Source organism: Mytilus galloprovincialis, chromosome 6 (genome assembly GCF_965363235.1).
Source record: "Mytilus galloprovincialis chromosome 6, xbMytGall1.hap1.1, whole genome shotgun sequence".
Lineage (NCBI taxonomy): Eukaryota > Metazoa > Mollusca > Bivalvia > Mytilida > Mytilidae > Mytilus > Mytilus galloprovincialis.
The window spans coordinates 55,297,531-55,423,406 of NC_134843.1; the positions used below are offsets into that span (position 1 = coordinate 55,297,531).

Sequence of the window (125,876 nt, forward strand, 5' to 3'; positions counted from 1 at the left end):
TATGGTTGACAAACGGACATAACATACGAATGAAGAAAAATATTGTTCTACTTGTTTCATAAATATTCATATATTGTAACAAAATTCTGCTAGTAGCAGTCAGCTTAGTTGTTTCATCATTTTCGCAAACAATTTCACTTATGTTTTATTTGCTTATCATATGGCCAAGGTGATTTTTTTTAAATATGAAAGTTTTTGTACAATAAAATAGAGTTTTAAATAATTGAAGAATAATATAGCCTTCTTAGTGGGTTTATATATTGTTATGCGTTTACTTTTCAACATTGGCTAGAGGTATAGGGGAGGGTTGAGATCTCACAAACATGTTTAACCCCGCCGCATTTTGGCGCCTATCCCAAGTCAGGAGCCTCTGGTCTTTGCTAGTCTTGTATTATTTTAATTTTAGTTTCTTGTGTACAATTTGGAAATTAGTATGGCGTTCATAATCACTGAACCAGTATATATTTGTTTAGAGGCCAGCTGACAGACGCCTCCGGGTGCGGGAATTTCTCGTTACATTGAAGACCTGTTGGTGACCTTCTGCTGTTGTTTTTTTTCTATGGTCGGGTTGTTGTCTCTTTAGCACATTTCCCATTTCCATTCTCAATTTAAATTATATGTACATTTAGATTGTTTTTAGCATGTTTTATAGGCTATTTATCTGTTTGACAGTCCGTACTTTCCTATCCGTACCGCCCATAGGTCAATTATTGTAGTGTTTATCAATAAAGATTTTGCGCTCGATCTTTTCAATTCAGTTTTATGGAAATACGAACAGAAATGCATATGATTTTTTTTTGGACCACTTGATAGATATAAACCTATGATTTCTGAAAAGGTATCACTGTAATTGATTGAAATTTTCCTTTGACTCAAACTTTTTAGATTTTTGTGACATGTTCATCCCCCTTTTTTGCAATGTTTTGTATAAAATAAATGCAGATTGTTGCCATGGGTTCACCCAAAAGGGATTATATTTCATCATTATGACCATTAGAAATCAAATCTCTCTCTCTATAAATATATACATACAAAACACAAATATCAAGCCTTATTTGTTGGAAAGGAGGGGAAATAGGGTGTTAAAAATTATAAGTGTCAATTTAAGTTTTTTTTACCTAACTGTATATTGCTACTATTACTTGTGCGTTGGAATAAACACGGTTTTTGGGAGAACAGTATCATAGACTGTAACGTACAAAGATATCTTACAAAAACGGCCAATGATTGTGAACTTTACACAGTACATGTACTAAACAGCTGAATTTGGTATGTAGCTGTTTATCTCATTTTATGTTTGATCGATTTTCTGATAACACTTACCTATAAAAAAAAATGAAATATTCAATCGAAATCATTACTCCAAATGTTTAACAATCCTGATACATTTTAACAACAAAATGTGTTGTTGTTTCTTTACTAGTTACCTAAACAACAATGAGCTGACATCAATCGGAGAGTACACATTTGTTAATCTTCCATCACTTTATTATCTGTAAGTATCTTATATTCACTATAATTTATGTAACAGAATTCCAAAATTTTAAAGAAAGGCAAATAATTTATCCGATACTTGACAAGAGCAGCAGCAATTTTTAAATGTTTAAATCTTGTAAATGTGTTGGAATGAAAAAAATCAAGACAACAACAAAGACACAAAAATCTGAGAAACATCAAACGAACTGTAATTGGAGCAACCGGGAGCCTTAATAGGGAATAGCACAGTGCATGCGAGTTTATAATCTGTCAAAAAGTCAGATTCGGGAATATAACACATTATACATTGTAATGGATGATATAAAAAGAAGTTTTCATTCTAAATTTACAAGAATGTTATGTCTGGGCCAGTCTTGTTTTTTTGTTGTTGTAAAAATACAATATCTGTGTAGTATGATCATGGACTAGCATAACCTATTAATGTGGTCTTATTTATTTTCGTCTGTATCAATTTTTTTTATAAAATGAGGAAAAACTGAAATTTCCTTGTATTCAACACTATAAATTTAAACACAGATGCAAAGTGTTAGTCAAAATTAAATGGAATGATCTACGTATAAAGATACAAATATTTTGTCCTAGAAAAAGATAAAATGAAAATTCTCTGTAATTGACGTCATCAAGCTGTTTTTATCAGCTCACTGAAAGACCGCTAGAGCTTTACCTATCACTTAGCGTCCGTCATCCGTCGTCTTTCGTCGAAGTCGGTTTATTTTTTATTTTTACAAAAATCTTCTCCTCTGAAACCAGTGACGCACACTGAATTAGACTTTTCCTGATTTATCGTTATTGTATTTTGATTACAATTCGTGGCCGATGACTGTGTCTACATACATGGAAGGCCGACATTAATGAAATAAAATATAAGGGTAAAGTGCAAGTTTGCCTACTATTTTGAAACTCCTGGAGCCACAATGATAAGAGTGATGAACTTTAGTCCATTTAAGTTAAAACTGTCAGACGATTTCCTTTAAGAATTGTTGCCCTTGAATAACGATTTTTTTGCATTTTAAAATTGTTCCCTATTATCATGAAAAGTATATAGACGGACACTTTAAATAGCAAATATGATCAGCTAAACAAAATAAACGAATAAGTCATTAAGACCAAAACTGTCAGACGACTGCCTTTTCGAGTTATTGCCCCTAATTGACAATGTTATCCAAATGTTTGCGTTTTTGTCTAAAAATCTTGAACTGTTATTAAGGAAACTTTGAATAGCACAAATCATCGGTATGGCAACATTACAAATAAAACTAGCTATCGGACTTATTGTTTCTTATCTTTAATGACTTTGATGCTGTTATCTCAAAAACTTTAATTGATAGATGAAAAATTTAGGCAAAAAAAAACAATTAGCAGGATAAGATCTACAAATAAGTCAAGATGACTGCAACTGTAAGTTAAATCTAGACAATGCTAAAGGTGTTCCCATTTAATGACGATTTTTACTGAAATGTCCATAGTTTAAGAGGCAGATGAGCAACACAGGCTCATTAAAACCTTAAGTTTATTTGTGGCGTTAAAAGAAAACAAAATATCAGACAATTAGCATTTGTATATGAAAGTAAGTTTTCGCCTCTCCCTGCACTACAAACTGCTCAGAGTCTGAATTGACCAGTTTTTGTCCTCGACCAGTAAAATCAAGCACACATTTTACTCGACTAGTCTCGACATTGTCTCGACTGTACTTAACTGTACTTAAGTGTACTCGACTAGGTCTCGACTTTACTTAATTAGTCTGATTCAGTACTTGATGATCTTTGTGTAGTCTGAAATGGTCTTGACCAAGGCTCGACCTGTCTCGACCTGTCTTGACTAGTCTCGACCTGTCTCAACTAGTCTCGACTCAGTCTCAACCAGTCTCGACCTGTCTAAACTAGTCTTGACCTTCAAATTTAGTTTTGACCGGTGTAAATCAGCCCATCTAACTAAATTAAATATTGATCTTACAAAATTCAAACTTATTAGGTAGTTTGATTTATTGCTGTGAAATGAAAGAATTTAATTTTACAATAGGTAAAAATAAAAATTATTATATAAATTCAGATAGGCATCTTTAATTTTTTTAATAACTTTTTCAAATCAAGTTGGATTTTCATCAAACTATGCAGCTATTTCAGATATATATTAGGCTTACTGAATCCCAGGTCATTTAGTTTTTTGTTGTATTGCTGTAAAATTTAAGAATAAAAGTAATCTTGGTCAAAAAAGCTAGGATTTGCAATTCAGACAAAATAGAGATAGTACACTTTAATTTTTTTAATAACTTTTTCAAATCAACTTGGATTTTCATCAAACTATGTAGATATCTTAGATATATATTAAGCTTACTAAATCCCAGGTCATTTTATTTTTTGTTGTATTGCTGTCAAATTCAAAATTTAAATCAATCTAGGTCAAAAAAGCTAGAATTTACAGTTCGCACAAAATAGAGATAGTACACTCTAATTTTTTTAATAACTTTTTCAAATCAACTTGGATTTTCACCAAACTATGTAGCTAATTTAGATATATATTAAGCTTACTGAATCCCAGATCATTTTATTTTTTGTTGTATTGCTGTCAAATTCAAGATTTAAATTAATCTAGGTAAAAAAAAGATAGAATTTACAGTTCGGACAAAATAGAGATAGTACACTTTAATTTTTTTAATAACTTTTTCAAATCAACTTGGATTTTCATCAAACTATGTAGCTAATTTAGATATATATTAAGCTTACTGAATACCAGGTCATTTTATTTTTTGTTGTATTACTGTCAAATTCGAAAATTAAATTAATCTAGGTAAAAATAGCTAGAAATTGCAGTTAGGACAAAAATAGAGACAGTACACTTTAATTTTTTTTAATAACTTTTTCAAATCAACTTGGATTTTCATCAAACTATGTAGGTATCTTAGATATATATCAAGCTTACTGAATCTTATGTCATTTAGTTTTTTGTTGTATTGTTGTTAAATTTTAAAATTAAATTAATCTAGGTCAAAAAAGCTAGAATTTACAGTTCGAACAAAATAGAGATAGTACACTTTAATTTTTTTAATTACTTTTTCAAATCAACTTGGATTTTCATCAAACTATGCAGCTATCTTACATATATATTAAGCTTACTGAATCCCATGTCAATTAGTTATTTGTTGTATTGCTGTCAAATTAAAAAATTAAATTAATCTATGTAAAAAAAGCTAGAATTTGCAGTTTCGAACAAAATGGAGATAGTACACTTTAATTTTTTTAATAACTTTTTCAAATCAACTTGGATTTTTTTCAACTATAAAGCTACCTTGGTGATGTATTAATAATCATACCAGCCAAGTTTCCAAATGTCCATGGGGGTTTTGCATGTAAGATGGCTGCCACCCGTACGAAAAACATGACACGTACTCCAGCTGGACAGTAGCCGTACTGAGAACCGTACTTATAATAATCATTTGGACTTTTCTTTGAATGTCTTATAATAGATAACCCGGCTGGACTTTCAGCGAAATTAGCCGTAAACCGGCTCGAAATATTTAAATTAGCAGGAGTCCGGTTCAGAAAGTCCAGCTGGACTTTCATAAAAGTACGTCTAAAAAAATCCAGCCGGCATTTCTGGCAAAAATATGGCCTCTATAAAGTTCAGCTGGACTTTACAAAGTCCGGCTGAACTTTAAGGGAACATATATTTATTCTTTCGAGCTTCCCCCAGGCATGCTTGGGGGATGCTTGGAGCCTTTTAGAAAAGCTTATTTCATTAAAACACCATTAAAACCCCATAAATGTCAATCAGATTGAGAATCCACGCTGAGTTCAATCAGTAAAAAGCTCATATGAGCCTGTAAAAGATGCTTGTTTATAAATGTGATGTTTAAAAATATATTGGCAATACGTCTTTATTCTGTGTAGTTATTAATATTTTGCAGACATTTCAATGTCTTGGTAAAATGCCTTTTTCAACTTTCTGGATTAATTTACACTGCAAGCTATCAAACTGTGCAATACATTTGGTGGGGGGGGATATAAAAGAAAACTTTCGATATGTATATGAAATTAAGAAAATTAAATCTATATATTAACTTTATTTAAACCGAATAACAGTTAACATAATTATTCTGTTTTCAATTCTACAACATTTAATATCCCATGGAATGATGTGCATTTATATTGAGCTTTAATATATATAGGGCAAATAAACTGGTCTTATGAGCTTTTTAGAGAGCATTTGTAAATCTTTATTAGAATATATCGCCATGCATGTTCTATGATATAGCATTTAGCACTTTTTCTTGAATGTATTAAAGTGTACTATGAGTGAACTCTTACCACCGGAATTGTGGTTAATTGTATTTCGGTATTTGGAAGTAGAAGATTTAGTGCGACTTCGTCAAGTTTGTATTTTTTTTAAAAGTGTAACATTAAATCAACATACACTGGGATCTTTTCATTTGAGTAACATTCACATTACGGACATTGATTTGATTAATATTACAGAATCTGTTTACAGATTTTTGGACTTTGATATATTTCATTGTACATCTATAAATGGATCCTTTGCTAATGAAACAGGATTTTGTGAAAAATTCAAGAAACTAGTAAGTCTTAATATAGGCCATACTTCAGTTACTGACACTATTCTAATAAAACTTCTGGATTCTGCAATAAATTTACAATCATTGTACATAAATGATTGCTTGAATATCACTAATAGGTCTTGTTTACAAATATCATCCTTGAAATATTTGCGCAAACTGGTTATTGGATCCATAAACAACTTGATAACAAATGTAGGAATTTTGCAAATAGCAAATGGGTGTAGATTTTTAAGTATGTTAGACATATCAAATGGAATTATTATTTCTGGTGAGGACTTCATAGTAATTCTTTCATACCTGTTGAATCTTGAATACTTTGATGCATCATACTCTGTTATTTCTGATGATGTCCTTATTAATTCTTACAAGACACTGGCAAAATTGACAAACATTAGAATTATTATTTTGTGTTACACACTTGTTACTTCCAATGGAAAAAACTATATAGAAAATAAAATACAGAATGTCAAAGTTCTTATAGATCCGAATACACTTGGGTAAATAATGGATAGTGTATCAAGTGACGATGAAATTGACTGGATGTTCGATAAATCTAACCAAACGCCAGTCAAGCAGTTGGAGGAAGCTACTTCTACAGAAAAATCAACCCCATCTGCTTGGATTTTATCTAGGTCTGGTAATACACCAGACACACCATATAATCTTAAATCAAACACTGTATCATCGCTCAAACATCAGCGAACTGAACCTGGAAAACGTGGGAGAAAATCGCTAACTTCAATGTTTCCAAATATCGTACCAACTGCAAAAGATTTCATTGAAGAACATGGTTACCAGGCAGATTCGCGTAGACGTTGTGATACAGCCCGATCTTCCGGTGTTACATTAGATCAGATAAAAAATAAACTTGTGGATAAGATTCCAGGTTTAAAGGAAAGAGGAATCCACAAAACCACAGTTCATCATATGTTAGCTCCCCCAGATAAAAGATTAAAATCATCATCGACAGTTTATAAACAAGAGATAGATGCTAAGCTGTGTAGTAAACAAAACAATATTAGAAAGGAAGATGCGAATTCTCACTTTTATTCAACCCGTGTGAAATACTCGATGGAATTTGCTTCAAAGTACTCAAATGACTGTGTTTTATTATCTTGTGACAATAAAAATAAAATTCATATAGGAACACTTGCAGTAAGTAGATATCATCAGCTACGTCGGTTTTATCCTTCTGGTGACAGGCCAGATTTTCCTGACCATGATTTTCCTTATAAGAGCATTATGATTTAGTATACAATATAAAATAATAAATATTAAAAAAAAAAGTATGAAAATTAAGAGATACAAAAATGAGATATATTTAGTTTTAATACTTGATTTATAAGATCAAATTATTTCATGGGCATTATGGGGAATGCCTTTAAACAAAAGAAAGAATACATATCGACTTTTTTCTTAAAAACAAATAAACATGCATTTATACAAATTCCAATATATATATGTATGCGTGTCTGTCAACTTTCAAATTAAAAATTGTGAATCTTTGCTGCATAATTAATTTCTCTTTAGGATATTTTTTCCTGAATCTCTCTGTTCTAGTATTAAATGTTCTATTTAATACAAACATAGGTTTATAGATGATAAAAATGTCCACATAGCAACATTTAAATCAATTTTATCCAAAACTATAACCTGGCCTGTTCCTAATTGTGTCCAACATTAATGATACCATTATCATAATGGTGATTTTGATTTGTTCTATAATTTAATACTTTTTTATTTAAACGAAGTTATCATTATGTCCTGTCCCAGTATAACATTGAAAATTAAAAGAGTGTGAATCTTTACATATTTTTTCAAGAGTTTAATTTCTAAGTATTTGCAGGGGAGGTATGAGCTAATGTTTTGTAGAGATATTATTTAAAGGGAACATATATTTATATATATATATATGAATTTCATTTTGTACTAACCCTTTTATTTGAATTAATGAATAATTATTTATGACATCTTGGTGCTCCAAATATATATGAAATCTTATATTAAAATGTTTTAGACCTTGTCGCAAATTAAAATTCAGTTCAAGAGAAGTCTGAGTCTGCTGTCAGAAGATGTAACCAAAGAAAATAAACAAAATGACAATAATACATAAATAACAACAGACTACTAGCAGTTAACTGACATGCCAGCTCCAGACTTCTATTAAACTGACTGAAAGATTATGATTTCATCATATGAACATCAGGCACAATCCTTCCCGTTAGAATATCACCACTTAAAAATTATGGCTTGAAGATGTTATCAGATTATTAATGACTTGAAATTAAAGTTGACCATTTGGAATAAAGATCTGTCTATGTAGCTACTAAAAAATCAAACGAATCTGAGGTTAACATTATTTCAGAGCTTAAATCCCCAAAAGATTCATTTAGCTCAAATTTTATGCTGATTAATAGACTCATTTTTGGTAAATACCTAAACAAATGTTATATTGACCTATAAATCTTTTCCAGTGATTACACAGCTGTGCTAAGTTACATTCCCTGCTAATTTTGTTATATAAAGATAAAATAACAACTCTCCACTCAGGATGTACAAATGTAAAGCAATTAAAGGTAACCATATAGCCTTCATCCCAAAGCAAAAGCCAACTCCACAAAGTGAGCTATAAAGGGCCATAAAATAATCATGATAACCAATTTAAGATAATTAAAACAAAAAAAAAACAAACTGATAAATAACTAGAAACATATATTATGTGGCAGATTGCAAGTCAAATCCTAACCTGGGACAGTGATGTAACAGTACAGCATGATATAAGAACCCGCTTAACTCATCAGATCAATGAATATCTAACACATACATGTAGACCAGCAAGATAACATGAAATTGTATCACAAGGTTCCATACCACAAAAGGAAGGTTGAGATAAATTCCCCCCCCCCCACCCCCTTCCTGTTTGATAAATTGTAAACGGTTGAGATCCCCACCCCTAAACCATATATATTATTGTAGGGGAAAATAAAACAAATCAAATGAAATATAGGGGGGGTCACCCCCACCCCTTCCTGTTTGATAACTTGTAAACGGTTGAGATCCCCACCCCTAAACCATATATATTCTTGTAGGGGACAATAAAACAAATCAAATGAAATATAGGGGGAGTCCCAGGGGTCACCCCCACCCCTTCCTGTTTGATAACTTGTAAACGGTTGAGATCCCCACCCCTAAACCATATATATTATCGTATGGGTCAATAAAACAAATCAAATGAAATATATGGGGAGTCCCCGGGGGTCACCCTTACCCCCTCCTGTTTGAGAACTTTTAAACGGTAGAGATCCCCACCCCTAAACCATATATATATATTCTTGTATAGGACAATACAATTATTTCTTTGCTTTTTCTTTTGTACATAAAATGTTGAGTAGACTTTTTGTTTGTTTAGCTTTCATTATTTTATGCATGTCTTTTCTGAAGATTTATGGAATATCCTTTGATATTGTTCAAAATAAAGGCATGTTCAGAATATGTGGATATTTTTAGAGAAATATAAAGTAGCATAATTGTTCAGTAGTTTTGAAGTTTATATCAACAAAATTCTTTATTTTTTGTTTACATTTTTGCTCAGGTGTTTATCATTGTGCAACAACTTGTGTTTAGGAATATTTTTGCAGACATTTCAAAAGAGTTCTTTTTTTCATATTTCCTAAATTAATTCAAATCAAATAGTTATTGAATTACTTCATTGTTTTATGAAGTAACAAATTATACTCAAAAAGGGAACTTTTCCAGTGTGACAGTACCAGCCATCAACTGGTTGAAAAAGTAAAATCCACATTTAATAGATAGAAAGATATATGTAGTGTGCTATTTTCATTTGCATGTTTCACTTTACTCATTTGGAGTACTTTGAATATATATATATATATTCTGAATTCATTCTTGAGATTTTTTAAAATTAAAATATTCATAGTTTTGCAAGTACATTTGAAGGAGATAGATTTTAGTGGTAGATGTACATTGTTACAGGTGTTGGGTATTATTAGAAGAATTAGTCAAGGTTATTAGATATATGTAATTGATTTTGTTGTTTATTTAAGAATTGAATGCTTCTTTTTGTAAATTTATTGGGGTGTAAAAGCGTTGACCGAAGTACCTTTTGTATGAAGCGCGGAAGCGCTTCATTCTAAAAATGTACTTCGATCAAGGCTTTTACACCCCTATAAAATTACTAAAAGAAGCATTCAATTCTTATAATTACATTTTTTGCTAGAATCATGAGAAAAAACGATTTTATTTAATATTTCTAATATTTGCCTGTGCACTTTTTTGTGTACGCACGTGCTATCATGAATGTTACATCATTGTGCTATGAAGAATGACGCTAGATTGCTGTTAGCCAATCAAATTAGCGGATTATATTGAAATATACATGTAATGTAATTATTCAATAATATATGTTATAAACTAAATATGTTCATTTTTATGAAATGCATTTTTAAATAGGAAAGTGAAATTGTCATTTTTTTTTGAATTCACAAAAGAGTAGTTTTTGATGTTTGAATGTGAAAATCTCTGCTATATGTCTGCATTATTATGCCATTATACATTGTATTTGATGGAACTGCTCTTGAAATGATTCAAGGGTATAAATATCAAATAAATACTAACATAAATTTATAAAATTTTGTGAAAATTTCTTACTGACAACAAACATTGAAGCAAATAGTGATTTCAGAAAATGTTAATTTTCAATAATGCTGCTATTTTTTTGTGATGTTGCAATTTTCACAATGATAAAAATGTGTAAAAGTTAATTGTGAAGAATATAGGTAAGCTGTACAACATGTATTATTATAGAACTGCATGTGATATGAAAAAGCTGAAGTTAAAAAATGAACATGTATATGCTATGATTGTATCTTGGAAATAAACAATGAATATGAACATGAATATCAGTTTTTTATTAACCATTGAAAAAAAATAAAAATAAAAAGCAGTTTGTATAAAAAAGAAGATTTGGTGTAATTGCCAATGAGACAACTCTTCACTAGAGACCAAATGACACAGAAATTAACAACTATAGGTCACCGAACGGCCTTCAACAATGAGCCAAGCCCATACCGCATATATAGTCAGCTATAAAAAGCCTGAAATGACAAATGTAAAACAATTCAAATGAGAAAACTAACGGCTTAATTAATGTACAAAAATATGAACGAAAAACAAATAATATGTAACACAGCATCAAACGACAACCACTGAATTACAGGCTCCTGACTTGGGACAGGCACATGTATCACTAGCGGATTTAGGGGGGTTTAGGGGGGGGGTTCGGGAAAACCCCCCCGCTTGGAAATCGTAAAAATGTTTTGACCAAAAATTTGTGAACTTACTGTACAATCTTTGTTCAATATCGATTTCCTTCAAACTTTGTATAAATTAAGCTAATTAACAAAGTGGCATGTTATCATAAGACTCTTGTTATATACACAATATCATAATCACATTGACCCCGGGGTATACCTGTTTAATGAGTCCTGGCTACAAATTTAAAGGATTAATGTATGTCATAATTTTTTTTGGTAAAAAAGGGGGTGTTTTTTTTCAAATTTCGTGCCGTATCTCTATTGCTTAAAACTTAACACGTTTATGTTGCGACTGGTTTCCATATACATCTTATATTTTAAAACTTCCTATTGAGCTGGAATAAGGAATGAGTCTGGATATATTAAGCATGACATCTTGTACAACCCCGTGTTATGCCAAAAACATTTATTACGGTTTTTCACAAGACTACGGGCGTATCATGCGCTCTTGGCGCAGCTGTTTATTTTGTTTTTTTATGGGTGACGTCTACTCTCTATCAAATTCACATACTGCAGTTTACATTTGTATTTGCTTCTTCTTCATTATCTACTTATAAGAAATGTTTAAAACATTTCGTTATCAAACAATTTTTTTTCTAGCATTTTCCCTAATTTAATTCCATTCTAATATGATTATTTATTTATATGTATGATTGTCGAGAAGGCCATATGTTAAGTTAAATTGTTAGAACTATAACAATCTTTTAATTAGTATTAAATAGAGTAGAGATCGTTTGCACACTATTTTTAATTGCAAGTAACTTTTACAAATTTATCCTGTTGTGATCTTTGATCAAATCATCGTCTGCTAATTTTTGACATGAATTAATACATGTCTAGGTAAACAGTTTACTTAAATTGTATCTCTATCATTTACTGCGGTCAAGCAAAGTTCAATCCTGTATGCATCGCAGCTAGTTGATGAATTACTTTTATTGCTTATGTGGTTTAGATGTGTTAAATGTAAAATCAGCTGCTACTTCATAACTAATCAAAACATTATTAAATGGTATATATATACATGAAATGATTAAAGAATATAAAAACTATTATAAAAAAAATCTACTTGCATGTAACAATAAAAGCGCATTTTAAACTTATTGAATTAGTTATCAAATCTTTGTTTTTGTAATAAATATAACTTGATTGTGCACTAGCATTACATTTTGGAGTGTACGAATCATAAAATATTCTTTGTAAAAATGAACATTTGCAATTTCAAAACAATTCATATGCAGCTTATGTTTACTTAATACTATAAATAACAAGCTTTTTTATGAGCTTATAAAAGCTCTTATAAAAGCTCTTAATAGTAAACTCACAGTTGATTTGCTTTTTGATTGACATTTATTGGATTTTGATTGCTTCTTAATGGAAGAAGCTTCTCTAAAAGGCTCCAGGCATCCCCCGAGCATGCTTGGGGGAAGCTCACTAGAATAAATATATGTTCCCTAAGAAGTCCAGCTGAACTCATAAAAGTGAAGCTGGACTTCAAAAAGTTCTGTTTGACCTTTAAAGATGATCTCAGCAGGGGCTGATCCACAACAAATTAGGGGGGGGGTTCCACCCCCGCAGAACCCTCCCTCTTGATTACTTCTGCTTAGTTTTTCTTTAGATGGTCACCGGATTCTTCTGATTTGAAAGCATCCCTTGTCATGATCTGAAAATTTAAAAAAAAACAGGAGGCATTATGCATATACGCACTGCTTATTTCTTTTTCTTTTTTCTACTGTCTTGCTGGCAAAATCAAGAAACGGGGAATTGTGAAGCTAAATGCTTACTCCTAAAAGTGTGTGGTTATAATTATCATGATTATATATTAAGACTAAATAAATTTAAAGTGCATAAAATAAAGTAAAGCTTTGAAAATCACTCAAACTGAAATATTTTGCATAATTAAGTATTTAAAGTAGTTTTTTTAATTCTTTTTACTCTTCAAAAATAAAAATTAAGCTAATATATATATATATATTTATAATGTTGTAATCATTTCATTAATATGTTGAAGAAAAAAGCATATCAGATTGTACTTACCAGAATATGCAATCCAAAATTCATGCAAACAGCAATCTTCCTAAATTGAAATTGATGCCAGTCAGAAGGATCCATCTTCTCTAATATTATGTGAAGAGAACAAACATTTGCTTTACATCCAATGTAAATTTCTCATTTTGTTTAAGAAAGAAGACACATCTTCCTGTTTATTCCAAATTCAAATTTTGTTGTATTGCAATACATGAGGTTGTTTGAGGAGCTGTGAAAAAATTTCTTCTTATGACTTCTTGCATATGTCTTAATTTTGAATATGTGATATATTAAAAAAAAAGAAAATCAGTTATTAATTTGTTCAATTAAGAAATGTTTAATAAAAGTGATAGTTATTGCAGATATATGTATTTAGAAATGTGTTATCCTTCAAATGGCCCCATGATCAACCTCTGTGTAGATGCTACTTCCTGTGACCTGTCCAGACTGAGGTTAATTGAAAACAGATGGCACTCTCTACAAGACTATAATACTGCTATTAAATCACTGTTATGGCTCAAGTTTCTAATTGATATTAATTTAAAGAATAATGATAATTATTTATTTTATGCATTCATCTAATTAAATATAAATATACAAGAAAATGTATAAATTTAACCTATTAATAGATGTAATTTTGCTAGGGGTTTTATTTCATGAAAAAGTAAAAATGTTAAATAATTGTTGAAAACATATTAACTGGGATATAATTCAAAATTATATCACCTATATTAAATTTCAATTTTCCATTTAAAGTCTATTTTAAATATTTTATAATGGAATTGAAAATTTTTATAGGGGAAAAGATCACATCTGATAGTTTGAATTACAAAAAGTACAGTTGGACTTTTAAGAAAATACCGGCTGGCAAATAACCGAAGTATAAGAAAAAGTACGTGTACGGCTCAAGTCAGACTGAACTTTTCAAAGTCAGACTGGAATACGTCTCAAGTCCAGCTGAAGTCCAGTTGAACTCCTGTTGAAATTTTCGTACGGGCATACTCCTAAAAAAACCTCAAGGGGGGGGCTTTAAATACAGTGTTATGTTGTTTTTTGGCTTCTTTATACTTTTATAAGCCTTAATTCATTGTAAGATTAATTGTTTTGTTAAAATTGTGGACATAGTTCCTCTTCAAAAATTTCAATTTGGGAGCCTCCATGGGGGAAATCCCCCGCAAATAGTGACAGTTGGCAGGTATGTATTTATCTTACTAAATCCCAGGTATATATTATATAAATATATCAAAAAGTGATGAAACATTAAAGAAATTATTAAAATAGTTTTTTCTAATTTGTGGTGATTTATAAAGCAATACCTTCTGCTTGGGGCAAACTTATTAAAAAGATCACATCTACCAGAGAGTTTTAAATTCTAAATAACATTTATTCAAAGTTGCAACATCCTGTTAAATCTAAATCGCAAGGCTTTCTTAATTCACTAGATATTAAGTAATACACGAGTTTAAGAAAAGAAGGGCTTTCTTTTTACCTGTAAAACTCACATGCACTGATGTTATTAAACCATGTATAGTGCCATGTCATTAAATTTGACAAAATAATATTTTAAGATTTGATTTAAATAAATTTTTACTGTAACTTTGAAACACATTTCTTTTTTTAAAAGATTATCAAGGATTGTAATGAAAGTTCATGATATTAAATTTTTGCTTTAACAAAAAAAAGGTGTTTATTTGGTTTAAGCTGAAATGAAAAAATTATGAAGTCTTAAAAAAGACACTTTTTTTTTGTTAAAACAACAATATAATATCATTTAATATATGAAGAAAGATATATTTCTAATACCGTAGCTTTTTGACCTAGATCAATTAAATTCTTAAATTTGACAGAAGTACACAAAACTAAATAACAACCTATGATTCAGTAAGATCAATATATTCTAAAGATAGTTGATGAAAATCCAAGTTGATTTGAAAAAGTTATTAAAAAGATTAAAGTGTGCTATCTCTATTTCATCAGAACTGCAAATTCTAGCTTTTTTTACCTAGATTAATTTAATTCTTGAATTTGACAGCAACGCAACAAAAAATAAAATGATCTGGGATTCAGTAAGCTTAATATATATCTAAGATACCTACATAGTTTGATGAAAATCCAAGTTGATTTGAAAAAGTTATTAAAAAAATTAAAGTGTACTATCTCTATTTTGTCCAAATTGCAAATCCTAGCTTTTTTTATACCAAGATAACTTTAATTCTTAAATTTTACAGCAATACAACAAATAACAAATTGACATGGGATTCAGTAAGCTTAATATATATGTACATTTTTGTAAGATAGCTGCATAGTTTGATGAACATCCAAGTTGATTTGAAAAAGTTATTAAAAAAATTAAAGTGTACTATGTCCATTTTGTTCGAACTGCAAATTCTACCTTTTTTGACCTAGAGTAATTTAATTTTTAAATTTTACAGCAATACAACAAAAAACTAAATGACATGGGATTCAGTAAGCTTAATATATATGTAAGATAGCCGCATAGTTTGAAGAACATCCAAGTTGATTTGAAAAAGTTATTAAAAAAATTAAAGTGTACTATGTACATTTTGTTCGAACTGCAAATTCTAGCTTTTTTGACCTAGAGTAATTTAATTTTTAAATTTTACAGCAATACAACAAAAATCTAAATGACATGGGATTCAGTAAGCTTAATATATATCTAAGATACCTACATACTTTAATGAAAATACAAGTTGATTTGAAAAAGTTATTAAAAAATTTAAAGTGTACTATTTTGTCCGAATTGCAAATCCTAGCTTTTTTATACCAAGATAACTTTAATTCTTAAATTTTACAGCGATACAACAAATAAGGAATTGACATGGGATTCAGTAAGCTTAATATATATGTAAGATAGCTGCATAGTTTGATGAACATCCAAGTTGATTTGAAAAAGTTATTTAAAAAATTAAAGTGTACTATCTCTATTTTGTGCAAATTGCAAATCCTAGATTTTTTATACCAAGATTACTTTTAATCTTAAATTTTACAGGAATACAACAAAAAACTAAATGACATTGGATTCAGTAAGCTTAATATATATCTGAAATAGCTTCATAGTTTGATGAAAATCCAACTTGATTTGAAATACTTATAAAAAAAATTAAAGATGCCTATCTGAATTTATATAATAATTTTTATTTTTACCTTTTGTAAAATTAAATTCTTTCATTTCACAGCAATAAATCAAACTACCTATAAATAAGCTTGAATTTTGTAAGATCAATATTTAATTTAGTAAGATGGGCTGATTTACACCAGTCAAAACTAAATTTGAAGGTCAAGACTAGTTGAGACAGGTCGAGACTGGTTGAGACTGAGTCGAGACTAGTCGAGACAGGTCGAGCCATGGTCAAGACCATTTCAGACTACACAAGTAGTGTACATCAAGTACTGAATCAGACTAATTAAGTAAAGTCGAGACCTAGTCGAGTACACTTAAGTACAGTTAAGTACAGTCGAGACAAAGTCGAGACTAGTCGAGTAAAATGTGTGCTCGATTTTACTGGTCCAGCACAAAAACTGGTCAATTCAGACTCTGAGCAGTTTGTAGTGCTGTCAACATTTGCATCTCAAATGCAGAAGACAAATGAGTTTCCCAGATATAATGCAAGAAAGCTTTATTATCCTTTAACTGTACGTTCCTCTATTCAGCTGAGGATTGTTCACTTGAAAATTCAAAGTTGACGGACTTTGCTTTATTGCCATATTTAAAATGAATAATACCCATCATAAAATAGAATTTGTCTCATACAAAGACACACATCTACAGTAATGATTATGCTGTCCAATCGTGCAGTTTCCTAATCTATGGCGTAACATTCCATCAGAGCCTGTATATGAGGTAAATATTATGTATATACTACTTTAAAGAAAGTGATTTTCAACCATTAACGTGATAACAAATGTCAATTAATCGGCTTGTCCTTTCACCCAAGACGTTATGTCATTGTTATCAAATATAACGTCCAACATTTTTCTTCTACTGTTGAAAACTGTCTTTGATAGTCCCATTATCATAAATATGTTGAAAACTTTATTAACATATTTTCCAGACATTTAAGTGGAAACAACATTAGTCTAATTGAGGAAAATGCTCTAGGAAACTTATCTCAGCTATCAACGTTGTAAGTTTGTTAAAACAAAACATTCAAAAACACACACACAAACACTAACACTTATTGAGACTATGATGCTTAGAAATATGTTCAGCTAGTGCAAATGAGGAGAATTTTTCATAATAATGAGGCAGTTTATTCGTTCGCGTGATAACATAAGATTTAAGGACTATTATTAAATAATGTTTTGAATGTAAGCAGTAACAAGTCATCTTACGGCGTTCGACAATATGCAAAACTTGTACCATACCGTAAAATAAGCTATATGATGTCCAAATTACAAAATTACAAAATTCTAAACAATTCAACCATAACAAACATTTTTGTAAACAATTTTCGTGCATAATCAGTTATTCAAAGGTATCGCTCCTTTACAATGTAGTACTCTTGATCACAACACAAATATTTTAAGAGGTCTTAAAATAGGTTACAAAAAAGTAAAATCACAAAAATACTGAACTCCGAGGAAAACTCAAAACGGAAAGTCCCTAATTAAATGGAAAAATCAAATGATAAAAGACAACAAACGAATGGACAAAAACTGCCATATTCCTGACTTGGTACAGGCATTTTCTTATGTAGAAAGTGGTTGATTGAATCGGTTTCATAGCGCCAAACCTCTCACTTGGAGGACAGTCGCGTCAAATTCCATTATATTGAAATTGATGCGTGTGAACAAAATGTTACGAATAGGGGTAAAACAACAACAGGAACCCCACCAAAATCTTGGAGTGATTTTAGGTGGTCCGGAAGGATAAGCATATCCCGCTCAACATGTGGTAACGGTCATGTTGCTCATGTTAGTACAAAACCGGTAAATAGCCTATTTCGGTTGGTCACATTTGTGAAAAGGAACGGGAATCCCGGATTGTAGTTACGACATAAGGTACGGTACATATCCGATATCATCTGTACAATCTGTATCTTGCAGCTTTTCTAGGTAATTGTTTGCAATGTTTTATGAGATTCACATAGCGTAATATTAGCGTTTTTCTAGTTTCCTTGTGTTTTCGACATCAATCCAATTCAGTTTTATTTCTACATTTATTCAATTCTGGAAATAAATGTTACAATTAATGTAAAAAAACACCAAAATACCCACTTACTCATTAGGGTATTTCTTGTCTGCCACTATTACCCCTGAACTTTAACATCAGTTAATTATTAATCAATAAGTTACTATTTATGTTTGCAGGAACCTTGGTTCAAATCCAATTAACTGTGATTGCAGTGTAATTCCATTTTGGTCCTGGATAATTGAAAGACCATCTATTGAAACAAGTGCTCAATGTAGCGACGGAAAATTAATTATTTCTCTGAGATCCTCTGAGCTTGACAAATGTAATCGTAAGTAATATAAACAAAATAACACTTAGGATAAGTGATTATGTCAAGAAATAAACTAGTTAATTACTTTTAAATAAGAAATATCTATTCATAAAATATGTGTGTATTCTCTTGTAGAAAACATCATTGAAAGGTTCAAAGATCTTTACACCATTTACACACATGAACAATCAAAGATAAACACAAATATCATTTAGACAAGTATCGACACTATGAAAATAATGGAATAAATTATTTGTGGAGGGTCAAAAAAAATTCGTTGGAAATACTTGATAAATAGCATGCTTATATTGGTGATTTCTAATCTGTTCAAAGTTTTGATTTACCTATTGATCACTTTACCTCATGATATTGTTAAAAAAAATTCACACATCTAATTAGATGGGCATTTAAAAAGTCAGAATGCAAATATATGTGTTCAAACTCTTTAAAGTCAGTTTTAAGTAAAAATCAAACAAAGAACTTCGTCTATTGGACCTGCTTTGATACTATAATTCCCCTGAGTTTTTACTAGATAACATTTGTGTTCGATATGAAGACTCCGTATATCATCAAGTTATCGTGCACCACTTATTGCGGACCCGTTTCTATTTTGTGATCAGTTAAAATTTATTACCAAAATCAGCAGAGACCCATTGAAACAACATCTGATACAAATTCTGATAACACCTTAAGATATTTGAATGAGATACGGCGCTCAATGATGACGACTTCAGTATGTAACAAAAGAGATTTTCCCGGCTGAACTGACTTAAAATAAAGCTAATATTAAGAATGAAGACTGCCCTGTCATGAATATTGACATATCTATCTTTAACGGGTAGAATAAAACAAAAGTTATTGTTAATTATCCATTTTAGATGGTGACATTTCCTTGTCACCATCTTATGGTGATTATATATCTCAACTTGTTCGGTTCACTCGTTCATGTAACAACATATTTGATTTTAACGAAAGATATCTGTGTATTACTGAAACATTATTTCACTAAGGGCTTTGGTATCAAAAACTAGTCAAAACATTTACTAAATTTCTTCACCGGTATAAACACATCATTTGTAAAAATAAATAAACATGCAGACATCTTAATTACGTATTATAGTATTCTTTTATATGTCTTTTTTAGATATTCATTTGAAGTGACTCTGTGGTTACGTAAAACCACATACTTTGAACGGCAAAATTATTTCATTTATTGATATTACTTTTACTTAAGGATCTTGACATACTATGAATGACTAAACTATTTTATTCAATAAGACTACTTTTTCTGTTTAGTCTGTTTTTTATGATATACATTTGACGTGAAACTGTACTTATGTATCCCGTCATACTTTGAACCACACCATTATTTTATTTATTATTATTACTTTTACTGTTAAATCTGGTTTTTGTTATATCTACTTTACGTGAGTCTGCATTTATGTACGCCGTCATACGACAAAATTATTTTTATGTCTACCTGTGCGAATTTCAAACGCGCAATTTTACACCAGTAATGAAAACCTTCTATCATTTATGGGTAGACTTTACATAGATAAATTCAGCCGTATTTGACGTGAAACTGTACTTATGTGTCCCGTCATACTTTGAACCACACCATTATTTTATTTATTATTTTTACTGTAAGTCTGTTTTTTGTTATATCTACTTTACGTGAGTCTGCATTTATGTATGCCGTCATACGACAAAATTATTTTTATGTCTACCTGTGCGAATTTCAAACGCGCAATTTTACACCAGTAATGAAAACCTTCTTTCATTTATGGGTAGACTTTACATAGATAAATTCAGCCGTATAAGAAAAGCAAAATGAGAATGTGAAATTTGATGTATGCCTTTTTGTGCTACTTTGTTACATTTGTTGTTTATGTAGTGATATTAAGATGATAACACAATATTGACTGTTGTACCCCTATTTTTGACATGTTTACTCTTTGAGTATGTTTGTTTTGTTCATGCATCGTTGACAATGTAATGGAATTTGATGCGACTGTCATACAAGTGAGAGGTTTAGCTAGCTATAAAACCAGGTTCAATCCACCATTTTCTACATTAGAAAATGCCTGTACCAAGTCAGGAATATGACAGTTGTTATCCATTCGTTTGATGTGTTTGGACTTTTGATTTTGCCTTTTGATTTTTGATTTTCCTTTTTGAATTTTCCTCGGAGTTCAGTATTTTTGTGTTTTTACTTCTTATACGTTCGGGTACTTCACATTCAATATTTTATGGTAAGATTTTTTACAAAGCACAAAAACTCATAGTTTGCATCGGAAATACACATTTATTCTAAAACCAGCTGTTGGCATGATACGGGTTATGTTCTTCCCATAAATTCTATGACGGTATGATACTAAACACCTAACGGGCGGGATTGAACTCAATTTTTATATGATGAAGAGTTAATATTTCTATCAGTTTAAGTGTTGTAAAATAAACCGTTAACAACGAACATGACGAACATGCTGTAGCTAAAAATAGTTCCAGAATGCAAAAATGTCTTACTGCATTAACATATCTATTAATTTTGTAGTATTAAACGCATTTTTCATTATACTTCTTTTTGATTATGTTGATATAATTTCATTTAAGCTGATAATTGCAAATGCTTTAACGGTGGAAAATGTGTAACGAGCGGGGATGGGAAAGTTGTTTGTGACTGTATTGGAGAATGGACTGGCGAATTTTGTCTAGGTGAACACATTTTTTTAAATATTTATATATAGCTACTCTGAAGTTACCAATATTTTAATTAGAACATTCCTGATCACGATAAATTAAGAAAATTGTTTTAAACTTTGTTCAGCAATCAGTAATTTTCATCAGTAATGATAACAATAACAATTGTACACTTCATCGAACATTAAAATATTTATGGCAGTTAAAATCGAACAGAATGAATTATTTTAGCAAATTATGTTGATATGAACCATGTTTTTTTTTAAATGTAAATTACAATTAACATTATCAACTCTATTGGTTTTAGTTACACATACTTGAAGAACTATTCTTGTGAGCACACAAGTTTGAAAATGCAGAATATGAACAACAGACATTTTCATTTTTCATTCTACGTTGCTTATCTTTGTATTTAACTTGACATTTAAAGATAGAACAATAAATCAGTGAACCTCATAATGACCGGTTTTCAATTTCTGTCATTGGACTTCATGGGGATAATACTTTGATTTTATACATGTCACATCGCGTGTTAAGTAGCAAATCTCATTGGCACAGACAAATTGGCATTATGTTGTTATATATACTTCTATAGAAAGTCAGTGTATGACATATGACTGTGGATTTGGAAACTGCTTTGTAGAACCAATGAATGGAACAGCTCAGTGTGTTTGTGACAACAAAAAACCAACATATTGTCCTGGTAAGCAGTATAATTTAGGTGACACATTGACCAAAAAATTATGAAATGAAAAGCCTTGAAAATAATCGTTACATTTATCAGTAAAAGAGGCAAATATTAAGATATAGCGAAATATTTATGAATATGTTTAACTTAATGAGCGATCTTTCATTGTTCTGATTTATGCAGAACATTAAACTGAAAATTAAAATTTAAAAAAAAACCGCATATGTGATAAAAAGAGTACCAATAGTTCCAAGTGATATTTACATTTGAATGTGTTATTATAACATGCAAATCCCACTTAAATTATAGTTTTAATATGTCTCATTTTAAGATGAATAAATGTTATAATGTCATATGTACAAGATAGTAGGGTGTTATTCTCAATTTTTATTTGTAACGATGTATGTGCTTTTGATTATTGACCTAATCCTAAATATCTTATGATACAATATATAAAATACTATTTTTATATACGTGTCACCTACTAACATTAACAGCTTTTTTGTTTCATTATCAAATTGCATGTTTGTAGGAATATTACGTTAATGTTCTTGTCGTTATTAAACAATTATTAGAAAATATAGTCAAAATCTATCAACATACATTTTTTGAAAGGTGCAATGATTGTGTAAATATTATTTACTTAATGGAAAATATAGAATATTAGAAGCAGTTATGAGTTAATATCTGTTTTTCCTGCTGATTTGTTTTCGTTTGAATTTTCGTTTATAAATTCATTTATTAGGTCTTTCCACCTTTCGTGTGGAAAGACCTATTGATTTTGTTCTGATTATTTTTTTTTCTTCCGCCTAATTTTATTCTTGCGGTGTAAAAATGTTTCAAAAGATGTCGCTTAGTTTTTTTGTATATGAGATCATACAGTCTATACGCTTTTGAAACTCACCCTGTTTAACCGAACACTTTTCTTTGTAAGAGTTATCTCCCCAAACACTGTTTTTCTTGTTATCAGATCTCCTCCGCAACCGTAAAAGAAAGCGACAAATTTATTTTTCCAAATTGCTCGTTATATCCTCAGGATGTTACGTTTTATTTTGACCGAAGCTTTACGAAGACCTCATATGAGAGTAATTTCCCCTTTTGTATTGAAATAAGTGAAATAAATTTGTAACTGGAAAACCATAAGTGATAGAGGCCTAGGGTCTTTTGATTTGAGGCCCTTGCTCAAAAAGTATGAAAATGAGGTCAAGGTCAAGGGTCAAGGTCATGTTCAAATTTTTGATTTTGGCTTGTTATCTCTTATTTTCAGAAATCATACAAGATATCGACAAAAAATTTTCACACAATTGTGTGTTACGACATGTCGTAACACATAAATTTTACTCGAAAGGGTACGTAGACATTTGACGCGAGTTTTCCCCCTTTTTATATCTAATATCATACGTATGGTAATATAACTCATTAACAATATAAAGTAGAGGACTAGAGTCTTTTGATTTGAGGTCCTTGGTTTATGACCTTGAAATTGAGCTCAAGGTCATATGCTAATTAAACGTTCTAGATTTTGACCTTTGCTTTTACCTCATATGTACATATGATAAAGCCATGGGACTTTTTGCATTAAGTTGTAAGCAATGTGACCTTAAAAAACACAACCGGAAGTGACCTTTTGCAAACCGGAAGCAGCTATTTTGTACTAAATCAATGTAAAAGTATATAGAACCATATATTTTTGGAATCAGTGTCAAGTAAACTATCAAACAAGACCGGAAGTAAACTTTTTAAACCGGAAGTAAAAGATTATCTCCCTTTTCTATATATTTTTTTTTTTATAGAAACCATATATTTTTTGAATAAGCGTTCAATAAGCTGTCATTTGGAGCTAAAATTGACATTTAAAACCAAATTTTAATATTTTTATATAAAAAAAGGTCTTAACTGGTGGAAAGACAATCAATGGTTCTCTGAACAATTGGTTTTTAATTTGTTATTTGATTTCTTTGTTAGATTCATGATATTATATAGATAGATTGTTCTGGTTGATATATTATCATTGTTGTATATAATTAAACTGTTCGTGAAAGAACATATTAAAGTGTTTTCAAAACATATTCGTGTTTTCTATTTTGTTTCAATCAATTTTATTTATCATTAAAAGGAAAAAAATCGTCAATGAAAAACATTCCAGGATTTCAATACATTTGTATTTTTTCTTTATGATTCTATCTTCATACCATGTATCCTTTATTGAAATAATTCGCCATTTAGATTAGTTTTGTTTTAGGATAATTAACGTTATTCTTATAATGACACATTTTCTAAATTAATCTTATTTCTTTATACTCTTTGCAATCACTTATCTACTATTTTGAGAAAATGGTCCAGAAATCATGTGTTCAACTGAAGATTACGACATGGAACAAGATGATTAGAAAACAAATTTAAAGGTATTTATGTCAAAATGAGTACTTTTATGATCTCATGTGTGTGTTTATTGCTTACAAGCATTCAATAGTGTTGTCTGTTAATACCTTTTCATTCATTTGTATTCGTACGACACCCATTTTGATGATAAAGTAATGGTACCTATCGAATACTTGCCCAATATTGGCCATTTTGTCAGCATATTCCGCGTACGCATCTAGAGCATGTTCCCTTATAAGATAATATCTAGAGTGATTATACACGATGCATACATCATCAAAACGCATCCAAAAACCAATGTTAAAAAAATAGTTTAGGTCAAATGTCCCCATCCAAAATAAAACAAAAGAAAGACGACTCTTCTTTTAACTTGGTACTTTTGTGCAATACGCCATCGTTTGAATATAATAGTTATATACTAGTATATAGACTATTCATTGTGGAATGATAGTCAGCAGGTATGTTTTATTTCAGTTGTTTGTATTAAATAAATTTAGCTGAAGTATATCACTGTAAAATATTTATCAAAGCGAAAACAAATCATATATAGAAGGCAAACAACAGAAAAACGGAAACACTAAACAGCAACAAAAAACAAACGCCAACATATATCTATAGTTTACATAAAAACGTACTGTTTCATAACAACTGCAATATTGATGACTTTCTACGGAACATTTTTAAGAATACAAAAGTGGTTGAATCTGGCTAGACAAATATTCGGCGTATATGGCAATGTTAAAATTACCTTTGAAATGACTATATACGTGACGGGAACAAAGTACAAATAAACACAAGAACACCCAGTCCCAGAACACAACTTTAATACCTCGGATATGTTGTTACTCCATCAATTCTGTCCAGGTCAACAAGAACATGTCAGAAAATAATACATATTTAGGAAAATTCCTACGCATAGGCAAAACTGTAAACATATAAAAACACATTTCTGTAATATTTGTATCAAATAAAATCTGAATTATTTGTTATCATTGTAAAAACTCTGTGACTAAAAGATTTAAATGAAAAAAAAATCATGAAGTTTTAAAATGAGGCTGTATTTGGTAGGATTTGTTTGTCTTTCAGATCTGAAGAACCTGTTCTTGTACTTCCAATGTTCCCGGAATAAGTAAGTTTTTATAAGGAATTAAAGATGTATTGCTTTTATTACATTTCTACAGCACAATAACACAATCTCGTTGTATAACTACCAAACAACGCTAAAAGGATATTGCAAAAACAGCAAAAGTTGATAATTTACAAAGGCAAATACAAAAAAACACTATAACACGTTATAAAGATGATAAACAACGTCAGTTCCTTGAATCTATACTTCACTGCCATAATAAACTTTAAAATGAAATTAGTAAGGATTTTATAAATTAAAAATAAACTTATGAACGAAAGATTGCCTTATTAAAGAAAGCATCAATGTATCTATATACAAATAAAATTGGGAAAGGAAATGGGGAATGTGTCAAAGCGACAACAACCTGACCATAGAGCAGACAACAGCCGAAGGCCACCAATGGGTCTTCAATGTAGCGAGAATTCCGGCACCCTCAGGTGTCCTTCAGCTTGTCCCTAAAAACTATGTATACTAGTACAGTGATAATGGACGACATACTAAATTCCGAATTATACACAAGAAACTAAAATCAAAAAGCATACAAGACTAACAAAGGCCAGAGGCTCCTGACTTTGGACAGGCGCAAAATTGTGGCGGGGTTAAATATGTTTACGAGATCTCAATCCTCCCCTATACCTCAAGCCAATGTAGAAAAGTAAACGTATTATCATAAAATATATGAGAAGAACATAACCCGTGTCATGCCAACAACTGTAAACAAAAAAAATAAATGTGTTTAGTTCCGATGTAAAGACCCTATAAGTGAATCAATATGAAAGGCAAAATATGCAATCTTTAATGACCTGACAACAGTATCATAACTATATCCCTTCTTAATAAGTCTGTTTAAAAGTTGTGTAAGCCTTTAAGGTGAATACTTACATTTTTGTGTTTTGTAAAGAATATTACCATTAAAAATTGGATTTGGAATACCTGAATGTATAAGGTGTCTGCATGTTGAGTTATATTTACGAATTATTTCCTTATACCGGTGATAAAATTTAGTAAAATTAATGTTTTGACCAGTTTGTGATAATTTTTCAGTAATACATAAATTTCTCTCGCTAAAATCTAATACGTTGTTACATACACGGGCGAATGGTACAAGTTGAGATATATAAACACCATAAGATGGTGAAAAGGGAACGTCACCATCTAAAAATGTATTATTAACAATAGGAAATGAAAAATCATCTCTTTTATCATAAACTTTTGTATTAAGCTTCCCGTTAATGATATAGATATCAAGATCGAGGAAAGGGCAGTGGTCATTAATTTTTTTTTTTTTATTTTTTAGATTCCAACCTATGTAGAATCAGCAGCATGTAGAATCGCCTCCATCGAAACCAAATTTTACATGCCGTTGTTCATAGTTGAAGCAAACTGTTGGTACAATTCAACTGCTATCGGCGCAGTAAAATGTCATGTCATTCCTCATGTATTTGAACAGTATTGTTTGACATTGATAAGAATGCACGTCTTGCATTTACCAATTCACCACATATACACTGATCTATGAAAGTCATTCATATATATTTACTGCAGTAGGTTTTCTTGTGTATTTGTCAAAGTTCTCCACGAGCAGCCAAATAAACAAAATATGCTCCTTCAACCTGTTATGCCTTTATATTATTGACTATTATTGCTTTATGATTTGTTATCTTACATAAAGTTTAAGTATATCAATATTTACTTTTGTTTTTGTTATCAATCAATTTTTCAATTTTATTATCTAAACGTTTTATTACATAATAGGGGTTACGGTTGTATTCGATATTTTTTTAAGTTCTTAACATTTTATGTTGCAATTGTAGACATTTGACAGAAAAAATGACATTATTAGGATTTAACTTTATTTACAATCTAGCAGTACACTTACTGTCCAATTTTAAATGCTGCACAATATTATTTTTAAGCATGATATAAAACAAACTGGTTAATAAAATACATTTTCAGACATTGTGTATATTATTTTGTTGAAAACCTGTGGCATTGTAGAGTAGACTAAACCATTTACTGTATTTTATGGGACAAACAAATTAAAATGTCATTCGACACATCCAACATGTATTTCACATCCACACACACCATAATTTCATTCATCAAATTTCAATCTCCTGGTATCGTTCATTCATAGGCACAAACTTCAGCACAGTTGATTTAGGAGCATACTTCAAATCCGTTTCAATCAGGATCGTGTTCTGAAAATAAAAAAAGAGGAACGAAACATACAGAGTGCCTGGTATTATATGATTGGAGCTTCTATAGTAATGTTTCACTGATCAGTCTGGAATACCCTACACACAGATATCATTTTTCTTCTTTTTAATTGTTTAATTAGTTTTATTTTTTGAACTATTGTGAAAACAATTTGTAACTAAGGAAAAATCATAACATTTACTTTCGTTTATTTTTATTTTTACATAAAACAAATAATTTTCAAAGATATGTACAGAATGCTATTAATCGCGACACTATTTGAACATGTGGATACAGTTACATGGTCAAAAACTGAACCTGAAATCAACGTGTGATGTAAATATTGGTTATGGCGTTGATTGTCGTTTTTATGTGAAACAGTGTACACTTATTTAAATATGTCGACACATTATGGAAATCATCTTCAAATTCATTGAACAAAACCAACACATATACAAGTTATCAAAAAAAAATACATTGAAATACAATGAAGGCATGTTATACTCACCGGCAATAGTTTAATACCAGACTGTTGGAATTGTAAATCATTTGTCGATGGCATAGGAAAACCTTTGGTTCCAAGACCTAGAATACCAGATATGAGTCAATTTTAAATTCACGAAGCGTTACAAATATATATTATATCTGTTTCCATTGATATATATGATTAATATTTTCTATAATAGCTCGTTTGATATTTAGATTTGAGCAGATGGTTTACTTTACGGAAGGTTATTTTCAAAAACCCTAATTAGAATTTTACAGCTCTACTGGTATTTGTTTAGTTTCTCTCCAGTAAAATAGTAAACTTTATCGCTTAGATAAGTAATAAAATAACGAGGAAAAAATGAGACTGTTAAGCATCAGATATGCCAGCCAGCACAGTCGTCATAATTATTTTATGGACGTGAAATATTATCTAAAACGGTCATTCTTGGCAATAGAGGTTTTAAAACCTCCAATTTAGATGGGTCTTTATAGACAGATTTGGCTTTTTTAAATTATTCTAGCGTTAATGTTCCTCTGCTACTTTCTTTATTGAAATTACGAAAGTTTTAATCGAACGCCTTAGTTGACTCTTGTGAACACGAAAAACGCGTCTGGCGTGTCAAATTATAAAAGAAGTATATTCGTTGAGATTTTTTAAATGTTTGACCAAGACGGCTGTTGAGCCGAGTAAAACGAGAACTGTCAATCTTTTCACATAACATGACTTCATTCCTAAGTTTTAATTCGGTCTGTGTAGCAAGACGTCTGAAATACGTAATGCACTATATGTCACTGTATGTTAATCAAACAACTACAAATCAAATTCATTCAATAAATGCTTACTTGCTTCTGCGCATTATGAATCAGTTCCGTCTACCACAAAATTATTTTTCGTAATATGAGTTCTCAAAAGATGATTTGAAATATACATACCGTTGATCATTGGTTCTATGGTGGTTATGATGGCACTGTCCACAAGAAATTGTAATGCTCTATCCTATGAACAAAAGACATAATGATAAATATAGAATACCGATATCTCTATTGTAACAGAAAATACATGTACAAAATGATAAGAGTAGATATGGTTTTTATGTTCGTCCTAATTGTGTGATGTTATTATTGCACTAAATAATTGTATGCAATATTTAAACTGCGGCTCATACAAACTATTATCGATAAACTAGCTGTCAACAAAATAAATACCTAATTCAGAATAAGAAATCCATTTTCTATTTTAATATTAGAATGCCTTAAAGAAACTTATCAAAAAATCTGTGTTTCCTTTTTTCTTAATAACACTAGATACTTACATTTATAGTACCAATGGCAGAGTTTGTAACTTTTGTTTGAATTCTGAAAAAGATAATATGTTTATTTTGATTGTAACTTATAAATATCACAATTATTTTACCTGTTTCCGTTCGGGAAACAAGTACAGGATCAATAAAAGCAGAAATCACCATTACAAAATATATCAACGGAAAAAATATCAATACGAAAACCAATTTCACAGAAAACTTTACATAGGCAATTACAATGTAGGGTAGCACTAAACCCCCGTTTGGTGAAATTTATATGATCTGGTAGTTTACGGAGAACATACTCTAGAGACAATTGGTACTGTATAAAAGTAGTAAATAAAAAATTACCGAATCAATGTTATCCATGCAGGGCTCGATGTACAAGAACGTACTTTGACGGAAAGTTGTCTCATTGGTACTCATACAACATATTGTGATATCTACGACTCTCGAGAAAAACAATATGTTGCAGAAACGACCATTTAAATGATGTTTTTCTCGCATTTTGTTGGTTTCTTGTGTCAAATAATATTAGCGTTAAAAGTACTTTGATTAAATCGAGATAGAGAAATTTCATCGACGTTATATCAGCCCGTAGGTGGCCTGTTGCAAGGCAAAATTACGGTCCCTATCCAATATACCCTCATTTTACAGTGGCAGTCCAAATTTCCCCGACCATCATCCCCAATGGCCTCTATTATGACAAGACCTACATATTGTATTTATTGTGAAATTATTCTCGTCCTGAATATGCATGAAATATTTGTCACTGGACGTTAAGCAACCAACAATCTATCAATCAATCGACGTTATATCCGTATCCAATTTCATTTTGTTGCAAGACTAAGAACTTCTCACTTTGGAACAATATGTACACGCCTGAATTGTCTATGTTTTAGAAAAAGGGAAATAGATGTTTCATATTATGCGATATCAAATCGAAATTCGTTGATACATTAATTACTAAAGAGAAAGAAATAAAGGCAACAGTAGTATACCGCTGTTCGAAATTCATCAATAAATTGAGAGAGAAAAGCAAATCCGGGTTACAATTTAAAACTAAGGGAAACACATTAAATATTAAAGGAGAACAACGTCACAACGGAAACACAACACTAACATGTGACACACACATAAGCGAACTATAATATAAAAAAAAAACAGATTGTTCTTATATCTTGTGTTTCACTGATTACAGTTGATTACAAAAAAACAATCATGTCAGACCACATCACGTCACGTGCATACTGATATCGGTAAATTAAAGATTTCAATGAAATATGTATTCATATATTTAAATTACACAAATTGAGCTCGGAAATAGTATTAGTATTTAATGTCTTGGAAGACTGAGCATATTCTGCTAAACATGCTTTACAGTAATGGTCAGAATACTTACTTCGTATCGTAGAGTTTTCCATGTATCATCTCATTTGCCATTGAAAGATTCACTTTTATTGATGCTTTCTGATAAAAAGAATGTGTAATGTTGAATAAATCAGTACGGACCACATACACTATACAATTTCACGTCAGGCTTTTCATCTTCAGTACAAATATGTTGATACATGTATATGTAGCAATCCTAGAATTGTTCATCTCGCTTATATTGTCAGGATATTTATAATTGTAGTATTGTAAATCATATAATTTCTATAATCTAACTGAAATTTATTATTACAGGCGACGTTGAACACAAAGTTAGTATTTATTTATAATGCAATATTTGACTTTTCTCGTATGACTGAAAAAAGTAAAATCACAAAAATACTGAACTCAGAGGAAAATGAAATCGGAAAGTCCCTAATCACATGGCAAAATCAAATGCCAAAACAAATTGATTGAGAAACTTTGTTTTCGTGGGCCATTTAGACCCTTTTTCGAGAATCATATATAACCCATGTTCCCTCTTAGTTATTTAAATGTGCTAAACGTTACTCGATATAACAACTATCCCCCAGTAGATATACATGAATTATTAGCACCAGCACTCCAAAGATTTGATGGTTAACTATTGTCTGATTGGCACAACAATCAGAAGTACTGAACATTTCATATGCATAGTTATATGTTGATACCCCCAAAATATGTTAAATGAACCATGATACATATTTGTCAAATATATCATCAGACATACTGATTTTTTTTTTTTGACGAAATGCACGTATGACGTACACAATTATAAGCCTAATATCTTTGATAAACATTTTTTAAAAGGAAAACTATTAATAATGCAAAATTATACAGTTCAATATAATTGTTCTTTTTATAATCTAGTGTAATAAATACTCACAGCATATATTGTAAACAAATAATGTAGACTTTTGTCTGATTTCCTAGCAAACAAGGTGATGTTCCCTTCTGCTCTCACACCAAGGGCTCCGACTGTTATATTTGTCACTGGTGGTTTAGTACTAAGCATGTGTAGTTCTACTGTACTATTTGGAAAAGCTTTTCCGATCTTCATGTAATAAAAGATATAATACTAAAAAATTGTATTGTTGGGCAAAATAAATTGCATCTATAACATAACTATAGTATGACTATATATATATGTTTAGACGAGTTGTATATACACAATGTACACAGCCATGTATCACCATCATTGCTGGTGATTCGATGGATAAATCTGTTGTAGAGTTGTCACTGACTCAGACGTTCTTATATATATATATATATATATATATAAATATATATATATATTGTTAATCATCATCAAGATAAAACTTCATTAGGAACTTTGATATAAATGTAAATACACTGTTCGTGTTAAGACCAAAATTATTTTGAAAATGGGTGCATCATCAACTAAAAATTTCAATTTTCGTATTGACTTAGCCTGCTTTAATTCTCCACAGTAATGGTACAACTTTAAATTACGCGTATCAAGCGAATGACTGGAAACAATGTTATAATATTCCATGTCCGATCAAATCTTTGTATATTCTTAACATACTCGTGATACTGTTATTGTATCCTGGTATCAATCTTATAACAATGCTTGGTCAAAAATCGTATAGAAGTTTGATAGCAACCCATTTAAAAGTTTGTTCCACATGTCTGTAATTGCTTTAATAATAACTGAAAAATTGCATTTAGATAAATATTGTGTTTCTTAAGTATTGGTAAATCAAATTAAATATTATGCATTCGGTACAATACAATTACAAAGATATATAAATTAAATTTTGAAATACGCTTTCAGTTTCATTTTTCTATCTGCAACATTTGTTCTTTAATTTACCTGTGGAATAAATTTCCCAATACACAGACCGGAACAGGTTGTGTTCAATATATCTTTCTTGTCTTTGATCTTGGAATGTACAAAGAGAAAACAAGATTGTTATTTTTCTCAAAACCATTAAATTATAAAAACGAAAATGAGATGTAAGCAAACATTAAAAGTACACTGTTTCGATATCATTATAAACGTTTGTATGCGTTTTAGAATGTAAGTTGAAATGAATCATGTTGTGTAAGCTTGATTCGTTGTTGATTTACAGAATTTAAAAAACAAACATATTTTAAATAAATATAGAGAATCCTGGTCATTTTGTGTTTGGAATTTCAATTTTTCTGTAAATAAGTTTGATTAAGGTGGTAAGTTTGTGGTAGTCTATATTAGTCTGTTTCAATCTAAGTTTCGAAACCGATGTATACAAATGCTTGTTTATAAGTATTGAAGACTGCACATTGACTGCTTTTATATTTTCTCAAAATAAAAACTGCTAGCCAACATAGAATTTGATCCAACAATATTCATATTGCATGTCAAATTATTTTTCGATATGTGTACACGTTTAATTGTTGGCTAGTTAACAAAATAATTTTAGTTATTTTTGAGGAATTAGCATTGAAGTTTCATCTTGTGTCAGTGTTATATGAAAATAACTGCTCATTTTTTTTTTCTCCTTGCAGACAAATCAGTTTGTAGGAAACATATATTTACATTTTTTGTAGTCAAGTTGAACACAAGCATGTTATGTTTATGCGCTTGATAAAACATAGTGTTGAATACATAATCTGACAATGTGATGTACACCATTTTCTTGCTGTCTGTGATTGGTGCCATAGATTGAGGTGCAAATGGTGCTTCAGTTTTATCACTGGTCCAGAGTATTTCTCCCTGTATGATTAAACATAATACAATTTTCATAAAAAAAAATTCTAGTAACACAGTGTAATTTCTTAGACCAGTTATCACATAAGAATGTTTGTGTTTGTTAAACAAACTAGAAATGTCCGCCTATTTTTTTCAAAATTCAACGACAGTTAGTTTAACACTGAAGCTTGACAGGAAATTGCAAGTATAACGACCGTAGCATATTCAAAATGTTGAAACATCAAAAGTATTCAGAAGACGTCATTTTAGAGCTACTTTCGATTGTTCTTCTTCACTGTTTTTTTTTATTAATGCATCGAAATTAAATGCTGTTTAAGAAATACAACTGTGATCCCCATATTTAAGAAGTTATAATATTTTCAAAACTCTAAGGGAATATTAACTCTTGAAGGTTTGCTTTTTTACAACAACAAAAGATAACATTGAAAATTTTACCTTAAGACTCGCTTCCATATACTGCGGAGTTGCCTTTGGAGCTGACATGAGTCTGTAGTCAAGTGTCAGGACTTTACCTAGTTTTACCTGAACTATATATATAGTTTAAAGTAGAAAATATTTTAACATCATCTGTTTGACTCAATCAACAAAATAAAACAGTATCAGTGATGTGTTGAATGAAGAGAAATATGGGTAATAGAGTCAGCATCCCTACGACACAGATAACCAATAGACATGAATTCTTCAAAATAAGAGAGGTAGTTTTATAAAATATCAAGCTGATTTCAGATCAAATAAGTTCTACAAGTCATATCATAATGATAAAATTTGACTGACTTATAATTATTCCAGAGTTTAAGAGTTTCAAATCACATATGAAAAAAAATAAATGCTGGATAAAAAAATATACCTTTCATAGTTGAAAGACTTTTCTGTGCATTGTTATCAATGAGATTTTGAACTATTCCACACATCTGTAACGAAATACTAGTTTATTTCCGCATTCAGTTTTTAAGAACTGAGGAAAACGATAAAAACAAATCAACACGCTGCTTACTTTTGCTTTTGCAATATTGAACTCAAACATAATAAGGATGCAAAGATTTCTAAAGTTTAAATAAGTTTCAATTAAGTAAGGAATCACAGGGCTCTAATTCACATAATTTTATCATCATCGTAATACAATTGTTATACTTTAAACCAAGTTAGTTTTGCGGATACTTTATTTCGTGTTTGACACGTTCTTGTTCCCTTCGCGGCTATTTAATTTCGCGATTTACTTATTTGTTTGATGTAGTTCCATAAGGAAAAATCCAAGTTTTACTTATTCGCGTCGATTTATATTCGTGTTATTTTTCTTCTAGCAAAAGACGTGATAATAAATCGCTCGTGAAAATCGGTTTGTTTAAAGTATTCTAAAACTGCCAAATTTAAGTTAATATTAATCATGTCAAAGAGCAATCGATGTTCCTTCATTGGTGTAAAATAATATACAATAATACGAATAAATAGATGACAAGAAAAAGTGCGTTTTTTAGCAATCTAAATGTTAATAATTGTATTAAAAAGAATGCGCTTTATGTTTACCTTTTTCTGAAACTGTTTACTAATAGCCTTAGAAACTTTTCCTGCAAACGTATTGTAGATCCAAGCTCTTCCTCCATGGAATTTGAACTTAACATGTCCACTGTTACATGCGCATTGTGCGGATTTAATTGTTGGTCTCCCATTGCCATCAACACCTACAGCAGTACTTTTTTGTAATTAACGGTTTCTGATGTGAAGTGATAACGAGAATGTATAGTGATAGATATATAGATGGATTTGTTATAAACGAGAACAAATAAACATATCACATGCATACCAAATATTATATAGTGATGCGATACAAATATGATTTCTGCTTTGTACTTCATTCTAGACACATTTGCATGATCATTCTTTGCTCCCTACTCCTAAATGCCGAGTGTTTTACGGAGAAGCTGTACATGCCAATGTTCAAGGCTGGTTTGACACGGCTTGCGATTTGAACCACAGCAACCTAGCTATGATAACACCAAGGAGATTGGATATGTACTGATAATATATCAGATATGAGTATGGTGTTGCTGTTATTGTTGGTTTGATATTTTACTCCTTGCAATACGTTCCCTCTATTTTATATGTGTACTGTTTTTAATATATCGTATACGTCCATTCGGTATTAGAATTGTGTACACCAGACGTGTGTTTCGTCTGTAAAAGACTCGTCAGTGACGCTCGAAACAGGTAAAAAGACCGAATAAAGTACGAGGTTAAGACATAGTGTTGAATGAACTTTACAGCAAATATTTGTTTTATTCCCTATATACAATCTTATAAACAGGTGTATTTAAGTGCTATTGAGATGTCTATTTGCGATTGCAATCTAAAACAGTTATTGTATATCTGAAAATTGCTTCTTTTACCCGTATTTATTCCAACGCTGAACGACATCCCTGAAAACTGAACTGTAAATCTTCCATGGTCAGATATCTTGATACTGCGAAGACAACACAAAACAACAGCACAAAAAAAAAAGAAAAAAAAAGGAATGATTCATAAACAAACACTTCAGTACGTTTCAGTAACCAATACAACATGTTAAATGAATCAAAAGTTTGACAATGTGTTCCGTCAATTTTGTTATATATTTTTTTTTGGCTAGCAAAATTATGAAATCTTTTAAAACCGCCTTGCGTTTTTGAAAGAAGGAAAAACACTAAACACTTCTATTTTAGTAATTTTTACCTTTTATGTTTGTTTGTTTTGTTCACACATCGATCGTCGTCACTATAAAACATGTAAAAGATTTGATACGACCGTCACACATGTGAGTGGTTTAGCTAGCTAACAAAACCACGTATAATTTACAATTTCTTACATTAGAAAATGCCTGTACCAAGTCAGGAATATGACAGTTGATTTGTTCGGCCTTTGATTTTGTTCTTTGATTAGGGACTTTCCTTTTAGAATTTTCCTTAGAGTTTGCCATTTTTGTGATTCTAGTTTTTAACAACTGGAATATTTTTTAATAATATTTATGGACGTTGTAGGTGAGTTGAGTTTGAATGTTTCAGATAAAGCATATATATTGGCCACAAATGAGCGATAGATAAAGATTCTTCCACTGCATCGAGTGTAATACGATATTTATCCACTCGAGACATTTAAATTTTCAAATTAAAAACGCGAGGCCTGCCGAGCGCTTTAGATACTTAAAATGTAACTGTCGAGAGTGGATAAATATCGTAATACATGAGATTTGGTGGTGGAATCTGTTTCTTTCATGATTTTTAAACAATATGCAGACAAATTCAATACTTTTTTTTAAATGATCTTCAAAAAGATGTGTTCTTTCTATGTGACGTCATCAGGCATGGTCGCATTTTTTTTCGTGCCGTCACAATAGGAAATTCAGAGGAAAGCAAGAAAATTCGACATCATAATCAAATTTTGACCAATGAAGAGCTGATATCAAACGATCCACACGTTGATTAAAAAAATTAATCAACATGTCAGGAAAGGGATAAATCGTGTAATAATTAGAGAATTCTTTCTACAGCATTGGTTACCCAACGAACTCTTAAATGTAATGTAATAGTGATCGTTTAAATAAACTTTAGTTTCAAAACCAATTTATTAACAACTTACAAATGCCATCTGTATTTATAGTGAAAATTCCCATCAATTTCCAATACGATGTTTGCTGTAGTCCATTTGAGGTCACTTCCAGACGACAGCTTTATACTGCTAGTTCCAAGCTGGAAGTTTTTGATTACCAGACTAAATGAAATAAAGAGTCAGAATCAGATAATATATTTAAAGTATTTTTATCATTCTATAATGTAAAAGATTAACAGTACAAAGAAATTAAGAACTATTAGCTAAAGATAATTACACTACATCGTGATCAAAAGGACAAAAGTGCAAACAGAATACACCAAAAAGTAACGATTTTGCACAACTACTCACCGTTAACTGGGGTGCAACGGAGGGTTTAGCAGTTCTTGTATAACTAGTGACATTTACCGTGATACCCGATGTGTCACTCTAAATTGAACATATGCTAACGCTCAGAGGACCCACTACTAATCTTTGTTTAGTCAGTGCATTGAACTACATGTATCAAACGTGAATAAAACTGACAAAGCTATCTATGCATGAGTTATTTCTGTAAATATCAAATACATAATCACGATAAATTTCTAAAGCATTCTTGTATACATATGTTAGAATTATAGTTGATATCTCTTAAACGCATTTGCAACTTCGACGTCATTTGTTTTATTTAAAGTATTCTCCCAGTACACTAGACAATATATGACCCTTGCAAATCCTGACTGAACATACATACCCATAGATGTTATATTCTACATGATGTCCTGATCCACTTTGATCTGGAATTTTAGCACTTCGTACTGTCTTGGAAATTAAATCCACTGCTACGGTATTAGCTTTAATTTAATAACATACAATCAAAATAAACTTAATGCATAAACAATTCCAAATTATCATATTACCATATATAGGCAAATAAACAATATCATCAACAGTGAGAAAATTCGATCGAACATGTTCAAGAAATTGGTTTGAACTTCAAGATACGAATACCAAAACTTAAATACACAGTATATACATATATATCGATTCTACCACTGCAACAAGTGTGATACGATATTAAGCCGCTTGAGACAGTTAGATTTTAAAATTTTGAACGGAAGGCTTGCCGAGCTTTCAAAATTTTTGAAATTTAACTGTCGAGAATGAATACATACCGTATTGTACGAGATTTGGTTGTAGAATCTTTTTCTCTAATGATTTTAGATAATTTGCAGAAACTCATAATCCTTCTTTTTGAATGGTCTTGTGACGTCATCAGACATTGTCACCTTATTTCATGACGTCACAATAGGAATTTCAGAGGAAAGCAAGAAAATTCAATGTCATAATCGAATTTTTATCAGTGGCAAACTGAGATTAAAGGAACCACACATTGATTAAATAAAAATAATCAACCAGTCAGGAAAGGTATAAATCGAGTAAGAGTTAGAGAAATCGTATTAGAGAATCATAACAATGCAGTAGCTTAAAGAAAACCCAGAGTATTCATTCACTTTTGATATGGAATCACGCCATTCACCACAGATTGTTAACAGTATGTTTATCATCGATTTGATAACATTTGCCTGGTACACACGCGTTTAGGTTATTAATTCCGATGGTATAAATATAAAGATATGTCAATGTTTATATACTAGTAGATAGCACTACTGTCTAATTATTCATATATAAATCCTATGGTCACATTTTTCTACCCTCTGCTTCACATTTTAGGAAAACATTCACTTGTGGAAATAAACACGATTTGTTGCTTTTGTTTAATGTTCTGGTTGGTAATATAACTTGTATTGTGTCAACTAGTTTCGATTTTTTCTGTTTAAGGCTAAGTGTGTAATGACATTAAATGAACTACATTCACGTTCTGCAGGAACCTTCTATGTCTATGAACATAAACCCAAGTAGTTTTCTATTTTCATCATGTTACATGTATAAACTTGAATTATGAAGTTCTCTCTTCCTTCAAAATCAATTCCACCTTAAGCCTAACATATATTTTGAACTACAATATACAGAATTTATTGTAAACTAAAATTGTAAGTCAAGACATTCGGTATATGTTTTGAATATTAAAATCCATTCGCAATTTTCATAAATCTATAGAACCGATTTAGTAAAACAGATTTGAATTCAAACCTCATTACTTGTTAAAACATACATACCATAATCTATCCCGTTCTGTGTAATATGAAGTCTCAATCCGGGGTTCGTTGCATGAATGCAAATTGCTAATAAGATGCAGGGCAAAATTATTGCCAGCAACATTCTGTATCGATTTACCGTTGAAAGTTTAATGAAAGTTTTTATACAACCTACTTTTAATCATGAGACAAATATTGACAAACTTCCGCAATATACGATGCATCAAGTACTTCCTGAACTTGACAATTATTAAGTGATGTTGATATATTGTTGTAATTTTAATTGTCACGTGATTTCTGAAAGTGTTATATTAAATTTAAAAGCACATTCGACTTTAAACAGTGCAGTTTATAATTGATACATGTATCTAAACTCATTTGTATAAGGATGCTTGTTTAAACATAAAGCAATGTCTGTACCAAGTCAGGAATATAACAGGTTGTTTGTCCATTTGTTTAAGCTTTCGATTTTGCAATTAAGTAAGGCTTTTTCTTGTAAATATATTTTGTTTACAAACAACAAATCTATTTCCCGACAAAACACAACAGTCATATGATGAGTTGCAAATATGCAAATGTCGCATTGGGGATTAACTTCAGGACTAAATAATTTTAACTGATTTCATGAATACCCGTATATATTTATGATGATGGCATGTCTTTTTTATGTTAGCTATCTGTGCTAGTTTTATTAGCAACCCAAAACACAACCAAGTCTTCTAAGGGTTAATTATATTTTCTGCACACATAAACAGTTGACAAAATTAGTGATTATTTTGCAGAAACGAGAATAAATGCTTTAGTTAATTTTTCTAACAAACAAAGTACGTATCCGTTTAAAAGATTGATGCTCGTTTATGATGTATCCTGAGTATAAGATTAACAAAAAATAGTGATTTTATGCCTGAGATCTTAAAACCTTTTTACACATGAATTACAGTGACGAAATAGAGAAGATAGGTGTGGAAACCGAGACAGGGTAAATAATTAAAGTGTGATAACATGCAGACACAAACTAGGTTATTTCAATTAACCATAGCTAAGAACCTTTGAAATATCAATAACATTACAATCATGAATTCACAATTTTACAGAACGGAAAAGTTAAGTGTACAAAATGTACATATGCACAACATTGGCTAAATAAAACTTAAATTTTTACTTTAACTCTGCTTTGTACAATGACTTTCTAATTCGGTTTTCTTTTTTGTACGCGACTCACTTTCTTTTAGTGGTGAATATACATGACACATTAATTACATAACTGCAGACGGTTAAGTGAGAAAGAAGAAACGATTGTTTTTACAGATGCTAACTGAAAGGGGAAAATTCTTTTAACATAAATTAGTTTCACATTGTGTCAAATGACATGACATATCGTTTATAAGTGGTGTTTAATAATGCCACGTTTAATTTACCAAATTCAAGATGTTTAAGGGGTGTTAAACTAAATGAACCAAATCATTTGTGATAGACGGACATACGGTTGAGTAATCAGATAATTATGACCCTTCCTTCGATAAGTGTACATGGCCCTAAAGATATATTTTTTACATATTTAATTTGTAAGTGAGAAATTCTGAGAACATTCAAGTACCTCACTTCATTTACGTTGTAGGTGTGATAGCTGAGACAAACTTTGTGATACATTATTAAGGTTGTACTTACAATTTCTCTATATTTGTGGGATGTTTTTTCTGGCAAGGAAAAATAAAAAGCCTTGAATGTTTGACGAGTTAACAAGTAGGTCGATAACATGCCGGGAGGGGGGGGTATCCATGGTGGTATACCCAGCCATAAACTTTTCATGTCTATGATGACATGCCATATATATATAATACACTTGAAAAGTATTGCAACACTTTGAAAACAATGTAAAATGGCATGATTGTAGAATGAGTACGGTTAAACCAAAATTATACACATTCTACAATCATGTCATTTTACACTGGTTTCAATGGAGGTGTTACAAAACTTTTTTGCAAGTGTATTATATATATTAACTGTTCACAAAACTTTGGATTGTTTGATATACTAAGATTTTTGACTGAGGAATACATCACCTGAGATGTATTTGATAACCTTTCAGAGTTTTAAGTCTTCATTGCACGTTTTTTGGGGGGGGCATTTTTTCTGTTTTTAATCGAACTTCAACGATAACAGAGAGACAAAAGATACCAAAAGGACATTCTAAATCATGTCGAAAATAAACCGACAATGATATGGCAAAAATGAGAAAGATCAAATGAAAAACTACGGTACGCAAAACACAACATAGAAAACTAAAGACTGTGCAACACAAACACCACCAAAAACTTGAGTGAATCTTTTGTACCGTGTCAGGCGTACAAAATATAAGCATGGTATCGTTGACGATTTATGTCTTCTGGATTTACCTTCAAAAGGTACGCCAAAAAATTATGAGAAAACAACGTAATACTGGAGAAGCATGTGTCCAAAAGCCCTAACGAGGTTAAAGGAATTTAGCCTTAAGGGAGTATAAGCCTTTTTTCTTGATAATTTCAGAATTTACAATTGAAAATGTAATGAAAAATTATATAAATCATGTTTCAACCGAATCACTGCCTACCGAGCTGGTGATATATAATGTTATATTTGTTATTCTCATAGGATTTTGTCTAATGCTTAGTCCGTTTCTGTGTGTGTTACATTTTAATGTTGTGTCGTTGTTCTCCTCTTATATTTAATGCGTTTCTCTCAGTTTTAGTTTGTTACCCCGGTATGTTTTTTGTCCATGGATTTATGAGTTTTGAACAGCGGTATACTACTGTTGCCTTTATATAAAGGCAACAGTAGTATAACGCTGTTCGAAACTCATAAATCGATAGAAAAAAACAAATCCGGGTTACAAACTAAAACTGAGGGAAACGCATTAAATATAAGAGGAGAACAACGACACAACAATAAAATGTAGCACACACAGAAACGAACTAAGCATAATATATCATCCATGATTAGCAGTCCACCATCAGCAAAATCGATCCATTGCTAGTATATTTTATTTACGGTTTACAAATGTGGTGCTTCCAAAGTGTTCCTATGAATATATTTAATCACAAATTTTCAAATTATCCATCTAACGGTTTCAATGTAATAGCATGTTCATATGATCATGAGATATAGATTCGATGTTTCTGCTACATGTAATTATACGTTAAATCAACGAAAAAAATGTATGATGTTGCTTTATTCAACATGTCACTATTATGGCGTACGAGACGTAACACGTGAGGAACAAGCGACCAATCACCGTGTAAATCTCATGACAGTAGTTTCTGAATCTCTCATGCACAAATCCGTAATCTAAATGCATGATCTTTTTTATAATTCGAATTAGAATGCTGAAAAAAAACTTAAAGATGTTGTAACAGAATTGAATTTTGAAATCAATAAATGGCTTAACTTGCGAACAAAAGAAAATATTGTTCATTATAAAATATTCTTTAATTCTATAATAGTATTTATAAGTTACCATATTCAGTAAGATTGTAAGGAATACACTGTGGCATGCATTTGCTTCCAAACATTTGACAATAAAATATGATTTGTGTAAAATGTGGACTATATCAACACAAGCATCATATTATTCATCAAATGACATAAACATAATTTAAACATTGTTTATTGACTTGAATTGAGCTCTCGGGATAAATTTCAAAACAGTCGATTTGATTTTTGTAGGTTCAGGTATGTACTTCAGATTGGTTTCAATCAGCATTGTGTTCTAAAAAATAAAAACAAATTCTTTAAAGTATCATAAATATATTAGTGGAAACCTTAGTAAATCAGGAATGAACTTTAATCTTTCACAACGGTTTTGATTCGAGCACTATTGATGAAACACGCGTTGTCTGACCAAACTATAAGCACGGTAATTGAATCTGTTTACTGCAAATATGAACTACATTTTGTGATTCATCCACCAATCTATAATGCTTTGTTAATTAATTAATAATATGTGAACGTAGAACAAAACGAAAGTTAAAATTTAGTTTATGTTACGTTTAGTATTTTTGCTACCAATTACACTTCAGATTTGTAATTGTCTTCTTTTTTTAAACTCGCGTATTGAAGACCCGTTGAAGAGAGTGTTTACTGTTTAGCATATGGAACAAGAGGTACATTCAATATCTTAGAGAAACCATCGCACCTAATTGCTCATTGCTCAATGTTTTAAGATTTGTTTATCTAGTTGATCATGTGCTATCTCGTACATTTGTGAATTTCAATTTAATTGTGGAAATCTCTTCTGGGAATGGCAATACGGAAAGATGTTTTTTTATTAGGAATTTTTAAAAAGATCTTTATCTATATACTAAAGGCCAAGTCGTGTACGTTTGTATTTTATATCTAAGCCTGAGTTTCGGATGCTGACAAAATTAATTGTTTACCTGTAAAAGTTTAAAATCAAACTGGTTTAATTTTAAATTATCTGTCGACGGCATTGGGAAGCCTTTGGTTCCAAGATCTGAAGAAAAATAATAGTTAATCTATCTACTTCAAATAAGACATTAATATTAAACATAAAACAACATAAATTTATTAGATAGTAACCCTTCAACGCATGTTTTACTCAGTTAACATATATATTATAATAAAAAGCAGCAATGATGACATTTTGACAGTAAAATACATCTACACGTTCGAGTAAAAACAAAGAAAACATAGACATCTCTTTGATTTGGAAAACAATTATATACTTAGAATTGTCGTTTTAAATAAGCAACAGATGATTTAATACAAGTTTGTATTATTCATGAAAAACAGTCGGAACATTTCTTCTTTTGCAAATATACACCTATCTAGAAGTCCGTTTATTTTAAAAAAAAAAGATATATCTTTTTTTTGTTTTGTTGATGAGTTTGTTTTTGCCTTATGTTTTAAGATTTTTAAAAATTATGGAAAGTTGAGGTGTGGTATTTGGAATTACTACATTTACTTATATTATTAGTTGTTTTATAATAATATTTCTGATGAAATATCAATATCTTCTACTCACCATTTAACATGGGTGTTATTGTTGTTTTAATAGCACTGTCTACTAGGAACTGTAAAGCTTTTTCCTGTAACAAATGATAAGTGTTGATTCAAACTGTTTTGAATAAAACTAATATTAACTATATTCATAACCGTTTAAGTTTGTTTCAGAAATGGAAGAAACATACGTCAAGTAAATCAACTTCCAATATAATGGAATTTTAAGAGACTGTCATGCAAGTGAGAAGTTTAGTTATCTATATAACCAGGTTCGATCCACAATTTTCTACATCAGAATAGTGCCTGTATCAAATCAGGAGTGTGACAGTTGTTATCCATTCGTTTGATGAGTTTAAGCTTTTGATTTTGTCATTTGATTACGGACTTTTCGTTTTGAATTTTACTCGTAGTTCGGTATTTTTGTTTTTTTCTTTTCATTTTTTTATATGATAAAATCCCCTTTTTAATTTTAATCCTTAGGGAAAGAAATAAAAGAAATATTGATTTTCAACAGAATAATCAGATGCAATTAAGGTAAAACGGGGTTCAAGAAAATGCATTGTAACTCATTGATCCAGTTTGTTTTTATGGTCAGTTGCGCTGTTGGCGTTTTTAATTCCATCAATACTTTTCCAGCAGATCATATGATATAGATATAAGATATGTATGATCACACAGGGTCAAAGGGTGTGTTACTGATGAGAAATGGAAAGTTGACAACGGAAGCTACGAATGCGTATTCCTTCTTTAAAAATAAAACAGTTGGGGTGAATTTGACATTTGATTTTGATTTTGACAATATTTGTCCCTTTTTTAATTACTATAGAGTTCGGTATTTATATTATTTTTGTTCTTGAACGGATGCCGTACATTTGTAGTATCAAAACAGTTTTTTATATCATTAACATCATGCTTTAGTGAAGCATGGGATAGACTTCGCCAATTCTTAGTCGATTTATCCCTTTTATAAGTTTGTATTTATATCCTAAAACACTCATTAGAAAAACAGATAAAACCAGCGAATCTTGTTAAACAAGAACGTGTCCCCAGTACACGGATGCCCCACTCGCACTATCATTTTCTATGTTCAGTGGACCGTAAAATTGGACTTCAGCTTCATCAAAAACCACCTTGACCAAACACTTTAACCTGAAGCGGAACGAACGAACGAACGAACAGACGGAAAAACGGACCCATTGACCAGAAAACATAGGTGGGGCAAAAAAAATGGTCCTTGCTTTAAGAATTTAATATGTCAAGTTGCTAAACATTGTATCACACTCCGTTCAGAATCTATATGAATTTTACATGCACCCAGCTTTCAAAATCTCTCTTGTGTAGATATGCAGAGTAACAATCTGTTTAATACTAAATCCATGTAACAAATAAATCTGACGGTATAATACTTACATTTACAGGTCCAATAGAAGACTTTGAAACATTTAACTTTATTCTGTAACACAACGAAAAGATATAAAATAAATAAAAATAACTATCAGGTTTAAATCTTTACACCCATGTACAGAATTTAAAGATGCACCAAATGTTTTTATAAAGCTATCAAAGGAGAATTTTCAATCACTCTTTCATGTTATCATTTTATATGAATATCTATATTTTTGTTTAAGTTATAAATACTATGAAAACAACACGAAATTCAATTTAACAGAAGCCTTCCATATTTGCTTTTTTGGATGAGAAAATGATTAATATAGGATATATACTAATTGACGTGTAACAAATTGCTGTAATGCTTCGTTTTTGGTATTTTAGCAGAATCTACTAATACTTCTAGGTAATCTAAAATCGCCACAGTTTTTTTACCTTACCATATTGATGAAATGGAACTTATTTTTCAGATATTTATTTAATCAAGTAACCAGCCCTAATGATTTATTGGATATAGAAATGCGGTCATCCCTTTGACTATTCTTATCAGTATCAGGCAAGACATGGGCTTTGAGTAAAGAAGGCAATCATGCAAGTTTCGCTGACCGACCAGAAAGTAGATGTTAAATCCTATGCCACTGTACATGTAGGCAACGTTGAAAGCTATCCGCATGTAAAACAAGCATTGCACTATCGTTAATTTGTTTTCTCTCACTCGATTTATGACTTTTGAACACCGGTAGGCGGTATACTAATGTTTTGCCTTTATTGCATAAATTTTGAATACGTAGATGGTATAATGCTGAAAGAATATTACTAGCTAAAATCTAAAAATGTATTTATGGATAACTTATTCATTATCTGAATATATATGAAATATTTGGAAATTGGCGTTAAGCAGCAAACAATTGATTAGTCAATGATGAAGACATTTTGCATTTAATTTCCGATTTTATGCAAATGAGAAAACATAATTTTCTCATTGCAAACGTTCTATGTATGTGACTATATCATTCAGTACCTGCATAACACTGTAGTTTATATGGTTTAATTCATACGGTATTAGAATAAGAATTTTTAAATCAATAATTTTAAATATAAAAAGGAAGATGTGGTATGCTTGCCAATGAGACAACTGTCCACAAGAGACCAAGATGACACAGACATTAACAACTATATGTCACCGTATGGCCTTCAACAATGAGCAAAGCCCATACCGCATAGTCAGCTATAAAAGGCCCCAATATGACATGTTATTGGCAATTTTTTTATGTTAAATTAGTATTACCTCTTCGTTATCTTTTATCTCATGACAATTCAATACGGTTGGTTGCTTTTCTTAATAACGCCTAAATCCTAATTTATTTGATGATAATAGTATGACTGTAACGTGACACAAAACTGAAGCGTGACATGATAATGAATACGATATATTATTATGTTCTCATTGTGTATACAACAATGCCACAACATCCCAACAACAAACAACAAAACAGAGAATAATGTAATTTGTACAATAAAGTTATACCATATTTAATAAGCTACTACATACTTCATATCCTCCACAGATCCATGAATGACTGTTTCATTTATCGTTAGTTTTACAGCTATCGACCCAGTCTGAATAACAACAAGATGATAAATAATTATCATAATAATATATAGAAAACGATTGTCAATGAATTCTATAGCATATGCTGTGAACCTTGTGCATTAAAATCACACAATGAGAAAAAATAGCACACTTGCAAAACGTCGGTGTTGATATGAATATCAATTGTAGGGTCATATTTATAAATTTCCTTTTTACAAAACTTTGACTTTTTCGAAAAACTCAAGATTTTCTTATCCCATGACTTAGCCGTTTTTGGCACAATATTTTGGAATTTTGGGTCCTCAATGCTCTTCAACTTTGTACTTTTTTGGCTTTATAACTATTTTGATCTGCTCATCACTGATGAGTCTTATGTATAATAAACGGGAGTCTGACGTATCAAATTATAATCCTGGTACCTTCGATAACTATTGTAAACTTATATTTTACACTTTTATAAAAGTGCAAGCGTATTAAGTCAATGTGTACGAGAGGAAACAATTAAAAGGGTTAACAGTCATCACAGTGGTATAGATATTATGTATAGTTGTTGATAATTCGATTAGAAAATGTGATATTTAAATAATCTTAAGAATAGTACTGAATTTAACAAGCAAGGTCGTAACATCAAATATGAATGAGGTAGTTTGGATTAACTTAGAATTGTAAAATGTATATAGATATTATATGTACCCCGACAATTTGGAATAAATGATGCAGAGTTTTATCTGGTTTTCTAGCATACAGATCGATGTCTCCTTGTGCTGCAACCCCTAAATTACCATCAGTTATACTTGTTACCGGTGGTTTTGAACTTTTCATGTGGAGCTCTACCTTACTGTTAGGAAATGATTTCCCGATCTGCAGTGAACAAGCATGTGACACATTTTACAATTAACAAAAGGAAATTCATAAAACAAACGACAACCGTCCATTATATTTTTTTTAGCCCTAACTTGAAAAAATACAATTATGTTTTGGATTTCAGAAAAAGAAGATATTATATTTACAAAATGAATCATGTCGACAGAACATTTTATTTGTCGCAATTTTAGCAATTCCTCTTTTAAAATTTATGAGCTTGCAACACTGCTGACGTGTTACTGCAATCGTTCTATCAAATGACTTTACAATATTGTATTTGATATTTGTTCATGGAATAAAGCAGATATATATTATTTGACGAAATAACTTTAATTAACTTGTAAATAACTGATTATTTTGGAAGAACCTGAATTTCGACTGTTTGCGCGATAGTTAAGTCGATGAGGTATGAAGAGTTTTTGCTTCATTTGATTTTAAATTATCCTTATAAATTGTTGTTCCTAGAGAATGAAGCAAACGGCATAATTATTTCTCCTCAATATAGAAGAAAAAGTTGAAAAAAACAAATATTTGGAATTTATCATACTTTTATTACATTTTACCTACAGCTGAACCTTCTTTTCTTTTTTAAAAGTTTATGTGAATAGTCCAGAGAACTCTTTCCCGACAAAAAAAAGTTAAATTATTTATTTTGCTAATGACACTGTTACGGAATAGTCACATAACATTTTACATGGTACATTTTTTATAAAAACATTATTGTCTGAAGAAATGTTAAATTATATTGCTTTGCAGCTTACCTGTGGAATAAGTTTACCAATACAAATGTCCGTACAGGTTGTGTTTAGTGCGTCATCCTTAGATTTAATCTGAAAAGAGAATTTGCTATGACAAAATTGTACGGAAGCGTATTAGCGTCACACATTTTTTTTTTATTTTTCTTCCTATGTTTGCGTTATAACGCAAATCTTTGCGTTATAACGCAAACCTTTGCGTTATAACGCAAACCTTTGCGATATAACGCAAACCTTTGCGTTATATAACGCAAACATTTGCGTTGTAACGCAAACCTTTTTGCGTTTAACGCCAAGCTTTGCGATATAACGCAAACCTTTGCGTTATAACGCAAACCGTTATTAATGGAGGAGGCTGTATATATTAAAATTTATCACCTTTGTAGTCATTGCAAAGTAAAATGCTTGAATAATTAGATCATATCAATGACTAATAATGAGCAGAATAATATAAGAAGATGTAGTATGAATGCCAATTAGAAAACTCTCCATCTAAGTCACTATTCGTAAAAGTAAACCATCATAGGCCGAATTACAGTCTTCAACACGGAGCATTGGCTCACACTGAACAACAAACTATAAAGGTCCCCAAAAACGATATCCATATTACTACTAGTATATATATATATCAATCAAAATTGAGTAAATTGAGGTTATACCTAAGAAAGAAATCAACCATGCTAATATAGCTATAACCGAATATAAATGTCCTTCCAAAGTAAGCTCTCGTTTGAGAACTGTGTAAAATAGGTTAGATTCAAACAAGCTACCCTTTGGCAATAAATGTATAGAATGAAGATGTTTTATTAAAAAATTATGTTCTCTCTATTCAAATTGCTACCCAAGCATCTTAAAAATACTTCATTATATTGAAATGAAAATTCAATGATTTTCTATCAAAGAATCTTGATCATATTCTGAGATTTAAAAAAAAATGTTTCCTTATTAATAATTCATTTTAAAGCAGAAAGATCATTTTGTCTATTTGACTTGGAGGTTTCACAATTGTATGACATTATTTTTGATCTTTCAATTTAAATATGACTATATACTAAACTATATCTATTTTCTTGTTAAAAAATATACTTTCCTGATGCAAAAATCAGTCTTAATTTATGTGTAATTGCACTTCAAGTATTCCATTATTCCTAATACTAGTAAATCACATCCGAAATGAATGACAGACAGACATATATACAAAACTTAATGAATAATTGAAATCAAGATATTTGCGTTATAACGCAAAGGTTTGCGTTTAACGCAAACATAGGAAGAAAAATAAAAAAAAAATGTGTGGCGCTAATACGCTTCCGTAAAATTGTGATTCGTACACTGTTAAAATTATTAGTTTTTGACTTTATTAAATTCAAAATCAAACTTCTTTCAATTTTTTACTCTGTAGACGTTTCATTACTGGATGGAATGGATTTGCAGATTTTTTCCAAACATGAACACAACTACATTAATTTTTGTTCTGAACTATTGCGGAACTCTATCTTTTAATTGTAATTGTCACGAAATAACATTTATTTAAGACGCTCGTATAGATGAGATCAGTTGAACAGACAAAAAGGAAAACAAATTTGCAACTTCACAATGAAGACAAAATAAAGGAATTGCTTTCAAATTGCCTTTTCATCCGTGTGCACTGAATAATAAGCTTCAAGCACAAAAACATTTGAAATAAAAATTGCAAACATTTTGCACAAATATTACCACCCGCACAGAAATGTCAGTCAAAACAACGAGTTTAAAATAACATTCAAATACATATTCTAAAGATGTTTTCCTATATCAATGCACTGTTAAGTGTAGTCAAATTCAAAGAGTTGAGAGTATAGAGACAGGTAAAGATATTAAATTTCATGTTATAATAATAGAAGATCCCTACTTTTCAATTCAATTCAAAAATTTATTGTCATAATAACTCTTAACAATAAGTTTGTGACAATTTATATGAATGCAAACATAATCAAAATACATTTCACAAACAAAACCATACAATAAAATAAACAAAGTGTCAGTTTAATATTAAAAACAAAAAACAGTCTCAATACGTACGTTTTGTGAAGTCAGGTTAAACACCAGCATATTGTGTTTGTGTGCCTGGTAAAACATGGTATTGAAGATATATTCTGATAGTGTGATATAAACCATCTTCTTGTTGTCTGTAATAGTTGCCATGGCAGGGGGTGCAAATGGTGCTTCAGACTTATCACTTTTCCAAAATATTTCTCCCTAGAATAGAAAGATATATTTAGGAATTATAAAATTATAAAATTTCATAAACAGATCAGCCCTTATATAAACAACATATGAAAAGTGCTGTCTAGTGTCAGTTTCCAACCAGCCAACTTTAGTTCCTGTCATGCCTTCGGAAATAAAAAAAAAAGCACAGTTCATCATGCATTAAAAAGAATAATACGCAAACATTATCTCTTCTCAAAATGTGGTGATACTGCATCTATCGTGATCTTTGTTTTGTATTTTAGTATTTAACTAATAAAGCTCTTGGTTTTTAGGGGCCTGCTGCTTGCTGCTAAATATACTATTTTTATTATTTTGTATACTTATGTGTGTGTTCTTCTTCTTTAAGTAATGATGTTCTATGTTTTATTTTACTGTCTTGTTCTTTGTATATGCCTATCGTGTCCCCTTTAGTGTATATAAAAAATTGTATTCCATTTCTTTTCAGTTGGTTTGAAAACATTAATTATTCATTTATAATTGTAAAATTTACTTTCAAATCAGCTTCAATATATTCAGAAGTAACAGTTGGCGCTGCAAGAAGTCTATAGTCCAAAGTTAGGAATTCTCCAAGCTGTACCTCCACTATAAATAAAAAGACAACGTGAAATATATGTTAAAACTAACATGAGATGCACATTCATAAGAGATGATGGTGGTAATGAAATATGTGCAAGATCCCTTGACTTTTCCTATCAAGCAGCTTATACTATGACATGCTTAAGAGGAATGGTTGCCAGCGATGTATAAATATGCAGTCACTTGCAACTTGTTTAATATAAAATCGTTGTATAATGATTATAGATCGTAATTTTGAGTAGTCATGATAAAGATTTGGCATAAACATTTTAAACAGTTTAATGATGTTGGTCGTCGCTATTACGTTGGTTATTATTTTTTTTTATTCGAGTGCAACTGAATTTTTCATGTGGACATTTTATTTTTTAGATAAACCTGCACGGTCGTTTTAGTAATGGGTAGCTGCTTCGTTGACACAAGGATCTTACTATACAAATCCTTGGTTTACATACATCCCATGATAACATCTAATTTTTTTTACGATATTAACTGCCTATCATTGTGGATAACACCACTAGATATTGACATTGAATCAATATCTGCATAAAAAAATGTTACCTTTTATAGTCGATAGACTTTCTTGTGCATTCTTGTCGATGAGATCTTGTATTATACCACACATCTACAAAATTGTTACATGTAGCAGTTAATGTTTATTATACAGAAGTGTCTTAAATGGTACAATTTTTATATAGCTAGCCTCATTGTAACAGAAAAATACACCAGCAGCACAATACCCCAAGTCATACGTACTAAAGAGTCGCTAAAGTTTTTTTTTTTCAGGTCAGTTCATGGCAGTCGGGATACCTGTAATCTTTTAATCTAACTTTTAGATCTATTTGAAGTCAATTATAAATGTAATTCCTATTGATGTATCAGAAAAATATATGCATAGATTGCAGTTTTGTACTTACTTTACTCTGAAACTGACTGGCAATAATTTTTCCAACCTTTCCAGAGAACAAATTGTATATCCAAGCCAAACCACCTCTAAACTTTACTTTGACTGGACCACTATCGCAAGAACATTTGCCAGCTTTTATTGTTGGCTTTCCGCTACCATCAACGCCTAATATACAACATAAGAATCAATACTTAAGTTAAATAACGGTAGTATATATGAGAATTGAGATTTTTCTGTCATCACATGCATGGCACGCGACCTTATACAAGGTGACATATATAAACTTATGCACAATTACAAATTGACGTCCGGTCAGAATGGGGACGTTAAATCCGATGTCTCGTGTAAAGAGAGTGCCACGCTCTTTGCACGTTAAGAACCCTTGCAACAACTCTTTGAAGGCCCGTAGTTGGCCTGTTGCAAGGCCAAATTTCTGTCCCTATCCAATATACCCTCATTTTCCAGGGGCAGTCCAAATTGCCCCGACCATCATCCCAAATGGCCTCTATTATGACAAGACCTACATATTGTATTCATTGTGAACTTGTTCTCGTCCTGAATATGCATGAAATTTTTGCCACTGGACGTTAAGCAACCAACGATAAATAAATATAAATAATACAATAGTTACAAATTATTAATAAAACATGTCTATAAAGAAAGGGATTAAACGATACTGCTTGATATGTTAAACGAAAGCTTAATATCAATACACTCATGACCCCTTTCCAATTCATCATATCCCAAAATTCTTGTTTATCACGTATATGTTTTATACATCCTACACATACTAAGATGAGCAATATGGAAGCATTGTTGATTAGATTTTCCATTGGCAAGCATACCACATCTTCACATGTTTATATAAAATACCAATTGTGTAAATAGAAATATCAATACGTCAAGTAGGGAGATGTTAAATAACATAAATAGGTTAATGAGCTTCAAAACAATGTTACATAAAATTCTTACCTAAATTGACTCCAACACTGAATGAGATATCAGAAAACTTAACGTTGACACTTCCACCACCAGACAACCTAATGCTATGATATAAAAAAAATAAAAAGCATATTAGTCACTCACAAATGCATGTGCCGATTCATGGCTATCACAGTCAATAGCTCGGTGTTTCTAAGAGGAAATATTCAAGAGGTTTCCCATCAAAATAATAGTTAAACATTGATATATTAAATCGGAATAAGCAAAATTAATAAACAATGAAAAGTATTTCAGGTGGTCTTCTCTTGAACTCTTCAACAAATGTCGATTTATACTTGTCAAAGTAGCATTAAATAGCATATATATGGCATGTTTATGTTGTTTGTACTTTGTTTTCTAGATTAATTTTAAACTACAAGTATTTTTCTTTGTTTCGTCATTTCTAATGAATTATTAATCAAATTGTTGGAAGAATTATTTCCCTTCTTTTTAAGTTGCATCTGTACATTTATCTGATAAAAGTTATTGTCATGAATACACGATACAATGTATGTGTTTTTATTGTGTGTTTTGTACTTTGTATCGATCTGATGATTTATTTTTTTCAGTCGAAGTTTATAGTTTGTTTTATGTTCTACTGTTACACCTAGATTAGAGAAGGTTTGGCATTTATTTTCAAACATGCTTATAAACCAAACCACATTCTAATGGGCCTGTCCCAAGTCAGTAGCCCAAGTTTATTTGTTTTCATTTAAATGCAATTTGGTTCAGGTCTGTCATCTGTCATATTTGTTTTTGTAAATTATTTTGTTATAAATTTTGGCTACTACTAGTATTATTTTTTTCTTAATTTTGAATTCATGTTTGGACCTTTAATTGCCACTATACGTATGGGTTTTTGTCATGGTTGTAAGCTGTACGACTGCCTTTTGTTGCTTAAATCCACTCCATTTAAACTTTGGTGGATTGTTGTCTCGTTAGCAATCATAACATATTTTCTTACTTTTAAAAGGGAGCAATGTTTCTTTGTAAAGTAAGCATATACATGTCATACTGTTATAATCTAGCAAATGAGTACAAAAGCTGATATTTGGTGATACAAAAATGTCTTCTCCTTAAAATTTGCGCAATGATTTAGAGTACACTTGTAAAGTATCCGTCAAATATTTTCGTTGAAGTAGGCTAAACATTTTGAGCAAAAACTACAGTACCAATTATATTAGGAGATAAGTTTCTTACATTCCTTTTTTGTATTTGTAGTGAAAATTTCCATCAATTTCCAGTGCTAAATTTGTTGCTTTCCACTGTAAGTCGCTCTCTGAAGCCAATGTTATGCTGCTTCTAGGCGGTTGAAAATTACGTATATCCAAGCTGTTAAAAAACTCGATTATAAGATCTTATTTGATAATTGTGAAAAACAAGAATATTAGAAATAGAAAAAAAAAAAATCTAGAGCACAACAGAAGATAATTAAATTATAAGTGTGTGTATACTTAGTCATTAAACCAGTTATTTGTAAATATTCAGCCTTATAATACGTTTAATGCATACACATCTGTTAACTTTAGTTGCTTTTTCTCGTAAATTAAAGTTCGTTTGTTTTCTTTGTATATAAAACAAATTCCATCTCTCGTAGCGGACAAGAACTTGGTGCTTATCAATTTTGAATTATCGTTTATATTGCATTATTGCATTAATTTATATCACACATCTTGATGAATGTATGTTTAAAATTTTGTAGGAAGTTTATATGAATATCTGTGAGGGCAACAATAACTTTGATAACCCACCATCTAATCTTAGGACACTTGATAATGTGATAATAAGTCCATTGTTAAGGATATATTTAAAAAATACTTTTTTGCGTGTCACTTATCATGTTTGACACTTTTAAGTAATTCTTCTAAATATATCTATGACTCACTTGGTAAGAGAATATTTAACATTTTTTCCATCCCCATTTTGATCCGGTAATTTAGTCGTCTTTACTTTCTTTGTAACCAAATCTACTGCTACTTGATTGGCTAAAACATGTAAAATAATCAATTGAATTCAACCAACTTATCATACTTATTGTTGGTCTGTGTTCATTCATGTAATATCAGATACGAATATTTTATCCGTTGATACAACTGTTTTGGAATATCTGGATGTTAGTGTCGAAGTCCTATTGGTCTTATACAGATAAGAGTTATTGTGTTTGAAGGCAAGCACTGGAGATATAATGTCTATGATATATATATGAAAACTACGTTCAAACCTATGATTGAGTTGGATAAAAACCGCATTTTTTTTTACGTGTGCATGTAAAACAAATTTCGTTGTAGAATGGTCTGAATACAGCACAAACAACATTTTCCAAAAGACCAAAAAAGTGAAAATGTATATTTAAACAAAGCGCATTTGACTAACAGGTCGAACAACTGATGTTCTTTAACCCTGCTGACTGCCATTGGCAATTGCCAAATAAAATTGATCACAAGATGTAACAAAATGTATCTTAATACAAATTTAATACTAAACAGAAAACAATTAACTTGTGGCCACGATGTTATGTCACAAACATAAAGTGTCAATATTTTTTTTTGTACACCACATCCGGATTTCGACAATAAATGTCTCTTCAGTGATGTTAGGGATCGAAACGGTATTTGGAAGGCCATATAATTTTCCCTCAGTTTTAGATAGACTCTTGAATTTTAAGAGTCAATATAGGATGAACGGATCATATAAACCGGAGGGAAAATATGATAGAATCTCAAACGAAAAAATATAAACAAGTCTAAATTGAAAACTACGTTTAAACCTATGATTGCGTTGGATAAAAAACGCAAATTTTTATACGTGTGCATTTAAAACAAATTTCGTTCTAAATACAGCACAACAACATCTTCCAAAAGACCAAAAAAGTGAAAAAGTATATTTCAACAAAATATATATATACATTGTATCACAAAACCTATAAAGCATACAGATTTTACCATTCTAACATTATACTCGGATTTCTTTTAAACTAAGTTTTACCGTGCGTAGTATTGCTGTGTGTTAATTTATGCCACATTGGTTAGAAATATAAAGGAAACACTTTTGATCTGACCTAACATGATTTACTCCGGTGCTATTTTGCCCCTGTCCCAAAAGAGGGACGACAGATACCAGAGGGACAGTCAAACTCATAAATCGAAAAATAAACTGACAACGCCATGGCTAAAAATGAAAAGGACAAACAGACAAACAATAGTACACATGACACAACATAGAAAACTAAAGAATAAACAACACGAACCCCACCAAAAACTAGGGGTGATCTCAGGTGCTCCGGAAGGGTAAGCAGATCCTGCTCCACATGTGGCACCCGTCGTGCTGTTTATGAGATAACAAATCCGGTAAATAGTCTAATTCGGTAGGTTTCAGGAACCTCCAGCCTTTGTGAGTCTTGTGATTTTAATTTTTAATTTTGGTTAATTCATTTGTTTCGGAGTTTAGTGGGGCGTTCATTTCGATGAAATAGTATACTAGTACATTATTATTAGGACACGCTGAAGCTTATACAAACTCAACAGTTAATTTTCAGTTGTTTTTGGTATTGAAAGCTAATACAAATACGACTGTTCAATTTCAGTTTTTTGGGGTATTTAAAGCCATATTGGTGTTAGAAATTGACTAAAATTATCAATATCACATCAATAACTGATTTTATAAAAAGTAGGAATATTCAAGTCATCAAAAGTGATCACTCAACTGTTTCAGATTGTTAATTTCCGCTTCTGTTTTATTTTGTGACATACAGATGTATGACACCTTCTTTTTCAGCATACATTATGGATAATGTAAGATAGCATTTAATTACAGTTAAACTATGTTTACATACTTGTATATATACAAATAATAAAACATACCATAGTTAAGTCCATCTTCTGTTATTCTTAATCTGAATCCAGGATTTGTGGCCAGAATATTGGAAAATAAAGCACACAATACATGTACAGAGACGAAAAGCCACATTTTTATCCCACCTTTACCACTTCACTATGTGAGAGGAACTGATTATAAGTATAGTGTATAACTAGTACTTCCTTGTGAAAAACTTCCGCGTTAAAAGTTAGAATATTTTAAAAGATTTAAAGGTTCACTTGGTTTACACCCGAGACTTCTAACTATCTATTATAAATAATTGTAATACTATATTTATATTTAGATATCCAGTAGATTAGAAACTAACTTCCTGGTTTTTATATACCGATGATCAAATCTATTTAAATATAAATGCTTTTTTTAGCTCACCCTGGACCAAATGAGCTTTCCTTAATATCATGTGGCTTGCTTCGTCCGTTCTCGTCCGTTAACTTTTATAAAAATCTTCTCAAAAACTACTAGGCCAAATTTGATAAGACATGACCAGCTGATGACCACAATAATCATTGGGGTATCTACTTTTAAAAGGGTGTCCGCTGACCCCACCGACCAACAAACAAGGGCGACATGTATAAAAGTGCAAAATGTTAGTTGTGTCTATTATATTGGAACCGCCATGATTTAGTCTTAGGTGCATGATTTTTTTTTATTAATTGTGAGTGGCTTTGAACTAGCTGTCAGTAACTGCGAGTACTCTCAGATCTGTACTTAGTGTCTTTTTGTTGTTGGGATATACAATTACCCGGCCACGTCCACTCTGTGTTTTTGTTAGATGTATTTCTATTTGTATCCACTCTGCAATTCTATGTGTTAAAGAATAGAACACTAATTGAACACTTCTTTGTAACACTTTTTGGACGTGTAAGGGTGTTCCAAATATTAACACCAGTGCATCTGATGAGTGTTTATGTTGCACGTACTGTAACACCACTGCCCCAGGTAAGGGGAGGGTTGGGATCCCGCTTACATGTTTAACCCTAACACATTCGGTATGCATGCGCCTATCCCAATTTAAGCCAGGAGCCTGATTCAGTGGTTATCGTTTGTAGATGCGTTACATTTTTGTTTTCGTTCATTTTTTTGTACAAATATTAGACCGTTAGTTTTTTCGTTTGAATAGTTTTACATTTGTCATTTCTAGGCATTTTATAGCTGACTATGCGGTATGGGCTTTGCTCATTGTTGGTGACCTATAGATGTTAATGTATGTGTCATTTGGTATCTTGTGGAGAGTTGTATCATTATCAAACGAGCAAGGTACTTGGTCCGGGAACACAGTTGCCGTCCCTTGATTTGTGTTGCTAGTGTGGACAGTCTTGCTGACCTTTTTATACTCTTTCCATATATTGAGTTTGAGCTGATGACGTTTTCTGTAATTTTGATATGATTTATCCCAAAAGTAGTACACCACACTGTTTTCGGGCTACTTTGATATTTTTTTAATATCTCGAAGAGTAGATTTACTTTAAAATTGTTAGTTATTTTCATAGTTTATGCATCTAAAGATGTATATCATCTAAATTGGTAGTTACGTCTTTTTGGTCCGAATGTGACCTTTACTTTTCCATCCTTATTCAGTTGTGAATATGGTTTTAGGCCAAACAAATAAGTTTTAGGCAAAGACAACACAAAATACAAGTTTATATTATCAAAAGTGTATTTGAAACATTTTAAAACAAAAAATATGCTTTGTTTATGATTATAGGATATGTGATATAAAACATATATCACAGACGGAACCTGTCTTTTATATCTTGTCTGCCAACCATGGGCTTGTATTTAAGCACTGTCGATTTCATCTTTTTGGTGTTCGGAGTGATCTTTACATTTGTTTCAACTAGGATTGTGTTCTGAAATATACAAAGATATTATTAGAATTACAACATTTAGATGTGTATTACACAGCTACTTTTGCATAGGTACTATTTCTGTACTAAAAAAATGCAGTACTGAAAATTTACTTTTAATATTTAGTACTATTTCTTTACTTTAAACTATTGTAATATTTAGGTACTTGTATTTTACAGTACTTGATTTGTACTAAATATTTTGGTACAGTACTAAATATTTTGGTACAGAAATAATACAATATTCCATGTTTGAAAATCATAACTTTAAGAGATTTGAAATAGAAAAACTTTCAAAATGCTGAAAATGAAACGGTACTAACCAAAAATATGTAAAACCTAAATTTCAAGTACAAATACATTAATATTTGGATTAATTAATGTACTCTGACTGGATCATTCTCTTTCACAGTAAGTGTTTATTAGGATATTTAAGTATATTCTTTGTACAAATACATACATGTATGTTCTTCCTCTAATCATTTCGGTTATATATTTGGGTTTTTTTTTCTAAAAAGTTTATCAATTAAACTATAAAGTAAGTGTATTACACAGCTACTTTTACACTGCTTTAACAGTATTTGTTAGTCTTGAATGATTTCAAGATTAATTTTAGTTTCTTGTGTATAATTCGGAGTTTAGTATGACGTCGATTATCACTGAACTAGAATACATGTTTGTTTAGGGGCCAGCTGAAGGACGCCTCCGGGTGCAGGAGTTTCTCGCTGCATTGAAGACCCATTGGTGGCCGTCGGCTATCGTCTGCTCTATTGTCGGGTTGTTGTCTCTTTGACTCATTCCCCATTTCCATTCTCAATTTTATTAACAAACAGTACATTACGCGTTTGCTACATAAAGGTTTGCCAATATAGTTTAGGCTTCAAAATGGTCTTTGCTACGTAAATCAACTGACTAATGTTCTAGATAAAATAAGTCTTTGGTAAGACTATATATAATCTGCCAAACTGTCTTATTGATTGTCCCCTTGTCTGTGTCAATCTGCTCAGCTTTTGATAATTAATAATCTCAACACGTGTGTTTGTTGTTGTATTATTTCAAGTGTTTATGTCGTTGGCCATGCCGGTAAAGCTTATGCATACAACATTTGAATTATGATAAGCATGCTCTCAGTGATATTGTTGGCTTTTTTCAAAACTACCTCTACCCTTTTTTATTTGGAAAATATGCGTCATTTTTATCAAATTGGCACATTTATAATAAACCATGAATTTGACTGGAACTTCAATTTGCAGACCCCCTTTCAAGAGGTAAACCCTCATTTGAAATAAGACCCCTTACTGTCAGTGATGATACATAAATGGACCCTCAAATCTGCACATATAGTCATTTTAGGCATGAAAAATGTTTGTATTCATGCACAATTACTACTGAGACTGCACTGTTTGGGAAAAAAGTTGTCTTTTTGGGAATAATTTTAAGCCATTTTTTTTTCAAATTGGGATTCTTCTCCAGGGGAAAAAGCCTGTATTCTCCAGTAATTTAAGGCAGACAATATCACTGGCTCTAACTAGCTCTTAACTTACCGTAAGAAGTTCAATCTTTGCATCTTTGAACTGTAAATTATCTGTAGATGGCAACCGGATTCCTACATCTTTCAGATAATCTGTTTAAAACAAAACACGTATTAATAGCACACAATCATATACAGTATACATGTATTGCGAATCAAATATTATTTTGGTCTCTGACTTTTCTTTTCGGAACATTTTACTTAATATCTGTAGTTTGTTCTAGTATCAAAGACAATATGATTTAAATACAGACACTGTTTGAGACAATCATGTGATATGAGACCGAAGGTCAAAGGACAATTTTGAAAGATGTGAATAATCACAGATACAGTATATTCTAGATTTCTTCTTTTCGCTTGCAAAGATCATTTTAACTATTATTCCTATGATCAGAACATCAATTTACAAGTTAACCAGCGTGGCATTAAATGCATTGATGCATGCATTGAAGTGATCAATCAGTTTGTTTCACGGTCTTTTTTCACTTCCGGATCACATTTCATGAGATCACCGCGGTAGTGTTCGTTTTGCCGCCAGTCTATGGTCTTCAATGCCGGTTGTGTTTTGTGTAATGTTGTGTGTATGTTTTTTGCTATGGCGTTGTCAGTTTATTTTCGACTCATGAGTTTCAGTATCCTTCATCTCTCATTCAGAGATTTAGCTTCATTTGCTTCACTGTGATTTAGAAACCGTCCTGTTGTCCCGTGGGTCTCGAAATAAGAGTAAAACAGCAAGAATAAAAAAATCCCATAACTATTATCAAATAGCATTTTCTATACAGATGAATAAAAATTAAAAAAAATTCAAGTCACTTAATTAATTGAATTAGATAGTAAGTCATAAATCATACCGTTTATCATTGGCTTAATAACTTTCTTTACAGCATCATCAACTAGAAGCTGGAAGGTTGCCTCCTAAAACATAGACAAATGTATATTTATAAGTATATATCAGAATTTCATGTCAATTTATGGAAAGACTCTCATACTCTCTACATCTGATTAAAAAACACTTTACTTCAAAATGTGATCTCGATTTTTATGTTATAATTATACATTATAAAGGTTTAACCCCTCTCCTATGTGATCAATTACCAAGTAACGTTTAACCCTATTTTTATAGACTTTTACAGCAGCAAAAATACATCAATTTCAAATTTACAATATATTACATAAACTTTGTGAATATTTCATTGTGGTTTTGATAATCGTTAGAGCTGATTTTATTATTTGTTTTACAACTTAAAACATATATATTTCAGATACTCACAGCAATATTTCCTATTAACGAGTTTGTCACATTTGTCTCGACTCTGAAAATATGAAAAGAATCATTCATTTTAGCAATTATGTATTGTACACACCATACAATTCTGATAGCTAGATGTTGACGATAATGATGTGGTGAAATTGACTGATACCGTAGTATGAAACAATATATTTTAGTTAAAAAAAGTGTACCCGGTAACCGAGTTCCTTCACTCTAAGGAGTTTATAATTATATAGATCAGAGTATTCAAACTCCTTTGATTCTCTATAGGTCGAACGTACATCAAAGAATGAAAATGAAAAAATAAACAGTATGTAATATAATAAAGATATTGGAGACGACAAAAACAATGCTAAATATAAACTCTTTTAAAAAATGGTTGCTGTTTCCGAAGGCAAACTCGGAGAACTTAATCTGTAGGAATCATCGTCCTTTGTTGTAGTACTCACTATACTTATTCATGTTAAAGTTTTCGGAAGGGAAAACAGTTGTTACGATGTTATCAAAACTTCACTATTTCTATCCGCACTGATATGTGTCCACACTTGTATAAATAAAATAATTATAAAGTCATTCTCACTTCATGTAGTCGATTGTTCCAGATAAAGCATCGCCGTTCAATTTAATTTTCACTGAAGCCATCGTTACCTGTTGAAAAAGGTTAAGATTATATAATGATAAACGTAAAAAAGCATGCCGACACCTTCCAAAATTGGGATCAGTTTTCTCTAATTCTATGGAAATTTATCCCTTTCCGAACCTATTGTATAAAAAAATAATCAACGTGTGGTTGCCGGTGATCTCAAAAGATCATTTTGGATGATTTTAAGGGTTATAACCTTTTTAGCTAACTGGATGAATCAAAATATGCTAACAGGTGTTCATGAAATTGACAACTTTGCGGAATGTGAAAGGCACTCGAAGGGGATTTTCGTTTTACAAAAAAAGAAAATTTATTTTTTAATCATTAGAGAAACAGATTCTTACATAGTTACTCGTGGATTATCGGATTTATCCAACTTCGATAGTTAAATTATAAATTACAAAGGAGTATGAAGCAGTGTACGAATAACTACTAAGCAGTTTGCAAAGAGCTACGTATCAGTTTGCGAAGAACTTAACATGGTTTTTATCTTTAGTTAGTACCCTCACTGCTCATATAAGTGTCAGTTGTTTACACTACTCAATAAATGTGCAAACCTATTCACTTTCAAAATCAACAAGCATTATACGTTTATTTCAATAAAATTATATTTACTGCATGAATTCGAAACATAAAGTGAAGGGTGTTGTCAGGTTTTCTTGCAGAAAATGTAACATTGCTTTTACTCAGAATCTGTACAGCTTTCTCGGTAATGAAGACTCGAGGCCAGTCTGTGCTCTGTATGTGTATTTCTACTTTACTGTTCGGGTATAACTGTCCTATCTAAAATGATCATTTATTCGTGTCATTATACATTTGTAAGACTCAATATTATATCATGTTATTACAAATAAAACAAGAGGCTCTCAAGACCCTGAATCGCTCACCTTAATTCTTTTGGTTAAATCTCTCATCAATGATTATTTTGGCTTTTCAATTTATTTAAATGTTTTTTGGATCGTCCTATTTTCTTCAAAAGCCAAAAAAAATAATCATTTTCTCCTATGTTCTATTTTAGCCATAGGAGCTATGTTTCTTGACATACAAGGAAATAAAATATAAAATTTATACTAGATACTCTGAAACTCATTTAGCCTAAGTTTGGCTGAAATTGATACAGCAGTTTCAAAGGAGAAGATTTTTTAAAGTAAGTCAACATGATGAACAAATTGTGAAAAAAGTCTTTAAAGGGCAATAACTCCTTAAGTGGTCAATTGACAATTTTGGTCAATTTGACTTAATTGAAGATCTTACTTTGCTGAACATTATTGCTGTTTACAGTTTATCTCTATCTATAATAATATTCAAGATAATAACCAAAAACAGCAAAATTTCTTTAAAATTACCAATTCAGGGGCAGTAACCCAACAACAAGTTGTCTGATTCATCTGAAAATTTCAGGGCAGATAGATCTTGACCTGATAAACAATATTATCCCATGTCAGATTTGCTCTAAATGCTTTGGTTTTTGAGTTATAAGCCAAAAACTGCATTTGACCCCTATGTTCTATTTTTAGCAATGGCGACCATGTTTGTTGATAGATCACAACTTCGGATACAATTTACAAACTAGATACCCTAAGGAACATTCAGTTAAAGTTTGGAAGTATTTGGCCCAGTAGTTTCAGAGGAGAAGATTTTTATAAAAGATTACTAAGATTTACGAAAAATGGTTAAAAATTGACTATAAAGGGCAATAACTCCTAAAGGGGTCAACTGACCATTTCCGTCATGTTGACTTATTTGTAAATCTTACTTTGCTGAACATTATTTCTGTTTACAGTTTATCTCTATCTATAATAATATTCAAGATAATAACCAAAAACAGCAAAATTTCCTTAAAATGACCAATTCAGGGGCAGCAACCCAACAACAGGTTGTCTGATTCATCTGAAAATTTCAGGGCAGATAGATCTTGACCTGATAAACAATATTACCCCTGTCAGATTTGCTCTAAATGCTTTGGTTTTTGAGTTATAAGCCAAAAACTGCATTTGACCCCTATGTTCTATTTTTAGCAATGGCGACCATGTTTGTTGATAGATCATAACTTCGGATACAATTTACAAACTAGATACCCTAAGGAACATTCAATTAAAGTTTGGAAGTATTTGGCCCAGTAGTTTCAGAGGAGAAGATTTTTGTAAAAGATTACTAAGATTTACGAAAAATGGTTAAAAATTGACTATAAAGGGCAATAACTCCTAAAGGGGTCAACTGACCATTTCCGTCATGTTGACTTATTTGTAAATCTTACTTTGCTGAACATTATTCCTGTTTACAGTTTATCTCTATCTATAATAATATTCAAGATAATAACCAAAAACAGCAAAATTTCCTTAAAATTATCAATTCAGGGGCAGCAACCCAACAACAGGTTGTCTGATTCATCTGAAAATTTCAGGGCAGATAGATCTTGACCTGATAAACAATATTACCCCATGTCAGATTTGCTCTAAATGCTTTGGTTTTTGAGTTATAAGCCAAAAACTGCATTTGACCCCTATGTTCTATTTTTAGCAATGGCGACCATGTTTGTTGATAGATCAAAACTTCGGATACAATTTATAAATTAGATACCCTAAGGAACATTCAGTTAAAGTTTGAAAGTATTTGGCCCAGTAGTTTCAGAGGAGAAGATTCTTGAAATAGTTTACGACGACGACAGACGACGACAGACGACAGACGACGGACGACGACGGACGCCAAGTGATGGCATAAGCTCACTTGTCCCTTCGGGACAAGTGAGCTAAAAAAGTAACAAAGAAACAAAACTTGCTGCTTTCTTTCATAAATAAGAAATATTTTTGATGTTTTTTTTTAAGGAAAAATTACAATTTGTTTTTGTGATTTTCTGAGATGTTCGGTCGTACAATAACTCAGCTGTTTAACTAAATAAATGCAAACATAATACTTTTGGAATTTATAGTTCGTCATTTAGATATAAGGTAAACTTCATAGATTTAATATGTGAAAAAGATTGTCGGAGTGAAAGTTTGTACTTATCTTAAAAAAAATAAGGAGCGGTATATTTTTTATTGGCAATAAATGTGAAATATTATTCACTAAAGAAAATATCACGTTTATGTAAGCAACTATCGGTCATCACACGACCTTCAACAATATGAATATGCAAAACACAATAGTCTGTTACAAGCTATATAGACCCCAGCATGACACAATATGTATAATGTAAAACTGAAAAATCAAACCGCATGATGTATGCTCAATCAATAAAAAGTAAGATCACAAAAACACTGAACTTTGAGGAAAATCAAATCGGAAAGTCCATAATCACATGGAAAAATCAAATAACAAAACGCATCAAAAACGAATGGACAAAATCTGTCATATTCCTGACTTGGTACAGGCATTTTTAAATGTAGAAAATGGTGGATTAAACCTGGTTTTATAGCGCTAACCCTCTCACTTTGATGACAGTCTCGTCAAATTCCGTTATATTTACATTGATGCGTAAACTAAACAGACACAATAAATAAAATAGTCAAAATATGGGTACATCAGTCATCATCGTATACCAATTTTAAAAGGGACAAAACAGAACACAAAAACATCTATCTACAAACACATTCATTGATTTGTGTGTCTGACTTCAGAAAATTTACACAAAACACAATTATGACAAACAGCAACCGATGATAACCAGAGTGACTCAGTTTTAGAACCATATGACTGCGGACAGCCACAATCAGTGCAATATATATGGTAGAGATAAACATGTGTGTGGACGGGAAACCCTGTTCTAAACTAGGAAAATGATGTCACAGCAAGTCATGAGACTATAGAGTAAATAAATATTGATTGCGTATTATTCATATTGTTATCCTTCATTAAATACAAATGTGAGAAAGTTATGTTGTATTGTAACATAAGAGTAAACTATAAAAATCTGTTAGAAAGGGAGTTGTTATTCCTGAAAAATATTTACCTGTGGAATAAGTTTGCCGATACAGGTATCTTTACATGTGGTGTTGAGTAAATCGTCATCCCCTCTCATCTAAATAAGACGTGTGAAGATATTGAATAATTGTAATTTAAAAAAAAGACAAATGCTGATCCGTCTTTAAACTCTTTGTGACACATACATAAGCTTTTGCTGTTTGCTGAAGTGTGGTTTTAACAGAAAGTGAATGAACTACTAAACAATGTTTAAGAAAAACTGTTTGCTTGTAATTGTAAAAATCTCTTTGTTTTTCCGTCAAAATTTCAAGCATATATAACATATATTGCCCAGGTTTTTTTTTTTACTAAAGTCTCATTTATCATTCTTTATTGAAAAATACATGATTCATTACATCGTATTTTGAATTTCAGCATGTAATTAGTTTCAACGTATTTATTTATAGGGGATTGGGGAAACAAGTTATTAAAACTTATATTAATCCCTCGTCACTTTGATGGTGCGAGTGCTGCCTTGCCGCGGCAATAGCCTGCTCTTTTTAGAAATCTACAAGGGTGTCTTTTATGTGCAAGAGATATGGCTTTCTCTTAACACGGGGTCATCCATTTGTCGTCCCCCATACCGACGAACTATCATCGTTTCCTCTTGACCATACTCGCAAATGCTGTCAAGGGATAGCCGAAAATTTTCATCCCACAACGGGAATCGAACGAGGAACCTAAGTGTTAGTAGTCGGATGCACTTTTTTATCTTTATTATAACCACTACACCACGGCTCAGCATGTAATGTCTTAATCAGTTTCTTCAACATGGTGAACGTATTGTTTACATACTTTTTTAGACGTTAGATTGTACATCAACAGCCCGTGTGCATGTGCTTGGTACCCCATAGAGTTGAAAATATAATCGGACACTGTAAGGTAAACCATCTTCTTGTTGTCCGTGATGGTAGCCATTGGAGAGGGGGCGAATGGTGCTTCTGTCCGGTTCATTGTCCAGAATACCTCTCCCTATAAAAAGGTAGTCCAAGTCATTGTTAACAAATATCACCAACACATTATGAAAAAGTCAACACACGTCATCCAATCGTTAGTCAGTTTACGTTAGTTTGGTTTATACTGACTATAGCACGAGTGCATGTTTCTTTAAAACATATATCTTGTATACTAGTATATGACATATTATAACATTTTCAATATGTTATTCAAGAATTAAATGTTTAATACCGTCGAAAACTTAAATATTGCATTACATTTTTAGTAAATATAAGCTAGTATTTTCTCGTTTGATATTTTATTTAATTATCAATCTTCTGGTATTGGGATGAAGTATAAGTTATAGTTGATCTTCAACTCAGTGCATTATTTTGATATTTTAACTATTTTTATTCTAGTCTTTTGTTGACGAAACTCGCGTTTGCCGTATACTGGTATAGTAGATGATTTTTTTAACATGAAGTTTTTACTTTCACAGTTAACTTTCTTTTTATCAAACGATGTAAATTTCAATTTGTTAGAGCTGTAAATTTTATATACTTACTTTGAAATCTCCTTCGATGTATTCAGATGTTATATGAGGAGCAGACAGTAGTCTGTAATCAAGAGTCAAATGTTCTCCCAACTGTACCTCCGCTGTAGAAGTATATGGTTACAAAAAGTATAAAAATATCGTTGAAAGTTAATTATCGGATTAAGAATAAAGAATTCGTGACATAAAACCAAATTGAAACGAAAAATAAGATTGCAGGTAATGTCACTTTTAAGATAACATTCAATATAAATATGATTTTAGTGATTCCTAAATTTAAGAAGTTCATCTTCAATATCCTTGTGACAAGTGCGTAAAGTGCTTTGCATTATTCGCCATCGATCAATCGATATGCATTTTATCGACTCTTGGTCAGTATGTTTAAATGTATTCGATTTAGTGGATTATTGGTTTTGTTTCATGTTTTGGAATCTTAATCAGATTTCAATGTAATACTTTCAATAGTGTTTTAAGCAACAATTCATTCTGCTTAAATGTTTTCCTCTTTCGGGTAAGAGCTTTATGAAAAGAACAACTTCTGAGACCAAAATAAACATTATGGGGAAAAAAATAAAACTGAAAATCAAGAATTCAAAAAAGAATGACCGAACAACACATTAATTCACAAATGCTACCACTAAATCATTTTTAAATTAAAACAAGAATGTGTCCATAGTACACGGATGCCCCACTCGCATTATCATTTTCTATGTTCAATAGACCGTGAAATTGGGGTCAAAACTCTAATTTGGCAATTAAATTAGAAAGATCATATCATAGGGAACATGTGTACTAAGTTTGAAGTTGATTGGACTTCAACTTCATCAAAAACTACCTTGACCAAAAACTTTAACCTGAACGAACGGACGGACAGACGGAGGGACGGACGGACGGACACACAGACCAGAAAACATAATGCCCCTCTACTATCGTAGGTGGGGCATAAAAAACAAACAGTGCATGTCTCATAACAATATATCACATGAATCATATACAGGTATTCTATATATATATATATAGATTAGACCGTTGGTTTTCCCGTTTGAATGGTTTTACACTAGTAATTTTGGGGCCCTTTATAGCTTGTTGTTCAGTGTGAGCCAAGGTTCCGTGTTGAAGGCCGTACCTTGACCTATACTGGTTTTCTTTTATAAATTGTTATTTGGATTGATAGTTGTCTCATTGGCACTCATACCACATCTTGCTATATCTATCAGTACTTACGGAATAGTCAGACAGACAAATCGAATTTACCTTGAAAAGAACACAGTTCCTCTTCAGCCTTCTTGTCTAGAACGTCTTTCACTTTTTCGCACACCTAAATTCAATGACATGTTTTTTTTTAAGAATTATAATGGCAGTTATGGTGTGGTAGATGTGTCCTTGATCTTCCCATTTAAGAACTAGATTTAGATTTCTTTTGGAGTAATTAAGGCGAAAGCAGTTTCCAAAGTAAAACTCGTATAATAACGACCTTGACTACCCATTATATACGGTCTCAAACATAATCGTTACTTTAAGACGTGATTTAATATGAGGGTTCTTATAAATACATTGGTATGTAGCTCAATATGAGGATTGTAGTACCCTTTGTAGCAAAAGTTTCAAAGTAAGATCTTTTTTTGTCAAAATTAGTCATGATTCATTCAATAAAATTATACTAGATTTTGATTTAAACAGTCATTTCTGTTTTAGAACTGAAACTTTTAAAGTAAACCAATCAAGGGGGTAAACAAATCGAAGAGATAGATTACAGAGTAAATTTCGTCTTCTTTTACTTAAATTCCTCCTATATACAAGTAAGTATGTGTTTGTAATACAACTAACTTTTTTCTGTAACATTGTCGCAATAGCGTTGGAAGCTAATGAGGTCAATATGTTGTAAATCCATGCTCTTTTGCCACGGAATTTAATTTGTAGTGGACCAATTTGACAGTCACATGACGTTGTTTTAATAGTTGGCTTTCCATTGGTATCCACCCCTGAAAAAAAATAATTTACATGTTTAAATTCTGTATTGGCCTGTCCCCAGTGAGAAGCGTGTAATTCAGTGGTTGTTGTTTGTTGTTGTTTTCAAAGTTGTTTTTCGTTTATTCTTTTGTACATGAATCAGGCCGACAGGTTTATTGATTGATTTGTTTTACATTTGTCATGACGACTGGAGCATTTTATGATAGATGACTATGCGATGTGGGTTAATCAATATAGGATTTAGATTGCAAAAACTATACGAAAAAGCAAGATAGCATATGGGAAAATAAAGACTTTTTAGATGAAAGTTGTGAACATGACATTTTAACCTAACATACATCAAATTGCATTACCGATTTGAATTCCAACAGCAAATGATAGATCTGACGCTTTGACTGTAAAATCGCCGCCTCCTTTAATAAAAAGGCTAAAATAGATAAAAAAAATTATAACAAAATAAAATAAGATACACATTTATATAAGGACAATTGTTTTATATTTTAAATCAGGTCGTTATACGTTTTTAATTTTCAATTTAAATCTTTTAGATTTGTCATGTTGGTGCTTTTTAGTCGATTATACATTTTATGAGTTTTTCGTATTATTGAAGGCCCTACTTCTATGATTGAATTCATCCACTTCATTTTAACCGGGATGGATAATTGTCTCATGGTCAATCATATTATACCACATCTCCTTATTTTAATATTAGTTATTTCAATGTACAAAATTCGCAGTATTCAGAAGTCATAAAAATGATATACCGTCGATTGACCATTAGACCAATATAACATTTAACACATTTTGGCAATAAAATTTAAAAAAAAATAATTATGATTTGTCTGGAATGAAAAGATTTATGATTTATTCTACACATTGATACTGTTCATCAAGGCTTGAAGCAAACGCAATAAATGATTCAAAAGATTCGACAGTGTGCCTATAGCAACTGATAGTTTACAATAAAATTATAACTATACTTAGATAATCATAATAATTCTTGTTATTTTTCCCAGCTTTTACAATTCGGTAGTGTTTGTTGTCCTACCAGAAGAAACCCTGATACATTCTGCGTTACCCTTATGCCGGCGTCATACATTGGCGTATTGACCGGCGCGCACCAGACGTACTAAGCAAATTGACAAAGTCCGTATACCTTATTTGCACGCCAGAGGAACCCTTTTAAGCAATCGTTTAACGCGCGTTTCATAAGTTTGAAGTAGGTCAAATGCAAATGTATACGCTCGGTGAACGCTATAATTCAAGGAAATTTTTATGCTGCTTAAAAATTTTCATCTAGCTCAAGCGTTTGTCTAGTGTATACATGTACGCTACATGCACGTAATACATACGCTACAGGCACGTTGAAAACGCTCCAGATAAGTTTGAGACACGTTTAGGGCACGTTGTATACGATTCAAGATTTTTTTTACTTTAACTAAAACGTATGTACGGGTGTGTTTGTAACAAACGCCCCATAATTAACAGCCCCAGACATGCCGAAAGTACGTATTATCGTCCCAGATACGACCGGGACACGTCTCAAATACATTCAAGGGACGTTGATTTCCTTCGTCGCGTTCATTCCATCTTCGTTAGACAAACGCCAGACATACGCCAACATACGTTACTTGAACGCATGATAAACGCTTAATATATGTACGCTTCTCGTACGCTCAATACACGCTTAAAGCTCGTTGTGCACACGATATAGAAATGATTGACGAGTTGAATGCGTCCAAATTTACTGACAATTTGTCTGCGTATATGATTTTTAACCACTCCCGGCGTACGTCGGAGCTATACGCTGATGTGTGATGCCGGTATTAGTTGTGGCACTATTGATAAATTATCTTCTTAAAGCTATATATATATATGTTTAGTATTTAGTGTTTTACAGATAACATCAAATTCAAGTTTTAGGCGCAAGATGTTGCAACGCATAGAATTGTAAAAATAAGTGATTTAAGCAACAATTTATCTATGTGGTGTGGTTTTTGTGTGGACAAAATAAGTCATTAGATTGCTGACATGTTTATAAACATTAACTTTAAACTTACAAGATATATTTGAATGTTCCATCAATTTCTAATCCAAGTTTTGTGGCTCTCCATTCTACATCACTGCCTGACGCTAATGTAATTGTGCTTGTTGGTGCTTTTAAGTCATTTACTATCAAACTGACAAAAAATGAAAGAGTTTTATATGCAATATTAATACTTGAATAGATATAAGAAGATGTGATATGAGTGCCAAAGAGACAAGTTGAACTTAACTCTCAATCCAAGTTACAATTTGTAAAAGCAAATCATTATAGGTCAAAGTACGGTCTTCAACACGGAGCCTTGAGCAAGCTATAAAGGGCCCAAAAAAATACTAGTGTAAAACCACTCAAACGGGAAAACCAACGGTCTAATCTATATATGAAACAAAATCTAGAAACAAGAAACATCTATGAACCACATCAACATATGACAACCACTGCATGTACATCGGATTCCTGTATACATTATTAAAACTTTGCACTCCTACACCTAAAACGCAATTAATGAACCAAGGTACTGAACATTTGTTAAGGTTCTCATGCACGTACATTGTACATGTATATTTGTACCTTTTGAAATGCAATCTACTGATGCGATACGGAATTGGTGGGGTTGAGTGACCGAATTTATATACAAGAATCCCGCATTCTGTTTATGTGTCTTTCCCTATAGCAAGGAACCTCGTTACTTGTCTTTAGTTGTCACAGTTTCTTTAAAAAAGTCTGATAAAAAGGCTTTAATGTTGGTCTTCGATAAACCATTTTGTACATGCATTCACAATTTTTATTTTCTCAGCACATTCAAATGTCTAGCTGTTTTTGTAAGTTGATATAGTGTATGACAGAATGTCTATTTAGTTTCAGTTGGGTTTTGAATTATACAGGCAAGTATATATCTTTAAAAAAAGTATTATCAATATCTGATTTCAAAAAGTAAAAACAGGAGTCGGGACAATTATATTCGGACAAAAAGCAGTAATAAGTCTGAACTTCTCTAGATGTTTATATCTTTGTATACAGTTAACTTTTTAACAGACTTTATTATTATAGAGTTGACATACTTGGTAAGACTGTATTGGACGCCTTTTACGTTTCCAGTGATGTCTTCTAGTCTTGTGCGCTTTATATCTTTAGCAAAAGTATCTACAGCCACCTTATTCGCTGAAAAAAAAACAATCGCTGCTTAGAATTACGTAATTACCCTTTTTCACCCTCAAGATTATCTGAATTAGGTTTTTGAAACGTAGGTTAGTCAAGGGATCGCATGTCTTTTTATTTGTCTGCAGTAGTTTTTCATTTTTTTTTCAACCAAATATTCTCAGTTGCATAAGAAACAGTACATCGACTTATTGTATTTCTGAATATCTGTATGACTATGTTTTTTTAAACTGATGGAAATAAGTTGAAATTGAAATTTGGCAGTTTTTATGCTTGACAACAACAGTTAAGTACAGCATACGAAGGCGAATCATTAACAAAATGATTGTTTGGTGTATTAATGCGAATCAATATAATAAAAGATTGCTTGTCATATGCGAATCAATACAAAAGATCGTTAAGTATATATACATGGGTATCAATAAAAAAAAAATCGGCCTATCTAATGGATAGTGTTTTGCGTATACAAATCTTTTTAAGATTTAGATTATTCTGCGTTATCTATGCTTATGACAGTTAAAATAATTGATCGGCGAATGCGAATCAACAAAAGATGGTGTTTGGTGTATGTATACGAATTGATTAGATAAAATGGCTGTTAAGCATATATTTGTGAACCAATAGAAAAGTTTTGTCGTTTCGTCAATCAAATAAATACATTTTGTAACAGTAAATGATCAATATTATCCGCTCGCTATTCTGTCATTTTTTTTTATAATATATTCTCATTATTTATTTACTTTTCTGTTTTGGGTGTAAACTAGACCTTTACATCTAACGTAAACACTTTCGGTTGAATGTTTCCTTTCTTTCGTGTTTCACTTTCCGTTTTTTTGTTACTTTTGTCCAGAGACATGTAATACAATTGTATTATATGTCTCTGTTTTGTCTAACTTGATTACTTTTGAAAATGATTTTTTAGCTTTTTTTCTATTGTAATTTCCTTGAAGTTTCTTTTTTCATTTAGCAACCAAATATTTTAACATTTTTTTTTCATTTGGAAACATCCATATGCAAATCCATTTATAATATAAATATTTCCGCTATCAATGAGATATTTTGTTAAAAGGTCAAGGTCATCGGAGAATCAAATTTCCTTCCCTCGATCTATTGTTTTGAAATTATTCGTTTCAAACTTCATTTATTTTTAGTTGATTTACAATTTCATTTCCTCTGTGAAATCTATTGTTTGTTTTCGATAAACTGACTTCGCGAAAAATGAAAACGGGTCGGTTATCTCACGGTGACCATATTTTTTTTGGACCGAAAAGTAACAAACATATAAGTCGCCCTTAACATCTGATTGAATTCAGTTAAATTAAATTGGTGATCTTTTCTTGAATCTCAGTAAAGGAAGTTTAAAAAAGATAAGTGTGTAAAAATTGAAGTTATCAACGAAAGAATGTATTCAATAATGTATCAAAAATGGATCAAAGGGGGAGCCATCAAAGGCTTGTGCTGCTAGTTGTAATTGGTAGAGTAGGAATTAGCACTATCATACGTAACATCATTTAGCTTTTAAGAATTATTCTATTGTACTCTTTGATCTCGAGCGATTGATAAATCAACGAATAAGTAATAAGTTGTCCCAAACTAATAGTCTATGCACATACAGCAACATATGCAAAAGCATTTTTCTTCTGTTTTATTTATCTGCTGAGCTAATAATTTCTTATTTGAAATCATTACTTTTTTAAAGAATTCTTTAAAAAAGTAATGATTTAATACTGTTAAAATCAGTATAGAAAGAAAAAAAAATCAGGCTTTTCATTTCAAGACCGACGTTTTTCGAAAAAAGACCAAGATACATTGGGAAATGACGGATGATTTTTTCCGTTATGTCAGCCGATTTCAAAAACAACTTGACATGTGCAACTGTCTCAATTAAGTACACTCACCGTAATGTAATCCATCTTGAGTTATCCTTAATCTAAGACCAGGATTTACAGTTTGTGTGGAAGCCAATATAACAAGATTAATAAATAGGCATAAGAACTCCATCACTCAATTTGAAATAGAAATGACCATGTGAGACAAATGTAGACACATGATAGATTTTATAGTATTCACCGACATGCGACTTTCATACAGGCCAATTACTTCCTTGGGAAAATGTCCTTATTTTGCATTGTTTATATTTTATCGACATTATTTAAAATTAAACATGTATAATGGTTAACATCTTAAAAGACAGACAGGTTCAGGATATAAGTACAATTAGTATATCACGATTGATTTCTGTTTTCATAGTGATAGGTAAACTATTGTGTAAAAAGAAATTCTATCTTCCAAGTTGACTTCAAACGTATGTATTTTAAACATGTGTACAAATGCTGTCAATAATTATTTTCATTATGAATACAAAAGGTATGTGGGGTATATGTTTATAAGAAAAAAACAAGTCATTAAAAAAATTTGACAAACATATTTAGAGGTCAAGTGTTAATTATCATGTATCATCAAACTATTCTGGTTTTTAAACCAGGGAAAAAAGGATAAGATAGAACAGCGATCAATGTTGCCATACAATGCCAGTGGCGTAGCTGGGTCATTTTTACGTGTACGCCCGAACCTTGGCGAGGGATATGAGGGATGCCCAGTGGCGGATACAGGAATTTTCATAAGTGGGGGCCCACTGACTGACCTAAGAGGGGGCCCGCTCCAGTCACGCTTCAGTGATTCCCTATATAAGCAACCAATTTTTTTCCCAAAAAGGGGGGCCCGGGCCCCCTGGGCCCCCCTCTAAATCCGCCTCTGATGCCAACCGCTCAATGTTAAAGCACCTGCTGGTAGTGGGTTCGAAAGGGACGAAGCCCCCGAAAGCTATCGAGAATGAGATACCGTAAATAATTCCTGTCAGTCAAAAATCATTGATAGCAACATACTTTTGAATCTAAATAGTTTGTTTGTTTTGGTGAAATTTTGTAATATGTTAACTTATTCATCGTGTGAAACTGAAAGCTAGCCTAATGGTCATTGGTTTTAGAGAAAACGTCCAAACCAATATTACTTTTAAATAAGTTTAAAGGGTGCCGTGAGTTAGCATACAATCGACAAAAGCACCTTTTAATGAACACGAAAAAAAAAATCTAAGAGGTGCAATATAAAAAAAAATCTTGAACACCTAGGATTTCTTCCCACAAAAAGTGAATCAATTTATCATTCCTTTAAAGGGATTTAAAAAAAATCAAAAATTTTCTTTCGATATTTTTTTCTTGATCTGGAATATTTCACGACAATCTATGAAGGTTTATAAATTGAGCATATAAAACAATTAATTGCGTAAAGAAGAGTCCGGCTATCTGTCTATCAGAAAAGAACAGAAAAATGAACGAAAACAAATGCTTTCAAAATTTTGGCTTTAGACATTAGTCATAGAAAAAGCTTCTTCGGCATTTTCATGAAATTCGATAAAGGTTCAACAAGTAGTTAATGTAATTGAGAAATAACAAAATGTAAGCCCAAACTGCGACCACTTATCAATTGTAGAAAGAAATACATTTTGTCCTTAAAATGCGGGAAAATTAAAGATATAATTGCATTTTTATATTGCTCTGAATACTATTTCACGGAGAGTCATTCAAAAGACTTTATCCACATTCGGAACCTAAATATTGACGCCGCTTTGTCTCGCTTTTGGGACATAAATCACAGGCTCGACAAATAAAACAAACAGCATATCGAATCTGAGCAGATAGGGAATTGCTTTAAATATAAGAAAAAGTACGTCGAATTTATAGTAGATTCAGACTTTTACAAAAGATTCGAACAATTATATTTGAGTAAATTTAGTCCCTTTTTATTCAAAACCACAATCCATTGAAAAAAAAGAAGCACAAGGCTGATGTGCTTTTGACCAGTTTTTCTGATTCTATGTCGATTGTTTGTTTTATTTTCAAAATTCAAGTGTACGCCCGGGCGTTTTGACGTAAACGTAGCTACGCGCATGAATGCATTAAGTAATTTTATGACGATAAAGTAGAAGCAATACAGATGTCTTCCAAATCATCTCATGAAAGTGTAAATGCTCCTTCAAAACAAATTGTTCTTTTAGGAATAAAATAAAAGAATTATTTATTACTTTTGTGTAAAAAAAAAAAACCAACAAAAATACCGAATGCCAAGGTAAATAAATAAAAAAAAGTCCATAAAAATTGACAAAATCATATGTTATCAACCAATAGAACGAATGAAAAACATCTGCTTGGCTTGGTACAGACATTCCCCGAAGAAAATGGTGGGTTAACCCTGGTTCTATAGCTAGCGTAATCTTCCACTTGTATGACATGTACACTTGTGTTATTGTTTTGTTTAGTTAGACACAGTCTTCTAATGTCTTCGTGACAAGTTGTGCCTCTCAAATATGAGAATATTAAATCCCCATGCACACGAACAGTTGTCTGAAATTCATTTCCATATCACATGCTATAAATCTTTCAAAGATAAACATGATGACATTCTGTTGATGGATATGCACAAGTGACAAAGGTTGACATTGGTACTTTGGTAAGTTTACGGGTCCGATCCCTTGCAAGTTCAAACTAACCGGTCTGCTTTTTAGCAATGCCGACTGTATTTATAAGTTAGTGGCTAAAAGTCAGAATATTTTTTTCAGATTTGATGACGTCAGATAAGAAAAAGAATGTATGTCAATTATACAGCGTGTCTGTGAAGTAAACAGCATCATGTCTTTCAAGTACAAATCATGTCTGTCAAGTACAGCATATGTCTAGAAATATGTCCGCCAAGTACAAAACATTGCTGACAAATTTTTTCTGTTTCAGAAAATTCTTGTAATACTTTCCACTGGACAGTAATTGATTCAAAAATGATCTAACATCGTTGATGTCACAAAGCCATTATTTTATCAACAACTAATAAGTTTTCATTATTGTCATTGGGAAGCAGTCATATCTATTCTTCATATTAAGCAGCAATACATAAAACAGATAATACATAATGACTGCTGCATGGGCATATGACCAAAGTGGTCTTGTTTTTTGTGAATATGTCTTTTTTGATCGAGTTCATTCATTTCAGTTGATATTTTAAAGTGTGTCTTTCTATGTGTTTTTCTACTGTTTCAGATTATAATTAAGGTTGGCTCCTGTTAAAATTGATAAATCCACGGCATTAAATTTGCTTGAAACCTGTCTTGAGTCATGAGCCTGTCGTTCAGTGGTTGCCGTTTATTAATTTGGTTTATAAGTATTTCTCGTTTCTAGTTTTCTATATAGATTCAATTGGTGGTTTTCCTGTTTGAATTGTTTTACACTAGTCATTTGAGAACCCTGTATGGCTTGTTGTTCGATGTGAGCCAATACTATGTGTTGAAGGCTGTACTTTGACCTATAATTGTTTACATCTTACACATTGTGACTTGGATTGAGAGTTGTCTCATTGGCACCCATACCACATCCAGATCTTGCATACTTGTTTTTTTTATTTTTTTTTTTTTAAATATATTGTTTTGTTGACATGTACCCAACATTTCAATTAATTCATTAGCACATGTCAATTATTTTGCATATATACTGTATATCAAATAAAGCAAAACAGAATCTTAAAAATGCATTGTTTATTAAACTTCTGTTACAGAAAATTCATCAACAAATTTAGTTAAATGTAAAAATACACACATTACATCAAGTCCCATTTGGTAGTGACCTACTTTGACATGTGACCTTCATTACATGTGTAATATTTATACACAAAACTACACATGAAGGCGAATCAACTGAAAATAATAATTAAAACAACACAAATAAAATGTTAGTACAAAAACAAAAAGCAGATACAAATTGATTTGATGATATGTATAAAATTGAGTAAATTTGATTGACAATGAATGATTGTGAAGTATTTTGAGCAATTATGACAGTATTATTTTTTTTAGATTAATTTCCAAATATTTCACTAAGCTTTAGTCTCTTAGAAGAATTAATATACTTGAAACACAACTGCAGTCTAATTTTTAGGCTGATAATTAAAAATAATAATGCAATTCATTTAAGATTGATCAGAAAATGTTTCTTTCAAAAAAAGACAAAATTTACTATAATTTTTTTTTAATTTAAGTTAGTTTTCTTGCACTAATAAGAAGAAACTTTGCCATTAATTTTTCAGGCACACACACATTTGAAGTAATATAAATACACCTTATTTCTATTTATTTCAATCAGGCTTAATTCTGAAATTACACAACCTTTTCACAATGCAGTTGTAGCTATCTGGGGTCCTGTTTAAACAATATATTGTGCATAGAAATTTTCATAGAGACATGTTTAAACCATTATTAACACTTCAAACAAAGAATTTTACTGATATAAATTTGTGTTTAAAAAAAATGGATCATTTGTTATCAAAAATCTCAAAATGTTCTCTTTCTGAACTTTTTCCTCCTTTATCTCATTTCTGATGATCTTTGTTTTTAAGACACTTGTCCCAAGGAAGTTGTCAAGGTATCCATTTATTTTCCAGACTGGATAAATAGCGACAAGGAGTATAAAAATATTATGCATCAGTAATTACCATAATATTTGACAAACCACATTAACCCCCAACACACTTTCAAACACCTAAAAACTAAAAAAAAACTAATGTAAAAACAAAGGTTTAAAACTACACACACACACTCTTTCTATTACAAAAACATCAAACACATTCCCATAACAAAATCATACACCAAGAAAATTTCTCCTATTCTTTGAAGGTATAAATGACATAATATACATGTATAATAATATAATGTTAGAATGTATAAAAAATAAATGATTTTGAATAATCGACTCAAAAATAGAATCATTAACATTTATAAATAGTCGATAAAATATTTACATCTCTAACAATTAAATATCACACAGGGTTCAAATAGGATTTCAAGATCAGAAACCTGTATGCATAATCTTTCATCACCTTTTTATTACACAATCATCATAAACATGATAAAAAATAAGAATTCATATGAAAATGGGGAGGATTTTTGATATTTATCGATGAAAAATTATATATATATATATATATATATATATATATATACTGTTGGTGTTTTTTTAATTCATTCAGTATAGAACCAAATTAAAAAGTAAAAGCTAAAATTAATCAATTGACAAATTTTACCATTGAATTTTTTTTTTTAACAATTCAAAGAGATTCTTCATTGACCCACGTTAGTTAACTTTTAACTGTCCATCAACCAATACATACATGTATATAAGCAATTACAAATCTGTCTTCTTATAATAAGTTATTTAGTTGCCATACCAACAAAAAATTAAACCATATTAATCTAAAGTTTGTTAATCTTCCTTTACTCCTGACCATTTTCTGAATTTCCTGAACAATAACTCAAAATTTTGTTCAAATATTTGGCAACATAAAAAGAGGAATAATTTTTTTTTTTTTATTTACAGTGATGATAAATTCTATCTCATATAACCAAAGTTTCTAAATATATCAAAACATTGGAGCTATCTGCTATATATATATTACACTTAGAAAATGGAGAAGTTATCCAGGGGTTGTTGAAAATATACTTCTTGAAATGCTATGAGATCAAAATGTATATATATCGTCATAACAATAATAAACTCATAAAATAATTTTCTTCTGATACCCAATGAAACTTTTATCCAAATTTGTAAAGTTAGTATAAAACTAATATTCAACCATTCTTTAACTCAACACAAATTATGACTAAAATCCTGATAATTGCATGGAATGTATGGTTATTGCAATGTTTTTCAGCACATGATTATCACAGCATATCTCTAAGACTTGTCATGGTTACAAATAATTCTGAGCTCTTCTTACACCCTCTTTTAAAAATTGTAAATATTTCTCTTCATTTGTATGTTCCCTGAAAAGATACAAGAAAAGTATATAAAACAAGTGTAACTGTGAGCTACTGCTCACTGATGATACCCCCGCCGCAAGTGGATAATGTTAATAGTGTAAAAATATGTAAGTGTTCGGTAAACAGGAAGTTGCCGAGTGATGAATCTGAAAACGCATCACACAGTATAGCTGACTTTTATAAACCCTGAAACCAAATTTCAGAAATCCTGGCATTGTAGTTCCTGAGAAAAATGCGACGAAAATTTTCAACTTGGCCATCATGTGTAAAATGATAGTAGTGTTCGGTAAACAGGAAGTTGTCGAGTGATGAATCTGAAAGCGCATCACATGGTATAGCTGACTTATATAAATCCTGAAACCAAATATCAGAAATCCTGGTAGTGCAGTTCCTGAGAAAAATGTGACGAAAAATTTTCAACTTGGCTATCAGGTGTAAAAATGATACAAGTGTTCGGTAAACAGGAAGTTGTCGAGTGATGAATCTGAAAACGCATCATACAGTATAGCTGACTTATATCAAGCCTGAAACCAAATTTCAGAAATCCTGGTAGTGTAGTTCCTGAGAAAAATGTGACGAAAAATATTCATGGGACGGACGGACTGACTGACAGACTGATGGACTTACGGAAGGACAGACAGAGGTAAAACAGTATACCCCCCTTTTTTTCAAAGCAGGAGTATAAATATATTGGATTCATTCTTATTTGTTTGTACATGTACTAAAATTTGTGGATTTTAGTGGATAAACATGATCCACAATTATGTAAGCCCTCTATATGCCCTTCCTTCATCAGGATACACCACTAAGTTTTCATATATAGTGCCATTCTGTCTTTCTATCTTTAAACTTCATTGTATAAAATATTTCACAATTTCTTATCTTGCAAAACTTCTGTGTATAAACATTCAGAAACTAATGTCTTATTTAAAGCTCTCTGTATAAAAATTAACAAACTAACATCTTGCTTAAGCCTCAATCTGGTTAGAATCGAGCTGTATAAAACATTACGCTAACTATTATCAATTATGTTATTTTATATAGGACATTTTTATCAGATTAAAACCTTCTTAAACCTTTTCAAGATCAGAGATATAAAAACTTTTTTCTATAGGAATGTTTACTTTTACTGTCAACTTACGGTGGGATTTCTTCTCTTTTTTCCATTCTTTTTTCACGGAACAGTTCTGGACGCTGTGTTGTTACTTTCCTTGTAGGTATCAACCCTTCATCTCCGGAACTGTCAACCAATAATAAACAATCGATTATTCTTTCTCCTTTTATTTTAGTGACAGCAATTGTATAGTACACAAATGTACAATATATATGAACACTTTGTGCTTTTATTAAGAAAACAAAACACTAACTATCCAAACAATTAAACAAGAGGCTCTCAAGAGCCTGAATCGCTCACCTTAATTCTTTTGGTTAAATCTCTCATCAATGATTATTTTGGCTTTTCAATTTATTCAAATGTTTTTTGGATCGTCCTATTTTCTTCAAAAGCCAAAAAAAATAATCATTTTCTCCTATGTTCTATTTTAGCCATAGGAGCTATGTTTCTTGACATACAAGGAAATAAAATATAAAATTTATACTAGATACTCTGAAACTCATTTAGCCTAAGTTTGGCTGAAATTGATACAGCAGTTTCAAAGGAGAAGATTTTTTAAAGTAAGTCAACATGATGAACAAATTGTGAAAAAAGTCTTTAAAGGGCAATAACTCCTTAAGGGGTCAACTGACAATTTTGGTCAAATTGACTTAATTGAAGATCTTACTTTGCTGAACATTATTGCTGTTTACAGTTTATTTCTATCTATAATTATATTCAAGATAATAAACAAAAACAGCAAAATTTCCTTAAAATTATCAATTCAGGGGCAGCAACCCAACAACAGGTTGTCTGATTCATCTGAAAATTTCAGGGCAGATAGAAATTGACCTGATAAACAATATTACCCACGTCAGATTTGCTCTAAATGCTTTGGTTTTTGAGTTATAAGCCAAAAACTGCATTTGACCCCTATGTTCTATTTTTAGCAATGGCGACCATGTTTGTTGATAGATCATAACTTCGGATACAATTTACAAACTAGATACCCTAAGGAACATTCAATTAAAGTTTGGAAGTATTTGGCCCAGTAGTTTCAGAGGAGAAGATTTTTGTAAAAGATTACTAAGATTTACGAAAAATGGTTAAAAATTGACTATAAAGGGCAATAACTCCTAAAGGGGTCAACTGACCATTTCCGTCATGTTGACTTATTTGTAAATCTTACTTTGCTGAACATTATTCCTGTTTACAGTTTATCTCTATCTATAATAATATTCAAGATAATAACCAAAAACAGCAAAATTTCCTTAAAATTACCAATTCAGGGGCAGCAACCCAACAACAGGTTGTCTGATTCATCTGAAAATTTCAGGGCAGATAGATCTTGACCTGATAAACAATATTACCCCATGTCAGATTTGCTCTAAATGCTTTGGTTTTTGAGTTATAAGCCAAAAACTGCATTTGACCCCTATGTTCTATTTTTAGCAATGGCGACCATGTTTGTTGATAGATCATAACTTCGGATACAATTTACAAACTAGATACCCTAAGGAACATTCAATTAAAGTTTGGAAGTATTTGGCCCAGTAGTTTCAGAGGAGAAGATTTTTGTAAAAGATTACTAAGATTTACGAAAAATGGTTAAAAATTGACTATAAAGGGCAATAACTCCTAAAGGGGTCAACTGACCATTTCCGTCATGTTGACTTATTTGTAAATCTTACTTTGCTGAACATTATTCCTGTTTACAGTTTATCTCTATCTATAATAATATTCAAGATAATAACCAAAAACAGCAAAATTTCCTTAAAATTACCAATTCAGGGGCAGCAACCCAACAACGGGTTGTCTGATTCATCTGAAAATTTCAGGGCAGATAGATCTTGACCTGATAAACAATATTACCCCATGTCAGATTTGCTCTAAATGCTTTGGTTTTTGAGTTATAAGCCAAAAACTGCATTTGACCCCTATGTTCTATTTTTAGCAATGGCGACCATGTTTGTTGATAGATCAAAACTTCGGATACAATTTATAAATTAGATACCCTAAGGAACATTCAGTTAAAGTTTGAAAGTATTTGGCCCAGTAGTTTCAGAGGAGAAGATTCTTGAAATAGTTTACGACGACAGACGACGACGGACGCCAAGTGATGGCATAAGCTCACTTGTCCCTTCGGGACAGGTGAGCTAAAAACATGCCCAAGTTTTCTTTATCAAAATAAATACATGAAATTATCAATTACAACTTTTTTTCTCTCTCCAAAACTAAGAGAATTTGATTTAAATTGTGTCATATGAAGTTAAATGTCCTAAGCTCTTTTTCATCAAAATTGGTAAAGTAAAAATTGAAGTAAGGACTTCAGAAGTCAACAAAGAACTAACATATCTGCTCAATTGCAAGTCTTTTAGTCACTGGTACATAGTTGTCCCATTGACATTCATACCACATCTCATTATTCATTGTTATTCTTACACACTTGCTAAAATCTAATGACCATTTATACTTGTTAAAATATTAATTTCCTACCTATCATCCCATGCTCATTTGAATGGAATAACTCACATTAAAATACCTCTGCACAACATATTTTTTTAATCATAATTGACTTGCAAACAAAATTTAAGTCAAAATTGTTATCATACTTACAAAAGCTGCCAAAAAGAGTCCAACATTGATACACTATATTCGCCCTCTGGTGAGTGCATGAAATCATTAGCATTGACCCTGTGTACAATTGTACCATTTTTTAGAGCCAGATACATCATGACAGGGAATTTATAATTCTGTAAGAAATGACTGGCTGTTTTACTGTACACTGGCTGATGAGGATCTTTCTCAAGTTCCTGTCAATCATAAATATTATTATAGACATGTATATATATATATATATATATCTTTATAAAACGTCTGAAAAGAAGTCAACGATTTTCCCTACGAGGGCGTTGGATCGTTACGAGTAACGATACATGTACACAATAAATAAATTATACATACTAATTATGTTTTATATCATAAATAATATTTCTTATTATATTATTAAACCAACGGTGCTGCAATATAATACCCAATTTGTATGGAAGTAAAAGTGATGTTGCATCTTATAATTTCATCTTCTGATAAGAATGGATATCTTCTTAATCATTTCATACCTAGAGCATTTATTTAAATACATTATTTTAATATAAATATGGAAATTTCTTCTAAAAGTAAAGTTAACATGAATCTTGAGTATATTGTACCACAATTTCTAAATCTAAATAGGACAGCTACATGTGTATTATAAATGTAATGTACTGATGTTCATTATTACATTTTATAAATCTTTCCTGTAGAGTTGAAGTTTTTTTGTCCTAACAAATATCAACTTGCATCTTTCTTTCCATGAAATATAATATTTTAGGACTTATGTTTTCCTTACATCTTTTTCCATGCTATTTACATCTCATCTAAACCATTAAGTTAGTGTTTGTGAACATTGCAGGATTAATAAGATAAAGATGCATATTTTAAATTGGAGTTATCTTTCTTTGTTCATAATTATTAAACACATTTTCTAACCTGCAAATCAGCAACAAGTGCCCAGTTACTGATATAGCTCTCTTTAAGGAGAGCTACAACGGGCGGACTCTCCAGGGAAGTATCCCTGAGTGTCCGCCCAGAACCTCAGCAACTCTGATCATCTAGTGCACCCCAAAGTAATATGGAGTGTACTAGTTTGTCTTCCTTTTGTGCTCTTTCAAAGGAGTTAGTGAAGTTGAAGTATGGCACCTAAAAGCATAGAAAAATAAAATTAGGATATAGATCTAATCATATCATAAAACATTAGCTGTTGATAATTGTTGACATTTTTGAACCAATCAGTATTTTCTTTTAAGGATAATCTTTTTCCATAAAATTTTCTGATAAAAAGAATCAACATGAATGATCAATATCTTTATAATCATGTTAATTGTAAAATAAATGATTTTTTATAATAAAAAAGAACCAGTGGCACCTGTCTTAAATGACAGTAAACACAAGTCAAAATTAATTTGCCACCATCAAATTACCAATTGATTCCGTTGGAGCTTAAAATACAAAACAGTTATTTTCTAAATGACACGGTCCAATGGAAATCAAGAACCTCAGATTGAAAAAGTTTGTGTTAAGAGTTTTTTTTTTTACAGATTATCCTAAATCAGTTCACTGGTATAGTAAGACTAAAAGATTCAAAGAGCAATGAACAGAAAAAAATATATTGATCACTGTACATCTGTTTCAATTAAAAACATGGGCATAGTAAAAAAATTATATATACCTCTTTAAATGGATACATTTTTATCTCAATTTTTCTTTTAACATCAAATTCAGGTATTTCGTTTGTCCATTTAATTGCCTTGAGTGTCTTGTCCAAATCTGTTGTTGTGCTAACCATATTCAGCTCCATTTGTGGTAAGAATCCAATGTCTACCTGCATAGCAGCTGCTGTTTCTATATCATTTATCCATTCCATGTCTGAAATATTTAAAATTTATATATATATATTCAAATCCCTGCGAGGTAAGAACAAAAATTTGCTTCAGCAAATTTAACATTGTTGTGCTGATATTTAGAGTAGTTAATAACATGTTTTATGTATAATATATTATATATTTAATGAATCATAATTTGACAAACAAAAATATAAGTTTGTGAATGGCGAAAAATAGTATAATAATTAGATATTTTTGTACATATTACATTGTAGTATATATACCAGTAGTCAAATTACTTCAAAAATAAAGAAAAATAATCTTGATAAAAATAAAAAAAATAAATGATTGACTGATGTTGAAGCCCGTCATACTAAAAATATGTTCATAATTTATGTTTTTACAATTCAGGCCTACAATTTTAAACTACAAACATGATGCATTCACTTTGTAATAGCATGTTGATGTTAAAATTGGGAAATTGCTAGTTAAATTTTATTTTCTTTTGAAAAATTTGGTACACATTATTGTAAAATTGCCATCTGTCATTTGGTCTCTTGTGAAGAGTTGTTGCATTGGTAATTATAGAACTTTTTTATATGGAAAGCACATGCAGTCATCAGTGTTATGTTCTATTATTAAAGAAATGAATAATAACTACAAACAACCCATGTGATAGCTCTCTACCAATTAAAATGATTGAATCCTTAATATGAATAGTCAATGTACAGGTAATATATCATAGTTGATACAGTTGTTTAAGTCCTCATTTCTAATATAAATGTAAATGTGGTTTCCTAGGAGCTTGCCATTAGTATATAAGTACTCACCCACATTCAGTTTTTTATCTGTAGGGACATACATATGGAAGTATATGATTTTCCTGTAATCCCTTGAGATGATGAGGTTCCCTGTAAACTGTGCTGGTGTAAACCACATAGGATTGTTTGGTGGTTCACTTAATTGGAACTCAGCATGTAATCTAAAAAAATAAAATTTACAGTTAACCAACACATTAATACAGTAGTTTGGTCACTACTCTCACAAAATTTTTATGAGAAAATATTTGCAAGTCATGGACATTTTACAATTACTTTATAATTATTTTTTTTCATAAGATTTGTTGGTGAAAAACCTAAATTGATTGAAAAGAATATTGTTCTTTCTCCAAACAGATCTTTTTTTAGGTTCATAAGTCATGCAATTATCTTACAAGAGAGACATTTGCATGTGTAGGGAATAAAAATTTCCATCGTCTGCATAAGTTATCAACTTGTGGGTAATGTCATGTGACATGAACCATATGTTTTCATTCATAATTGGTCTATAAAATTACCACTACATGTACATGTAATTCACTAATTGTAACAATTTTACATGGCTATCAGTTTTCACCTCAAAAAAGGACTTTTTTGTAGATACTATCTTTTTAATATATATCTACAAACTAAAACCCACTTGGGTTAGTTACTTTTTGTTTAGCTTGTTGAAACACATACCTGAAACTTATATCCAGATATTCCTTGTTGTATGCTCGTACACTTGCCACGCCCCCTTGTGGTGGAAATCTTGACCTTAGAAATGGACGAGGATGGAACATGGACAGAAGTTGGTGTATCACAACTAATTCATCCTCGACTCTAGGTGGTAGCCACTTATTACTGGACCTATGACTTGGAATGTCTGGCAGGCTGGTACTATTAATGTTCCAAATTTGGTAAACTTTTCCTGGTTCCTCAATAAAGGAGTTATTTGGAGGTAGAAATCCTTTGAACTGTGTCACTCCAAAGTCTCTGGCTTCTTTATTCGGTGTTTTCCATTCCTGAAGGCCTTTTAATGAATCAATCTGTTCTGACTGAAATATTATACAAACAATGCAAAAAGAAGACAGGAAATTCATGTCAGGGTTAATAAAAATATTTCTAACATTTTAAGACCTGTCCCAAGTCAGGAGCCTGTAATTCAGTGGTTGTCATTTGTTTATGTGTTACATATCTGTTTTTCATTCATTTTTTCTACATAAATAAGGCCGTTAGTTTTCTCGTTTTACATTGTCATTTCGGGGCCTTTTATAGCTGACTATGTGGTATGGGCTTTGCTCATTATTGAAGGCCGTATGGTGACCTGTAGTTGTTAATTTCTGTGTCATTTTGGTCTCTTGTGGATAGATAACTCATTGGCAATCATATCACATCTTTTTTTTAATATAATTCTAGTCCACAAGAATCACTAATACAAAAGTAGATGTACAGCAAACGTTCAAAGATAAATAACAAAATAATTTGTTGTTCAAATAGCCTGACTTGGGACATTTTTCATGCTCAAAACAAACGGGGTTTATGTTAACCCTTTTAAATATATATATGCTTTGAATTCATACTGATACTCTGTCAGTCTTACAGATAAAGTATATAATGTACATGTACACTTGGTCAGTTGGTAGAAATATATATTCAAAATATTTATACTTTCTTAAATAAGTTCTGAATGTTCTTTGATAATTAAAATTCATTATAGTGACATAAATGACAAACATTTGTAGAATTTTAGAATTGAAATAATTTATTATGGAAAAAGAGTCTTTTTCACAAGAGTCAAAACAGAGCGGTTGTTCATAATCATTAGACTAGTATTTTTGTTCACCAAAGTGACTGATGGACTGAGAGAAGGACAGGTAGACAATTATAAAACCAATTGCTTTGTAGTGTGGTTAACAAAAAATGATGTAAATTTGTACATGTATAATGCCTTTACATGTAACAAACTTTAAAAATTTTCTTCTGTTTCATGCTACCACATCAATGCATATATAGCGGGTTATTTCACGAAATTTTACACCCACGAAAATAATCTGCTATTTGGTATTGTTTAAATATTGAAATTATGAACGGCATAACTAGTTTATGACTATATTATTATACTGATTTGAATAATTTAATATATAAACATGTTGACATGCAGTCAGTAGACTCAGTACTACATGTACATGTACATTTAATATAGCAATAATAGTGATATATATACAATGTATTTATCATAGACATATAATATGCAATTTACATGTAGTGTGGACATGGTAGATATAGCTCTGATCATTGTTGAAGGCTGTACAGTGACCCATATTTGTTAATTTCTATGTCATTTGGTCTATTGTGAAGAGTTGTCTCATTCAAAAAATCATACCACATCTTCTTTTTTATATAATACATTGTAATAAATGATAGCCAATTCTTGGTTGAAAACAGGAAAATGAAAACCATGACATATATCAGAAAAATCTCTGATATAGGTCTAGTACATTAGTATAAAATGACATACTGGATCACTAAGATTGGTATTCATGGTTTCTAGCAGTAGTGGTTGGAAGTAGGCCTGCATTGTTATGGTCTGCTCATCTTTACCTACAGTATAATCTGCCTTGTACTGAAGATCAGTTGTTACCTACAAAATAAATTATAATAAAATTGTAGTAAAGTCTTAACCATCATGCATGACCATGTTAACATTAAATCATTAAATAGGTAAAACTTTAATCCAAGGGTGTTAATCTTGTTTCCTTAGCTTATTGGTAAAAAATCTAGTGATGCATCAAATTTGAAATAGAGTTTAACCCTCTTGCTGCCTGAGGGACACATATGTCCACACCGGCAGTGCCTGAGGGACACATACATTGTATATGTCCATGGTTAAATTCATGCAAGTTTCTCATCAATGCTGTATCTCTTTCAATTAAAAGGCTGAAGATTAATCAGTGTTGTTTTTCTCCAATGGGTCCCAAATGTAACGGTCATGACGGTCATTATGTTGTGACGTAATATGCCAAACAACGACATCATTCGATATATGACGTCGTTGTTTGGCATATTACGTCACAGATGCCGATCTGTCGTATTTTCCAGTTTATATGAAATACAACCTTGAGAAACGGTAGGCAGCAAGAGGGTTAATGAAGTTGTTAATTGTCAATGTATAAATCAGGGTTCTCGCTAAGGATTTTTGAAGGCGAGTCCAGGGACTCGTCATTTTTGGCCATGGTGAGTCCAACAGCAAGAAGAAGATATTATATCGCAATATAATGTAATAACTTAGTCTCCATTGCCTAACAGAGCAATGAAATGACATTAAATTAAGATTGCTTTTAAACTTTTGCTATAAAATGATGATATTTATGTTTAACTGTGTTCAGTTTATACAAAATATTTCAAGCTTAGTGCATCTGTGGACTCACCAGTTTTGAAAATGGTGAGTCCAGACAGATTTTGATGAGTCCAGGACTCATGGACTCGTCTTAGCGAGAACCCTGTAAATGTTGTTTACACGTCATGCATTATAAAAAAATTGCATACCCCTTCTATCATGTCTATCTAAATGGAAAGTAGGGTTCACATTTAAAACAATGATATTAGGCTATTAACGATTGTATACATGTATTTGACTTGAGGTAAAGTCCCTATATAGTTAAATATAATGTAGGCAGTGAGTCTAATTGTGTGTACTAATCAGGGATCTCCATGGCCTGTTTAACGATGGCGCCCCGCCATCGTTAAAATATCTTGTGCCATCGTCAAATGACTTGCGCCATCGTTAAATTGTCTTGCGCCATCGTTAAATTGTCTTGCGCCATCGTTAAATTGTCTTCCGTCATCATTGAAAACTTCATCGTTTTTTGTAGCCCAATGCCATTTTTTTATCAATTATAATCAAATGCATGTACAGTACAATTTTCGCGAAAGCCATCCCAAACTCCATACACCGAGTTTTTTCCTGGTATGACACCAGGAAACTCTGACATCACTCCCTAAATTCACATGTCTTGTGTGACATCTGTTTCTATAAAAAGCGGTAATAAAAATAAATGTTTATCTAATCTTAGCTTTTTCCTTATTTTTTTTGTTAATTGTGCATATTTCATATTAAATAACATACATTTATACCACTTGCTATGAGAGTATGATATAGAGTTTCATATTCATCAAGAGACAGCTTCAGATCACCATCACGGTCATATTTCTTGAAAAACTCCCATCCTTCATCGCCTACAGCTGAAAATGTCATGTTCGGTAGCATTTGACCTGGTAAGAAGTATGTTTTGTAAATTTTGTCTCCGACAAACCCACCAAGGGCTACAAATAGGATGCCAATGACAGCTGTTCCAATGTAAACAACCCATTTTGGAATAGCAAATATTATTCTGTTAGGAGGAACAACAAGGACTTCCTGGTAATATGGTTGTGGCTGCCATTGTTGTTGTTGGGTCTGTGGTTCGATCGCCTCGGATGTAGCTGGTGGACTTTCTGTAGTTTGATCAACTACTTCCTGATTTGTTCCATTGGCATTGCTTTCCTCGGAATCGAGCTGACTTTGGCCATCGTTGGTTTCTGTTTTACTTTGGCTTCTTGTCTTTCTCCTTCTCACTTCGTTTTCTCCTGTACCGCCTTTGTCCGGCGGAGAAGGCATTTCGAAATGAATGCAACTGCGTTAGGTCACGTAGACCCTCGTTGTTGAACTTAGATACGCCAAAATCCGGATGTATCGAATTTCAGAATTTTACTTCCGTCCAATAAAATACAAAAGAAGTCACTCCGATCCGTAAACGACTCATAAAAAATATAAAAAAAATAGATATAAATTAGTGAAATCTATTCAACATTGTTTTACATTTGGTATAACCAGAGACATATATACACATTGTGTATATATGTCTCTGGTATAATGGAATACTAATACAGACATATTCAAAAATTATATTTACGACTCATTTTCTGACATTAACATTTATCCTTTTATATTTTGACCTGATTTATCATGTATTTAGCGGCGTTGTGCCTTTAACTTGTTAACATATTCAACATAGTTGTTGTTTAAGATTCCAACAATCTATAAAAAAAATAATCAGGGAGATACATATATTTTCAATATGTTAAGGAGGAGAAAACTATCAGAAGAGACGAAAAATGAACCACTTTGAACTGCTAGGAATATGTATCTCTTGTTAACATTCATAGCCATGGTAATGAAACTTCAGCAGTAGTTTATATTCCAGATCAAGAAAAAAATATCTTAAAAAAATGATTGATTTTTAAGATCCTGTAATGGACTGCTAAATGGATTCACCTTTTGAGAGAAGCAATCCTAGGCGAGAACCAGGGAGGGATCCACGGATACCAAGTTTATTAATTTTCATAATGCACCCTGCAGAACTGGAACACATTCTAGACGGGACTAGACTAGTGATCAATAGTTGCTGACGATTTCAATCCTTAAGGATGGATTTGAAAAACAAGAAATTTAGAAACTTACCAGATTCTACTGAGAGAAAAAAAAACACTACAATTTTGGCGACAACAATCAATGACAGTACGTTACTTGCATGGCTTTCCTTGGGGCAATGAGACAAATACATTACGAAAAATAGAGAAAACAAATGGAAATAAAATATGAAGAATACAGTAAGTTTCCAAGCATTTGAATTTTCTACTGTTATCAACTCATTCCTAATCATGAACTAACAAAATAAGAAGTCCAACGATTTCTCTTAAAATGACAAAAGTATAGATACAACCAAGGAGGTTATATTATATAACCTCCTTGATACAACTTACAATTAAGTCTACATTTTTCTAGGAATGGAATTTTTTTACTTTGTAAACGGAAACTGTTCCAAACACTTCATAATTGTGAAGCTGAGATGGTGCTTGATGTTCTTAATGATAACACACTTGATATAGATGGACGTTGGTTTCAACAGACACTTTCTATGGACGTTGGTTTCAACAGACAGCTGAAGGACGCCTCCGGGTGCGGGAATTTCTCGCTCCATTGAAGACCTGTTGGTGACCTTCTGCTGTTGTTTTTTTCTATGGTCGGGTTGTTGTCTCTTTGGCACATTCTCCATTTCCATTCTCAATTTTACTTTCTATGAAGACCAACTCACTGTGCTCATATTCCAACAGACACGTACCTTGATTCATATATTTATAAGTCATGATTCATAGTTCAGCCAGTTTTGATAAATCAAGCAGTGAAGGATTCAGAAATTGTCATAAGTGGGTGCCCACTTTGGTCATGATTCAGTGATTCCCTATATAAACAAACCAAATTTTTCCAAGGACAAGGGGGGGGGGGGGGGGGCGGCTTGTCTATGAAACTTCTAGATATATTATATGTGGTATTACTATCATTATACAATGCCATTTCCAAATGTAAAATATTGTACAGGTCTCTTGCTGTTAAAGTTTAAAATAAGCTATATCTTATAACTTCATTCGTTTGAGGTGTTGCAAATAATCATCCATACGTAATGGCTATAGCTTATAACCCGGGATAAAATATGACGTTAATTTGATACATATGAGTAAAATGCAGACTGCCTTTATGAAAAAAAAAATTGTTGAATTTCTAAATGGAATAATTGTTAAAAATGTAGTGTGTGTTGATGCAAATCTCACATGAGAAAATTAAATAAAACGATGATACAAAGAAATTATAAAGCTTTATTATTAAAATAATACGAAACATAATTCATGTTCTAAAGATACATTAAAAGTTGTTGCATTTCACATATTCTGAATAAGAATGTTTTTTGTTTTATTACATTTTATAAAAAAAAAGAACGTCTTAATCAACATTTTACAACATAAATATAGTGTATATGGACTAACCCTGATAAAAAAATGTTTGTTTTTTCTTTTTTGTCATATACATGTGTGTTTTGAGTTTTGTTCCATTTCCAATACACAGGTTCCCAGATTACTGTTGTACAAATAATATTTACTTTAATGAATATCAAAAGAAATATCTGAATATGATTGTATGATCTTGTATAGTTTGTCTAAATAAATAATTTGCCGTTAACAATTTTTGTTTTAGTATATACTACTTACGTACAAAATCAAACAAACAGAAAATTGAAAAGCAGTCAGATTTATAAAAAAAAACCCATAATTAAACATTATTCATATATACACAATAAAGAACAAATACCGACGATAACCACTGAATTACAGATTAGGTAGAAAACACATAAATGCCTAGGTTAAACATTTTTGCGAGCGCTTAGCCCTCCCTAACCTTGGACAGCTGTATAACAACACATTACAAGAGCAAACTGAAAAAAGTCAGTTGCAAATGAATAAACTCAATATATCGGTACGAAGCACAAAACAACGAATAACACATTTCATGATAGCTAGTTTAAAGCCAATTACAGTTAATGGACGAATCATGTTATCTCAGACCATGGAAGTAATATTTAAAAGGAATAACATCGACGTATTAGCATGTACTAACGGTCTGCAGAGCCCTGTACTAAAGTCATATGATTTTATACAATTATAGTCTCAGCGGTAAGACCCCTTTGGTTACTATCTGTGATACCGCGGTTGTAAAATGGCATCTGGAATTTCTTATTAGTCACGTGATTTTATCGAGTCCGGTAATTATAAAGTACCTGTGTGAAATCCGAGGTTTATTAATAAGAAGGTGGCACTGTATCATATAAAATCTCTACCTTCAGATGAAGTCGTATGATGTAAAAAAAACTTGAAAAACGGACGAGAATTGTTCAAACTACAGCAGTTTAGCATGGAAAATTGTATTTAATTTAGCATACTTTTGCTTTTTACCGTTTGTTTTAAACTGTTCTAAAAGTATTTTCCGGTTAAAAGCGGATCCCGAGTTAAACAGTTAAATACCGATGAATCGATCAGGTTTCACATGATGTTTAACAAAATAATGTAGGCAAATCTAGACATAGATTTGTTTACTGTTGAAATGTGCAAAGTTTATCGAGATTGAAAAAGAAGGATATTTACTTTCAAGTATTCTAAATTTATGTATATGTCATAAATGTCATTGATTACATTATTGAAACTGGACAACTAAAACGGGGATAATATTTTCTTAAATATTTTTTTTTATTGTTTATTGTGGAATGCTTGTATTAATATAACAAGCTACAGCAAAAATTATAACAAACCGACGAAATGGGCTTGAATCTACATGTCTTACGGCAAATTCATTTTTACACAAATTAGTTTATGTATCGAAGGATAGAACCGTTTAGAATTGTGAATATTTAAATTGACTAATACACGAAAGACTTAGATTTTTCGTATTTAATAAAGGGGGTCCAAATGTATTTTTTGTACAATCATCTTCTTAACTTACGGAAATGTTTTTTTTTTTAACTGTATGTAAATATTAAAATTGAAAATGACCCAGCCTTGTTCTCCAATTTCGTATGTGATAGGTGTCGGTTTAAACTATTAAGACTCAAACTAACCAAAAATAGGAAAAAATGGACTAAAATAAAAATTGAACGAATGACTCTTTTCGGCAGCGTACATCAACGGAATGTAACGAATGGACTATTCGGGTTACCTCGCACGTATATACGACAAAAACTTGTCTGTTCGTAATTCTCCGTGAACACGAAAATGACCGATAAGTATCAGTGATTTGATCGATCATATGCGGAGAATCAACTTCCATGCCAGCTATTGAACCAATTAACGAGTTATCGAAAGATGGGCGGTAACGCAGATGAAACCTTTGAAGTGACGACGATGTTATTCCTTTCAATATTACTTCCATGCCCAGACTAAAGTATCAATCAGTTCACATCCAACATATAATATAACTATACATGTACATTTAATTATATTTCATCTAAATGTTTATAATTCCTCTGAATATAACTTTATGCCAAAAATATCTAAACAATAAGAACACAGTAAATCAGTCAGCTTTATTTTATAAAGTAGGCGGAATTACGATGCGTTGTTAATATATACTGATACAGAAAAAAAAAGATATTTATTTTTAAAACAGTTTTGTTTTTCCCACATTCTTTCACTTCATTTTCAATTATATTTTAAAAAGCAAAACTTACTTTTTATACTTTTGAGACCACACAATTAATATATTCGTATTTTTTTTCTTTTGCTATATTACATAAATATATATAGGTTCATGTATATGAAAACACATCACTCTTTAAGACATAAAAATAAAAATCTGAGTTTATAATTTGTCTGAATGTTTATTTTTTTCTTGAAAATTACTCAACCGATGGACAATGAAACTGACAAGGAAAATATTAGCAAGCGCAAAATAAAAAAAACATAACAAAAAATAAATAATAAGGGAACTATACAAATCACAATTTATCTGAATATTTTATTTTCTCTCGATGTACGAGGGTCTAGATGGGGGGGGGGGGGTCTATTATTCTGTAAATTAAATAATTTCCACCCCTTTTTTCTCTAATCTTTAAAAAATTAACCCCTTTTTTCTCTAATCTTCAAAAAATTAACCCCTTTTTTCTCTAATCTTTTTTTTTTTTGCACGTTATTCTCTATTCTTCATTTTAAGGACATTATTCTTTAATCACCTAACCCCACCCAAACCCTCATGTACGTATAATTAACATTTGCGTTTATGAGACGTGTCTGCGCTTCAGATTAATTACAGGTTGACAAAAGCTATTTCAAAACACTATTCAAGTTTTTATTTTAATTAACACTAACATCCTTAAAAAGAGATAAAGTAACTATTGGGTACTTCATCAAAGAACATAACAGACAGACATAGTTATAAATGTTTCTATTGTATTAAAACACATGATAAACCCGACATTATACTATACAATGTGTGTTGAAATACAATAGTTTAAACGCAAAAACACGATTCACTCGGTAAAACACACTACTTCAAAACAGGATAACTTTTAATGTACGTGTGTTGGAATACATAAATTGATGGCTAAAAAGAAATACATTATATATTTCTAAACATGTATCTAAATTTTCATTTCTTTCAAAACCTCTTTTCTATATATCATTTTCTTTTTGAGTCGGATACTGCTCGGCAACAACATCTACACCTTTGTCCTCTGCAAACTGGAAATCGATCCTGCTAGTGGAATGTTGTCCTTTCCAATTATTTGACTGAGTTACCTTGTGATCAGGTTCATCTTTATATGCTGCAATTTTCTTCCTATAATATGAAGGAAGACTTTCATTTCAGCAGAATATCTTAGTGTGTGAATAAATGTTTACTAAACGAATTTGAAAGACGACAATTTTTTTTTATTCATAATGATTTTTGGAAAAGGCACCATCAGTTCATTATCCCCAATAAATGCCAGCTACCAGTTATTGCATTTTCTTGTGCCTTTGCATTTTGACCTCTCTCTGGTCAAGAGGAACAATTGACATGCTCTTCAATTTTGTACTTGTTTGGCTTTATAAATATTTTGATATGAGCGTCACTGATGAGTCTAGTGTAGACGAAACGCACGTCTGGCGTACTAAATTATAATCCTGGTACCTTTGATAACTATTGACAAACAATTGATGAATATGTTATAATTCTTATCATTCCTTGTTTGTTCACCGTTATTCTAAGCCGTACATTGAATGTGACTTTTCTTTACTACATCATTCATTCATCACATTTCTCTTTCTGTTTTTACTTACTTTCATGTATTGGGTTGCGTATAAGCCTTTAAGATAAAACGAAACTTATTTCGGCAAAAACGTTTCTGATGATGTTGCTTGATGTTGCAACAGAATACGTAAACTAGAAAAGGCAGTGAGGCTTTGGTATTTTTCGCCGCACTTTTGAATGTCTCTTTGGTATGGCTCACCTCTTTTAAGTAAACGAATTTGAAATATTTGAAATTTTAAACATTCATCCGTTTTTGTCGTCTTATTCCTGATGTTAGTTTCGGTCTTTTTTATCATAATGATTGATAAATTAGAACCATATTGCACAAACCATATTTGAATATTATGTTCTTTAATCACATATATCAGACTCCTTTTTAAAGCCGTCTATATATACAAATAAAGGCAACAGTAGTATACCGCTGTTCAAAACTCATAAATCCATGGACAAAAAACAAAATCGGGATAACAAACTAAAACCGAGGGAAACGCATTAAATATAAGAGGAGAACAACGACATAACACTAAAATGTAACACACATAGACAAAATCCCACGAGAATAACAAATATAACATATATATATAACATCAAAACCAAATACATGAATTTGGGATAGACAAGTACCGTGACACGTCTTATCGCAATGTGAATTTACACTCAAAAATAAGAGAAAGCAAACGACACAACGTTATAATGTAATACACACAGAAACGAACTATAATATAACAATGACCATATTCCTGACTTGGTACAGGGCATTTTTAAAGGAAAAAATGGTGGGTTGAACCTGGTTTTGTGGCATGTACAAAATTTTAAATAGGAGCACATTATCTGTGATTGTTTCATTTCCATTCTTTATCATTTGTCTTACCTTGAAAATTTAGCCTTCAATTTGAAGCAAACAGCACCAGCAATCACTATGATAACAACTACTGAAACTGTTATTATTGGAATCACAATCATCATGATATCTAAAAACAAAATTAGAGAAACTATTTAACATACATGAATAAAGACACTTCAATGGTTTCTGTTTCGCATCCACTAAATTTCATTTTCAAGCACATTAGAAGAGTAGTGTATTTAGAAATATATGTGATTAGAAAAATAATGGTAAATATTCGACACAAAATCTTGCTGTATTATATTATTCAAATCATTCGTGTATAAAAAAAAAGTGAGATTGGTGTTAACTACAAATTCAAATTTTGAACAAAGCAGCGCAACGCTGTAAGAACTGTAACTTTATTAGCTTTGCTATTCTCTATCATGTAAGTACTTAATTGCATTTAATAGATTAATATCAACCAAAATATATTCAGTATGAACTTCAATTCGTTTTCAAATATAAAAGGTTAAGCTTAAAGGCTAAAAGATGTTTAAAACTAAAAAAAACTTAAAAATTTCACGTATGTGCTTTATTTGTTGTATTTCTGTAAATATCGACAATGCATTTTTCAATGGGTACTTATTTTACACCAATTTAAAACTTTTATAATGAAGTTTTGAAAAAATATATATCCTCGAATGGAAAGTTCATATCCTTTCTTTTTTTCAAAGGTCAAAATATATGGCTGTGTAACCCGAATAATCCAGTCGTTATATTACGATCACTTCGATCACTGGAGGACAATGACCGTAAGGGGGCGCTGTAATTATTCGAGTTAAGGGCTGTGCGGCATATTTTCAACGTTAATATGCACCGAACGTAAACCTACACTTAAATTCGGAACTACCCCTACCTTGAATTAGGATTTCCACAGATATAAATATGACAATATGCATATGCATAGTTACTGGTAACATTCTATCTGAGCATTCTATGTTATGTCTCTACGAGGTGAAACATAGAGATCGTAACTGGGAAGCAGTACGTCAATAAAATTAATTATCTATGACTATAATATATCTCCTCAAAAGAGGCGTTGTTTGAGAAACAGCTGTATTTACAAATGGCAACCTTCTATATATAATCTATTATACAGTAACACAAGTTCATGTTCTTGTATTTGAGATACATTGTTGGTTTAAACGCCTACGTTGCTATATTATTGGAAAGTTGTTAAATAAATGTTTATTTTAGAGCTGTGACGAATATCATATATGTTACCAAGAAGATAATTTTATTTACCTTTTGTGTCTTTTGTGTATTTTGTAGTTTCGTTCTTTTCTGAAGATTCTTCCGCAATCTAAATATAAAAAAATATTACACATATATAAAATTTCTTATTATTTCATTAAACTAATGACAAATTATATTCAAATACAATGCCCAAGATACTGGATGAATACGAGTTAATACATTGTTCAAGTTTGCTCTAAGGACAGTTCTGCCTTTGTTTCTTATTGGCGTTGTATGTTCTTTCATGTACAATAATTGTTTGACGCTTGCCTTTGTTACTTATCGGCGTTGTATGTTCTTTAATGTACAATAGTTGTTATTCCGCTATCTTGTATAAAACGTTTTTGTTTTGCATATAGAGAATTTTGTATAATTGGCAGATCGCATAAAACCCCTGTCAAATTTATGCAATGAGTCATAATTTGATGGAAATATTGTACATTTCATTTTTTGACATTCTCAAATTGAAAAAAATAAACAATAAGAAATCGGAATATTAGAACGGAAAACTATATCTAATTCTATAACAAAAACTGACCTGTGTTAAATCAATTAAACTCCTTTGGTAAACAGGTGTACATGTATATGATGTAGCGTATGACTGTTAAACAATAAGAAGAACCTTACCAGTGTTATACACGTTTGTGTTGTTGCATTACATGAATACTGAAGATCATCGTAAATAATTATTCTGATTTCCTCCCCAAAGTTCTGGCCATCATATGATAAGCTGATGTCGTATCCATCTGACAAAACTGCATTATCGGTTGATCTCTTCTTCCTTGACGCTGGTATGTCCAGAGTTATCATGAATGAGTTTCTGTATGTGGCTAAAACAATGTCTTCGCCAGATGTATAGAGCACATCGTTTTGTAATATCTAAAATTAATTAAAAAACTAAAATAAAAAGGACCATAGATTCAAGAAGAAGGGACTATAAATCAAAATCTTTAACAAATTACCGGTGTCCAACTCTGCGAAAACAACCAATTAGAATGTAAATTCTGACATGTTACGTAGAGCACCACAAAGATATATCAAGTGATAGTTCCGGCCTGAGAAGATCAAGTTTTCTAATCCTATTAATTTACCAATAAATTTAAGCCCCAAACATGGTTTAATCCATCCTTTGCATTTCAAATTTGAATATGCGAAGCATTATCAATTTACCGAATGATATACTTTAGATATTCACAATATATAAACCAGATATCAATATAATTTTGCCTCCCTTTCTTGATTTATGTCTACTAATTCACAACAATTGATTTAAATTCCTATGTTTCCTCATCATTACACTGTTATTCAATTTTCACTTTGTTGTTAAGCCAATTTGATATAAAGTATGCAAAATTTCTGGTCGAAATTTTAATGTGTTTTAGCTTTTGATTTAGCTTTTTATAACCGACATTCTGTTTGGAATTGTCTTAGGAGTTTGTTATTTTTGTTGTTTTACTTTTTATTATATATAGCATTGTTATATCTGTAACGTAATATTATACTGGCTTTAATTACAAATAAGATCATATCAGGAACTGCTTGTTTTAGGGAAATTATATCAACCTTGTGTATGGTAACAGATATAAGACATTAGAAATATTCTTTTTAGATTGAAGGTATTTTTCTCATCTTGTAACATTGGTTGAAAATTCAAGACAGAATTTCTATACTATATTCTCAACTTAGCTATTGAATGATATACCTCAAAATGTCTACGCTTGCACCATACAGATGTAGAGAGAAATTCTCCTATTATATTTGTTGTTTTACATGAACGAGATCTGAGTTTACATGCACCATTAAGTGGAAGAATGACATCAGTGGGTGGTTTCGATATATCAAAAGAGCAGTCATCACCAATAAATCCTCTGTCACATTTGCAAACACCTGAAATTAATAATTTTTGAGTAAAACACAATTTATTCAAACATCTGTTCATAAAAACTTTGTTAAAACCATTCGACTTTAGATGTGTTCATCATTGTTTATAAAAAAAAACTTGTAAAAACGTTTAGCAGAATCGTCTTATAAGCATCCTTCCGGAGCACTTGTGATATACCCCGTTTTTTTGTGGTTCGTGTTGCTCAGTCTGTAGTTTTCTTAGTAGTTTTTCGTTTGATCGTATTGTCGTGTTTTGACAAGGCATTGTCATTTTGTCGTCAACTAATAAATTGATACTCCTTTGGTATCTTTAGTTTCTTTTTTAAAGGATTGCGGATTTTTTTTTTGTGAGCAATGCACTTTCAAATTTATTGCATGATATCCGGATACATCTATGACAAATCCTACGTACACAAGGTTAATTTTAACAAACATGTCGAACATATCTAATCTGGAAATATTTTTTTGTCGGTGACATAATAAAAGTTGTGTATGCTCCTTAATTTCACAATTTATTTTTATTTGTTCATCCTGTTTCACCTTAATTCATAAGATGCCAAGAGGTGATTTCTCTAACCGATATAAGATTAAGCTTGATTAATTCTTGTTACCTGATTTACAAATTCCAATATTACTACAGTTGTTTTTGCATAATGTACTTGAAAAATATTCTAACAGTGTTTGTGATCCGTCACTGGACTTTTCTGTGTACAGATTTTCAGTTTTCACTAGCTCTGTCATAACGCTTGTTGCCATAGTATATATTGTGTCCGTTAGAAAAGTCGTATCACCTGCAATCTGCAAGTATTTCAACAACAAAAAACAGTAAAACAAATAATTAAAAGATTATAGAGATATCAACCACATATTCAAATCTTCCAAAAACATCGGAAACCTGAGAGTATTCTGTGTATTTATTCACAGTTAATACAAAACATGGAACAATGCATATTTAACAACTTGTCCACTAAAACTACTGAGTGAGATTTAATCAGATTTAACCAAAATTAGCACAATGCTCATAAGAGTATCAAATTTTGATAAGGTGTCTAATGACTCCGCTTACCAATCAACATGTATAAAATAATACAGGGCAAAGTGCAAGTTTCATCTAATTTCTTTAAAAAAAAAATTATAATATTGAATACAATGTAACTTTGACAGACAAACATGAGTAACGAGAAAAGATTTTCAAATGAATTAACGTAGCTGATTACTTTTTTTGTGGTTTTGCCAACTATCTTGAAAAAAGATAGAATCATGAACACTTCCAAACCCACAAAAAATCAGTGACATAAGATTTGCAAATGAGTTAATTCGGCTTAAATTGTGAGTTGACTTCTTATTGGAGCAAATGCTCTTTAATGGTGATTTTTACGAGTTTTGTCGTGTTGCCTGTTTTCCTTAACACTATAGAAGATAAATGGCAAAATTGATAAGCATGACAAGATCTACAATAATTTCATAATTTTCTGCAATCGTTAATCGACGTTTTATATGAGGTTATATTGCCCAAAAAGTAATTTTATTAAAGTATTTGCCAAAAAGTGATCTTGTTTTATCACTTTGTGTATTGTGCCAATTAATAATAAAAAAATAGGAGAATCGGTACCCAGAAAAAATAATAATCAATACAATATCCTTTTTTGTCATGAATTATATTCTAGTCTACGTTGTTTGCGAGTTTCGATTGTTGACGATGCACATATGCTAAGGCTTTTCTACTTCAGTAACATATTACCTTAGCTGTACTTGTCAAAACTTTTAGGAATTTTGGATCCACAATGCTTTTCAACGTCGTACTTTATTTGGCATTTTTAACTTTTGTTTATTCGAGCGTCACTGAGAGTCTTTTGTAGACGAAACGTGCGTCTGGTGCAAATAGAAAATTCAATACTGGTATCTATGATGAGTTTGTTTATAGACCAAGGTGAATGAGAAATAAAGGTTCTTGGGAGCCTCTTGTTTAACTGACCTTACAAAAAGCCTTATGGAGTATATAAAAGTTATTTAGATATAAACCTTGAACATGTTATTACCCAACCATTGTCTTAATTATGATTTTAATCTTGCGTTATATATATATGTATAGTTTTATAGATGATCAGAAGATTGATCATTATACAAACGAAAGACAAAAGCATTTGATAATAAATACGGTTTACCTGAGACAAAATGATTATGAACATGAAATTCAAACTTTAAATAAGGAGTTGAATTTGTTTCTCAAACAAGGCATTACACTAAAACTGTAATGTATTGTGTCTAACGTGTATGTTTTTGTGGTTCTGGTATATATGCTGAGTTGATCATCGCATGCTCAAATCACAGCAAATGAAACGTTATTGAGTGGAAGACAGCAACAAAAAAAATAAAGATTTGTTTCAAGAACTCTAAAAATACTTTATTATTAATGAAATGTGGTCATTGCATTATTGTTTACTGCTTGTAGGAACATTTCATGTTTATTATGCACCCAATGTTTTATTCAATAAAAAGTGAAATACCTCTATGTCTTTGACACACGCTTCTATGAACTTTGCGTCAGGTACATCAACATAGCCTTTATACATATCTTTTTGTAGTGCTTCACTTATGTTGTGAGTACATATATTATATGCTCTTTCTGAAGTCCAGCCATTTCGAAAAGTTTGAGGAGGCTGTAATAAAAAGATTCATTAAACAATGCCATATCTAACAGAAGTTTCTATTTTAGACACAATTTCAAACTTTTTAGAAAATTTGCAGTTGAATAGTGCTGATGTGTCATGATACCTTATTGTTGTAATACAACACAAACTGTTGATGAACTATCTTTGCTGGTATTTTTATTCTATTTAAAGCTAGAAGAAAAAAAATGTTTACCTCTATATGTGTATCGTTAACATCATTACTGTAAGTTAATGGCTGAAAATCTACGAAGTCATCATTATCACTTAAAATCTGTCTGTTTGACAAATCTACAGCTCGTCTCCTTCTTTGAGATTGTGAACAACGCGTATAATGAACGTATGCACTGGATGAACTTTGCGACTCTGAACATTGCTCATTGATTTGTGTCAAATTACAATGTCCATTTGATGATTGTGAACTGCCGCGTTGTTGTTCACATGCACAAAATGTCCCTAAGTTAGGATTATTTGCATTGTTGTCAACAGTCACAATCGGGTCATGGGAATCATTGCATGTTTTGAGGAAATCTGGTTCTGTAACAAATAGTTGTTCTTCATTCATCTCTTCTGTGATCCTATAACGAAAGTTAGACAGTTTTAATTAAGATACGTACCTTAAAGTGATGAAGTTTAAATACTTTATATGACGTATAGTTGGTGACATTGTTGTATGAGTGAATGTATATTATCGATTTTTTGTCCATAAAAGAAATATCGATTTCGACCCCACCGCATCTCGTACCAATTTTAAACATGTTTAAAGTCATAGATATTTTTGATTGGAAACTCTATAGACATCAACCTTGTAAATTGAAACACAAATTGATTTAAAACTAGGGTTGAAAGAAACCGCAGTATGTCAATAGATATTACATGTACGTTTCTGTTGTTGTTTAAAGTCTGTAAAGGTTTATAGAGCTGCGATAATTTGAAATGGCAGACATTATATTAACAACAATTTTTGTCCGTGAATATTAGGCAGCGTAATATTCTGTGCATTAATTGCGATACATTATATATAAGTTATTACTTCCAGGAATCTGCAAATTTCTGTTCATCAGTAACTTGTCCTTTTCCACGGAGTGTGAAGTCATCTGATGGATCTTTTGTTGTACTAGGAACTCCACACAAACCTTTTGCTGTATTTATGTCTTCTACAGATGGTTTGATAGAAATCTCACTTATGAACCGCCTAGCTATTGAGAATCTTATTTCAGTTGCAATTGGTAAGATGATCTGAATAGGGAATGTTAAAACAGTTGAATATACAAAGCATCTTAAAAATATGCAGGTTAAGTTGTAAACTAATGAGCTAGTGTTATTGATTTAACGTGAAATACGCGTTAGATAGCTACTTAACATTTGTCCAGCAATTGTAGTTTAAGGATTACAATAGAGGCTGAATGAAAATCCTCTAAAAGATAACGAGAAATTAGTGTATGGGAATTAGGAAAATTGATTTTGAATTCAACATCTTATAATACATCGAATGTGAAGATATTATAACATGGAATGCAGAACAGAATTATAGTTACGACAAAGGGAAAGGATATGTGAGCATATGTGACTAGCATTTTATACCGGTAAACCAAGACATAGTTGCGTCCGTGAATCGTTCGACGACATAACTGAATTTTAACACGAAATAACCTTGTTCAAAAGATTCATAATAAACAACAACAAAAATATTACCACATATATAATTACGCTTATTAATTCCACTTTGCAGAGGCGGTGTGAAAGCATGTTTCATTGCATGAAACGCACAATGAAAACAAAGATCAGAATGTTTTGTTTAAGTTTTTTATTACTGTAGCTTGATGGGAATGTGGGATTTGAAAGACTGTTTAAAAGGGTTTCACCGACAATCATTTGTTTTAGGAGAGAATAGTTGTCCACTCAAAATCGAAATATGCCCGTGGGTAAAAATGTGCTCATATAGACAGTTTGCTCCACAGCTGTAGTGATAACAATTCCAGCATGTCTGATAGACATCAAGATATTTTTATCAAATAAGCATCTTTTTTCTGAATTCGTGATAGACTTAAGAACTGATAATATTTAAAGAAGAAAGTATAATTAAGCCATGTTGGTGCATTAAATTATATTTGTTTTTTGATTTGAATAAAGGCAAAATTAGTATACCGTTGTTCGAAATTCATAAATCGCTTGAGAAAAAAATAAACCAGGGTTACAAACTAAAACTGAAGTAAACGCATATAAGAGGAAAACTACGACCCAACAGAAACACAACATTAAAAATGTAGCACATACAGAAACGAACTATAATAAAACAATGGCCATTTTCCTGACTTGTTATAGGACATTTTAAGATAGAAAAAAATGGTGGGTTGAACCTGGTTTTGTGGCATACCAAACCTCCCGCTTTTATGGCAATGTTAAATTCTTACGTTTGCAAATAAAACAGTAAAAATACTTATTTTAGGTCTCTTCATCAATATTACGCTACGAACATAACACGAATTTTAAATTAGAAATAAAGAAAATCATATGAATATTCATTACTATGATTTGAATATAATATCTTTTGTGTTTTAGATGTAACAAATACAACATACAGGCATATATGCAAAAAAGTGATAAGACCGGATTAAAATATTCCTAATAAAACCGTTAACATAATTTTGAACGATTTTATAAATTCGCCAGCAAAACTGCATAAACAGTCCAACCTATAATTGATGGATATTTTTTTATTTTTTTTTTGGATACAACACTTTTATTCCCTAATTCGTCATAAAAAGGGATACTATATACAAGATAGATACTAACATTTAAAATATGATTTTTTTCAATCATTATTGAAAGTGAAATTGTCAGTCGCCATGGGTCAATTTAGTCAAAAGAAGCAAATGGACATTCATGATGAATTATTCACTTGCAAGTGAATAATTCTATTTCAATGAATCCGTATCAATGTGAACTTCAATGTAACCCGAAATAAAGATGAATAAGGCATGTATGGTGCGTGTTCAGTTATTTGAAGAAAGATAATTTCAACATTGAAAGCGAAACAAAAGTAAATCCTTCGATTGACTGATTCGATCCACAAAATTACCATTGAAGGTCTTAGGATGTCAACTCTATAGTTAATTAGATAGCGTCTAAATAATACACACGAAACAATGCTACAAAGTATTGAGACCATGTCCTGTAAATTGGAAATTTTGTAGAGTTTTCATTATTTGGATAAATGTAACATAATGATAAATGTTATAAATCAAATATGAAAATTTGGGTCAAATCGGTGAACATTAATTTGACAGCTAGTGCCCCTTTAAACTAAAGGTACCTTGTAGTCATCATTGGTATGAATGACTGTCATCTCATTCTTATCACAAGATGTCAGTGATACAACAGGTTGCTGAAGTAAATGTTTTTCTCTTCTTGAGATTTTCTCACATGTACGTAAAACAAATAGTGAACATTTGCTTCTTATTGCTATTCCACATAGACATGATGCACCAACTAATCCAGAACCACAACTGGTAAATAATGCATGTACCTGAAAAAGTAAGGTATACTTTGAAATAATTTAGAAAATGAATGTAAGATGACACAAATATAATCATGATAATGTTACTGCTGTAACTGATAGAGATGAAATATTTAGGATATTTTTTCCTTTTTTTATGCATAGATGTATAAAAGAAATATTAAGAATTAACACAATATTTAGAATTTTAAACGAACATATTTTGTAAAAGTGGGTTTTAAAAAATGAGTATATACTGCAATGTTATTATTCTATGTTGGCATACTCTCATATTATTTGAAATAAAAAGATTACAAAAGATTTGTTTTGGTGTCAAATGCTTTATGCTCAACACACTTAAACAAGCTTGCTACTGAATACGACTAGAAAATGTAAATATGTAACATATGTATGACTGATGCTTACTTTTGATTCATTATCATCCGTTTGATCTGCGGGTACTTATTGACCAATAATTTGAAAGTTCAACAAAGTACATATTTTTTTAGGCTTAAAAGCAGATTGTGCATGTCTTATTTCAGGAAAATTGGTATCCACGAATTAAATGAATCCACAGTAGTACAAAACAATAGGGTTATCTCAAATCCTATGTTTGGTAATAAACTCATCATAGATACAAGGATTTAAATTACAGAAGACTCATCAGTGACTGCTGTTTGTTTGAAGGTCGTTTTTTTACCTGTGTGTTATCAGTTTGTTGTCAGTTTGTTGTCGACTTATGAGCGTTCCTAACTAAGTTATCACAGAAAACAAATTCCTAACCACAAACTATCCTAGTGTTGCTTTCTTATTAAAATTATAGTACTATAACATATCAAAACTGAAAGTAAACAAAGCACTTACTATATATGGACCAATGTCATTTCTGTACAGAACAAATTCGCCTACTCCCATATAATCATAGTGTTTCCCATCAAAAGTTCTGAAATGTGGATCGTTGTATGACTGACATAATCTGTTTTTCAACAAAATATCTTTATCTTTTACCGTTACCTACAAAACATTTTGTAACTTTTATATCTATTGCAAGATCAGTTACATAAAATATATGTTATATCTGTTTATGTAATTTTGATCGACTGACACAAACAAAACAAAAACCTCCAATACAATGATTTTATTCTGTATAAAATACAACAGCTATGAAAGCATGTGCAATGCATGATAATTTTAAATCAACGGATAAAAGACCCTGACGAAATTAACTCTCTATGTCATGGTTGTAGCATAAAAATTAACTTATAAGTATTTGATGCATCTTTTTATAATCATATAGGATGTCAAAGAGTTGATCGGCGTTTCATATAAAATGTGCTTTTATCAACCCATTCACGCCCCCTCCCCCCCCCCAAAAAAAACAAAAATGAAGCATTGAAGTTTTACATGTCCTAAATAGAACACGACTTATGCTTATGCTGATTTTACGAGAGATATATCTGTATCCTGAATTAACTCTAATGTATGCATCTATAAATAATATACTCCCTTGTTGTACGTGTGAAATCTGTCTGATCGATCGAATAAAGTTCCGAAGTTCCTTCAAATGTAAAATTTTTAAGAGGAACTTTTGTGTAAACGTCACATACAAAGCTTTTAATACTCTATTTTTAGTCATCGAAACACAATACAGATACTCTTATATTGCATGTGATTTGAAAACCTAAAATTGACACTAATTCAATTACTCTTATTGGTTCTATATACACATCTTCCCAGATAGCATGATATTTTGAATTGGATGACGTATATAGATGTATATCAGCAAATCTGTTGTTGGTATTGTAGAGACCATCGTTATATCCATACACCTGTAAGGTTTTCTTTTCCATCCAGGTAGAATTGCTAAGATTAATACCGCAAAATTCAGCTTTGATTAAGATATCTCTGTTTACTATGCCATTAATGCAACTCGATGTATCAGCCCATTGACGAATGTAAAAGTTGAGATCACAATTAGATCCATTGCATCCAACAGGAACTGATGAAGTAAAGGTTATGTTAATAGATTCTCCCTCATTTACTGTGTAAGAGTAACTATCCGGCTAAAATAAAATAAAATAAAAATTTCTGTAAAACCAAGATGTCCAATTGAAAAAAGGAAAATCACAAAATTAATGACCTCCGAGGAAAATTCAAAACGGAACATCCGTAATCAAATGGCAAAATCAAATGAATAAAACATATCAAACGAATGGATAACAACTCTCATGTTCCTGACGTTGTACAGGCATTTTCTTATGTAGAAAAAGGTGGATTGAACCTGGTGTTATAGCTAACTAAATCTTTCACTGGTATGACAGTCGCATCAAATTCAATTATAATGACAAGGATGCGTGAACAATCAGAAAAACGTATTAGGTTGAAATGTCAAAATATGAGTACAGCAGTCAACATCATTGTGTTATCATATTAATCGATATAAAACAAACAAATATAACAAAGAAGCACAAAAAAGGAATACATAAAATTAAGCAATCTCATTTATTTTCTTTATTATACGATTTTATTTATTATGTGAAATTCACCCATAAACATGATAAAGGATTGAGCGATTTTAAGTACTGGGACTGAATCTCTACCCTGACAGACACTTAGTTAGATTAACATTAATTTTGACCTAGAATCGCGCGCTTGACGTCAAGCAGGTAAAAAAGAAGTAATTCTGTCGCTCAATGTAAGACGGGATGCATAAGAGTCACGTCAAATGGATATAAAAAAAAACTTAATAAAAGTAAAAATGCATCTATCAAAACTATAACATATTTAGACCATTTGTGATAATAAATATTGACGTGTCTATGATATTGTAATTAAAAATGCAGGGTAAATGCACTTCATGGTATACTTATTTAAGTTTACAGAAAATCAGTTATAACAGTGTATCTTTAGAAGTATTTTTATTCCGAACATTTCTTTTCACTACAACACTTTAAATGTTGGTTACAAATTTACAGGTGTAAAATTGTTACATATACAGTTCAGGATATTTCTGGTATCTATGAAATTAAACATAAGGTAAAATATTTAGAAAGCAGTGAACACTGAAAAATTTGTTTGAATAAATTTTGATTGGGTGGTATGACACCTTTAATAAACTACAAACATAGACATCATTTCGAATGAGTAGCTGAAACTTTTAAATGTATTACAAAATATGTATTACTCATTACGTTTGAGCAAGATATAGATAAAACTGCATAAAAAAAGTTATCAAAGGTACCAGGATTATAATTTAGTACGCTAGACGCGCGTTTTGTCTACATAAGACTCATCAGTGACGCTCATGTCAAAATATTTATAAAGCCAAAGAAGTAAAAAGTTGAAGACACTTTATTCGAGTTACTAAGGTATAAATCATAAAACATGTCCAAAACAAGAACGCGTTTCCAGTACACGGATGCCTCACTCGCACTATCATTTTCTATGTTCAGTGGACCGTCAAATTGGGATAAAAACTCTAATTTAGCATTATAATTACAAAGATCATATCATAGGGAACATATGTACTAAGTTTCATGTTGATTGGACTTCAACTTCATCAAAAAACCACCTTGTCCAAAAACTTTAACCTGAAGTGGGACAGACGGACGAACGGACAAACAGACGAACGAACGAACGAACAGACGCGCAGACGAGAAAACGTAATGCCCCATTACTATTGTAGGTAGGGCATAAAAAATGAATATTTTCTTACATAAAATCCTGCCTTAAAAATAGGGCTATACAGATAGGGGCCTGGTGTTGACTGTTTTGAATTTCTCATTCTGATAGCACATTTAACCTGCAAATATAAATATTTAAAATGAAGCAACATTTTTGATATCATTGGATCAGCGATTTTTTGGAAACTTTTTAATATATTCATGTCGCAATATTTGAGAGTGTAAACATATAATGTAAACCAAATATATTTGCAAGCAAGTAGAAAACTAAACGTGCATTAAAACAGAGCACATATGTGGAACAAGAATCTTCTCATAAAAGATTGCGGAAATAAATCACCGCGAAGTTGGATAAACAGAACTTATAAAAAAATTGGTATACATTATATTACTTCTCGTTTTATCTACGTGTACTATCGATATACCATAGTCTTCACTTCTGTTTTGGCGGTCCTAAATCTTCAAACACAAATCTAGTATGGTCTGGTTTTTCACTGTGTTTGTCTTATTACCCATAATGTCATTTTTACTGAGTGTAGATTCAAATAGAAGTGAGTTCAAGCATAACCTGATACGCTAATATTTCATTTAAAAATGTGTTTTGAAAAGGCCCCGTTATGTATTATTAAAAACATGCATCATCCTCATTTTTCTTAGACAAATATAATGGTTTTTGAGGCATATTTATCTAATAGCAGGGTTTAAGGGCATATGATACAGTTTAGATCCCATGATGAATTTTTTCCGAAAAATTTGCAACAGGCTATTTTTAAACCAAGCAATTTAAATATGTAATAAAAACTATACATTCATGTGCTACTTTAAGAGATAAAAGGGGTTGAAATTTTGGACATTTACTCCCAAATTTCGTATTTTTTTTACATACTGTCCTCATCAGATAAACACAAGCGAACTCTTTTTCAAGTTAAATCAGATTATGTCATGAAAAATAGTCGAAAAAAACATCTACTCCCGGTATGTCACAGTTTGACGTCGCGAAACTAACATTCTATGTTAGCAACGTCATTACACGCCCTGTACCTGTATCGTATGCCCTTAAACCTTTTCGACTTCGAATCTGTTTTTGGCTTTTCCAAAAGGTCCTTCATAATTAATCACACCTAACCTAATGAAGACATAATTTTAAATGTGTTGCTAAAAGAAAAAAATATCTTTTATGAAATAGATAAAGTATGATATTTTTGTAAAAATATTCAAACATTATTGACACAAATATATACCTCCATATTCATCTTGTATTTACCATGCCATTCCGTCGAATTTAGACCAATACTATCAGTAATATCCTTGAACAACAAGTGTTTATTGATCTTAACAACATCTCCACTTATTAACCAGTAGACATCGTAGCCATACGTTCCATTCGAATGGTCCTCAAATTCACACTTAAATAGTAGAATTAAACTATGCGTTTGGTCATAATTAGGTTCAGGAACAGTTTCAACTTCTGTTAACATAGCTTTCACCTTCACCGATACGCTCTCTGTTGGAAAGTTAGCTGGAAAAGTCACGATAAATGGGTAAATTAAACATAACAGACTGCTTCAATATTTTCTGATTTTCTTTTGCTTATTTTCAATTGAAGTAGTTTTAAAAATTGTCAAAACAATCTTGTGTCTAAACATTAATTTCTCATTTGAACTTTCGTATGAGACATGTATCATAACATTAACAGTACCAATTTTACTGCACCAGATACGCATTTTGACAATTAGTTTATCTTGACTGATGCCTGAGGGCATATATTTGAAAGTTCAAAACCTAAACAAAACATCACTTTTCCAAATTGAAAGGAAAATAAAAACCTCCGGGTAAAATAGAAAGAGTAACAATTAAATAATCTGATTCGCATGATCTACACATTTTTATATTTGAGCAGACGAAACGCGTATGGTGCAAATATAAAATTTCAATCCTGGTTTCTATGATGAATTTATTTACTACCACTGGGTCGATGCCTCTGCTAGTGGAGTTTTTATTCCCCGAGGGTATCACAAGCCCAGTAGTCAGCACTTCTGTGTTGACATGATTTATCATTGATACGGTCATACTTATAAATTAACTATTTACAAAACTTTAATTTTTGAAATAATTAGGTTTTTCTACCTCAGAAATAGATTACCATTAGAGATACTTTATTTTTTTAAAATACGTTGATCTACATGCGTCATCCTGATATTCCAGAAATCGCAATTATAATTCACGCATGTGTGTCTATTTTTCAAAAATTGCAATGATAAATCTACGCATGAATTTCTGAATTTGCGGTATGTAATTTGATAATTTATCTCCTTTTAAATTCTTCTAATTAAACTTACTGCTGCAACCTGGGTAATAGCCTGTTTCTGAAGTCATGCCGTCTGGGCATTTTACTGGTCCACTTCCTACAGAGAGTATATTTTGTATCAAATTACTGATTTCTTGCTGATTATGTTTTAAAGTTATACTCTAACGAAATGCAATGTTTAAGTCATCTGGTAAACAATAATTTTAGAGCTAAATTAAGCTAACTTTGAATAATTCAGATGATTATGATTGAAGATTTTTATCATATGAACAGCTTTAATTTTTACATGCTTAGCAGGAAAGGACGACAAAATATATGATGAATATGAATATGTGCAAAGTAGACTAACAAGCGGATTAAGATTATGTATGTGCTAATTTTAAGATTTAGAGTGGCATGCACATGATATAAATATGATGAAATTAGATGTTAAGCACACGACTGTTCAATGCTATTATCTAAAGCTAAAATATTTCAAAGATCTTTACCTTGTTCATCATTTCGTAAAATTGTAAGTTTAAAAAAAATAAAAGTATAAATACCGACCTCTGAGGAAAATTCAAAATGGAATATCCCTAATAAAATGCCAAAATCAAAATCTCATACACGTTAAACATGTTAAACTAGTGGACACGAACACAAACATTTATAATAGCACAGTCACATAATAACGCGATTTATAAGTACAGGGCCACTCATTTGTATCACAGAAAGATAAAAAGGCATAAAGAGAAAAGTAAAATCACAAAAATACTGAACTCAAAGAACATTAGCACATTAGCAAAAACGAAAAACAAGAAGACAAACATTATCATAGAACAATAACACAATGACGGGACGAATAGGTACAGAGCCACGAGATATGTATCAAAGAAACAAAAAAAGCATAATTATATAGATCATGTAGATGTCTAATAGATATCACAAAAAAGAACAAAATCTGTATAGTTTGCTGTTCAGTGAATGCCAAGGCTCCGTTTTGAAGACCGTACCTTGACCTTTAATGGTTTACTTTATGAATTTTGACTTGGATGGAGAGTTGTCTCATTGGCAATCATACCACATCTTCCTATATCTATGAACAGTAAAAGTAATATTCATTTAGACAAATACAAGAATTATATAAAGGACTTTGGATAATTTCATTTCCCGTACCGGAAAACAAAAACAACGTCATGATATGGTTTAGGTGGTATTGTTTATATCCTTGTTAAAAGTCATAAAATATTTGTGACAGCTCTTGTAAATTATTCTCAGAATGAATTATATACTAGAACTGCGGGTCGCAGGAAGGTGTATATCAGAAATGTTATTAACTTTTACATTAAGCCATTAACGAAATTGTCCCTTATTTTAACCGACAGTCATCAATATATTCTTGATATGTAGTAGTTATTATAAAATAATGTGATTGTAAAATCTGAATAAAGAAAAATGACAATATTACTGTTTATATCATGAATCAAAATATAAAGAAAGAATGTGTTTCGCATTTTGTAAACTAAACGGTGGCTACAAATACATTACCAAAACAATATGATGAATTAGCTGGTGTTGGTCGTAGATAATATACATTGTAATCATCACAGTTCCTTATTACAATATGAACTGACTCTTCGCAAACACTTTTATTTGTCTGCATGCATGCTTCTGCAGTAGTTTTGCCGTCCGCAAATTTTGGCAAAGTTCCTACAATAACGTTTATACATGTTTATACGATCTGTACTCTGAAATCAATATGATCTTTGATCAGTGGGCTATATGCATAACAAAAATACCCAAACTTTGCCTGTTTTTTTCGTAGTAACCGTTATGGCAAAAGTTATCCAGACCCTATATATTTTTATTACGTTTTTATTTAATTTGAATCTTATGCAACGTTTGGGCTTGTATATACGTCTGATAAATGGCTGTTAGCAAAGTGGCTGCTAATGAGTGGTTGGTAGCTCGAGACTTAGTCTTATATGATATAATGTATATGGTTTTTGTTTTGTTATAACACTTTTCAAATAGCATGTGTTGCTCCAAATAAATTATATAATTCATCATCTATAAATATAAATAGGAAACAACTTGGATTAAGAAAAAACACGAGTAAAGGAAACAACATCCGATCATACTTACTTTCTAAAGGGTTTTAAACATGTATGATTTTTTATACAAAAAAAGGTTTTTACAACACATGTTGGTTACAATAAACTTTGACTTTGCATGTAGATGCAATATTTAATTATCGAATAGTTTTCTTCTGTACCATTCAGCCAAAATGGGTTCGTTGTGCCGCAGTACTTTGTTCCAGGTGGTGCAGTAGGCATAGCATCACCATTATCACTGTATACTCTATACCACCCTTCTTCAAGTATGTTATCGCTTATTGGATCTTCTGAAGTCCAATCAACCAAATAGCCAGTCGAACGTTTTTCTGATCTTACCAGCTTTGTGTATTCAATACATGGGTCTACTACAAGGGAATGAAGTTAGAGATTACAAACTACAATAATGTTGTCGGATGCTGTCTGTTGGTCTAAAGAATAGTATCCACAGAGTATACCAAAAAGGAGAAACGCACAAAATAGATTTGAATGATTTCAACATAGTTGAATATGTTTGCCCCTAAAATTGAAGCAGGTGTATCGGTAATATAAAACCAAGTTTTTATTTTCCTTCAACATGTTCAACTTTAATATTAGTTTTATTGGTTGTTTAAACGTTGTTAACATTTCATAAAATTTATTTGTTTCAATTATGGAAAATGAATTTTTTAAGTAACAAAAGGCCATCTTTTACACTTTAGAACCCGATTCATATGATTGATTTTCATCATTAATCTGAATTCGGTATTCACATTTGCAAGTGTTTTCTTATTGCAACCCGAGCGTTGCATTTTTCACAACATCAAATGACACTGATTTTGTAATGTAACCTCTATGTTCATTTACAACATGATGAAATACGTGTATATAACAATTAAAGATAAATGATATGAAATAAAAAGAAAAATTAATTATGAAAAGAAGCGGAAATACTCAAAAATACGTGTATACAAACTCGTGACGCTGTATTTGGCACAACTTTAAGGAATTTGTGGTCATCAATGCTCTTCAACTTCGTACGTTTTTGGCTTTTTCTTTTGCAGACGAAACGCGCGTTAGTTGCAAATATAAAATTCAATCTTTGATAAGTATATTGAAAAGCTTGATATGATTAAATTACATTATAAATACTTTATCTTTTGAAAATAAATTTCATTAAAAAACAACAGTCGTTGATCTACCAACGTCATCCTGATATTCCAGAAATCGCAATTATAAGTTCCACATGTGTGTCCATTTTTCAGAAATTGCAATGATAAATCTACGCATTAATTTCTCAATTTGCAGAATGTAACTTGATAATTTATCTCTTTTAAAAAAATTTCTAATTAAACTTACTGCTGCAACCTGGGTAATAGCCTGTTTCTGAAGTCATGCCGTCTGGGCATTTTACTGGTCCACTTCCTACAGAGAGTATATTTTGTATTATATTACTGATTTCTTGCTGATTATGTTTTAAAGTTATACTCTAACGAAATGCAATGCTTAAGTCATCTGGTAAACAAATATTTTAGAGCTAAATTAAGCTAACTTTGTATAATTAAGATGCTTATAATTGAGGATTGGTATCAAACTAAAACATTCAATTATTACATGTATAAAAGGACGACAACATATATGATGAATATGCATATGTACAAAATAGACTAACAAGCTGAGTCAGAGTTTGTATGTGCCAATTACCAAGTTATCAGTCTGTAGCAATACATGCTATCTTAACCCAAAAACGTACGCATTCTCCCCACAATCGAAGAGTGTTCTGCTTCCATGAGTCAAATGAGATGACTTAAACATTTGGCCGTCTTTCAAATACTCAAATAGAAATAATTTATAGTCTAGTTTATGAAAGTTCATCAGTCTCCTTAAATAAAAAAGGGATAATTCAGAAATTTTAATAGATCGATACGAGTTGGATTTATATGTACATGCACATGACCTTAAATATGATGAAACTTGATGTTAACCACATGACTGTTCATTGCTGTTATTCAAAGTAAAATATTTCAAAGTGCTTTTACTTGTTCTTGAATTCGTAAACATGTAAGTTTGAAACAAGTAAAGGAAGAAAAATAATTTCATTGCTATTACCTTAAAAAAACACAACGTTATGTCGTTTGGTTTAGTTCTCATTTTTTATTTCCTTGTTAGAAAATCATCAAATGTTAGTTAACTCTTTTAAAAAATACTCTCAGAATAAACGATCTTCTGGAACAGCGGATCACAGAAAGGTTTATTTCAGACATGTCATTACCTCATCTAATAAGGCATTACCAAATGGTTCTCAGTTTTTCAGGAAACTGTTTTAAGACAGTCATCAATATATTATTGATGTAATAGTTTCTTATACATGTGATTGTAAAATCCGTTTTAAGAACAGTGACATTATTATCTCTTTATACAATGAATCAAAATATAAAGATTGTTTTTCACATTTTGTAAACTAAACGGCGACTATTATTGTTAAAAACAAATACATTACCAAAACAATAAGAAGAATTAGCTGGTGTTGGTCGTAGGTAATAGACGGAATAACCTACACAGTTTCTTATTACAATATAAACTGACTCTTCACACACACTTTGATTTGTTTGCATGCAGGCTTCTACAGTCATATTTCCGTTCGAAAATTCGGGCAAAGTTCCTACAATAACGTAAATATATGTCAATACGGCTTTTACTCTGGAATCAATATGTTCTTTTAATTACAAAATCTGCTTGTTTTTTTTTTCCGAAAGTAAAACGAACTGCCATTGCTGCGTCTACATTTATACTAACAACTATGCCGTAAGTCATCCAGATATATTTTATTATCATGTTTTTATTTAATTGGAATCGTATGCAATTTTTGGGCTTGTATATATGATTGATAACTGGCTTCTAGGAAAGTGGCTGCTTATTAGTGGTTATGATGTAATGCCTATGGAATATTTTTGTTATAACACTTTTCAAATAGCAAATATTGCTCCAAATCAATTACGAAATTCATAATCTTCAATTACAGAAGTTCAAACGTTCTTGTCTTGAACAGAATATAAAACGGTTACGACTTGGATAATGAAAATAACACGAATTAAGGGAACAACATCTGGGTAAACTTAACTTCCGAAGGATTTTAAAACGCGTCTAAATGTTTAAATCATAGATGCTTACACATTATATATGTTTTTTGTTTCTTTGAGTTGGTTTTTTAATCGTAAATAAAAAATAACCACATTTACAATACATATTGGTTTAAATAAACATTGACTTTGCATTTAGAAGTAAGATTAAATTATCAAATAATTTCTTTTTGTACCATTCAGCCAAAATGGGTTCTTTGTGCCGCAGTGCTTTGTTCCCGGCTGTACAGTAGGCATAGCATCACCATTATCACTGTATACTCTATACCACCCTTCTTCAAGTACGTCATCGCTAATTGGATCTTCTGAAGTCAAATCAACAAAATATCCAGTCGAACGTTTTTCTGATCTTTCCAGTTTTGTGTATTCAACACATGGGTCCGTCATAACTACAAAAGAATGATGTTAAAGATTACATTCTACAACTGAAATACATGTTCAAAAATTATACGATGCTTTCTGTTGGTCTAAAGAATATCATCCATAGGGTAAACCAAAAACGAGGAACGGCAAAACCAGATTTGTTAGATTTCAACATAAATTAATATTTTTGACTCTAAAATGAAAACAGACGAACCGATATTGTGAAAACTTTTTTTTTCAACTTTAAGTTTTATTGGATGTTTGAACATTGTTAACATTTCATAAAATTTATTTGTTTCAATTATGGAAAACATATATTTCAAGTACCAACAATTTACGGTTATCTTTTACACTTAAGAACGAACTCACGAGTCATTTGATCAATTTTCATCAATGATCTGAATTTGGTATATGGATTAACATTTGCACGTGATTTTCTTATAGCCACTTTGTACATAACACTGCTGAATATTTTAACGTAAAGCAGAACCAACAAAAGCCATACAGTTGTTTTGTGTTTTGCGAAGTATCTCATCAGAACAATGTAAAATAAGTCAGAAAGACGTTTGCGGATATCGGTGGTCAATGGTCTGAGTGGTTAAACCATTTTTTCACTAGGCTTTCAACACTAGCTCGAACCCCAAACGCGGCATGTACAATCTTAACGAGGAACGACAGTTTTTTTGACAAATGTTGGTTGTTTGGCCTTCCTCCAACAATGATAAAATTGCCACCAACCAGCTGCGAAATAACCAACAGTGCTAAAAGCAGCGTTTAACACCCAAAACCAATCAGTCAATTTATCAGATAGATTTTGCAAATATCTAGTATACACTTACTGCTCCCATGATAAATCTGCATGTCACTTATAATATACTCCACTCTAGCCTTTGGTCTATGATAGATCCCATTTTCCTTCATTGGATACACGAGGACACTATTTGAGTCTTCCCAATCAGTGGAAGAGTAAAGATTATCCCCGTACACAGCGATGCTCGTCACTGAATACGAGGAATACTTCCAAGACCAAGCTCCTTGTATTTCCTTCAAATCACTTCCATCGAATGAAGTAGATCGTATCATGTTTCCTGCTGTCCAATAAATTCTTTTGCTCACAAAATCTAAAAGAAGAAATTTAAATTGCCATATGATTTTGCTTCACTATAGGGGTACGCTAATGTGCTCCGTATGCAGTATAAAAATATATTGAAAGTTTACAAATTTTCTTCAGGGTTTTCCGTGGTTATAAAAATTTAAAAAAATAAAGTTTCATGTTAAGCGGAATCATCTTCAACTCTTTTAAATCACTTAGGTGTACAGGTAAACTTATTGGCTGGTTTATATGTAAAAATCCGCGTCCGGTATAATTTGATGTAGTGTTTTCATCCATACAAAACACTGTTACTGTCATGATTTTATCATCCTTAATGTTAAAAAAAAAGAAGATATAGTATGATTGCCAATGAGACAACTCTCCACAAGAGACCAAAATGACACAGAAATTTTAAAACAACTATAGGTTACCGTACGGCCTTCAACAATGAGCAAAGCACATACCGCATAGTCAGCTAAAAAGGCACTGAAATGACAATGTAAAACAATTCAAACCTAAATACGAGAGCTTGTCTAATACCATAAATTATCTTTTTGCTTTTGTGTATGTTTGTTTCATGATTCGTATTACTATAATCGGTTCTTTGATTACATGTAACCCATTTCCAAATGAATATTCAGTTAATTTTTTGTGCTGTGCTGTGTGGTTACACAAACACCCTTATTTAACGCTTATTACAAAATGTTTTTGTTTTATTTATTTTTGCTTATACTCTATTTACTTTATTTGTAGAAGATCGGTGGAAAGTTTAGTATAGGTTATCGATGTCATGACCTTCGAATGACGGTATACTACTGCTGATTTACCTCCTTTAATTTCGTTTTCTGGTGAAAATTATTATGTTTTTGGATATAAACGAATACTAGTAAAAGAAAGCAGTTGAAAATATTATATTTTAAATTTACAATTTTACTTATTGAGTTTTAATATCTATAAATAACCTAATAAAATACGTGTATCCATGGTCATGAAAGTGTCGCTGATAATTGTTGTTCTGTTTGTACCATTTAATGTACATCTGTTGATTGTACCAACTTCATTATCCATGTAATACATCCAACTGAAAATGAATTGGAAATTATCAAGTTATCACGATAATGAAGTATGGGTTTTTTTCATTTTTCAAATAGCTGTACCTAATAAAAAGAATAATTTTTATAACAAATTGTTTTCTTTCAATTTAATAATTTTTGAAATGCAGCAGAATAAAACTGTACATAGTCATGATTTAACTGTAGGATGCAGTTTGTAAATACAGCTGTTCACAAACCAAGCCTCTTTTAGGGAGGTATATATATAATATTCATGGGGAAATTGTTTTGATTACGTACAGGTATATATGATCTCTATTTTTTATCTCATCAAGATAAAACTTGGCAATGTTATCAGAACAGATAAAAACAATATAGCGGCAACCTTGAATTCTGAGGGAGACAAAAAGTGAAGGTAAGGGTAGTGTAGAATTGAAGTACAAGTAGAAGTGCGGGGCATATACATGTTGAAAATATGCCGAACAGACTATGTTTTAAATATAGTAGTGTACGTGCAAATGAGCTATCTATTCTAGGATATACTATTTTTCGAGACTCCATAAGTGTACTGTCCTTTGTTAGTCTTGTATGATTTTTAATTTTAGTTTCTTGTGTAAAATTTGGAGTTTAGTATGACGCCAATTATCACTAAACTAGTATAAACAAATCATATTTGTTTAGGGGCCATCTGAAGGACGCCTTCGAGTGACGGAGTTGATCGACGCATTGAAGACCCATTGGTGACCTTCGGCTGTTGTCCGCTCTATGGTCGGGTTGTTGTCTCTTTGACATATTCCCCATTTCCATTCTCAATTTTATTTTTAGACAATATGCTTGGTGATTTCATATGACGTGTTTTTAAACGGATATCCGGCATATATATATACATTCAAATGTATTTTTAAAGTGCATTATAAAGGACCATAACTTCATTATAATATATTATAAACAGACAAGAACTTGGATCAAGTGTGTGACAAATCAAACCGTGTCCCTTTTCTTTAATATAAAAAAATGCATAATTCATACTGCTTGTATACACAATTGAAAATGAAGTATGCCAATAAAAAAGTGGTAGCTTTACAACTTTACTGTCAACTAACTTATTTTTATTCAATGAAGAAAATCATACGTCTAAGGTCACCAATAGGTTTTAGTGGTGCACAATAAACGTATTTTGACACACAGAAAAGAAAGGATATACATAAAACTGTCTTACTCATTATTCACATCTAAAGTTATGTGGCCTATTTCAGCACTGCTATTGATGATCTCAACTTCGTTTGTACCATCGAGTTCTGAGCGGAAGACTGCTTTATAATTACGTTCAGACCAGTAAATGTGGTCATGCTCAGAGTCTACAGCAACACTGTGTGGCCGATATTTAGAAGATTTCGGTAGAATATCTTCGATCTGTCTTTCATTTCTGTCGCATGGATAGCAAGTTCTGAAATATATCAATACCATTGATAGTGGTTTGGTGATGTTATATTTATACTATGAACGATCTAACAAGATAATATAAGCTAATATTCAATTTGGCAAAGTTAACCATTAAAATATTTTCATTGTACATGTATTAGACAAATCTTTCATTTTGGAGAACCTAATAATAGGTGTCTTAAATTCTAAATGTGTCATGTTATAACGTTTCATCAAATACAATGAAAGCAATGTTTTCAATTTCGCGTTGAAATTATTACTGCGTTAATACATAACTTACCCTAAGCAATTGTGATTTACCTGTGTATAGTTGCATAAGTAGAATCTGCCCAATAGATAAGGGATTTTGTTCGGTGATAATCTATTTGGGGGAAGTTTCTCTTTTCTTTCACCATAACTGCTATGATAGTTATTTTTCTGTCATCCAGGTTCATTAAATATATTCTTTTCAAGTCTGCAACTAGTAGATTTGGACCTATAATCATTATAATGAAAAACAAATATATTGATAAATGAAGATTTTGTGTGAATTTAGAGCTAAATCAATACCATTACTCTAATAATGCTTATATCAAATTGATGAGATATTTTCCATCTTATGACTTTATCAATATGCAATGTCGTTTTGTGTTCACGCATGATGTTTTATTTTCTGAAAGTTTTTAAAGGAAATTATATTTTCATACAACTTTTTTTAGTATAATTTAAAGACCTTAACTCATGTAACATTGTTGGCTTTTGATTTCAGTTGATACTGTAACAATGACTTACCAACTCCGTGATATGACTTAAACACTTCGTCGTTTACAACAAATATATGCAACATATGAACACGAATTATCAGTGCACACATATAATTAAATTTTTACAATGTTAACTATTGTGAATGGAAAAACAATATATAGATGCATGGTTTCAATTCATAAGGTTGACCGAAAATTGCGTAAGTATTTGCCACTGGACGTATACTATGGACGGTTTATTGGATACATGTGATAAAGTAAAGACACTAAGGATGATTTAAGTGAAGTTTGGTTTAATTTGGCACAGTCGTTTTGAGTGGAGAAAATTTTTGTAAAAATATTACAAAACTTTACGAAAATATTGAGAACAATTTACTTTAAAGGGCAATAACTCCCTATGGCGTTTATTGACAATTTTTGTCATATGGATTTATTTGTAGATCCCACTTTGCTTAACAATTTTGCTGTTTATACTTTATCTCTTTCTATAATAATATTCAAGATGATAACAAAAACCTGCAAAATGTCCTAAAAATTACCAATTATTGGTCCACAACCCAATAACGGATTGTCTGATGCTTCTCTAGATTTCAGGGAACATAGATCTTGCCCTGATAAACATTTTAAGCTATAAGGTTTGCTCTAAATGCTTTAGTTTCAGAGAAAGAAGCCAAAATGTTCTATTTGTAGCCATTGTAAACATTTTGAATGATGAGCGGCGTCATCAAATACATTTTTTAAGACTTTTTTGCCTTATTTGGCCAAGTAGTTTCAGAGAAAAAAATTCTTGTAGAGGTTAACGTACGACGGACGCCAATTGATGAAAAATCTCACTTGGTCCATTTGGGCCGGGTGAGCTTAAAAGGTGGTTCAAATTTAAAGCTAAAAATTATTTTTCTTATTAATTATACAACTCATCCTAATATCTGTAATGTAGTTTAACAGAAATTCACAGAAATTCGATGGCTTCGACATACTTCAAGTTAGAATATTAAGGCGTATGAAATTAGTGACTTCTGAAAAATAGATGTTAATCCAATTTTAAAACCAATGCATGTTTATATTTCACACTTAGTCTTCTGTGCACGATTTTATCATTTCTAACGCATCCATATCGTATACTCGTCAAAAAAATATTTCACTAAGTCTGTTATGGTGTGAAATATAGCAACTAATTCATTGTCGTGTTTTGATGCCGAAGTTTACCGATTGTCAACAAAGAGTTAAGGATAATGAGATACGCACGTGTATATTTACATGTTTA

General features: G+C 31.3%; 5 protein-coding genes and 1 pseudogene across 5 annotated transcripts; 1 reads left to right on the forward strand and 5 right to left on the reverse strand.

Moving 5' to 3' along the window:
- Nucleotides 1–1,400: 1,400 nt before the first annotated feature.
- On the forward strand, nucleotides 1,401–23,025 carry LOC143078619 (uncharacterized). Its single transcript, XM_076253472.1, has 5 exons — nucleotides 1,401–1,495; nucleotides 17,502–17,573; nucleotides 18,760–18,911; nucleotides 21,507–21,608; nucleotides 22,189–23,025. The coding sequence occupies exons 1-5, from the start codon at nucleotides 1,401–1,403 to the stop codon at nucleotides 22,338–22,340; spliced, it is 573 nt and encodes a 190-aa protein (XP_076109587.1). The 3' UTR covers nucleotides 22,341–23,025.
- A 4,603-nt stretch (nucleotides 23,026–27,628) lies between these two features.
- Nucleotides 27,629–39,800, reverse strand: LOC143079906 (bactericidal permeability-increasing protein-like). Its single transcript, XM_076255536.1, has 15 exons — nucleotides 39,646–39,800; nucleotides 38,220–38,319; nucleotides 37,517–37,648; nucleotides 36,292–36,365; nucleotides 35,432–35,586; nucleotides 34,755–34,818; nucleotides 34,343–34,434; nucleotides 33,734–33,910; nucleotides 33,029–33,097; nucleotides 32,078–32,245; nucleotides 31,184–31,251; nucleotides 29,794–29,836; nucleotides 29,414–29,477; nucleotides 28,500–28,576; nucleotides 27,629–27,993 (listed from the first exon to the last, which is right to left on the reverse strand). The coding sequence occupies exons 1-15, from the start codon at nucleotides 39,746–39,748 to the stop codon at nucleotides 27,895–27,897; spliced, it is 1,485 nt and encodes a 494-aa protein (XP_076111651.1). The 5' UTR covers nucleotides 39,749–39,800; the 3' UTR covers nucleotides 27,629–27,894.
- A 3,267-nt stretch (nucleotides 39,801–43,067) lies between these two features.
- On the reverse strand, nucleotides 43,068–58,007 carry LOC143079911 (bactericidal permeability-increasing protein-like). The gene is made up of 15 exons (XM_076255542.1): nucleotides 57,796–58,007; nucleotides 55,821–55,920; nucleotides 55,136–55,267; nucleotides 53,927–54,000; nucleotides 52,965–53,119; nucleotides 52,609–52,672; nucleotides 51,965–52,056; nucleotides 51,286–51,462; nucleotides 49,231–49,299; nucleotides 48,299–48,466; nucleotides 47,564–47,631; nucleotides 46,033–46,075; nucleotides 44,645–44,708; nucleotides 44,037–44,113; nucleotides 43,068–43,369 (listed from the first exon to the last, which is right to left on the reverse strand). Exons 1-15 carry the CDS (start codon nucleotides 57,899–57,901, stop codon nucleotides 43,256–43,258), a joined length of 1,503 nt encoding a protein of 500 aa, XP_076111657.1. The 5' UTR covers nucleotides 57,902–58,007; the 3' UTR covers nucleotides 43,068–43,255.
- Nucleotides 58,008–59,450: 1,443 nt separating this feature from the next.
- LOC143078202 (bactericidal permeability-increasing protein-like) lies at nucleotides 59,451–75,787 on the reverse strand. Its single transcript, XM_076253136.1, has 15 exons — nucleotides 75,623–75,787; nucleotides 73,628–73,727; nucleotides 72,583–72,702; nucleotides 70,876–70,949; nucleotides 70,379–70,533; nucleotides 69,806–69,869; nucleotides 68,564–68,655; nucleotides 67,858–68,034; nucleotides 67,052–67,120; nucleotides 63,718–63,885; nucleotides 63,040–63,107; nucleotides 62,460–62,502; nucleotides 62,041–62,104; nucleotides 61,203–61,282; nucleotides 59,451–59,661 (listed from the first exon to the last, which is right to left on the reverse strand). The coding sequence occupies exons 1-15, from the start codon at nucleotides 75,723–75,725 to the stop codon at nucleotides 59,539–59,541; spliced, it is 1,500 nt and encodes a 499-aa protein (XP_076109251.1). The 5' UTR covers nucleotides 75,726–75,787; the 3' UTR covers nucleotides 59,451–59,538.
- A 5,604-nt stretch (nucleotides 75,788–81,391) lies between these two features.
- LOC143079912 (selenoprotein N-like) lies at nucleotides 81,392–92,624 on the reverse strand (annotated as a pseudogene).
- Nucleotides 92,625–100,667: 8,043 nt separating this feature from the next.
- Nucleotides 100,668–112,922, reverse strand: LOC143078620 (uncharacterized). Its single transcript, XM_076253473.1, has 9 exons — nucleotides 112,911–112,922; nucleotides 112,431–112,517; nucleotides 110,422–110,778; nucleotides 108,533–108,745; nucleotides 106,250–106,455; nucleotides 105,413–105,794; nucleotides 105,055–105,207; nucleotides 101,294–101,545; nucleotides 100,668–100,733 (listed from the first exon to the last, which is right to left on the reverse strand). The coding sequence occupies exons 1-9, from the start codon at nucleotides 112,920–112,922 to the stop codon at nucleotides 100,668–100,670; spliced, it is 1,728 nt and encodes a 575-aa protein (XP_076109588.1).
- Nucleotides 112,923–125,876: the final 12,954 nt, after the last annotated feature.

Coding starts and splice junctions, on each gene's coding strand:
- LOC143078202 (XM_076253136.1), bottom strand. CDS start 75,725: ATGGAGTTCTTATGCCTATTTATTAATCTTGTTATATTGGCTTCCACA. Junction 72,703..73,627: donor GTCCAATACAGTCTTACCAA/GTATGTCAACTC, acceptor ATTTTTTGTCAG/TTTGATAGTAAATGACTTAA. Junction 61,283..62,040: donor TATTAAGCCAATGATAAACG/GTATGATTTATG, acceptor TGTTTTAAACAG/ATTATCTGAAAGATGTAGGA.
- LOC143078620 (XM_076253473.1), bottom strand. Junction 108,746..110,421: donor TGTATATAGAACCAATAAGA/GTAATTGAATTA, acceptor TTACTTTTTCAG/GTACATGCATTATTTACCAG. Junction 105,208..105,412: donor TTAACGATACACATATAGAG/GTAAACATTTTT, acceptor TTTTTATTACAG/CCTCCTCAAACTTTTCGAAA.
- LOC143079906 (XM_076255536.1), bottom strand. CDS start 39,748: ATGTTGCTGGCAATAATTTTGCCCTGCATCTTATTAGCAATTTGCATT. Junction 37,649..38,219: donor GTAGAATATAACATCTATGG/GTATGTATGTTC, acceptor TATTTCATTTAG/TCTGGTAATCAAAAACTTCC. Junction 31,252..32,077: donor ATTTGTTTACAATATATGCT/GTGAGTATTTAT, acceptor TCTTTTTATCAG/AAAGCATCAATAAAAGTGAA.
- LOC143078619 (XM_076253472.1), top strand. CDS start 1,401: ATGTGTTGTTGTTTCTTTACTAGTTACCTAAACAACAATGAGCTGACA. Junction 18,912..21,506: donor TGAGCTTGACAAATGTAATC/GTAAGTAATATA, acceptor ATTTCATTTAAG/CTGATAATTGCAAATGCTTT. Junction 21,609..22,188: donor GACTGGCGAATTTTGTCTAG/GTGAACACATTT, acceptor ATACTTCTATAG/AAAGTCAGTGTATGACATAT.
- LOC143079911 (XM_076255542.1), bottom strand. CDS start 57,901: ATGTGGCTTTTCGTCTCTGTACATGTATTGTGTGCTTTATTTTCCAAT. Junction 52,673..52,964: donor CCAGTCAGTTTCAGAGTAAA/GTAAGTACAAAA, acceptor ACAATTTTGTAG/ATGTGTGGTATAATACAAGA. Junction 43,370..44,036: donor TTGATTTTAAACTTTTACAG/GTAAACAATTAA, acceptor TTTATTTTTTAG/AACACAATGCTGATTGAAAC.